Genomic DNA, 144179 nt, shown 5'->3' with positions numbered 1-144179 from the left:
CCGACATAAATATATACATAAACATTTTTAAAAAATATATATATATATGAAATAACCAAACTATAGAAATATATACAAGACTACACTAAACACCCCACACACAAGCCCACCATTCCCAACCCCCGCACTGACCTGAGAGCTGGTCCTGCGTCTCATGCCTCGGTCCATGTCCAACGTCCATAGGCCAGATCAGGCAGTGCCAGTGTTTCCCCAAACACCCCAGTGTCCCATAGTCCCACAAGATAAACCCACCTCCCCCCTTTTCCCACCACCCAACCTAACACCTACACCCAAATCTATATCCCTATATACAATATATACAGAAACAAACACTACAACACCCACAAATCACAAAGCCCAAGTTCGGCGCCTGCAGCCCTACATCACTGTATACCGATCACAAAACAAAAATCTACAGTGTCAGCGGCAGCCCACCACTAGGAAAGGAGATGACCCGACTAGGGCACACTAAAAGAAAAGCCCCTCCAGAGGAGAGCGGCCCTAGGTGTGCCCAGTCTCTCATACTCCAGAGAGCGCACCTTCACCAGGTCACCGAGTATGGTCCTAAACACATCGTCCACTGGGAGGATTTTCTGTTGCGTCGATACTAAGCACCGTGCGTTCCACGTGTGATACCTAACCACTGCGCTGACTAGAAATATTTCGCATAATTCATGGTAATTCACAATCTTTATTTCCCACAGAAGAGAAACAATCTGCTTTGAGAGTTCTGTTGAACATCAGACTTCAGCTGATGGTAAGTTACCACCGTCGATTCGACCACGCTCCTAAGAAATTCCCCGCTCTGTTCACATGTGCAATCATGGATTTATTTGTCCAAATTGTCACAAATGATCTTTTGAAAATACCAAAATCAATCAAGCGTGACAATTTAACATGTGGGGAACGTGAACGCCTAAAGGTTCTGCAGGAGCTCCCTGATATTGTGCTGAAGCCGGCGGATAAGGGGGGTAATATTGTGATTTGGCCTAAGATCATGTACGGAAAGGAAGCCTTTCGCCAATTACATGAGAAAACATGCTACAAAGGGCTGTCCTTTAACCCCTTATCAGCCTATAGGTCACAACTGAACTCCATTATCGACAGGGCTGTCGCGGATGGTGTAATCAAAAAAGAACTTGCATCTGCGCTCATTATTGTGGAGCCCACGATCCCCCACACTCTATTTACTACCAAAAATTCCTAAAGACAGCAATTTTCCACCGGGACGACCAGTTATCTCAGGAGCGGGGAATTTCTTGGAGCATGTTAATCGATGGATTGATTCTGTCCTGCAACTAATTGTAGAAAGTCTTCCTTCCTTTCTGAAAGATACCGATGCGTTTCTCAGGTTGATTGATGACCTACACCAGGGGTGGGGAACCTTTTTTCTGCTGAGGGCCATTTGGAATTTTATAATAGCATTCGGGGGCCGTATAAAATTGTTAATATTGATGAGCGAGTATACTCGTTGCTCGGGTGTCCACCGAGTATTTTGGGCGTGCTCGGAGATTTAGTTTATGTCGACGGATTGGCATGATTTGCTGCTGGACAGCCTGAATACATGTGTGGATTCCTTAACAAACAGGCATTCCTCACATGTTATCAGGCTGTCCAGCAGCCATAAATCATGCAGCTGAGGCGACGAAAACTAAATCTCCAAGCACGCCAAAATACTCGGAGGACACCCACTACTAACCTGCAGATTAACCCCATTTCTGAGGCCTGAGGTATACAACATATACAAGTAGGGGCACAGTCAAACAGTTGAAAAAAGGTCTCCAATAGGCAGCACAGGTCCCCAATAGGCAGCACAGGTCCCCAATAGGCAGGTAAATGTCCCCAATAGGCAGATAAATGACGCCAATAGGCAGCACAGGTCCCCATTAGGCAGCACAGTTTCCCAATAGGCAGCACAGGTCCCCAATAGGCAAGAAAATGTCCCCAATAGGCAGGTAAATGTCCCCATTAGGCAGAACAGGTCCCCAATAGGTAGCACAGGTCCCCAATAGGCAGGTAACTGTCCCCAATAGGCAGCACAGGTCCCCAATAGGCAGCACAGGTCCCCAATAGGCAGCATTGGTCACCAATAGGCAGGTAAATGTCCCCAGTAGGCAGGGTAAATGTCCCCATTAGGCAGCACAGGTCCCCATTAGGCAGCATAGGTCCCCAATAGGCAGCACAGGTCCCCAATAGGCAGCATTGGTTCCCAATAGGCAGGTAAATGTCCCCAATAGGCAGCACAGGTCCCCATTAGGCAGCACAGGTCCCCAATAGGCAGCACATACTGACCTGGCGTTGGAGTGGTCCAGTACACAGTGACAGGCTGTGTCTGAAGTCCCGCGGTTGACCAGGCCTCCTGGAAGGCCCCCAGGCCCCGCACCGCCCGTCTTGCTCCACCGTGCACACACACACTGGCAGCACACGGTCATCACCGCACCGGTGACCGGGGTGATGAAGATGATCTGCCACAGGCAGGCAGCAGACAGAGTCCAGCGCAGCTCACACTGGGTAGCGGCGCGCGGTGACTCCTCCAGCTCCAGATACCCAATAGCCGCACTGCACTGCCGCAGGTATCAGTGCGTGGGGGCTGTCGGGGTCCGGCAGGGTGTGCTCAGTCCCAGTCAGTGCGTGTACTGCTCCTCTGCTCCTCCTGCAACAAAGTACCGGATCACGGCTCTGGAGTGGCTGCGGGCCACACAAGATGATATGGCGGGCCGTATACGGCCCGTGGACTAGACGTTCCCCACCCCTGACCTACACATTGATCAAAAGGCCACGATGGTGGTGGCGGACATCGAGTCCCTTTATACCAGCATTAGACACACCGATGGCCTAAAGGCGATTAAGTACTATGTTACTATGTCCAATCTTCCTGCCAATTTTCAGAATTTAGTATTGGAGATGCTAGAATTTACTTTAACCCATATCTTTTTAATTTTTAAGGGGTCCTTCTACCTGCAGCTCCAGAGAACAGCTATAGGGGCCGCCTTTGCGCCAGCCAACGCAAAAATGTTCTTGGAGCTGTGGGAGAGGGACCTCTTCCTGTCTGATCGGGTCTCGTCGATAGACCGCGTCCCCCTTTGGACGTGGTACATCGACAATATTTTTCTGATTTAGCAGGGTTCCATTGATCTTCTGTTGTCACTGTCCTTCCCAGAGCCAGCAGAGCTGCACCCAGATGTCAATGTCGCCTGTCCTGTAGGGAGCTTGCTGCACGTGGTCTGCAGGTGACTTTGCAGGCTGCCAGGTGGGGCTTTCTGCTGGTCGTCATCATCATCATCATCCACCTGGCTCTCAGGCTGCAGCCTCAATATGCCTTTGCTCTCTGTTAGCAGCCATTTCTCTAAATCTGTCCTCATTCATTAGTTTTTCATTGAAGGGACCACTCTTCTCTCTTGTGAATGCTTTCCTTACCGCCAGCTCATTAATTTCGAGCTTCAGCCTCTTTACCTCCACTGGAGTTGCGTCTTCTTTGGCTTGGAGGCACCTGCAGTTTTGGCGCTTGTGCAGCGCAGCTTCTCCCGGAGCCTCCTGATGGTCTTGCTTGTGTCTTTATTCTCACGGAGGTGGCTCATGACACGGTAACAATAGGTGGACACAGACTCCCAGGGTCTCTGCACACCCCAACCTTCCTCAGTGAGGTCTGCCTTACCTCCGTGAGTAGAGTTGAGCGAAACGGGTCGAACAATTTCAAAAGTCGCCGACTTTTGGCAAAGTCGGGTTTCATGAAACGAAACCCGACCCTAGGATGAGGTCGGCCACGAGGTCGGCGACTTACGCGCCAAAGTCGCGTTTCAAAAGTTTTTTTAGCGCTCTTTTTCAGCCAATCAGGATCCACGGACACTGTGGGCAACGTGATGACATAGGCAGGGTTCACCACCATCTTTCAGAAGGGCATGCAAGTGATTGGCTTGCTTTGGTGGGCGTCACAGGGGTTATAAAAGGGCGTGCACGCCGACGGCCATCTTACTTCTGCCGATCTTAGCATAGGGAGAGGTTGCTGATTCTGTAGGGAGAGCGTTAGGCAGGGAAGAAGACAAAAAAATTGCTTCTGCTGCTAGCGATTTTGCCTGTGCAACACACCAGTCACTGTGTGTGCAGTGCAAGGGGAGGCTATATTGTGGTGGATCAGCGGTGTTGGTTGTTAGGCTGCCTTCTAAGGCTTCCTGACCGCTGCATTGCTGTTTACCCACTGCTCTGCAAACTGCTTTTTTAAAAGCAATCCCAATTTTTTTTTTTGTCCTGCTAAGGTACTGAGCGTGCATTTATTCACACCATACAGTGGTGTACGCTCCTCACACAGTACCGTGTAACGGCTGTTATCACAGCCACAGTGAAGCTATCTGTGTGTCACTGTGGAAGGATAAGTGGAGGACTTGTTCCGTTCTTACAGACCTACACTCTAGGGAGATTCCTATTCTGCCCAATTCTACAATTCACTTTTTTCACACCTGTGCCATCGAGCCTGTGACATAGCGCTGTGATATTCAGTGGGCCTCACACAATCCAGAAGTGTCCAGTGTCCACAAGTGTCTGCAGAAATTCAAAATCTCCCTTATCCTGTAGTCACTTTTTTCACACCTGTGCCATCGAGCCTGTGACATAGCGCTCTGATATTCAGTGGGCCTCACACAATCCAAAAGTGTCCAGTGTCCACAAGTGTCTGCAGAAATTCAAAATCTCCCTTATCCTGTAGTCACTTTTTTCACACCTGCTGCATCGAGCCTGTGACATAGCGCTCTGATATTCAGTGGGCCTCACACAATCCAAGTGTCCAGTGTCCACAAGTGTCTGCAGAAATTAAAAATCTCCCTTATCCTGTAGTCACTTTTTTCACACCTGTGCCATCGAGCCTGTGACATAGCGCTGTGATATTCAGTGGGCCTCACACAATCCAAAAGTGTCCAGTGTCCACAAGTGTCTGCAGAAATTTAAAATCTCCCTTATCCTGTAGTCACTTTTTTCACACCTGTGCCATCGAGCCTGTGACATAGCGCTCTGATATTCAGTGGGCCTCACACAATCCAAGTGTCCAGTGTCCACAAGTGTCTGCAGAAATTAAAAATCTCCCTTATCCTGTAGTCACTTTTTTCACACCTGTGCCATCGAGCCTGTGACATAGCGCTGTGATATTCAGTGGGCCTCACACAATCCAAAAGTGTCCAGTGTCCACAAGTGTCTGCAGAAATTCAAAATCTCCCTTATCCTGTAGTCACTTTTTTCACACCTGTGCCATCGAGCCTGTGACATAGCGCTCTGATATTCAGTGGGCCTCACACAATCCAAAAGTGTCCAGTGTCCACAAGTGTTTGCAGAAATTCAAAATCTCCCTTATCCTGTAGTCACTTTTTTCACACCTGTGCCATCGAGCCGGTGACAGAGCGCTCTGATATTCAGTGGGCCTCACACAATCCAAAAGTGTCCAGTGTCCACAAGTGTCTGCAGAAATTCAAAATCTCCCTTATCCTGTAGTCACTTTTTTCACACCTGTGCCATCGAGCCTGTGACATAGCGCTGTGATATTCAGTGGGCCTCACACAATCCAAGTGTACAGTGTCCACAAGTGTCTGCAGAAATTCAAAATCTCCCTTATCCTGTAGTCACTTTTTTCACACCTGCTGCATCGAGCCTGTGACATAGCGCTCTGATATTCAGTGGGCCTCACACAATCCAAGTGTCCAGTGTCCACAAGTGTCTGCAGAAATTAAAAATCTCCCTTATCCTGTAGTCACTTTTTTCACACCTGTGCCATCGAGCCTGTGACATAGCGCTGTGATATTCAGTGGGCCTCACACAATCCAAGTGTCCAGTGTCCACAAGTGTCTGCAGAAATTCAAAATCTCCCTTATCCTGTAGTCACTTTTTTCACACCTGCTGCATTGAGCCTGTGACATAGCGCTCTGATATTCAGTGGGCCTCACACAATCCAAGTGTCCAGTGTCCACAAGTGTCTGCAGAAATTCAAAATCTCCCTTATCCTGTAGTCACTTTTTTCACACCTGTGCCATCGAGCCTGTGACAGAGCGCTGTGATATTCAGTGGGCCTCACACAATCCAAGTGTCCAGTGTCCACAAGTGTCTGCAGCAATTCAAAATCTCCCTTATCCTGTAGTCACTTTTTTCACACCTGCTGCATCGAGCCTGTGACATAGCGCTCTGATAATCAGTGGGCCTCACACAATCCAAGTGTCCAGTGTCCACAAGTGTCTGCAGAAATTCAAAATCTCCCTTATCCTGTAGTCCCTTTTTTCACACCTGCTGCATCGAGCCTGTGACATAGCGCTGTGATATTCAGTGGGCCTCACACAATCCAAGTGTCCAGTGTCCACAAGTGTCTGCAGAAAATCTAGATCTCCCCTGTCCTATAGACACCTTGTACCTTGTTTTACATTACTATATAGTTTGTAGGATTTTGTCTACATTTCTACCAAAAATGAGGAAGGCTGGTGGAAGAGGCCGTGGAATTGGGCGGGGGTTGGCAGCTGGTAATGATGGTGTTGGTGGTGGATCTGATGGTAGTGGCAAAAGCAAAATAGGACCGAATGCAGGAGGTGTTGAGCCTGCGTCATCGTCTGGCTCAATAAGGCTTCAAAGGCTTAGTTTTCTAGGAGTTGGCAAACCGCTTTTAACGCCAGAGCATCAGGAAAAAGTTTTGTCTTACATTGCTGACTCAGCCTCCAGCTCTATCGCCTCCTCTTCTGAAGTTGTAAAAAGTAAAAGCACTGAGTTGTCATTGGAGGCTCATGTTCATGAACCACACCTTTCCTTGTGTCCTTCACCCCAACCAAGATTGAAGGATGACGCAGGCCATACTACTGATTACTCCATGGAGCTGTTTTCACATACCATGCCTGGATTATCAAGTGAAATGGTGAATTACCCAGACCAAGATGAATCTGACATGGAGTGCACTGATGCACAGCCGCTGATAGATGATTCTGCTGGTACATTCACTCAGAGCACTACATTGTCCTCGCAGTGTACAGAGCCAGATTCTGACCCTGATGAGACTCAGGTGCCCCTTCCCGCACACTATACCACCATACACGGTGACACAGAGGAAGGTGCACATGATATTGAAGAGGAGGTGATGGATGACCCAGTTGTTGACCCAGATTGGCATCCATTGGGGGAAGAGGGTGCTGCTTCCAATAGCTCAGATGAGGAGCATCCACAGCAGACATCGACATCGCAACAGCTGTTATCTGGCAGGCCCGGAGCACTCCAAAGACAGGTTCCAAAAATCAAAAGAGTTGCTGGACAGCTTGTCCAGAGGGTCAAAACATCACAGCGTGCTAGGCCACAAAATGTCTGCCAAAGTAGGAAGAATGCAGTGTGGCACTTTTTTGAACAAAATCCTCATGATCAGGCCAAGGTTATCTGTAAGAAGTGCGCAAAGACCTTTAGCCGAGGGAAAAATCTGAAAAATTTGAATACCAGTTGCATGCTTAGACATTTAACCAGCATGCACTTGCAAGCGTGGACACAACACCAAACCTCAAGTGCCACATGTGCAACTGATCACAAAGAAGGTAGTCAGCAACGCTACATTGTTTCCCCCACTGTAAGCCCACCGGTTAGCACAGCAGCAAATGTTGAGGTGTCGTTGCAAGGCCACAGCAGTCAGGGAATCCCACTGTTATATCAACGAAATACTGAATCTAGGCCATCAGAAAGAACACCAACTCCATCACCATCATCAACCCTCTCTCAGTCCACCCTGTCCACAGCTACTTCCACCATATGCAGCTCTCAAGTCCAGCTCACCCTCCCAGACACTATGAGTAGGTCAAGAAAGTACTCAGTCTCTCATCCGCGTACACTGGGTTTGAACGCCCACATTGCCAAACTAATCTCGTTTGAGATGATGCCCTATCGGTTGGTGGAAAGCGCAGCTTTCCGCGAACTCATGGCCTATGCAGTACCACGCTATGACCTACCCAGTCGCCACTTCTTCTCTCGCAAAGCCATCCCAGCCCTCCACCATCATGTGAAAGACCGCATTGTCCATGCACTCAAGCAGTCAGTGAGTGGAAAGGTGCACCTTACAACTGATGCATGGTCCAGTCGGCATGGCCAGGGCCGTTACGTGTCCATCACTGCGCACTGGGTTAATGTGGTGGATGCAGGGTCCACAGGGGACAGCGGTGGTGGGACAGTGCTGCCTAGCCCACAGTATAGGAAACAGTTGGCTGTAGGCGTTCCACCCTCCTCCTCCTCCAGAAGCGAAAGCTCGTCCACAGAGCGCAGTCGTACGAGCACTCCATCTGCAGCTGCCACTGTTGCACACGAGGTGTCCCCCTATCGAGCAGCTAGTGGAAAGCGTCAGCAGGCTGTGTTGCAGATGATGTGTTTGGGCGACAGACACACCGCCGAAGTGCTGGCCGAGTACTTGAAGCGACAAACTGAGTCATGGCTGGGCAGTGTACATCTTGAGGCAGGCAAGGTAGTTAGTGGTAACGGCTGTAATTTTGTGGCAGCCATAGCCCTTTCAAAACTCAGCCACATACCTTGCTTGGCTCACACCTTGAACCTGGTGGTGCAGTGCTTCCTCAAAAATTATCCGGAGTTAACAGCCCTGCTCCATAAGGTGCGAAGACTGTGTGCGCACATCCGCCGGTCGCCTGTACACTCCGTTCGTATGCAGAAGCTGCAGCGATTGCTCCACATTCCCAACCACCGCCTCATTATCGACGTTGCAACAAGGTGGAACTCCACCCTGCACATGGTGGAGCGGCTGTGCGAGTAGAGGCAGGCCATAATGCATTTGTGGGAGGATACACGGCCAGGCACTTTGAGAGCAGACATGGAGTTGACAGGTGTGCAGTGGTCGAAGCTGAAAGACCTCTGTAAAGTCCTTCAGTGTTTTGAGGAATGCACACGGCTGGTAAGCGCAGACGACGCCATCCTAAGCATGAGCATCGCACTTATGCGTCTGCTCATGCAAACTTTGACGCACCTTAAGGAGCAGGCGTCTGCAGCCATTGTTGACGAGGAGGAAGAGGTGGAGGGAATCCTTGATGACATTCAGCCATTGTCTGCTCAGGGACCTCTCCTGGACGAGTTGGAGGAAGAAGAGGAGGATGATGATGGGGATGATTACTTAGGGGAGGAGGATGCATCTCGTGGGGCAAGTGAAAATGTTGGCGTGGCAAGGTCTGGTACAGGGTTTGTGCGTGACTGGAGGGATGTGGATTTGCCAGAAAGTGCTCCTCCAACCAGCACTCGCAGTGCATCATTGACACCGGGAACATTGGCCCACATGTCAGATTATGCCTTGCGGATCTTAAAAAGGGACCCCCGCATTGCCAAAATGATGAACGATGACGACTACTGGTTGGCCAGCATCCTGGATCCACGCTATAAAGGCAAATTACAAAACATCATGCCACAGGAGAACCTTGACCTAATATTGGCTAATAAACAAGCAACTCTGGTAAATCGGTTGCTTGAGGCATTCCCAGCACACAGCAGCGGTGATGGTTCTCACACGAGCCGTACGGGCCGGGGGCAGCTTGGCAGAGGTGTTCATGGTGCACACAGCAGAAGTGGCGTTGGAGACAGGGGTTTCATGACAATGTTGTGGACTGATTTTTCAAGTACCGCTCACACAACTGGTAATACAGCATCGATGGAAAGTGACAGGAGACAGCAGTTGTCAACTATGGTTACAAACTACTTTTCCTCCCATATCGATGTTCTCCCACACAGGTCATTCCCCTTTGACTATTGGGCCGCTAAACTGGACACCTGGCCTGAATTGGCACAATATGCCTTACAGGAGCTCGCTTGCCCAGCTGCAAGTGTGCTATCGGAAAGAGTCTTCAGTGCAGCTGGATCAATCCTGACAGAAAAAAGGACCCGTCTGTCAACCCAAAATGTGGATGATCTAACCTTCACTAAAATGAACCATGAATGGGTTTCCAAGGATTTTGTCCCACCTTCCCCTGATGACACATAGGGTGACAGAAAAATGGCTTGCTTTGGTCCACCTCTTCCTGGGACTTGACCTATTTCGCCTTTTGCATCAGCTGAATGTCCTACATCAACATATGCCACTTTCTAAAACTCCCTAACTGTGCTGCCTCCCCCCCATGGCCGGGGTCACCACCTAGCGCACGACACCGTGCGAGTGCCGTTGCCCTGGACAGGTGGGTAGGCCGACTCTTGGGCGCGGGCACTGTCACAGGGTCCCTCATAGTGCAATCAAGTGTCTCTGACGGTGGTGGTGCACACCCGCCGTCAGACACACCGCCGTACTATGAGGGGCCCAGTGCCAGTACTGACGCCCACGAGTGGGCCCCCCTTGCTTGGGCAGGGCCCCAGTATTTGCAATCTTTACCTCTTCCTGCTCCTCCGCTGTGTAGTCTGGGCCGTCAAATCCATACTGTGCCTGACACCGTCTGAGCCTGCCTCCTGATGTATAGACATATCTTTTGAATGTGTACGCTATCCATACATGTTATCCGGGGATACGGTACCCTTTCTCACCTTTGTGCAATCACGTGCAAGCCATACTGGGCCTAACACCGTCTGAGCCTGCCTCCTGATGTATAGACATATCTTTTGAATGTGTACGCTATCCATACATGTTATCCGGGGATACGGTACCCTTTCTCACCTTTGTGCAATCACGTGTAATCCATACTGGGCGTGAGAACGGCTGGCGAGCTGTTAAGCAAGCTACAGCACCTGTGGTTTGCACACGTAAGTTTTTCATTTTTTTCAGGAATGACGGTTAGGCCTAATTCCGGAACTGCGGTTGACCTGCACTTACTGGGAAATCATCGTTCGCGGGTAATAATTGTAATCAGTGATCCCCATCACTAACGTTGTTCAGCGGGTTATCTGCACCTGTAAGCGACAAACGCTGGCCTTTTCAGTGTAGCGCAAATGCAGCCACGGACATGTAAGGGCATGACACACCAGTTATTGGCCAATCTCATGTGCCAGAGCCTCACGTGTCCCTCTAGTAAGCCGGACTCGGACCGCGGGGCATGACGGAGTCTCGTTCGTTAACGGAATTAAGCTTGCAATGTGTGCATCTGTTCTGTAGCTGGCATGGTTGAGGTTGCCCGTGTTGAGTCAAATTACGCCGTAGGCTCCACTCCTGGTGGTGCCCTTCTGGACATTCCTTTAAGGTTCAGCTTTGCAACCATACTGCCCACGTAAAACAAACACTTTGCCTTCATGAACGCTGTTTGGAGGGTCATGACTCGTGGGAATAACGCCGCCCAATCAGTTAACCTGCTAGAGAGATCCTTCATTGCTCCCAAGCATGACATCACACTCCCTAGGAGGAAGGTAATGCCACTGTGGCGACCGTACTCCTGGGGGCGACACAAGTGCACTGATGCCCAGCCACTGCTCGATGAATCTGCTGGTACATTGACCCAGACCACTACATTCCCCTCGCACGCTACCCGGCCTGAATCTGACCCTGATGAAACTCAGGTTACCCTTCCCATATACAGTTCCATCTTACACGGTGACAAAGAGGAAGCTGCAGATGAAAGTGCAGGTTCGGCCCACCCGCCATCAGACACACCACCGTACTATCAGGGGCCCTGTGCCAGTGCTGTCGCCAACGAGTGGGCCCCCCCTGCTTGCTCAGGATCACAGCACTTGCAAGGTTGAAATACTGTGCAGTGAGATGGAAGATGGGGACGACGAGGAGTCCAGACTAGTACAGGGATTCCCTAGCGAGGAGACTTATTTGATTGTTTTCAATGTTGGAACAGCAATTTTTGGGGAGCACTATACTCTGGAGAATGATAGATGGGGCCCACCATACACTGGAACATTCCAAAGGTGGACATCAGACACTGGAGCAGCATTTACAGGGCCCATTATACACTAGAGCATTAGAAATGGGGCCCATTATGTTTGGAGCATTATTTGGGCCCATAAGACAGTGGAGCTTCATCCATGGGGACCAACATATACTGTAGCATTATGTGGAGCGCATCATATACTGTTTCAAACATTATATGGGACCAATGATTCTGTATGGAGAAATAGATGGGCCTCGTCATGAGATGTAAAAAGTGAAGTATTTTTCATTGTACTATACCGCTATTTCTCTGCCGTATCGGAGCATGATGAGTTGTGGTATGTGTTAAAGGGGCGCTCTTTCGCCCAGGGCACATGAAAACCTGGAGCCAGCCCTCCCCCCCCCACAACTTTAGCCAAATAACCCCCATTTTTCAGTGCGGAACTTGTATTATGAAGTTAATTAAGGTTGACCAGCTTAAGTAAGAAGAATTGATGCTTTCGGCATTTAAATGAGCACTGTAGGTGTGTTTCCTGTCCTCCTCTCACTGCCGACTTTTATTCCCCATTGACTTACATTGGGTTTCGTGTTTCGGGACGACCCCGACTTTTCCCTATAATCGGCCGATCTTGCTCGACCCGACTTTTGGAAACGAAACGAAACTCGACCATAAAAAAACAAAAGTCGCTCAACTCTATCCGTGAGCACTCAGCTTTCCTCCGGAAGGACCGCCATCATGCACGCTGATAGCAGGCTTCTCCTCCATGTTGGAAGCCTTGTGGCTTCTCTGGGTCTCTGCAGACCCAGGGGGAGTAGGAGCCACATTGCTGTGACTCCTGGTGGAGCGTCTCACCCCCGAGTCCTCTGATGTGCAGGCCAGTTGCTGGTTTCTTCTGCCCCCCGCCGGCCTGGTCCGGGAAACAAAAGCTTGGGACTTGGCTCCATTGCTCATCCCAAGAAACCCACTCTTTCCCTGGGTAGGAGAGAGAGCAGGTCCCGGGTGGAGAGATGGTGGTTCTCAGGAGCGCACAGCAGGATCGGTAACAACCACACCCACAATTACCAGAGCAAGCATCAGCTGAGAAGAGCTGCACTCACTATTCTGCTGTTGGAGTCACTGTGTACATACATTACATTACTCATACCTCCCACCTGTCCCGATTCTCAAGGGACATTCCCGTTTTTGACCCCCCCCACCCACGTCCTGCACTGCACTGAGCCGCCACGCCCCTCCATGCACCCACCCCATCCTCGCCCTCCCAGTGAGCCACCGCAGCCCCTCACAGCTAGCTATGACGTGGCTGGGCTATTCTGTGCGCACAGGACCTGTGATGAGGTCACAGGAGGGGAGGAGTTAGGGGGTCACATGATCAGGGGCCTCGGTGTATGCAGGACTCTGCTGTGCTGGTTGTCATGGTGCTGGATAAGGTGAAGTTTATGTGTGGGGTCAGGAGGGGTTTACAGGGTGGATGTAGCAGAGCTGTGTGTACGAGGTGTACGGAGCAGAGCAGTGTGTGTACGAGGTGTGCGGAGCGGAGCCGCGTGTGTACGAGGTGTACGGAGCGGGGCCGCGTGTGTATAAGGTGTATGGAGTGGAGCCGTGTGTGTACGAGGTGTACGGAGCGGAGCCACATGTGTAGGAGCTGTACGGAGCGGAGCCGTGTGTGTATAAGGTGTACTGAGCGGAGCCACGTGTGTATGAGGTGTACGGAACCGGAGCCACGTGTGTATGAGGTGTACGGAGTGGAGCTGTGTGTGTATAAGGTGTACGGAGCGAAGCCGCGTGTGTACGAGGTGTGCGGAGCAGAGCCGCATGTGTACGGGGTGTGCGGAGCGGAGCCGCGTGTGTATAAGGTGTACGGAGCGGAGCCATGTGTGATTTTGAGAGTCTGCCCTGCTGTCCCCGCCGGGAGCTTACCTTTTCCGCGAACACAGGAGTACACGGTGGAGCCCCTTTAAAACTTGCACATGACAGTTCACCGGAAGTGATGTGCTGGAAGCTGACTGGAAATGAGGTAATTTCATGAGGAGATTGTGACGTAACCATGGAGGCACTTCAGGGAATGCTTCAGATCCATCACCGTGTCCTCCTCCGACAGCGCAGACAGTGGGATCCCCTTGGAATCAGGGATGCCGGCCATATGAGCGGATCATGATATGTCCTGCATCGGGAGGCTCAGGTGGGCATTACAATGGGAGCTGGGCTGCTATAGTATCTTTATAGAATCTTTCTTTCTCTGTTTCTTTCTTTCTCTGTTCTTTCTCTCTCTGTTTCTTTCTCTCTCTGTGTTTTTTCTTTCCCTCTCTAATCTTTTTTTCTTTCCATCTCTGATCTTTCTTTCTTTCTCTCTGTTCTTTCTTTCCCCGCTTTCTTTCTTTCTCTCTCTGTTCTTTCTTTCCTTCTTTCTCTTTCTTTCTTTCTCTGTTCTTTCTCTTTCTTTGTTTACTTCTTTCTTTCTCTCTGTTCTTTCTTTGTCTCTCTCTCTGTTCTTTCTTTCTTTCCCCTCTTTCTTTCGTTCTTTCTTTCTCTCTCTGTTCTTTTTTCCCCGCTATCTTTCTCTCTCTGTTCTCTTTCTTTCTCCTCTTTCTTTTTCTCTCTGTTCTTTCTCTTTCTTTACTTCTTTCTTTCTTTCTCTCTCTCTGTTCTTTCTCTGTCTCTCTCTGTTCTTTCTTTCCCCTCTTTCTTTCTTTCTCTCTCTGTTCTTTCTTTCTTTCCCCTATTTCTTTCTCTCTCTCTCTGTTCTTTCTTTCCCCTCTTCTCACTCTGTTCTTTCTTTCCCCTCTCTTATTAATGAGTAACCGTAGGAGGCAAAAACCCTATCAAAACAAGAGCCAACAGACTGATAGGGAAAAAGGCCTGAAGACGCTAGGCTTCAAAAAGACTATATCAGTACTCAGGTATTTTCTGAAGACAGAGCAAAAAGGAATTCAGCTCACCCAGCAGGGAATGGCAGAAATCCAGAAAAACAAAGCAAAACAAAACCAAAACACAAATGCAAAAAGCAGAGCAGAAAACTTAGCTTTTGAGGAGCAGGAATCAGACTGGTCTCCTAGAATCCCTTAGAGAAATCACCCGCAAGGCAGAAGGGCGTCGTCTGCCTTATATCCAGTCAGCAATTCCAGTCACCCAGTCATCATCATTCTGCTCAGGTGTTTGGTAATCAGCCTCACTACCTTCCTTCACCAGAAGAGGGAGTTCATCAGTCCTCAATGGTGAAGGGGAAAATGAACTCACAACAGTACCTCCCCCTTGAGGAGGGGTCACCGAACCCTCATCCACGCCACCAGGGCGATCAGGGTGAGCCCGATGAAAGGCACGCACCAATCTTTTGGCATGAATATCAGAGGCAGAGGCCCAGGAATTATCCTCCTGATCAAAACCCTTCCACTTAACCAAATACTGGAGTCTCCGTCTAGCCAGACGGGAATCCAGTATCTTCTCTACCTCATATTCCATGTTACCTTCAACCAATACAGGGTCCGGAGGTGCCACCCCAGGAACAACTGGTTCAACAAACCTCTTTAACAAGGGCTTATGAAACACATTATGGATTTTAAATGTGACAGGAAGAACCAAACGAAAAGAGACCGGATTAATAATCTCCAAAATCTTGTAAGGTCCAATAAATCTAGGCTTAAACTTAGGAGAAGCCACCTTCATAGCGATATTTTTTGATGATAACCAAACCATATCACCAACCTTAAACTGGGGACCAATGGTCCTATGTCGGTTGGAAAACCGCTGGGCCTTTTCCTGGGAGAGAGATAACTTATCCACCACTTGGTCCCAGATCTGGTGCATTCTCTCCACTACAGTGTCAACACCTGGGCAGGCAGAAGGCTCCACCTGCCCTGAAGAAAATCGAGGATGAAACCCAAAGTTGCAAAAAAAAGGTGACATCAAAGTGGCAGAACTAGCTCTATTATTTAAAGCAAATTCGGCCAAGGGCAAAAATGAAACCCAATCATCCTGATCAGCGGAAATAAAACTTCTCAAATACGACTCCAAGGTCTGGTTTGTTCTCTCCGTCTGCCCATTGGTCTGAGGGTGAAAAGCAGAGGAGAAGGACAACTGAATTCCCAGCTTGGAACAGAAAGTCCTCTAAAATCTAGACACAAACTGAACTCCTCTGTCAGATACAATGTTCTCAGGAATCCCGAGCAAGCGAACCACCTGTTGCAAAAACAGGGGCACCAACTCAGAGGAAGATGGCAACTTAGTGAGTGGTACAAGATGAACCATCTTAGAGAACCTATCACAAATCACCCAAATAACGGTCATTCTCTGAGAGACAGGCATATCAGAGATGAAATCCATTGAAATATGGGTCCATGGCCTCCTGGGAACCGGCAAAGGCATCAACAACCCACTAGAGCAAGAACAAGATTTAGACCGGGAGCAAGTCCCACAGGACTGCACAAAATTCCTGACATCACGAGACAAGGCGGGCCACCAAAAAGACCGACTCACTAGATCTCTAGTACCAAAAATACCTGGATGACCATCCAATGCAGAGCAATGAACTTCAGACATCACTCTTCTTCCACTGGTCAGGAACATACAACTTTCCACTGGGACAACGCTCAGGTTTGTCCTCCTGGAACTCTTCCAGAGCACGTCTCAAATCGGGCGAGATGGCAGAAAGAACTACCCCTTCGCCTAAGATGGTAGCAGGCTTGGTCACCACAGGAGAATCAGCAAAGAAGCTCCTAGAGAGGGCGTCTGCCTTGACATTCTTAGTGCCAGGAAGAAAAGAGACCACAAAATCAAAACGTGTAAAAAACAAGGCCCACCTAGCCTGTCTAGGGTTCAAGCGTTTGGCCGACTCCAGGTAAATCAAATTCTTGTGGTCAGTGAGGACCACGACTTGATGTTTAGCTCCCTCTAACCAATGTCTCCACTCCTCATGCCCATTTCATGGCCAACAGTTCCCGATTCCCCACATCATAGTTACGTTCAGATGGAGAGAACTTTCGGGAAAAGAAAGCACAGGGATTCATTTTAGATGTTACAGGATCCTTTTGGGACAAAACAGCTCCTGCACCAATCTCAGAAGCGTCCACCTCTACCTGGAACGGGAGTGAGACATCAGGTTGCCGCAAAACCGGGGCAGAAGTGAATCTTCGCTTCAGCTCCTGAAAGGAAGAAACAGCCTCCGGAGACCAATTCAACACATCAGCACCCTTCTTAGTCAGATCAGTCAATGGCTTGGCAATACAAGAAAATTTTGCTATAGATTTCCGATAAAAATTAGCAAAACCCAAAAACTTCTGGAGGGCCTTCAAAGAAGTGGGCTGAACCCAATCAGAAATGGCCTGCACCTTGGCCGGGTCCATTTCAATAGTTGACAGAGACAAAATAAATCCCAAAAATGAAATCCTCTGTACCCCAAAAAGGCATTTCGATCCTTTGACATACAGGGAATTCTCCCTCAAGAACCGGAACACAGTCCGAACATGTTCCACATGAGAATCCCAATCCTTGGAGAAGATCAAAATATCATCCAGATAGATAATCAAAAATTTATCCACAAAGTCTCGGAAAATGTCGTTCATGAAGCACTGGAAGACAGAAGGGGCATTAGTGAGCCCAAAAGGCATCACCAGGTACTCAAAATGTCCCTCCGGAGTATTAAACGCCGTCTTCCATTCATCCCCATGCTTAATGCGGATAAGATTATACGCCCCCCTGAGGTCAAGCTTGGTAAACCAGCAAGCACCTTTAACTCTGGAGAATAGATCCGAAATCAGGGGTAACGGATTCTGATATTTAATAGTAATTTTGTTGAGGACACGATAATCAATACAAGGCCTTAATGAACCATCCTTTTTGGCCACGAAAAAAAACCCGGCACCTAAGGGTGAAGAGGATGGTCTAATATTACCCTTCTCCAACGCCTCCTTAATATAGGATCGCATAGCCTCGTGCTCGGGTACAGATAAATTGAAGAGCCGACCCTTAGGAAATTTACACCCCGGGCTCAGTTCAATTGCACAGTCATAACTCCTATGAGGAGGCAGAGACGCAGACTCATTCTCACTAAATACATCATAAAAGTCCGCCAAATAGTCAGGAACATCATGCGACTGAGGAGAGGTGGAAAAAACCGGAGCCTCACTAAGGGCACACCAACAAACCCAACTCACCACAGACACAGATTTCCAATCCAAAACTGGATTATGAATTTGCAACCAGGGAAACCCCAGAACAATGGTATCATGCAAATTATGCAAAACCAAAAATCTGCAATTCTCTTGATGGTCTGGGGCGACCCGCATTACCACCTGGGTCCAAAACTGAGGTTTATTTTTCGCCAAAGGAGTAGCATCAATCCCCCTCAAAGGGACAGGCGTCCGCAGAGGTGTCATAGGAAATCCACAACGTTTAGCAAAATCCAAGTCCATTAGGTTCAGGGCTGCTCCCGAATCCACAAAAGCCTTGGCGGAAAATGTGGACAGGGAGCAGATCAGAGTAATTGCCAGAAGAAACTTAGGTTGAACACCACCCACAGAAAACGTGTGCAAAACGTTTCTCTCATTTAGGACAGGCAGAAATAATATGCGAGGCATCTCCACAAAAAAAACACAGGTTATTACGCCTTCTGAACTCCTGACGTTGCTCCCTGGACAAAACTCTATCACGTTGCATAGGTTCAGACACTTGTTCAACAGGTGGCAACACCTCTCGTGCAGTCCTGCATTCACGTAAACGGCGATCAACCTGAATGGCTAATGACATAGAATCGTCAAGACCAGAGGGAACAGGAAATCACACCATAGTATCTTTTACGGCATCTGACAAACCATTCCGAAAGAGAGCTGCCAAGGCATTATCATTCCAGGTAGTAAGGACCGCCCACTTTCGGAATTTTTGACAGTACAATTCTGTAGAATCTCGACCCTGGCTCAATGCCAACAGGGTCTTTTCAGCCTGATCAATTGCATTAGGTTCGTCATACAACAACCCCAAGGCTTGAAAAAATGCATTCACATTAGTCAGAATAGGATCATCTGGTTTCAATGAATACGCCCAATCCTGGGGATCGGGCACACAGCAAAGAGATGACAATTTTAACCTGCTGCGCGGAGCTCCCTGACGAGTTAGGCTTCAAGGCAAAAAATAATTTACAATTATTTTTGAAATTCAAAAATTTAGACCGATCCCCAAAAAACACATCAGGAGTAGGGATCTTTGGTACAGCAGCATGTGAATGAGCAAGGTAGGCGGAAATTCCCCGCACTTCCACAGCGAGCTGCTCCACACGATCAGACAATTGCTTTATCTCCATTGAGAGAAAAAAAAATTCCCCCTACGGCCTCAGAGATATAGAGGAAAAAATATACACACTTTTTTTTTTTTCTTTTTACAATTCTTTCCTGCTATTGAGTACCCTAGGATCTGCGGTATGGCGGGTGATTCTGTTATGAATGAGTCACCGTAGTAGGCAAAACCCTATCAAAACAAGAGCCAACAGACTGATAGGGAAAAAAGCCCTGAAGACGCTAGGCTTCAAAAATACTATATCAGTACTCAGGTATTTTCTGAAGACAGAGCAAAAAGGAATTCAGCTCACCCAGCAGGGAATGGCAGAAATCCAGAGAAACAAAGCAAAACAAAACCAAAACACAAATGCAAAAAGCAGAGCAGAAAACTTAGCTTTTGAGGAGCAGGAATCAGACTGGTCTCCTAGAATCCCTCAGAGAAATCACCCGCAAGGCAGAAGGGCGTCGGCTGCCTTATATCCAGTCAGCAATTCCAGTCACCCAGTCATCATCATTCTGCTCAGGTGTTTGGTAATCAGCCTCACTACCTTCCTTCACCAGAAGAGGGAGTTCATCAGACCTCAATGGTGAAGGGGAAAATGAACTCACAACACCCCTCATTATTTCTCTATCTGTTCTTTCTTTCTTTCCCCTCTTTCTTTCGCTCTCCCTCTGTTTTTTTCTGTCCCCTCTTTCTTTCTCTCTCTGTTCTTTTTTTCTTTCCCCTCATTCTTTCTCTCTCTGTTCTTACTTTCTTTCTTTCCCTTCTTTCTTTCTCTCTCTCTGTTCTTTCTTTCTCTTTGTTTCTTCCTCTCTGCTCTTTGTTTCTTTCCCCTCCTTCTTTCTCTCTTTGTTCTTCCTTGCTCTCTCTCCTTCCTTTTTTTCCTTTCTTTCTTTTTCTTTCATTCTTTCTCTCTGTTTTCTTTTTTCTCTCTCTCTGTTCTTTCTTTCTTCCTTTTCCTCAGTACCAGTCAGTGTGCCCACAGTACCAGCCACTGTGCCCATAATGCCAGCCACTGTGCCCTCAGTACCAGCCAGTGTGATCAGCAGTGCTAAATGGCCACAGCCTTTGTCCCTCTTTTCCTTCTTCAAAATTTGGGAAGTATGCATTACTGATCCTGTACTGATCTTGAGTTATATCCTGTATTATACTTCAGAGCTGCACTCACTATTCTGCTGGTGATCCTGGCGTGAAACAGTTTTTTGCATTTACACACAGACCAGGGTGTGAATACTTTTTGCACTACTCTATTTCTCTGTAGAGGTCATTACTCTGTCCATATATACCTTCTCATCTTTGCTTGTGTCTCCCCTGCTGTCAGGACGACGCTGCAGGGAAGTTATATATGACACGGTTTGGGTTTCATTGTCGCTTGGGGCTTGTGCTTTGTGCGGGTAAAATATACATATAAACATGTTTGTGTCTCACACGAGGCTTCTTGCTGAGCGCTGTCATGCGGTGGGCTACTGGTGTGGGCTGCTGGCATCTGTTTTCAGGTAGAAGGAATTTATTAGAGCTGGCTGGTATATGGCTTGTCCTAAAATCAACAGGATGATTAGTCTTCAGGAACGTGTTTTCAGCCACCACCAATGGCTTAAAGAAAGTTTTGTATTGAGTAATTGCATTGTCTCATTAAATTCGATCCAACGTCAGGAAAGTGTTCATAACGATACCTTTTTTTCGTCAGTAAATGAGAACTTTTTTGTGTACTTCCATGTTTCTTAACGAAAAGACAGAAGGGATTTATCACTATTTCCATTGCTTTTTCCATGCTATAGAGTTCTCAACAGAACCAAGCTTACTACACAGATAAAGCAGCAGAACATGTTTACTACCTAGATACAAAAATCTATGTATTAATTATGGTTCTGTTATTGTATCTATGTAGTAAGCATGGTTCTGTTACTGCATCTATGTAGTAAGCATGGTTCTGTTACTGTAACAGAACCAAGGTTACTACATAGATACATTAACAGAACCAATGTTATTACACAGATACAGTAGCAGAACCAATGTTATTACATAGATACAGTAACAGAACCAATGTTATTACATATATACATTAACAGAACCAATGTTATTACATAGATACAGTAACAGAACCAATGTTATTACATAGATACAGTAACAGAACCAATGTTATTACATAGATACAGTAACAGAAACAATGTTATTACATAGATACAGTAACAGAACCAATGTTATTACATAGATACAGTAACAGAACCAATGTTATTACATAGATACATTAACAGAACCAATGTTATTACATAGATACAGTAACAGAACCAATGTTATTACATAGATACAGTAACAGAACCAATGTTATTACATAGATACAGTAACAGAACCAATGTTATTACATAGATACAGTAACAGAACCAATGTTATTACATAGATACAGTAACAGAACCAATGTTATTACATAGATACATTAACAGAACCAATGTTATTACATAGATACAGTAACAGAACCAAGGTTACTACATAGACACATTAACAGAACCAATGTTATTACATAGATACCGAAACAGAACCAGTGTTATTATATAGATATGGGAGTAAAATCTACTTACATAGATACAATAACATAAGCTAGGTTACTACATAAATATCATAAATAAAATGCTTAAAAAGTTTACTACATAGATATTGGAACAAGACCAAGCTTATTCCACAGTGACAGGAACAAAACCAATCTTACTTCATAAATACAGTAATAAAATCAAGTATACTACATAGATATGGGCACAGAAACAATCTTTCTACATAAATACAGTAATAGAACCAATCGTACTACATGAATATGGGAACAAATTCACAAATACCACATAGATATGGGAACAGAATCAAGTTTACTATATTGATACGATAACAGAACAAGATTAGTACATAACTCCCGGAACAGAACAAATCTACTACAAAGATACAGAAACAGAACCAAGGTTATTACATAGATATTGCAGAAGAACTAAGTTTAATATATGGAAATGGGAAAAAAACGAAGCTTAGTATATAGGGTATCATAATTAAAGGTAATTTGCCACCCCTGGACACTTTTAAGCTATTAATACGGGCATAAAGGTGATAGAACAGTAAAAATATGCTTACCTGTATGCCTCAAGCTGCTGTCTAGTTGTGGAGAAATAGAGTTTCAATGTTTAATGTTAATTATTTCTTTCATGCTGCGGGGCGTGTGGTTCCTGTAAGAAATCTTTGCCTCCTGACATCATTATATTAACTGGGAAACAGAGACCTGCGAAACCCAAAAAGGCAACAGGTTTCTGCTAATAACCAAGAAAAATTATCTTTCACAGTTGGTGCAGAATCCAACCAGAGGAGCAGCACTTTACACCTAATACTATCTAACAGACCTGACAGAATAACAAATCTGTGTAGTTTACCTCCCGGTCCGCTTCCCGGCGCCGTCCCCAGGAGGCCTCCGCCCCATGTTCCACACTTTCTTCTTCTGCTACCGTTTCCTGGTCCCAGCGTGCGGCCTCCCGGTCTCTTAAAGAGACAGCACAGCATTCCCTGAATTAGGTCAAAACCTCCCTTAGGGAGGTGCCTGAGAAACAAATGTTTCCTGTTGCTATTCCCAGGTTCCTGTACCAGTACACCACAAGCATCTTGCTAAATCCGGTTTGTCTCCTCAGAGTGCCTGCCGAGCCTCACCACTTCTCTTCAGACTACGCCAGTATCTCCTGCACCAGTACCTGCAAGCTGCTGCCTGATACCCGCTCCCATCGTCTGCCTTCTACCAAGTTCCACTCCGCCTGCAGTTCCTGCCAGCCTGCCTGTCCCGTTGGATCAGCTTCCCCTTGTTCAGGGTCTAACTGGAGGTATCACCTTATGTCTCTTGGGAATTTCAACCTGGCCTTGAGGGGTCTAGCTACGGGTGTCTGGGTTTCGCTAAGTCACGCCCCTTTGGAGCCCCCCGGACAGTGGGCCTGTGGTTCCATGAAAATTTCATTAAACGAATGTTCACCTCACCATCTGTGCCTCCGTTTCCATTTGTTACAGATTGCTCAGGCCATGGAACCCGCTAGCTCCCAAGCACCTCCGGCCGCAGAGCTATGTCAAGAAGTCTCCCGCCTGAGAGACCAGTGTGGTACTCGCAGGTACGCAGGATGCAATGCAGTGATGAGTCAAAGATGGAGTAAGCTCAAATTCAACTTTTATATATGGATTATATGGATAACTGGTAAAGCTGACAACAGTTTTCCACGCAGGGAAGCTAGAAACTAATACACAAATAACACGATATAAGACGAGGACTTGTCGTAGGCTTGGGCGTTCCTACGCCCAGGTGCTGAAGGGGCACAGCAGGCCCCAGGAGAGTTCCTCAGGGTCGGGATCGCCCCTCTCAGAGGCGAGGTGGCGGCAGCCACGGGCCTTGACGTATGAAGAGATGCAGGAGCGGGGCAGTGGTGGCCGCAGGTGGCTGCGTACAGGCCGGAGCCGCGTGACGGAGCGGGGCAGTGGCCGCAGCCGTGGGTCTCAGCGCCTGGGCCGCAGCCACGGTGTGGATCAGGGCAGAGGCAGCCGGGGTGTGAGGTCTGTTTCTCTTCCTCGCGTCGCTCAGTTCCGTCCTCTCCCTGGATTAGGTGAGCCCCCGTTCTATCTCTCTGGAAGACGCTGACTCTCTCCTGCTCTCCAGCGCCACCTAGGCTCCTGCTTCCTGCTCTTTGTCTCTCTCCCTGTCGAGCGCCCCCTACTGGTCTCTTGTGCTCCTTTCATAGTCACCCCGCCCCCGTACTTTCCAGAAGAGTCTCTGTCCCGGCTTGTTACTCCTTTCCCCGGGGAACATACCCCCTGGGAACCTAAGTGACCTACACTCCCCCATCCTTTTTGCTCGCCAGTCTTCGGGTGAGGGTTTGGTGGGGTTCATGTTTTTGTCATGGTGCTGAAGTCGTTTTTGCCACACGAATTGGTCTTGCTCATATCGTTCGGGGGGTCTTCCTGCTGTAGACCGCTCGGAGCGTCGCGGTTCGATTGTTGTGGTGGAGTCTTCTGGGGTGGTGGAAGGTGGTTGGGTGGCTGGGGCCATAGGGGCACTGGTCCTGGGAGTGTCCGCTTGTACTACCGGGTGGTCCTCTTCGTCTTAATCGTCCCAAATAGCTGGCGGAGGATCTGGGGCCGGGGAGAGGCCTCGGGCTGCTCGGGGTCGGCGGATATACAGGGCCGCAACATATTGCGATGTACGGTTTGGATGGGGTGGTCCCCTTCTTTTTCAGACTGTTTCTCATACACCGGCCCGTCTGGACTTATTCATCGTAGTACTCGGTAGGGGGTTTCTTCCCACCGGTGCCCCAATTTGTTTTGGGGGTGCTGGTCTCGTATGAGTACGCGATCCCTTTTAGAAATTCAGCGGGTTGTGACGAGGCCTTCCCTGGGTGTTCCAGGTCTTGGAGTGTTGTTTGTACTAGTCAGTGTAGGGTTTGCAGACGATACCGGTGATCTCGGACCCATGAGGGGACCCCTGCCCACGGTCGTTCTCTTCTGGGTCCAACTCCACCTCGGTGATCCCTTTGCCCTCTGGGCCGAAGAGTAGCGAGTATGGTGTGTAGCCGGTGACTCGATGCACCCGGTTGTTGTATACCCAGACCAATTCGGGGACGTACTCGGGCCAACGGGTCTTCCGGTCGTCTTCTAGGGTACGTAACATTTGGATTAGGGTCCGGCTAAGTCATTCATAGGCCTCGTTCCCCTGCGGATGGTATGGCGTGGTCCGAGATTTGTCAGTGCCACACAGACAATGTAGTTCCTCCATTACTTTTCCCAGGAAGCAGGCACCCTGATCCGAGTGAATTCGTTGAGGGCAGCCATACACTTGAATAAAGTTCTTACAGATAGCATAGGTAGCAGATTATGCTGTTTGGGAGTCACAACGGTGAACTTGGTAAAATGGTCCACCATAACGAGGCAGTGCTCGTACCCCTAGTGGGCCGGACCGATCGTTAGGTAGTCTATCATTAGTAGCTCGAGGGTTGCTGTCGTTACTATCGCTTGTATAGGGGCTCGTTGCTCTGATGGTTTAGTCAGCTTACATTGGCGGCACGTTAGGCAAACTTCTTCCACTTCGATTTGTAATCGGGGATGGTAGGCTATTCGTTGTAGCCACTGGAAAGTCTTTTGTGCCCCGAAATGAACCCCCTTTTCATGAGCTTCCCGAGCAATTTCAGTTAGCTGGGCCCCCGGCACCACCACCTTCCACGCTGTGGTTGGTTCTGCGCGTAGTGTCGTTTTTCGGTACAACAGTCCATTTTTGATTACCAGCTTTTCCCATTGGTGGAGCATTAGCACCGTGTCCCTAGAGAGTGTCTTTCTTTGAGCGTCATTGGGCAGTTGTTTCATGGCGACCCATCGACGTAGAGCGCCGATTTCCCCATCTTCCTGTTATTGACAGATCTATTCTTCCCGGGATTGTTCTAGGATGCCCCCAGTGGGTCCCGCACAGGACTGTTCTCTTATCACCGCCGTGGTTGCGGTGGGGTTTGAGGAAAACAGTGTTTCTTCTCCTTCTAACTCTTCATCTCGGCTTCGTCTTGGGACAGTGTGTCGGATTCGGGATAAGGCATTTGTGTGGATGTTCTCTGTCCCTCGTTTGAAAATGATTTTGTATTTAAATTTGGCCATCCTGGCCACCCAACGCTGCTCCAGGGCCCCCAATTTGGCATTTTCGAGGTGGGCGAGTGGGTTGTTGTTGGTACGTACCACCACCTTGGAGTCGTGAAGCGACCGGCTGCCATAGGCGATCACCTTCTCTCGGCCATCCTGCATCTGCAACAACACAGCCCCCAGCCCGTGCAAGCTCCCATCGGTGTGTAGAATAAACGGTTGCGAGAAATCCACGTAGGCCAACACCGGGGCTTCGGAGAGTGCAGTCTTGAGGTCTCGGAAAGCTTGCTCCTGTGGTTCCCGCCATTGGACCTTCCATTTGTTGCCACCGGCTGGGGTTCCTTTCAATAGGTCTTGCAGGGATCGGGCTCGGCGGGCGACATTTTTCATGAAGCGACGGTAATATCCAGCCAGCCCCAAAAAGACCCGCACATCCTTCACTGTCTCGGGGGTAGGCCACTCCCGTATCACAGCGACCTTCTCCATAGACGGTCTCACGCCGAAGACGACATGCCCCAGATACTTGATTTGTGTGTGGAAAAGGTGGCATTTCTGGGGCTTCACCTTCAAACCGTACGTTTGTAGCCGGCCGAGCACCTGGCCCAGATGTTGCAAGTGGTCCTCAAACGTGGCGGCATAAATGATGATGTCGTCCAAATATATTAGGGTGGCGTCGAAGTTGAGGTCACCCAGACACCGCTCCATTAGTCACTGGAAGGTTCTGGGGGCGTTGGCCAGTCTGAACGGCATCCGATTGAATTCGAACAGTCCCATGGGCAAGATGAAGGCGATTTTTGCACGATCTTCCTCCGACATTGGCACCTGCCAGTATCCACTGGCCAAGTCCAAGGTAGAGAAATATTTCACCTTTCCCAGGGCTAACAGGGACTCCTCTATACGGGGAAGCGGATATGAATCTTTGATGGTGCAGGCATTTGGCTTCCGGTAGGCAATGCAGAACCGCAGCGTGCCATCCTTTTTCCGCACCAGCACGATGGGTGCTGCCCAGGGACTTTGGCTTTCCCGGATAACCCCCTTTCGCAACATTTGGCTCAGCAGTGTCTTCACTTCTTGGTATAATTGCGGAGGGAACTGCCGATATCGTTCTCTGATGGGGGCTGTTCCTTCGGTGGGGATGCCGTGCGTGATAGCTGTGGTGCACCTGAAATCATCTTCGTGGCTAGCGAATACCTCTCGGTAATAGCCCAGCAGAGCTTCTACCTGGTGTATTTGGGACGGCCCTAGTCTGGAGAGCTCCGCACACACTTCCTGCTCGGGCAGGGATCCTGTGGTCTGGATGGAATGTACAGTTACGGACCAGGGGTCCCTCACACTCACCCCTAGTTGTAACGCCGGGGTCGGGAGCACCTCTTCCAGAGCTTTCACCAGCTTTGCCATTTCGGTGCGAGGTTTTAGGATGATGTCTTGGTCTTCCAGGTTGACACAGCATACGAGGGCTGTCCTCTTCCTTATGGTGGCCAGGAGCCCGGGGGGTAAGTGCTCGGAGAAGCATGGCTCCACCTACACCTCTACTCCTTCCAGAGGTACATGGGCCCGGACGGACAGAGCGATAACTGTCTGTCCTGGCGGTAGCAAAAGCTGGGGAGCCGCAGGCGTAATCACCTCCCCAGCACCTCCCATTCCTGGCAGGCCTCTTGGACTCACGCCCCTCGCACCAGCTGTTGGAAGATTTGCCCTTGAAGAGTGCAGGGGCTCCATTGTTTCAAAGTCTCTTGGGTGGGTTCACTGAGGAGAAGACTGCCAAACTCTTTCAATATATTCATGCCCAGGGTGACAGCGTGTCTCTCGCCTGCATCCCCCTGAGTCAGGACCACGCCTCGTCGGCCCAATTGCTTGCCGCACATCGAGATCTGCATCTATGCTACTCCGACGATGGGGATTGGCAGTTGGTTGGCGGCCAATAGCTTTCTCACGGACCCCCACTGGGGCCTTGTGGCTTCGGGGAAGTGCTGCTGGAAGTAGATCTCTGGCATGGTGGTAACTTGCGACCCCATATCCACCAGGCAACGCATCGCGCGGCTTTTGAACTCTGCCCAAATCAGCAGACACTTTGCAACTAGATCTTCGAGACTTCCACACCCCGTATTGTGGGTTCTGGCTCTGAGAGGCATCCCCCCAGCTCAGAGCCCTCTAGTTTAATGGCTGCCGGGGCGGGTACTTCCCACGCCAAGGGCACTCTAGGGTGAAAAGGCCCACTTCGCCACAATCAAAGCAAGTGAGGGATCGTGGAAGCCGGCCGCCCTGTGGGTTACAGGGGCTCCAGGTTGCCGCGCTCGGCCCTGGCCGGCTACTCGCAGCTTCGGCCCTTCTCTTTACCTCAGCCAATTCGCCTCTGATACTTTTCAGCTCTTGGCGCATTTCCTCCACCCACTGGAGCTCACCAATGGCGTTCATGGAGGATTCAGTGCTCTGGGCCTTCCCCATGGGGACTGTCACCCCCTGCTCCCGTTCACGTGTGCGTGCCTCACTCCCTATCTCGGAGAAGGTCAAACGCAGGTTCACCCGTACCCGCTCCCACAAGGCCTGCTTGGTCAGGGGGTCCCGCAGTCCGGTCACCAAGAGGTCACGTAGGGTTATGTCAATGGGTCTCACGCCTACCCCGTCCTTCCATCAATGGCCGAGCATGGCTTCTGCAGGACATTCATATATTGTGTGACCGTCTCCCCCTCCCCCTGCATGCGGCAGAGCAGTCGGGTTCTCAGTTCTCCCACATCAGCCGGGTCTCCATGAGTCTCCTCCAGGATCTGTAATACTCTGACAAAGGTGTTTCATTGTCACGGGGGTTTTAACATCACGGAGTCCCGGGCCTCCCCGTCCAATGCCATTAGGGCCACCTCGGCCTCCAGATCAGGGGTCATTGGGAGCATCCTAAACAACTCCTGCTTTCGTTCCGTCCAGCTCCACAGCATGGTATTACTGCCTGTGAACCTGGGCAGGTTGATCAGCATAGCCCCTAAAGATAAGCTGGACCGGGGGCCACCCTCGCCCCCTTGGTCTGCAGCTTCCCTGCTCGCGCTTGGAGACTGCATCCTGCCGACTATGCCAAATGTGGTACTCACAGGTACGCAGGATGCAGTGATAAGTCGGAGACGGGGTAAGCTCAAATTCAACTTTTATATATGGATTATATGGATAACTGGTAAAGCTGACAATAGTTTTCCACGCAGGGAAGCTAGACACTAATACACAAATAAGGCTAGTTTCACACTAGCGCTTTTGAGCGCAGCGACGGCCTGCGCACGGCCGCCGCTAAGCCCCGCCCCCTGCCGTGCCTCCGCCGATAGCTCCGCGTACCGGCGCAAGACGCTGCATGCGTCCTGCGTCCCCTATCTTTATCACTGGGGGCGCAGGCCGTGCGCAGTATGCGTTTGGCGGCGCATGTGCCTTTTTGACGGTGCGCCGAGCGCAACCAAACTGCAGCAGGTTGCGTTTGGCACCGTCAAAAAGGCGCATGCGCCGCCAAACGCATACTGCGCACGGCCTGCGCCCCCAGTGATAAAGATAGGGGACGCAGGACGCATGCAGCGTCATGCGCCGGTAGGCGGAGCTACCGGTGGAGGCACGGCAGGGGGCGGGGCTTAGCGGCGGCCGTGCGCAGGCCGTCGCTGCGCTCAAAAGCGCTAGCGTGAAACTAGCCTAAAACGATATAAAACTACTTGGCAAGTGCCAGCAACTGTATGGCCGCGATATGGTCAACTACGGGTCCTGGAACTATAACTATCAATCAACAAAGTGTCATTTATCATTCTCTGACGTCCTGCAGAGTTGTTGTCCGGGAGGTGTCCGTTCAGCGTCTCAGCCGATGGGCCCAGCCGACGAGGACTTGTCGTAGGCTTCGGGCATTCCTACGCCCAGGTGCAGAAGGGGCACAACAGGCCCCTTGAGAGGTCCTCAGCTTCGTGATCGCCCCTCTCGAAGGCGAGGAGAAGGCAGCCGCGGGCCTTGACGTATGGGCCGCTCCTCGGTCTGGAGCGGGGCAGTGGCGGCCGCGGGTGGCAGCATACAGGCTGCAGCCGCGGGACGGAGTGGGGCAGTGGCGGCAGCGTCTGGGCCGCAGCCACGTTGCGGATTGGGACAGTGGCAGCCGCTCGTGGTAGCGTACAGGCCGCAGCCGCAGGACTGAGCGGGTCAGCTGGTCAGTGGCGGCCGCGGGTGGCAGCATACAGGCCGCAGCCATGGGACGGAGCGGGGCAGTGGGTGGCAGCGCCTGGGCCGCAGCCGCGGTGTGGATCAGGGCAGAGGCAGCCGCGGGTGTCAGGTCTGTGTCTCTTCCTCGCGTCGCTCGGTGCCGTCCTCTTCCGGGATTAGGTGAGCCCCCGTCCTGTCTCTCTGGAAGACGCTGACTCACTCCTGCTCTCCAGCGCCACCTAGGCTCATGCTTCCTGCTCCTTGTCTTTCTCCCCATCGAGCGCTCCCTACTGGTCTCTTGTGCTCCTTGTATAGTCGCTCCGCCCCCGTTCTTTCCATTAGTCTCTGTCCCGACCTGTAACTCCTTCCCCCGGGAACATACCCCCTGGGAACCTAAGTGACAGCTCCCTTAGTTCCAGCCCGGTTACACCGCGGGGGCTCTCTCTCCTACACCAGCAGGAGAAGAACACGACCTATCTGCGAAATTTGTCTACACGCATGGACTCGGTGAGATCCACGGCTTCTTCCGTTTCTGCCCAGGCTGTGACCCCCTCAGCGACTGGTTTCCAGGTTCCCAGTTATGCGTCAGGTAAAGGGCCTCGTCTGGTGGCTCCCACCCGGGCAATGGTGATCCCACCCAGTGTCAGGGGTTCATTATTCAGTGCTCTGTGACCTGGAAAGTGCAGTCGGTATTCTCGGTTACCTGGAAGGTGCAGACAGTATGCTCTGTGGCATGAAAGTGCACTCTCTGTGACCTGGAGAGTGCAGTCAGTATGCTCCGTGATCTGTAAAATGCAGTGAGTATGCTCTGTGACCTGGAGAGTCCAGTGAGTATGGTCTGTGACCTGTAAAGTGCAGTCAGTATGCTCTGTGACCTGCAGAGTGCAGTAAGTATGCTCTGTGACCTGGAAAGTGCAGTCAGTATGCTCTGTGACCTGGAGAGTGCAGTGACTATGCTCTATGACATGAGTGCAATGAGTATGCTCTGTGACCTGAAGAGCGCAGTGAGTATGCTCTGTGACTTGAAGAGCGCAGTGAGTATGCTCTGTGACCAGAAGAGCGCAGTGAGTATACACTATGACCTGGAGAGTGCAATGAGCATGCTCTATGAACTGGAGAGTGCACTGAGTATGCTTTGAGACCTGAGTCATGCAATGAATATGTTCTGTGAACTGAAGAGTGCAGTGACTATGCTCTGTCGCCTGCAGAGTGCAGCGAGTATGCTCTGTGACCTGTAGAGCAGTGATTATGCACTGTGACCTGGAGAGTGCAGTGATTATGCTCTGTGAACTCGAGAGTGCAGTGACTATGCTCTCTGACCTGCACAGTGCAGTGAGTATGCTCTGTGACCTGGAGAGTGCAATGAGTGGGCTCTGTGACTTGGAAAGTGCAATGTGTATGCTCTATGAGCTGGTGACTGCAATGAATATGCTCTGTAACCTGGAGAAGGCAGTGAGTATACTCTGTGACCAGGAGAGTGCCGTGAGTATGCTTTGTGACCTGGAGAGGACAATGAGTATGTTCTATGAACTGGAGAGTGCAGTGAGTATGCTCTGTGACCAGGAGAGTGCAGTGACTATGCTCTGTGACCTGGAGAGTGCAGTGACTATGCTGTATGGCTTGGGGAGTGCAGTATGTTCTTTGACCTGGAGAGTGCAGTGAGTATGCTCTGTGACCTGAAGAATGCAGTGACTATGCTCTGTGGCTTGGGGAGTGTAGTATGTTCTTTGACCTGGAGAGTGCAGTGAGTATGCGCTGTGACCTGAAGAGAGCAGTGAGTTTGCTTTGTAACCTGGAGAGTGCAGTGAGTATGCTTTATGACTTGGAGATCGCAGTGAGTATGCTCTGTGACCTGAGGAGTGAAATAAATATGCTCTGTCACCTGGCAAGGGCAGTGAGTATACTCTGTGACCTGGAGAGTGCAGTGAGTGTGCTCTGTGACCTTAGGAGTGCAATGAATATGCTTTATAACCTGAAGAGCGCCGTGACTATGCTGTGACCTGAAGAGTGCAGTGAGTATGCTCTGTGACCTGGAGAGTGCAGGGAGTATGCTCTGTGACCTGAAGAGTGCAATGAGTATGCTCTGTGAACTGCAGAGTGCAGTGACTATGTACTCTAACCTGCATAGTGCAGTGAGTATGCTCTATGACCTGGAGAGTGCAGTGATTATGCTCTAACCTGGATAGTTCAGTGAGTATACTCTGTGACCTGGAAAGTGCAGTGACTATTCTCTATGGACTGCAGAGTGAGGTGAGTGTGCTTTATGACCTGGAGAGTGCAATGAGTATGCTCTGTGACCTGCAGAGTGCAGTATGCTCTGTGACCTGGAAAGTGCAGTGAGTATGCTCTATGACCTGTTGAGTGAAGCAAGTATTCTCTATGACCTGTAGAGTGAAGCGAGTATGCTCTATGACCTGTAGAGTGAAATGAGTATGCTCTGTGACTTGGAGAGTGAAGAGAGTATGCTGTGACCTGGAGAGTGAAGAGTGTATGCTCTGTGACCTGGAGAGTGAAGAGAGCATGCTCCATCACCTGGAGAGTGAAGTGAGTGTGCTCTGTGACCTTAGGAGTGCAATGAATATGCTTTATAACCTGAAGAGCGCCGTGACTATGCTGTGACCTGAAGAGTGCAGTGAGTATGCTCTGTGACCTGAAGAGTGCAATGAGTATGCTCTGTGAACTGCAGAGTGCAGTGACTATGTACTCTAACCTGCATAGTGCAGTGAGTATGCTCTATGACCTGGAGAGTGCAGTGATTATGCTCTAACCTGGATAGTTCAGTGAGTATACTCTGTGACCTGGAAAGTGCAGTGACTATTCTCTATGGACTGCAGAGTGAGGTGAGTGTGCTTTATGACCTGGAGAGTGCAATGAGTATGCTCTGTGACCTGCAGAGTGCAGTATGCTCTGTGACCTGGAAAGTGCAGTGAGTATGCTCTATGACCTGTTGAGTGAAGCAAGTATTCTCTATGACCTGTAGAGTGAAGCGAGTATGCTCTATGACCTGTAGAGTGAAATGAGTATGCTCTGTGACTTGGAGAGTGAAGAGAGTATGCTGTGACCTGGAGAGTGAAGAGTGTATGCTCTGTGACCTGGAGAGTGAAGAGAGCATGCTCCATCACCTGGAGAGTGAAGTGAGTGTGCTCTGTGACCTTAGGAGTGCAATGAATATGCTTTATAACCTGAAGAGCGCCGTGACTATGCTGTGACCTGAAGAGTGCAGTGAGTATGCTCTGTGACCTGAAGAGTGCAATGAGTATGCTCTGTGAACTGCAGAGTGCAGTGACTATGTACTCTAACCTGCATAGTGCAGTGAGTATGCTCTATGACATGGAGAGTGCAGTGATTATGCTCTAACCTGGATAGTTCAGTGAGTATACTCTGTGACCTGGAAAGTGCAGTGACTATTCTCTATGGACTGCAGAGTGAGGTGAGTGTGCTTTATGACCTGGAGAGTGCAATGAGTATGCTCTGTGACCTGCAGAGTGCAGCGAGTATGCTCTGTGACCTGGAACGTGCAGTGAGTATGCTCTATGACCTGTTGAGTGAAGCGAGTATTCTCTATGACCTGTAGAGTGAAGCGAGTATGCTCTATGACCTGTAGAGTGAAATGAGTATGCTCTGTGACTTGGAGAGTGAAGAGAGTATGCTGTGACCTGGAGAGTGAAGAGTGTATGCTCTGTGACCTGGAGAGTGTAGTGACTATGCTCTTTCACCAGGAGAGTGTAGTGAGTATGCTCTGTGACCTGGAGAGTGTAATGATTATGCTCTGTGACCTGGAGAGTGTAGCGAGTATGCTCTGTGACCTGGAGAGTGCAGCAAGTATACTTTGTGACCTGGAGAGTGCAGTGAGTATACTTTGTGACCTGGAGAGTGCAGCGAGTATGCTCTGTGACCTGGAGAGTGCAGTGAGTATGCTCTGTGACCTGGAGAGTGCAGTGAGTATGCTCTGTGACCTGGAGAGTGCAGTGAGTATGCTCTGTGACCTGGAGAGTGCAGTGAGTATGCTCTGTGACCTGGAGAGAGCAGTGAATATGCTCTGTGACCTGGAGAGTGCAGTGAGTATGCTCTGTGACCTGGTGAGTGCAGTGAGTATGCTGTGTGACCTGGAAAGTGCAGTATGTTTATCCCTATGTAAATTAGACTGCTAGTGCTCTGAGCGTTTTTAGTGCACTTGCAGAGCATGACTCCTCTTCAGTTCTCCCCACTCACTGGTGCTTCGGGCTATTTTTTATTTGTAATCTTTTTTTCTCTTTTAGGGATCAGGTGAGGCCCCATCGTTGACTCCTCTACCTCTTCCTTCTTGGTCGGTTTGTGAATAATTAAAATAAATTTGCGGAGAGCGCATATAATAGATTAATACTTTATTATAAATTTTAGAAACAGAAAATAAACAAGAAAAAAAATAATTCAGAAAATATTTTAATTAGATTTTTTTCTTTGAGACAGACATATATATCAAAATAAATAGATGTGCTCCGTCACGGTCAGCTTCACGGCGACATCTGCTAAGAGATTGACAATCAAACACACTGACCAGCTCCACGCTAGACCTCTCCTAAACTTGCCTGCAAGAACCTCCAGCCCTCCATCAGGACACTCTCCACTCATCCACGAGTATAATACAGTAGATAATGTATAAGATACGTATACATCTGAGCTCCATAAACACTCTCAAGGTCTTGAGTATCCTCCAGGAAGGACAGACGAAGAAAATATGAACCTGACACTGAACCAGCAGAGACTGCAAGTAGATGTGAGCTGAGAGCTAAGAAAAAGCCAGCAGAATCCTCAAGGCAGACCCGCTGAAGGATCAGAGATGTACGCCATATTTTTGTTAAGCGATTGGAGTCAGAAAAGATGACGAGGAATCTTGAAGCTGCTGAACAAGCAGCAACAAAAATTGTAACTTTTTGCATTTTCTTGCATTTCATTGAGTCTGAATATTGTGGAATTTCATGATTGAGCAATCTCGTAATGTTCTGTTCAGCAAACAAGTGAAGAAGACCGTGAATGTGGCAAAGCATCAAAATCTCCCAGTTCTAGTCACCAGGAATTACGAAAGAAGCAAAGTTCCTTCCACCCCGCAGAAGGGATCCGACCCGAAGATGGGACAAATAGCGGCATGAGGAAACACTTGCTGTAAGTCCATCCTCTTCCTCATAGAGAAGTGGATGTGACCATAGTCTCTGATAAGGCTGATCCGGTGACAGGACAGATACAAGATTCCCTCGGAGCTGAGTTCTTCTTCTCCGAGGTTCCACCACCTTGAAGATCAGGTCGGGAAAAGTTTTTGGCATTAAAGTTTTTGTTTTTATTCGGCTCTATATATTTTCAGACTGCTCGACATCGGTGGAGATCAACTGTCACTACGAGGCCCTCGTCTGCAGCTCATCGACCTCGGTCATGTTCAGATCCGGAGGCTGAGGTCTAAAGATGTTCCACTGACCTGAAGAAGAAGCAGAGACAAGTTAGGGGATTCAGAAGATAAACCCCCCTGGTGAAGACATCACTGATTGTTGCCAGCTCTGCCCCCTTGTGATGACATCACTAATATAATGTAATGATATGAGATCAGAGATGAGACAATATACCTTGTAGAATCATAGAATGCTAGAGTTGGAAGGGACCTCCAGGTTCCTCACGTCCAACCCCCGCTCAATGCAGGATTCACTAAACCATGTCAGACAGATGTCTGTCCAGCCTCTGTGTGAAGACTTCCATGGAAGGAGAACTCACCACCTCTCGTTGCAACCTGTTCCACTCATTGATCACCCTCACTGTCAAAAAGTGTTTTTCTAAAATCTAATCTGTATCTTCTCCCTTTCAGTTTCATTGCTTCCCGTGTTTCCATGTGCAAATGAGAATAATGATGATCCCATCTACACTGTGACAGCCTGTCAGGGAAAATATGAATTATTTTCTAGGGTTCTGGGGACACAACCAGAGCTGGCCTACTACTCCTCCCACTATTGGTCTCTGTAGGACCAAATCATACATACAGCCCCGCCCCCATCCGTGAATTTCCACCCCCCTCCCTTCAAGCAAATGGTCAGCTTGGAATGCTGAGTTTTATTGCCTACCAGGACAAGCAGAGCTGAATGTGTTTTTCCCTCAAAAAAAACTCTGACTTGGGAGTGTTTTACTTAAAAGACAAATTCAATACTACACATTAATCCCAGAAAAATGAAAATTAGATTCCCAGGATCTGGGCACTTGGGGTTACTCATGGCAGTGTTTTGCGGTATTTAGGGCTATCAGAAACCTGGGAAATGAATTTCTGCCCACCAGCAAATTACAGACATACTGTGTGCGGACTCTAAAAAAAAAGGTAAAATCACAAGGTAAAAAATAATGCCAATATCTTTGGCCTTTGAGCTTCCAGACCACAGATATGACGAAAAGGAGTTATCGATAACTTTCGAAGATATGTGTACCTCCCAGAAAACAGCCCATATGTGAGGTCAGCAAAGAGGGAGGTCTTAGTTTTATGGCTGAAGCATAAAACAGGAAGGTCCATCTTTGGCATGCATTCAGAGCCAGGAGAGACAGCTGAAGACCATACTGTGGTACTGGATCATTTCTTTGGGACACGTCATACCTTTGACTGAGATGTAATAAGTTTTTGTATTTTTATCCTCTTTTATTTCCTGCTTGTACATATTTGTATTCTGTCTCTTTTGTAATATCATTCGTACCTTTTGTAAACACTGCCAACTCTTTAGAAGTAAAATTATAAATTTGCTAGCTTCGTTCTTCTTGTTCTAGGAGCGATCTGCCACGTACTCCGCGCAAATTCAAGTTACCAAACGGGTGTCCAAGCCATCTATAAGAGGTCAGTGGTGGCAGCATAGTTTTCGTATTTATGTGGTGTTGAGGACTTGATGGTGACTGGATTGAGGTATATACATGTTCCTAGACAGCCAGTCACATCACATACCGCAATATTTGACATAGATTAGAACAGCTGCGCTCATTTTCTTAACCTCTGTCAATACCTTTATTGGTCAGCAGGGTAAGGGGGCGCCAGAGAGGTGCAAGTTACTGACTAAAGTTCGTGACACAGCCCTTCAGATATTTGTAGACAGCTATTAAGTCTCCTCTTGGCCTTCTTTCTTACAAGCTAAACATTCCCAGATCCGCACCCCTCCAATCTATTCTAAACTCTGCTGCCCGACTAATCCACCTGTCCCCCCACTATTCCCCAGCTTCTCGCCTCTGTCAATCCCTTCACTGGCTCCCCATTGCCCAGAGACTCCATTACAAAACCCTAACCATGACATACAAAGCCATCCACAACCTGTCTCCTCCATACATCTGTGACCTCGTCTCCCGGTACTTTCCCGCACGCAACCTCCGATCCTCACAAGATCTCCTTCTCTACTCCCCTCTTATCTCCTCTTCCCACAATCGCATACAAGATTTCTCTCGCGCATCACCCCTACTCTGGAACTCTCTACCACAACATATCAGACTCTCCCCTACCATCGAAACCTTCAAAAAGAGCCTGAAGACCCACCTCTTCCGACAAGCCTGCAGTAACCACCGATCGACCAAACCGCTGAACGACCAGCTCTACCCTCGCCTACTGTATTATCACCCATCCCTTGTAGATTGTGAGCCCTCGCAGGCAGGGTCCTCTCTCCTCCTGTACAAGTTATGACTTGTATTGTTGAAGATTACTGTACTTGTGTGTATTATGCATACCCCTCCTCACATGTAAATCGCCATGGAATAAATGGCGCTATAATAATAAATAATAATAATCCTCGTAGGACATACTCTGCAGTCCGCTCACCATCCAGGCTATAGTACAAGACAATCTCATCATCTGTTACTGCTGACAACCAGCCTGAGAAACACGAGCAAAAGGTTGTCAGCTCAGCCCCATAATTACACCCTTTTATTGCCATAGATAGAATGACAAATGAGCGCCACGCAGTGTTTAACCATCTACCCACTGGAGTGGCACGTGTCCTCCCGAGCACATGGACACAGTTGTCTCGCTTTGCTCCGCCAGCGCTGGCACAGAACTGCCTGATTTTTGTAATTCTTGGCTGCTAATTTTTTTTTTGCAAGTCGTGTCGTGAAATTCTCACTCTGTGTAGCGATGACTCCAGTAAAAAAAACACAGAGTCTGATTTATGGGATCCAGCAGAGACTACTCCACACTTAGTCCAGACTTCCTTACACTCCAAGAGGGACCAATAAAGCCCTGAGAACAGGACTGCGGTAACCCCATCATAAATCGCCGCGCTGCGGCCAGAATGATGTCACATCACAATCACAAACATCCCCCTGAGAGAGCAAGTGCAGGGGGAACCACACAAACCCTACTGTCCTCCCAAAAGGCGTATGCCCACCATAGCTCACACCTGGGAACGTTAACCCCTTAAAGACTTAGCTTGATTACGACTGACGCACCAATTCTTTTCTCTGTTTTGTAATTTTGCTTCCATTTACAGATAATGGTTGAAATCATTGGTTTTATGTCTTAGTATTATAGTAGTTATATTCTTGTACATAGGGGGCAGTATTATAGTAGTTATATTCTTGTTCATAGGGGCAGTATTATAGTAGTTATACTCTTGTACATAGGGTCAGTATTATAGTAGTTATATTCTTGTACATAGGGGGCAGTATTATAGTAGTTATATTCTTGTACATAGGGGCAGTATTATAGTAGTTATATTCTTGTATATAGGAGGCAGTATTATAGTAGTTATATTCTTGTATATAGGAGGCAGTATTATAGTAGTTATATTCTTGCACATAGGGGAAGTATTATAGTAGTTATATTCTTGCACATAGGAGCAGTATTGTAGTTATATTCTTGTATATAGGAGGCAGTATTATAGTAGTTATATTCTTGTACATAGGGGCAGTATTATAGTAGTTATATTCTTGTACATAGGGGCAGTATTATAGTAGTTATATTCTTGTACATAGGGGCAGTATTATAGTAGTTATAGTCTTGCACATAGGGGCAGTATTATAGTAGTTATATTCTTGTACATAGGGGCAGTATTATAGTAGTTATATTCTTGTACATAGGGGCAGTATTATAGTAGTTATATTCCTGTACATAGGAGCAGTATTATAGTAGTTATATTCTTGTACATAGGGGCAGTATTATAGTAGTTATATTCTTGTATATAGGAGGCAGTATTGTAGTTATATTCTTGTATATAGGAGGCAGTATTATAGTAGTTATATTCTTGTACATAGGGGAAGTATTATAGTAGTTATATTCTTGCACATAGGAGCAGTATTGTAGTAGTTATATTCTTGTACATAGGGGCAGTATTATAGTAGTTATATTCTTGTACATAGGGGCAGTATTATAGTAGTTATATTCTTGTACATAGGGGCAGTATTATAGTAGTTATAGTCTTGCACATAGGGGCAGTATTATAGTAGTTATATTCTTGTACATAGGGGCAGTATTATAGTAGTTATATTCTTGTACATAGGGGCAGTATTATAGTAGTTATATTCCTGTACATAGGAGCAGTATTATAGTAGTTATATTCTTGTACATAGGGGCAGTATTATAGTAGTTATATTCTTGTATATAGGAGGCAGTATTGTAGTTATATTCTTGTATATAGGAGGCAGTATTATAGTAGTTATATTCTTGCACATAGGGGAAGTATTATAGTAGTTATATTCTTGCACATAGGAGCAGTATTGTAGTTATATTCTTGTATATAGGAGGCAGTATTATAGTAGTTATATTCTTGTACATAGGGGCAGTATTATAGTAGTTATATTCTTGTACATAGGGGCAGTATTATAGTAGTTATATTCTTGTACATAGGGGCAGTATTATAGTAGTTATAGTCTTGCACATAGGGGCAGTATTATAGTAGTTATATTCTTGTACATAGGAGCAGTATTATAGTAGTTATATTCTTGTACATAGGGGCAGTATTATAGTAGTTATATTCCTGTACATAGGAGCAGTATTATAGTAGTCATATTCTTGTACATAGGAGCAGTATTATAGTAGTTATATTCTTGTACATAGGGGCAGTATTATAGTAGTTATATTCCTGTACATAGGAGCAGTATTATAGTAGTCATATTCTTGTACATAGGAGCAGTATTATAGTAGTTATATTCTTGTACATAGTGGCAGTATTATAGTAGTTATATTCTTGTACATAGGGGGCAGTATTATAGTAGTTATATTCTTGTATATAAGGAGCAGTATTATAGTAGTTATATTCTTGTACATAGGAGGCAGTATTATAGTAGTTATATTCTTGTACATAGGGGGGCAGTATTATAGTAGTTATATTCTTGTACATAGGAGCAGTATTATAGTAGTTATATTCTTGTACATAGAAGCAGTATTATAGTCGTTATATTCTTGTACATAGGGGCAGTATTATAGTATATTCTTGTACATAGGAGCAGTATTATAGTAGTTATATTCTTGTACATAGGAGCAGTATTATAGTAGTTATATTCTTGTACATAGGAGCAGTATTATAGTAGTTATATTCTTGTACATAGGGGCAGTATTATAGTAGTTATATTCTTGTACATAGGGGCAGTATTATAGTAGTTATATTCTTGTACATAGGAGCAGTATTATAGTAGTTATATTCTTGTACATAGGAGCAGTATTATAGTAGTTATATTCTTGTACATAGGGGCAGTATTATAGTACTTATATTCTTGTACATAGGGGCAGTATTATAGTAGTTATATTCTTGTACATAGGGGCAGTATTATAGTAGTTATATTCTTGTACATAGGAGCAGTATTATAGTAATTATATTCTTGTACATAGGGGGGCAGTATTATAGTAGTTATATTCTTGTACATAGGGGGGCAGTATTATAGTAGTTATATTCTTGTACATAGGGGGGCAGTATTATAGTAGTTATATTCTTGTACATAGGAGCAGTGTTATAGTAGTTATATTCTTGTACATAGGGGCAGTATTATAGTAGTTATATTCTTGTACATAGGGGGCAGTATTATAGTAGTTATATTCTTGTACATAGGGGCAGTATTATAGTAGTTATATTCTTGTACATAGGGGGCAGTATTATAGTAGTTATATTCTTGTACATAGGGGCAGTATTATAGTAGTTATATTCTTGTACATAGGAGCAGTATTATAGTAGCTATATTCTTGTACATAGGGGCAGTATTATAGTAGTTGTATTCTTGTACATAGGGGGCAGTATTATACTAGTTATATTCTTGTACATAGGGGCAGTATTATAGTAGTTATATTTTTGTACATAGGGGCAGTATTATAGCAGTTATAGTCTTGCACATAGGGGCAGTATTATAGTAGTTATATTCTTGTACATAGGAGCAGTATTATAGTAGTTATATTCTTGTACATAGGGGCAGTATTATAGTAGTTATATTCTTGTACATAGGGGGCAGTATTATAGTAGTTATATTCTTGTACATAGGAGCAGTATTATAGTAGTTATATTCTTGTACATAGGGGCAGTATTATAGTAGTTATATTCTTGTACATAGGGGGCAGTATTATAGTAGTTATATTTTTGTACATAGGGGCAGTATTATAGTAGTTATAGTCTTGCACATAGGGGCAGTATTATAGTAGTTATATTCTTGTACATAGGAGCAGTATTATAGTAGTTATATTCTTGTACATAGGGGCAGTATTATAGTAGTTATATTCTTGTACATAGGGGCAGTATTATAGTAGTTATATTCCTGTACATAGGGGCAGTATTATAGTAGTTATATTCCTGTACATAGGAGCAGTATTATAGTAGTTATATTCTTGTACATAGGAGCAGTATTATAGTAGTTATATTCTTGTACATAGTGGCAGTATTATAGTAGTTATATTCTTGTACATAGTGGCAGTATTATAGTAGTTATATTCTTGTACATAGGGGGCAGTATTATAGTAGTTATATTCTTGTATATAAGGAGCAGTATTATAGTAGCTATATTCTTGTACATAGGAGGCAGTATTATAGTAGTTATATTCTTGTACATAGGGGGGCAGTATTATAGTAGTTATATTCTTGTACATAGGAGCAGTATTATAGTAGTTATATTCTTGTACATAGAAGCAGTATTATAGTCGTTATATTCTTGTACATAGGGACAGTATTATAGTAGTTATATTCTTGTACATAGGAGCAGTATTATAGTAGTTATATTCTTGTACATAGGAGCAGTATTATAGTAGTTATATTCTTGTACATAGGGGCAGTATTATAGTAGTTATATTCTTGTACTTAGGTGCAGTATTATAGTAGTTATATTCTTGTACATAGGGGGGCAGTATTATAGTAGTTATATTCTTGTACATAGGGGCAGTATTATAGTAGTTATATTCTTGTACATAGGGGGCAGTATTATAGTAGTTATATTCTTGTACATAGGGGGCAGCGTTATAGTAGTTATATTCTTGTACATAGAGGCAGTATTATAGTAGTTATATTCTTGTACATAGGGGGCAGTATTATAGTAGTTATATTCTTGTACATTGGAGCAGTGTTATAGTAGTTATATTCTTGTACATAGAGGGCAGTATTATAGTAGTTATATTCTTGTACATAGGGGGCAGTATTATAGTAGTTATATTCTTCTACATAGGGGCAGTATTATATTATATATATTCTTGTACATAGGGGCGGTGTTATAGTAGTTATTTTCTTGTACATAGTGGGCAGTATTATAGTAGTTATATTCTTGTACATAGGGGGCAGTATTATAGTAGTTATATTCTTGTACATAGGGGGCAGTGTTATAGTAGTTATATTCTTGTACATAGAGGGCAGTATTATAGTAGTTATATTCTTGTACATAGGGGGCAGTATTATAGTAGTTATATTCTTCTACATAGGGGCAGTATTATATTATATATATTCTTGTACATAGGGGCGGTGTTATAGTAGTTATTTTCTTGTACATAGGGGGCAGTATTATAGTAGCTATATTCTTGTACATAGGAGCAGTGTTATAGTAGTTATATTCTTGTACATAGGGGGCAGTGTTATAGTAGTTATATTCTTGTACATAGGGGGCAGTGTTATAGTAGTTATATTCTTGTACATAGAGGGCAGTATTATAGTAGTTATATTCTTGTACATAGGGGGCAGTATTATAGTAGTTATATTCTTGTACATAGGGGGCAGTGTTATAGTAGTTATATTCTTGTACATAGAGGGCAGTATTATAGTAGTTATATTCTTGTACATAGGGGGCAGTATTATAGTAGTTATATTCTTCTACATAGGGGCAGTATTATATTATATATATTCTTGTACATAGGGGCGGTGTTATAGTAGTTATTTTCTTGTACATAGGGGGCAGTATTATAGTAGTTATATTCTTGTACATAGGAGCAATATTATAGTAGTTATATTCTTGTACATAGGGGGCAGTATTATAGTAGTTATATTCTTGTACATAGGGGGCAGTGTTATAGTAGTTATATTCTTGTACATAGAGGGCAGTATTATAGTAGTTATATTCTTGTACATAGGGGGCAGTATTATAGTAGTTATATTCTTCTACATAGGGGGCAGTGTTATAGTAGTTATATTCTTGTACATAGGGGGCAGTGTTATAGTAGTTATATTCTTGTACATAGGGGGCAGTGTTATAGTAGTTATATTCTTGTACATAGAGGGCAGTATTATAGTAGTTATATTCTTGTACATAGGGGGCAGTATTATAGTAGTTATATTCTTGTACATAGGGGGCAGTGTTATAGTAGTTATATTCTTGTACATAGGGGGCAGTATTATAGTAGTTATATTCTTGTACATAGGGGGCAGTGTTATAGTAGTTATATTCTTGTACATAGGGGGCAGTGTTATAGTAGTTATATTCTTCTACATAGGGGCAGTATTATATTATATATATTCTTGTACATAGGGGCGGTGTTATAGTAGTTATTTTCTTGTACATAGGGGGCAGTATTATAGTAGTTATATTCTTGTACATAGGAGCAGTATTATAGTAGTTATATTCTTGTACATAGGGGGCAGTATTATAGTAGTTATATTCTTGTACATAGGGGGCAGTATTATAGTAGTTATATTCTTCTACATAGGGGCAGTATTATATTATATATATTCTTGTACATAGGGGCAGTGTTATAGTAGTTATATTCTTGTACATAGGGGGCAGTGTTATAGTAGTTATATTCTTGTACATAGAGGGCAGTATTATAGTAGTTATATTCTTGTACATAGGGGGCAGTATTATAGTAGTTATATTCTTCTACATAGGGGCAGTATTATATTATATATATTCTTGTACATAGGGGCAGTATTATAGTAGTTATATTCTTGTACATAGGGGGCAGTATTATAGTAGTTATATTCTTGTACATAGGAGCAGTGTTATAGTAGTTATACTCTTGTACATAGGGGGCAGTATTATATTATCATGTTATAATGATTAAGGTCTGGAGCTGCCCTATATTAGAGTAACCTGCCTCGATAATAACATTTTCTTCTCTTCCTTGGGTAACTCAGGGTCTCTGCTCTCCCCGACAGTAGAGAACAGGTTAAATTATTTTTTCATCCTTTAATAAAATCATTTGGTAGTAAATTCCGGGGAACATTTTCTCTCGTTTCACAAGTGTTACTTGCGTAAGAGAGTGAATATATATTTATTTCTAAAAGGGCAAATAACAAGGAAGGTGACGGAACAAGAATCGGAATCTCCATTCCTGGGAGGTCTGGTCTCACCGCACCACCATAAACTTTACAAGAGGAGGACATATCCACTACCGTGAAGGTCAGGACACAAGATGTGGCTGAGTCAGATGTGCTGTGCAATGGCCCTTTAATTGACCACCGGTTACATCACTTTCCCCGGCCCGGTGGCAGTGGGCATTCTTCATTCTACGCTCCAGTCCCTGCTTTCCGGCTGTGGAGTTTCCAGTGCCCACCGGCCTTTCCAACCACATGTTTGTGGCCCGGGGTCTCACCCATTTCATACCCTGGTGCCCTTTAATGCATTAATATTCCTTCAACTCTGTACATGGCTGGCGCCTCATCAGAAGACAGAAGCGAACTGTTATTATCTAAACAGATGGAAATTCTCCGTTTTAGGGGCATTCTTAAAGGGCCAGTGCACATTATGCATTACCTTTAAAGGGATCGCTCACGTTTGTGGTCACTATAATTTTTTTTTACTTGATTGTATGTTTTTTGGGGCTAAAAATCATTTTTGCTATTGGGTTTCATAAAGACTTTTGCTGTTTGCCTTCTGTATGCTTTTTGTTTTGTCAAAGAGCAAAAGAACGCTGACGGGGAGCAGAGAGACGAAGAGGCCGTAAAAGCCGAACGGCGCAAAATGTTTAATGGAACCCAATTGTAAAAATGATTTTTAGGCCAAATTACATTGAATCGTGCTTGTACTCTGTCCTGGGCCCTGTATTGTTCAACATCTTTATCAACGATTTAGATGAAGGAATTGAGGGTAAACTGATTAAATTTGCTGATGACACAAAGCTAGGAGGGATAGCTAATACTAGAGAAGAGAGAGAGAGGATTCAAAAAGATTTAAATAAACTGGAGAAGTGGGCAGCAACTAACAGAATGGTTTTTAACAGGGAGAAATGCAAAGTACTACATCTGGGCAATAAAAATGAAAAAAGCATATATAGAATGGGAGGAATAGGGCTAAGTGACAGCACATGTGAAAAAGACTTGGGTATACTAATAGATCACAGACTGAATATGAGTCAACAGTGTAATGCAGCAGCAAAAAAGGCAAATGCAATTCTAGGATGTATTAACAGAAGCATACAGTCTAGATCACGTGAAGTAATTATTTCCCTCTACTCCTCTTTGGTCAGACCTCATCTGGAATATTGTGTCCAATTTTGGGCACCACATTTTAAAAAAGACATCAACAAACTGGAGCAAGTTCAGAAAAGAGCGACCAGAATGGTGACCGGTCTGCAAACCCTGTCTTATGAGGAAAGGTTGCAGGATTTGGGAATGTTTAGTTTGCAAAAGAGAAGACTGAGAGGAGACTTAATAGCTGTCTACAAATATCTAAAGGGCTGTCACATTGTAGAAGGATCAACTTTATTCTCATTTGCACAAGGAAAGACTAGAAGCAATGGGATGAAGCTGAATGGGAGGAGACACAGATTAGATATTAGAAAAAACTTTTTGACAGTTAGAGTGATCAATGAGTGGAACAGGCTGCCACGAGAAGTGGTGAGTTCTCCTTCAATGGAAGTCTTCAAACAGAGGCTGGACAGACATCTAACTGGGATGATTTAGCGAATCCTGCTTTGAGCAGGGGGTTGGACCAGATGGCCCAGGAGGTCCCTTCCAACTCTACGATTCTATGATTCTACTTCATATCGCACTTTGAGTTTTCACTGCCCAACATTTTCCCTTAAGGTCTGTAGTGTATGATGGGTGGAGTAGCCTCCTGAGCTAGATCTTTCCTACATTGCACGGGGTTATGGGGCCATAGGAAAAGCCAGATTATGGGGCTTTGGATCGCTTTGCTTGGATGAGAGAAGACGACTGAAAAACGGCAATTCTTGCTTATTGATTCTATGTTTCACTATGGCGTTCCTTATGCCCTGCCCATGGAAACACGACCATGGCGGTGATGAGGTCTTCAGTAGACCCCCAGATTGCCCTGATAATTCTGTTGGGCAGGGCGATGGACGGACACATGAACACATGTCCCCAGTGGAGTTGTGCCACTTAAACGCCACATGCCAGAAATTAGCAGCAGTATTTAAATGGTTAAGCTACGTTCCCATGATGAGTTTTTGATGAACTTTTTAGGCTGCATATTTAAAAAAAGAAAAACAAAACAAAAAAACAAACTATTTTACTTGTGCCACTGTCAGCAGGAATGTGCTCAGTAACTACACACAGAGTCAGGTCGGCGCCGTTATACTGATTACAGTGATACCTGGGGATGAAATCCGTCTTGTGGTTGTTGTGGAATCTTTATTTTCAGGTTTGAGTTAATGATATGCTCGCGCTCCAGTGTGGCATATGGGGGCTGGATAGAGTCTATCACAGTGATCATAATAAAAAAAAACCATAATAAATCAAACCCCCCTTTATCACCCTCTTAGGTAAAAATAATAAAATACAAAAAAAAATTTTTTTTCCATCTTTCCATTAGGGTTAGGGCTAGGGTTATGGTTGGGCTTATAGCTAGGGTTAGGGTTGGGGTTAGGGTTAAGGCTAGGGTTAGGGTTGGGATTAGGGCTGTTAGGGTTGGAGTTACAATTGGTGGGTTCCACTGTTTAGGTACATCAGGGGGTCTCCAAACGTGACATGGCTCCCGCCATTGATTCCAGCCAATTTTGTGTTCAAAAAGTCAAATAGTGCTCCCTTCCTTCTGAGCCTTGCCATGCGCCCAAACAGTGGCTTTCCCCCACATACGGGGTATTGCCGTACTCAGGAGAAATTGCACAACAAATTTTGTGGTCCATTTTCTCCTGAAAATAAAAATAGTTTGGTTCCAAAATAAATTTTTTGTGAAAAAGGTAAAATGTTCATTTTTTCCTTCCACATTGCTTTAGTTCTCGTGAAGCACCTGAAGGGTGAATAAACTTCTCAAATGTGGTTTTGTGCACTTTGAGGGGTGCAGTTTTTAGAACGGTGTCAATTTTTTTTAGTATTTTCTGTTGTATTGACTCCCCCAAACTCACTTCAAATGTGAGGTGGTCCCTACAAAAAATGGTTTTGTAAATTTTGTTGGAAAAATGAAAAAGCGCTGGTCGACTTTTAACCCTTACAACGTCCTAACAAAAAAAAAAAAAAAATTATGTTTCCAAAATTGTGCTGATGTAAAGTGAACATGTGGGAAATGTTATTTATTAACCATATTGTGCGATATGACTCTCTAATTTAAGGGCGCAAACATTAAAAGTTTGAAAATTGCAGTGACCTGTCAGAAGCCATACTGGTGAATATCAAAGCATAGCACTCAGTGAAGACCCCCCCACAGGCGGCCCCGAACAACAACCACAAGACGGATTTCATCACTGGTTATCATTGTTAGGGCAGTGACACACTGGCGAATTTTTCCTCCGAGAATCGGATCGTAAAACTTGCCCTGGCCGGCACCTCTCCTGACCTGAACTTGACAGCTGCATAGTAATCCATCACGCTGTCATGCTCAGGTCAGAAGAGGTGGCGGCCAGGGCAAGTTTTCGCCAGTGTGTCTCTGCCCTAATCAGTATAACGGCGCCGACCTGACACTGTCTGTGGTTACTGTGCACAATCCTGCTGACGGGGGCACTTTAATGGATGCAGAAAATCTGCAACATCGAAAACTCACCAAAAACTCCTGGTGGGAACATAGCGTAAAACAGCTGCACACAATGCTCTCCCCACTACGCAGACCCCCTATCAGGAGAGATAGGATGGTCTTCCAGGAGTCCCTCACATCCCAATGCTATGATCAATGGTTGGTTGTAAATTACCTTCGCTCGTCCGGGTCACCAGCCGGAAATGTTCTGCGTCTTGCTTAAAGTCTTGTTTTGCCACTTTTTTAATCTGGATTAAGTGGAAAATTCCTGCAGGAAAAAAATTAACAGGAAAATGAAATGTAATTGTTGCCCATACCGGGGCTTCTCACAAAATTAGAATATCATCAAAAAGTGAATTTATTTCAGTTCTTCAATACAAAAAGTGACTTTGGCAATCGCGGTCCCGGAGTCTGGAGGACGAGTGGAGGCCACAATCCAAGCTGCTGGAGGTCTAGTGTGAAGTCTCCACCATCAGTGATGGTTTGGGGAGCCATGTCATCTGCTGGTGTAGGTCCACTGTGCTTTATCAGGACCAAAGTCAGCGCAGCCGTCTACCAGGACATTTAGAGCTCTTCATGCTTCCCTCTGCCGACAAGCTTTATGGAGATGGAAATGTCATTCTCCAGCAGGACTTGGCCCCTGTCCACACTGCCAAAAGTACCAATACCTGCTGTACACACAACAGTATCACTGGGCTTGATTGGCAGCAAACTCATCTGACCTTAACCCCATAAAGAATCTATGGAGTATTGTCAAGAGGAAGATGAGAGACACCAGACCCAACAATGCAGACGAGCTGAAGGCTGCTATCAAAGCAACCTGGGCTTCCATAACCCCTCAGCATCGCCACAGGCTGATCGCCTCCATGCCACGCCGCATTGATGCAGTAATTGATGCAGAGAAGCCCCGACCAAGTATTGAGCGCAATTACTGATCATACATTTCAGTAGGCCAACACCTCGGATTTTACAATCATTTTTCAAGCTGGTGTTATAAAGTATTCTAATTTACTGAGATAATGACTTTTGGGTTGTCATTGGCTGTAAGCCGTAATCACCAACATTAACAGAAATAAACCCGTGGAATAGATCACTCTGTGTGGAATGACTCTATAGAATAGAGGAGAGTCACTTTTTTATATTGAAGAACTCAAATAAATTCACTTTTTGATGATATTCTCATTTTGTGAGAAGCTCCTGTAAGTCACAAATCAAGTTTCTCCAAACTCCTCATACACTTTCACCATTTTCACCATCTCTGATTGCTGTCAGTGAATCAGGACATTGGTTACATAGGCTAAAAATAATCCTATAAATTTTATACAGTCATGGCCGAAAGAGAAATTGTTCCAACAAATGAAGTATTTCTCCCAGAAAATTATTGCAATTCCACGTTTTATTATACACATGGGTTTTTTATTTTTCCTTTGTGTGTATTGGAATATTGAAAAAAAAAAAAAAAAGCGGAAAAAAGGCAAATTGGACATCTGGTAATTTCACAAAAAACTCCAAAAATGGGCCGGACAAAATCGTTGGCACCCTCCTTAATATTTGTTTGCACCCTTTGGAATAAATAACCCCACTCAATCGCTTCCTATAACCATCCACAAGCTTCTTACACCTCTCAGCTGGAATGTTGAACTCTTCTTACAATCTGCTCCCAGTCTCATATTTCACCTTCTCCCAACAGCAATTTTAAGAGCCACAGGTGATCAATAGGATTTAGATCCGGACTCATTGCTGCCACTTCAGAACTCTCCAGCGCTTTGTTTCCATCCATTTCTGGGGGCTTTTTGAAGTCTGTTTGGGGTCATTGTCCTGCTGGAAGACCCATGACCTAGGACCCAAAACCCAGCTTTCAGACACTGGCACTATATTGCCACCCAAAATCCTTTGGTAATCTTCAGATTTCATGATGCCTTGCACACAGTCAAGGCACCCAATGCCAGAGGCAGCAAAACATCTGTGACCCTCCACCATACGTGACTGTAGGTATTGTGTTCTTTTCTTTGTAAGCCTTATTCCTTTTTCGGTAAACAGTAGAATGATGTGCTTTACCAAAAAGCTCTATCTCTGTCTCATATGTCCACAAGACGCTTTCCCAGAAGGATTTTGGCTTACTCGCATACATTTTCGCAAACTGCAGTCTAGATTTTTAATGTCTCTGTGTCAGTAGTGGGGTCTTCTGGGGTTTCCTGCCAGAGCGTGTCAAGTCATTCACATGTGGATGTAGTCCGCGTTGACTCTGATGCCCCCTGAGCCTGCAGAACAGCTGGAATTTCTTTGGAATTTGACTGGGGTGGCTTATTTGGGAGAAATTCTGGGAAAAATTCTTCATTTTCTGGAACAATTTCAAGGGTGCCAACACTTCTGGCCATGTCTGTATATCTCACAGCTGAGGATATGCTACAATTGTATCCAGTCTGGACAATTCTATGTGAGCTACACCCAGCAGCTGGAAACATCTGTAACAGAAGCTCAGCTGTGGGAAGCATGTGATCAGACCGGTATTCAGCTCTTATATACAAATAATTTCCGCTTTCATTCACTGACAGCAAGCAGGGATCTTGGAATTGATACATACAACATTTTAGAAGGCTGCAGAACTTTTCGTACTGCTTTAATTTTTCATTGGGGGATTCACCTTTGACCATCTTCCAGACGTAAATCTCCACATCCTCCGACGCTTCCTTCTCGATGGCGATCTTCCGGAGATTTTCCTTCTGGGTGGCAGAGTTGGGGGACATGTACATGTAGACCAGGATCTTACTGGGGTTCTTCACGCATCTGGTGGAGACGACCTCGGCGGTGGGCTTCACTTTATCATCTAGACGGGGGGAGGAGAGGTCACATATGAGACGCCGGGTTATTGTAATGCTACCCCCTGAATTATACAGAACCCACCTATTTAACCCCTTAAGGACCAATTGTCATTGTTGTGCTTACATTATGGCGTTCATTGTGCTGAAATGATGAAACAATGACCCGGGAACATCCTTCTGCAGGTCTCTACCACTGTGGCAAGACTGAACTTTTATCGTTTGTTTTGCGTCGCTGTTTTTTGAGATTTCTAATATTTTTTTCAATTTTCCGCATTAATCTTTTTTTTATCATGCGGACGACCTCTCATCTCCTAGATTCTCGCATGAGTTTATTATTTCTGTTACTTTTCACTGTTCATCCTCCGATGTGAAGAGCTGTGATGGTGTCACGGCTTGTCCTGTATCCTGCAGTACTACACTATGGCGTATATAGTGACACTGAGGGACCAAGAGGAGGGGAAAAATTGGCACCGGCGCACGTGCTCAGACCGCTGTCAGTGATCGGCAGCAGGAGCTGTGTGGTTTATTGGAAGCGATCAGATCTGGCTCCGATCTCCGCTGTTAGAGGCAGCTCCAGAAACCCGATGTAGGACTTGCAGTCACATCAGGGGGCGCAAAGGGGTTAACGTCCGCTCTAGAGCACATTAGTAGGAGCAGCGCTCTCTTATACAGTCACTTTCCACAAATACCGACCCCCCCGTTACCCCCTGTGCAGTCTGAACAGGAGGTCACATATCGGGCCCCAGTCATCAGAACTGTCCTGCGGGAAACCTGTTTGTGTTACCTATAGCAACCAATCAGAGCTCAGCTACCATGTTACCAATCAGAGCTCAGCTTTCATTTTACCAATAAGAGCAGCCTTCACTCTACCAATCAGAGCTCAGCTTTCATTTTACCAATAAGAGCAGCTTTTACTCTACCTATCAGAGCTCAGCTTTCATTTTACCAGGAGAACTGTCAGGAACACCGCACTGAACTTGCTCACTGAGCCAGTGCGCGTGTCCTGAGTAAAGCCAACTGTGCTCAAAGATACCTGTGGAGCGGGCAGCAGCCGAGTAGATGCGTACTTCAGAGTCGCAGGACCTGAATCACGTGACTGCTGGGGGCGTGGCCTAAACTCCAGAGAGCTAGGAGCTGCAAGAGAACTCCTAGCAGGGTAACTGCGAGACAAAGTTACCAGGGGGCATAGACAGGGAGGAAAACAGATCAGGCCAGGGTCAAAGCACGAGATAGCACGACAAAACCAGAGGATTAGGCAGGGAGGATAGTCAGGACGTAGCCAGTCATACACAGTGATAGATGCAAAGGTACAAGAGGGGCGAGCATAGAGTAGTCAGGCCACAGGCAATGAGTCATACACAGGGAGGGTAGCGCAGTACAAAATCAACAGGCAAACTCACAACGGGAACAGAACCGGGTCAGAACCATATAAACAAGCTATAGCAACAAACAGGCACACAGGGGTCACCACACTCGGCCAAAGGCAAAAGAATAACTGGCAGGGATTGGAGCTTCTCAGGGGTTTAAGAAGCTCTCCCAGAACCAGAAAGAGGCCACCATCATTAACCCCAGGTGTGCAGGACAAAACCTGCACCGAGCGCCAGACATTAACCCCTGACGTGCAGCTCAAAAACCTGCACTGGGATCATGACAAGAACCAATTACAGCTCAGCTTTCATTTTAACAATCAATATTCAGCTTTTATTTTACCAGAGGGACCAATCAGAGCCCAGTTTTCATTTTACCAGGAGAACCAATGAGAGCTCGGCTTTCATTTTACCTCCGCTCCCACAGGACTTTGATGCCAGCGCTCTCTGGATCGGGCAGGGTCCCAGCAGTTGCGTACATATTATCTATCCTGTGGACATGTTGTTTATAGGAGAACCCCTCTTGGTGGTGATGGACCAGTACAACCCCTCTTGGTGGCAGTGGTCCAGTACAATCCCTATTAGTGGTGGGGACCAGTACAACCCCTATTAGTGGTGGTGGACCAGTACAACCCCTCTTGGTGGCAGTGGTCCAGTACAATCCCTATTAGTGGTGGGGACCAGTACAACCCCTATTAGTGGTGGTGGACCAGTACAACCCCTATTAGTGGTGGGGACCAGTACAACCCCTATTAGTGGTGGTGGACCAGTACAACCCCTATTAGTTGCGGTGGACCAGTACAACCCCTCTTAATGGCGGTGGACCAGTATAACTCCTCTTAGTGGCAGTGGACCAGTACAACCCTTCTCGGTGGCAGTGGACCAGTACAACCCCTATTAGTGGCGGTGGGCCAGTACAACCCCTCTTGGTGGCAGTGGTCCAGTACAACCCCTCTTAATGGCGGTGGACCAGTACAACTCCTCTTAGTGGCAGTGGACCAGTACAACCCTTCTCGGTGGCAGTGGACCAGTACAACCCCTATTAGTGGCGGTGGGCCAGTACAACCCCTATTAGTGGCGGTGGACCAGTACAACCCCTATTAGTGGCAGTGGACCAGTACAAGCCCTATTAGTGGCGGTGGTCAAGTACAACCCCTATTAGTGGCGGTGGTCAAGTACAACCCCTATTAGTGGCGGTGGTCAAGTACAACCCCTATTAGTGGTGGTGGACCAGTACAACCCCTATTAGTTGCGGTGGACCAGTACAACCCCTCTTAATGGCGGTGGACCAGTATAACTCCTCTTAGTGGCAGTGGACCAGTACAACCCTTCTCGGTGGCAGTGGACCAGTACAACCCCTCTTAGTGGCGGTGGGCCAGTACAACCCCTCTTGGTGGCAGTGGTCCAGTACAACCCCTCTTAATGGCGGTGGACCAGTACAACTCCTCTTAGTGGCAGTGGACCAGTACAACCCTTCTCGGTGGCAGTGGACCAGTACAACCCCTATTAGTGGCGGTGGGCCAGTACAACCCCTATTAGTGGCGGTGGACCAGTACAACCCCTATTAGTGGCAGTGGACCAGTACAAGCCCTATTAGTGGCGGTGGTCAAGTACAACCCCTATTAGTGGCGGTGGTCAAGTACAACCCCTATTAGTGGCGGTGGTCAAGTACAACCCCTATTAGTGGCGGTGGTCAAGTACAACCCCTATTAGTGGCGGTGGTCAAGTACAACCCCTATTAGTGGCGGTGGTCAAGTACAACCCCTATTAGTGGCGGTGGTCAAGTACAACCCCTATTAGTGGCGGTGGTCAAGTACAACCCCTACTAGTGGTGGTGGACCAGTACAACCCTTATTAGTGGCGGTGGTCGAGTACAACCTCTATTAGTGGCGGTGGTCAAGTACAACCCCTATTAGTGGCGGTGGTCAAGTACAACCCCTACTAGTGGTGGTGGACCAGTACAACCCTTATTAGTGGCGGTGGTCGAGTACAACCTCTATTAGTGGCGGTGGTCAAGTACAACCCCTATAAGTGGCGGTGGACCAGTACAACCCCTATTAGTGGTGGTGGACCAGTACAACCCCTCTTAGTGGTGGTGGACCAGTACAACCCCTATTAGTGGCGGTGGTCAAGTACAACCCCTTTTAGTGGCAGTGGTCCAGTACAACCCCTATTAGTGGCGGTGGACCAGTACAACCCCTATTAGTGGTGGTGGACCAGTACAACCCCTCTTAGTGGTGGTGGACCAGTACAACCCCTATTAGTGGCGGTGGACCAGTACAACCCCTATTATTGGTGGTTGTCCAGTACAACTCGTCTTAGTGGCAGTGGACCAGTGCCGGGGTGCCCTCACACCCGCAGTTCTCGCAGCCTGAGGCAGCCCTTACCCGGGCAGACCTTGCAGCACTTTCCCTCCACCTTCTCTGGATAGTCGCAGGGATATTCCTCCGGGCAGGTGACCCGCTGACAGTCCTGGGCGCCATCTTTACATGTGCACACGATACAGGGGATCGCTCCAAAATTCCGGAAGACGGGATGCCAGACCTCGCCGTGGGAATATGTCTTCCCATTATACACGCAGGCTGGGGGGAGACAATCAACAAGGATTATACAGGGGCGCAGAGGTAACATGTGGGCCCTGGAGCGCGAAGGGGCCCGATGGCTCCTCTGTTACATGAGGGGCCACCAGTATTATACACATGGCAGCTGGGGGGATGTTATAGATTTTGCTTTCAGTTATGGCAGTTTCTGGCTGAGCTCCAGTAAACAACCACTGCAAATAAGCAGAGATGCAGTGTAAAGCAAGGGGGAACAGAAGCTGGAGCAACTGGTGAAATAGAGAATTTCAGAGTAGATCTGACTTCACTAGGTGACGCAGCTCAGCAAAAGTCACTGAATAGAGAAGAGCTGCAGTGTAGAGCATGGGGAAGTATAACCCAGCAGTCTGAGCTTCTACTAAGACAGGAGATGAATTTTCAGATGGTTCACAGTCCAACAGTTCAAGCAGCCAAGATGGCATCACTGATAGAGCAGTGTGGCAGTGTAAAGTATGGGGAGGTAAGGCGTGAAGCAGCCAGAAACCCATTAAGGTGTCATTTTAAGACATTAGGAGACGATGCCGCTAATTTGCTTTGGGTGATCATAGCGAAGTAATAATGGAGCAGAGCTGCAGTATAAAGTATGGGAATGGCAAAACAGCAAGCTAAGTCTGTCACCTTTCTTATGCTTCTCCTTCATCAGAATCTTCACTGTCGTCCCCCCGCCCCCTCCTTTTTGCTTGAAGCTGCGGGGGTTAAATCCCAGGGAGGAGCTGACGATGGTGGATTCTGTGGCCCCCAGGGTCTTCTTACTGAGCAGCTCGCTCAGACACTGGTCCTGGGAATGTCTCTGCGGGACACAAAATACACAATACTTAACAAACTACACAACCGGGACCCCCTGTATAAGCCCTTTTCCATTTGTGGCGCCCCCCAGAGGTGAGGTGTGAGGGATCCTACATTCCATCCACTTTGCTAGAACGTTAAGACGCTGCGGGTTTTGTGCAGCAAAAACTTTTCTTTTGTACTTATCCTAAGTCTTCTGCTGGTCGGCCACCAGCTAAAAATGGAGCAGATCAGAGGAGACTAAGCCCAAGTCCGCCACAGGATCTCTATCAGGCCGACTAGGTTAGGACCATGCAGAAAATGCAGCAGACTGATAAATGAGGGACGACTACACTCCTACATCATGTCTAGGCTTAGTTTTCCTTCAAGGAGTTTTTACGTACAGATTTTTGGACAGGTGTCATAGACATCGGGTACATATTTTGGCTGATATCACCTTAAAAATGTAATAACACAATTAACGTAAGAAGCAGGATGTGGTGTGTGTATGTGCGTGCCTGTATGTGTGTATGTGCTTGCCTGTATGTGTGTGTGTGTGCCTGTATGTGTGTATGTGCATGCCTGTATGGGTGTATGTGGGTGCCTGTATGTGTGTATGTGCGTGCCTGTATGTGTGTGTGTGCGTGCCTGTATGTGTGTGTGTGTGCGTGCCTGTATGTGTGTGTGTGTGTGTGCATGCCTGTACGGGTGTATGTGCGTGCCTGTATGTGTGTGTGTATGTACGTGCGTGTGTGTATGTGGGTGCCTGTATGTATGTGTGTGTGTGTGTGTGTGTGTGTGTACGTGCGTGTGTGTATGTGGGTGCCTGTATGTGTATGTGGGTTCCTGTATGTGTGTGTGTGTGTGTGTGTGTGTGTATGTGCGGGCGTGTTTGTGTGTGTGTATGTGTGTGTGTGTGTATGTGGGTGCCTGTATGTGTATGTGGGTTCCTGTATGTGTGCGTGTGTGTGTGTGTATGTGTGTGTGTATGTGCGTGCCTGTATGTGTGTATGTGCGTGCCTGTATGTGTGTGTGTGCGTGTGTGTACGCGTGTATGTGGGTTCCTGTATGTGTGTGTGTGTGTGTGTGTGTATGTGGGTTCCTGTATGTGTGTGCCTGTATGTGTATGTGTGTGCCTGTATGTGTGTGTGTGTGTATGTGCGTGCCTGTACGTGTGTATGTGCGTGCCTGTATGTGTGTATGTGCCTGTATGTGTATGTGTGTGCCTGTATGTGTATGTGGGTTCCTGTATGTGTGTGTGTGTGTGTGTGTATGTGGGTTCCTGTATGTGTGTGTGCATGTGCGGGTGTGGGTGCGTGTATGTGGGTTCCTGTATGTGTATGTGGGTTCCTGTATGTGTGTGTGTGTGTGTGTGTGTGTGTGTATGTGGGTTCCTGTATGTGTGTGTATGTGTGTATGTGGGTGCCTGTATGTGTGTGTGTGTGTGCGTGCCTGTATGTGTGTATGTGGGTGCCTGTATGTGTGTATGTGCGTGTGTGTGTGTATGTGGGTGCCTGTATGTGTATGTGGGTGCCTGTATGTGTGTGTGTGTGTATGTGCGTGCCTGTACGTGTGTATGTGTGTGCCTGTATGTGTGTATGTGTGTATGTCGGTGCCTGTATGTGTATGTGGGTTCCTGTATGTGTGTGTGTGTGTGTATGTGGGTTCCTGTATGTGTGTGTATGTGTGTATGTGGGTGCCTGTATGTGTATGTGTGTGCCTGTATGTGTATGTGTGTGTGTGTGTATGTGCGTGCCTGTACGTGTGTATGTGGGTGCCTGTATGTGTGTATGTGCGGGCGTGTGTGTGTGTGTGTGTATGTGGGTGCATGTGCGTGCCTGTACGTGTGTATGTGGGTGCCTGTATGTGTGTATGTGCGTGCGTGTGTGTACGTGTGTATGTGGGTGCCTGTATGTGTGTATGTGCGTGCGTGTGTGTATGTGTGTATGTGGGTGCCTGTATGTGTGTATGTGCGGGCGTGTGTGTACGTGTGTATGTGGGTGCCTGTATGTGTGTATGTGCGTGCGTGTGTGTACGTGTGTATGTGGGTGCCTGTATGTGTGTATGTGCGTGCGTGTGTGTATGTGTGTATGTGGGTGCCTGTATGTGTGTATGTGCGGGCGTGTGTGTGTGTATGTGGGTGCCTGTATGTGTGTATGTGCGGGCGTGTGTATGTGGGTGCCTGTATGTGTGTATGTGCGTGCGTGTGTATGTGGGTGCCTGTATGTGTATGTGTGTGCCTGTATGTGTGTGTGTGTATGTGCGTGCCTGTACGTGTGTATGTGGGTGCCTGTATGAGTGTGTGTGCGTGCGTGTGTATGTCGGTGCCTGTATGTGTATGTGGGTTCCTGTTTGTGTATGTGTGTGCCTGTATGTGTGTGTGTGTATATATGTGCACCTGTGTGTGTATATGTGCGTGCCTGTGTGTGGGTTTTGCATGCCTGTATGTGTGTGCATATGTGCGTGCCTGTATGTGTAAGTAGTTGTGTGCCTGTATGTGTGTGTGTATGTATGTGCCTGTATGTGTGTGTATGTATGTATGTATGTGTGTGTGTACGTGCGTGCCTGTATGTATGTGCCTGTATGTGTGTATGTGTATACATTGGCTTGTAAAAGTTTGGGCACCCCTGGTTAAAATTACTGTTATTGTGAACAATGAAGCAAGTTGAAGATGGAATGATCTCTAAAAGGCCTAAAGTTACAGATGACACATCTCCTTTATATTTTAGGCAATATATATATATATATATATATATATATATATATATATATATATATATATACATACACACACACACACACACACACACATACACATTCATATATATATTTCTTTTACATTTTAAAAATTACATAAAAAAAGAAGATGCAAAAGTTTGGGCACCCTGCATGGTTAGTACCTAGTAGTGCCCCCTTCTGCAAGTATCACAGCTTGTAAAGGCATTTTTATAGCCAGACAAGAGTCTTTCAGTTCTTCTCTGAGGGATTTTCCTCCAATCTTCCTTGGAGAATTCCTCCAGTTCTGTGAGATTCCTGGGTCGTCTTCCATCCTCTGCTATTTTGAGGTCTCGCCACAGATTTTCAATAATGTTCGGATCAGGGGACTGTGAGGGCCATTGTAAAACATTCTGTTTGCGCCTTTTGAGGTTGTCTATTGTGGATTGTGACGTGTGTTTAGGATCATTATCCATTTGTAGCAGCCATCCTCTTCCTCTTTTCACCTTCAGCTTTTTTACAGAGTGTTATGCTTGCATCAAGAATTTGTTGAAATTTAATTGAATTAATTCTTCCCTCTACCCGTCAAAAGTTCAACGTGACATTGGCGGCAACACAACCCTAAAGCATAATTGAGCTTCCCCCATGTTTAATGGTAGGTGAGATGTTATATTCCTGAAATTCTGAGCCCTTTTTTCTCCACACATACCTCTGATCATTGTGGCCAAAGACTTCTATTTAACCTCATCAGTCCACAGGACTTGTTTCCAAAATGCATCAAGCTTGTTTAGATCTTCTTTTGCATACTTCTGATGCTGAATTGTATGGTGAGGATGCAGGAGAGGTATTCTTCTAATGACTCATCCATGAAGGCCATATTTGTGCAGGTGACTCCGAACAGTAAAACAATGTACCACAACTCCAGACTCTGCTAAGTCTTTCTGAAGGTCTTTTGCAGTCAAGCGGGGTTTCTATTTTGCCTCTCTAGCCATCTTACCAGCAGCTCTCACTGAAATGTTGCTTGGCCCTTCAGGCCTTATCTTGATCTCCACTGTTCCTGGTAACTTCCATTTCTTAATTACATTTTGAACTAAGGAAAAGACATCTTAAACGCTTTGCTATCTTCTTATAGCCTTCTCCTGCTTTGTGGCCTCCACAATTATCATTTTCAGAGTGCTATGAGCTGCTTAGAAGAACCCATGGCGGCTGTTTATGGCCCAAGGTTAGAGGAGGTTTGGGGTTTATAAAGAGGGAAATTTTCATCACCTGGCCTTTCCTAACGATGATAGTGAACGAGCCATAACCCTAACAGGATAATTAATGTCTGAAATCTCGGTCAAAGTTATCTGAGCACACAAATCCCCAAGGGTGCCCAAACTTTTGCATTGGCCCAGTTTCATTTTTGTAATTGTTAAAATGTAAAAGATGAATATATATAAATATTTTGCCTAAAGTACAAAGGGAATGTGTCATCTATAACTTTATCCCTTTTACTGTTCACAATAACAGTAATTTTGACCAGGGGTGCACAAACTTTAAATGCCTCTGTATGTGCCTGCCTCTATGTGTGTACGTATGTGTGTGTGTGTGTGTGTGTGTGTATGTCTGGTCGAGCACTTCAGGACTTGGCAGTAAATGTATGACGATATAGAGAGAAAAGAGCAGAATGTCACGTACAACACCTCTGTTTAACTGCAGCGGCTCTTCCTCCACCGAACGATCGAATGACCCGTCTGAAAAACACAAGTCACAGTGAAAGCTGCACCGTCATATGTTGCCAAACCATAGTGGCTGTAAAATGTGGAAGTCAGCAAGTTTAGAATGCACTCTGCATATTATGAGGTTCTGCAGCAGCTGAGGTGTGTAATATGAGGTTCTGCAGCAGTTGAGGTGTAGCATGAGATTCTGCAGCAGCTGAGGTATATTATGAGGTTCTGCTCAGATGAGGTGTATTATGAGGTTCTACAGCAGCTGACATGTACCATGAGGTTCTGCAGCAGCTGAAGTGTACTATGCAGTTCTGTAGCAGCTGAGGTATATTATGAGGTTCTGCAGTAGCTGAGTTGTACTATGAAGTTTTGCAGCAGCTGAGGTGTATTATGAGGTTCTGCAGTAGCTAAGGTGTGCAGTATGAGCTTCTGCAGCAGCTGAAGTGTATTATGAGGTTCTGCTGCAGCTTAGGTGTAATATTATGAGGTTCTGCAGTAGCTGAGGTATATTATGAGGTTCTGCTGTAGCTGAGGTATATTATGAGGTTCTGCAGCAGCTGATTTGTATGATGAGGTTCTGCTGCAGCTGAAGTGTACTATAAGGTTCTGCAGCAGCTAAGGTGTATTATGAAGTTCTGCTGCAGCTGAGATGTATTATGAGGTTCTGCAGCAGCTGAGGTGTATTATGAGGTTCTGCAGGATCTGAGAGGTATTATGAGGCTCTGCAGGAGCTGAGGTGTGCAGTATGAGGTTCTGAAGCAGCTTAGGTGTACTATGAGGTTTTGCATCAGCTGAGGTGTATTATGAGGTTCTGCAACAGCTCAGGCATGGCCAAAAGTTTTAAAACTTACACAAATTTTGGTTTTCACAGTTCACTGTTCAGTTTTGATACTGGTTATTTGCATTAACTCCAGACTGTCATGAAGAACGATTAGATAAAATTGCAGTCATCTCTTGCTGTGAAAATTAACATAATCACAAATCCCCATTACCACTGAATTTCAGCCCTGATATAACATGACCTGCTCATATCATTTCAGTGATCTTCTTGTCAGCTCAGGAGAAAGTGTAATCAAGGACAAGGGCAACTTTATAATGATGCTGGTGCTTGAAATCATTACCTTCTTCTGTTAATCCTGCCTTGCATCAAATGGGATTTACAGGCAAGGTCATTGCTACTTGTGAGATAGCCCCTAAATCAGGGTTCCCCAACTCCAGTCCTCAAGACCCACCAACAGATCATGTTTTCAGGATTTCCTTAGTATTTGCTCAGGTGATAATTGCTTCACCTGTGCAATACAAAGGAAAGCCTGAAAACATGATCTGTTGGTGGGCCTTGAGGACTGGAGTTGGGGAACTCTGCCCTAAAGCATGCATGTATTGGATCATTAAGAAGCTCAGAGAGAAGATAAATTGTTGTTAAAAAGCTTCAGGATGCCCAAGAAATTCCAGCAAGTGCCAGGACCATCTCATAAACTGAATTCAGCTAAGAGATTACTTCAACACCAATGCTGAGCTTGCTCAGGAATGGCAGCAGGCAGGTGTCAGTGTATCTGCATGCGCGGCGAGGCAAAAGCTGTGGGAGACAGCCTGGCATCAAGAAAAGCAGCAAAAAAGTAATTTTTCTTCAAGAAAAACATCATGGACAGACTGACATTCTGCAGGAAGTGCAGGGATTGGACTGCAGAAGCCCAGAAGCCGATATCCAGCTGCTGAGGAGAAGGACTGAAGTCGGGAGAATAAGGGGCAGGAGTCGGGAGAATAAGGGGCAGGAGTCGGGAGAATAAGGGGCAGGAGTCGGGAGAATAAGGGGCAGGAGTCTGGGGAATAAGGGGCAGGAGTCTGGGGAATAAGGGGCAGGAATCTGGGGAATAAGGGGCAGGAGTCTGGGGAATAAGGGGCAGGAGTCTGGGGAATAAGGGGCAGGAGTCTGGGGAATAAGGGGCAGGAGTCTGGGGAATAAGGGGCAGGAGTCGGGAGAATAAGGCGCAGGAGTCGGGAGAATAAGGCGCAGGAGTCGGGAGAATAAGGCGCAGGAGTCTGGGGAATAAGGGGCAGGAGTCGGGAGAATAAGGGGCAGAAGTGTGGAGGATAAGAGGCAGAAGTGTGGAGGATAAGGGGCAGAAGTGTGGAGGATAAGGGGCAGAAGTCACAAGAATAAGGGGCAGGAGTCGAGATAATAAGGGGCAGAAGTGTGGAGGATAAGTGGCAGCGCTGGGAATATTGAGGCATCACATAAGCTCTATATATTTGTCAATAAAAGCGTAAAAATTTCTGGAATGTTTATAAATGTCCATCAGGAACCGGAGAAACAGCCGACAAAGAGCGAAAACACTGAAGAGGTGAAATACGAAAAACAAAACTTGTGTGAGTTTCAAAACTTTTGGTCACAACTGTATAATGAGGTTCTGCAGCAGCTGAGGTGTATAATGAGGTTCCGCAGCAGCTGAAGTGTGTATTATGAGGTTCTGCAACAGCTGAGGTGAATATTATAATGTTCTGCAGCAGCAGAGGTGTGGTATGAGGTTCTGCAGCAGCAGATATGTGCAGTATGGGGTTCTGCAGCAGCAGAGGTGTATTATGAGGTTCTGCAACAGCTGAGGTGTATTATAATGTTCTGCAGCAGAAGAGGTGTGGTATGAGGTTCTGCAGCAGCTCAGGTGTCTGCAGAAGCTGAGGTGTGCAGTATGAGGTTCTGCAGCAGCTGAGGTGTACAGTAGGAGATTCTGCAGCAACTAAGGTGTTCAGCATGAGGTTCTGCAGCAGCTGAGGTGTGCAGTAGGAGATTCTGCAGCAGCTAAGGTGTTCAGCATGAGGTTCTGCAGCAGCTGAGATGTATTATGAGGTTCTACAGCAGCTGTAATGTGCAGTATGAGGTTCTGCAGCAGCTGAGGTGTGCAGTATAAGGTTCTGCAGCAGCTGAGGTGTGCAGTATGAGGTTCTGCAGCAGCTGAGGTGTGCACTATAAGGTTCTGCAGCAGCTGAGGTGTGCAGTATGAGGTTCTGCAGCAGCTGAGGTGTGCAGTATCAGGTTCTGCAGCAGCTGAGGTGTGCACTGGGAGCAGCAGCCTCTTACCTCTGCACACTGGGCAGCAGGAGTCCGGTACGGTAAGCGGGGAGGAGCAGACCAGCTCAGGACAGGTCACCAGGCCGCAGTAGATCTGTCCGTCCTGATAAAGGAGCCAATCACAAGTGATCTAATTATAATACTGCACTGACGGTCTCCAGCTCTCTGATTGCTGTCAGTGAATGGGAGCATTGCTGATAAGTCAGACTTTACCCAGAGAAGGACTTGGTACAATTGTATCCAGTCCAGTCTATATAATCCTCTGTGACCCCGGACTCCAGACTGATACATTGTAACAGACTATCGGGATGTGCGAAGGGGGGGGGATTTGTGCTCAGACAGGAAACATTGCAACAAACCCTCAGCTATGAAAAGTACAAGATCTGAGCCTGTAAATGTCAATATTGAATGTTCACAGTAACGACAGCAAGCAGAGATCCTAGGATAGCGAGTAATGAGAACCCTGAATACACTGGCAGCTGAATATGGGGTCAGTGCAGAGACCCTGTGAGCTGATTCATCCCTCGGACCCCCGCTCCGCACCTCTGGGGACCTGTCGTATTATTCTTTCCCTCCCATATACAGTAAAAATCACATCAAATCTCCCACAAAATCCACCGAGAGCTGAAGAAAGTGAAGCAAAATATAAAAGCCGAGGCTTTCCTGGAACAGACTGACACCGGTTGCTGCCAGGAAACCCCCCCCCCCCCCAACACCTCAGACAGGGGGGTCAAGTCACAGAAGTCAGGATCATGGCTGCTGGGGAACTACAACTCCCAGCAAATTCTTTTAAGGCCATTTCTGGTGGAGGATAGTGATCGTTCTATGAATGTAACAACCGTGCGCTTCATTCCGAGAACTCTGCTTTCTGTTCACATTCAGACGCCATAGACCCTGTATAGCCCTGATACATGTCACAGCTGAGGGTTTGTTACAGTCACATCCAGTGTAGACAATAAACTAATCACTGAAGCACATATTGTGTCCTGACGGTTTGTTACAATGTATGTCTTAGTCTGGATACATTGAAACAAACCCTCAGCTGTGAGTAGGATTAGAAAACCATGGTGGCTTTTTTCTGAAGAAACAGCGCCACCCCTGACCATGGGTTGCATGTGGTATTACAGCTTAGTGCAGTGGGGCCGATTTGCAATACCAGATGCAACCCAAAGTCAGGGGTGACGCTGTTTTTTTGGAAGGGGAAAAAAAAAGTAACCATGTTTTTCTAAAAGTAGATAACCCCATTAATAGGAAGGTTTCTATTCACTGACAACAAGATTTCGATAAATGTTTCACAGCAATCAAAGGGGACAACAATGCAATGTTAATGAGGGGACAGGAGGGCTCATCTCCGGAACGGATGATATTGGGATTGGCTCCCTATGGGGGTCCGCCGATGACCCCGCACTATGGCGACGCGGCTGGCACTCACCGAGCAGCTGCACTGCACGCACTGGTTGGACTGTCTGGACGGGAACAGCTCCTGGGTGGTGAACATCTCGCCCTGCTGGTACGTCGTCCCATTGTGCTGGCAAACCTTAGGAGCGGCCCGCAGACCGGAGGGGGAGTGTGGCTCTGCGGGAAAGAGCACACGGCCTGATCAGCAGCGTATGACACCCTCATAATAACACACGACATCTCTGCTAATGAATAGGAACAGGAACTACTCACAGCTGAAGGTCTGCTACAATTGTATCACGTCTACGCAGAAGATCCACATAGATCAGACTGATACGTTGTAACAATCTGACGGCAGGAGGATTGTCTGCACTGGATACAATTGTAACAAAACCTCAGCTTGAGGAGCATTAGGCCAAGAAGAGCCCCGCAGTTCCGTCACTATTCACTGACAGCAAGCCACGTTCTTTACTGTGCTTCAACGCTTTCATTCTGGAAGCAGAAATAAGTTATTTGGGGGCAATTTAATAAAAAATGTGAATGCAGCAGTCTGACAATATCCACGGGTGGGGTAACATCCTCCTTCCGGGGGACCACTTACCTACACATCTGGGGCAGCACTGCTGAGGGTCTGTTACAGTGTGGACGCAGTGCAGGACAGGACACTTTATTCTGTAGCAGCCGACACTGCCGCCCTGCTGGACACACAGGAGAAACGCAGAGGATTATTTGCGGCCTTCTCACAGAGGATCGTCTAGACCGGATACAATTGTAACAAACCCTCATCAGGTTTTCACCCTCTAAATGTTTCCATTCACTGACAGCAAGATGAAGCTAATACTGGATTTACCCTAATGACGGGAGTCTCATCATCCGCTCACAGTAAATTCTTCTCCAAAAGTTCTGCAACTTTGCAATGTCCTTATGTCCAGGTCCCGGCTTTCTGTCATTGAATGGAAACATTCCTGCTTAGGCCTCTTTCACACTTCAGTTATTTGCATCAGCTAAAATCCGCCAAAAAGGCAGACAAGCGGATCCATTCTTAAATGATGTGAACGGATGGCACAGGATCCGTTTTTAGACGGATCCTGAAAATGAGGAAATTTAAAGGAACCGCCGGCCGGGAAGGAGAGAGAGAGAGAGAGAGAGGCCTCTTTCACACTTCCGTTTTTGACAATCAGTCAAGATCCGCCAATTTTGAAAAAAAACGGATTCGCCATTTTTCTTTGCGGATCCGTTTTTTTCCCCATTGACTTTCATTATTGGCGGATCCTGACTGATTGCCGTCCGTTGCATCCGTTTTTTTGAGGATCCGCCACAATGTTATTGTCCGTCAACATCCTCAAAGATTTCCAAACGGAGCTTGCAACGGTTTTTTTGGCCGGCGGATCCTCCAGACACTGAATTAACCCTAAAATCTGTCTGGGTGCCGGACAAAAAAATAAAATTCTCTCTCTCTCTCTCTCATACATTTTCCCTCTCGGTGAGCTGCAGACAATAGCGCCATGTCTGCAGAGAATACAGAGAATTATTATGCGGCGGCTGTAATAAATCTGTCTGCGAAGCGGGAGCCAAGTGATGTCAGTGCCATGTCTGGGGGTGCAGAAGTGTCCCCGCTGATCCCCGGGGGGTAGGTGGCCGCTCCGGTGTCATCGGCATGCGTGACGTTGCGTCTTTCTCTATTATGGAGCCGGTGAGACACCGCTCTGCAGCTTATGAATGAGGCCTTGTTCGGTCACTGCTCCGGAGCAGCGCTCAATGGGATTAGGAACAAAAATGTTGTGGCTTGTAAAGAGACCGCGCGGCGAAACCCTCCACTGCAGACAAAGAATAGGGCAGTGTAAGTGTACGCAGCCCCCCATACACTGCCGAGAATAATTACCAACATAACAAGGATACTATTACATTTACTCAGGGCGGCCAGGATTAAAAAACGGACTCAGTACACAGGTGCAGAGAACTACCACCCTCATCATTCTGGTCCTGTTAGTTGAGGGCTTCTATCTATGGGACTGTTGGTTTCCGACCATCGGCTGCTAATGCTGTCGCAGCGTTGGGGTGGGCACAGGGGCAGCGTCCCAAGTGCAAAATTATAAGGGGAACAATATGTGAAAAGAAAGTAGCAGAAGCATCGCTGGTGCTGAAGTTCTGGAGCAGTGCGCTTGCCCAGGACTTTTAGCCGTGTTTCCCAAATCTCCAAGCGTGCGCCACTTTAAAGTGTTTCAGTGTCAGCATTACACCAATGTAGCTGGATACAATGGGAGAGGAGGAGTCATGGACCATTCCCCATCCAAGAACTTCACTGCACCGCGACGTCTGTGCAGAAGCCATGGACCATTCTCCATCCGAGGCCATCACTGCACCGCGACGTCTGTGCAGGATCCATGGACCATTCTCCATCCGAGGCCGTCACTGCACCGCGACATCTGTGCAGGAGTCATGTACCATTCTCCATCCAAGGACGTCACTGCACCGTGACATCTGTGCAGGAGCCATGGACCATTCTCCATCCGAGGCCATCACTGCACCGCGACGTCTGTGCAGGAGCCATGGACCATTCTCCATCCGAGGCCACCACTGCACCGCGACGTCTGTGCAGGAGCCATGGACCATTCTCCATCCGAGGCCGTCACTGCACCGCGACATCTGTGCAGGAGCCATGGACCATTCTCCATCCAAAGCCATCACTGCACTGCGACATCTGTGCATGAGCCATGGACCACTCTCCATCCAGGGCTGTCATTACACTGCAACATTTGTGCTTGAGTCATGGACCATTCTCTATCCAAGGCCGTCACTGCACCGCAACATCTGTGTTGGAGTCATGGACCATTCTCCATGCAAGGTTGTCACTACAACGCAACATCTGTGCGCAAGCCATGGACCACTCTCCATCCAAGGCCATCACTGCACCGTGACATCTGTGCTGGAGTCATGGATCATGCTCCATCCAAGGACATCACTGCACCATGACATCTGTGCAGGAGCCATGGACCATCCTCAATTCAAGGACATCACTGCAACATGACATCTGTACTGGAGTCATGGACCATTCTCCATCCAAGGACATCACTGCACCATAACATTTGTGCAGGAGCCATGGACCATTCTCCATCCGAGGCCATCACTGCACCGTGACATCTGTGCAGGAGCCATGGACCATTCTCCATCCGAGGCCATCACTGCACTGCGACATCTGTGCAGGAGCCATGGACCATTCTCCATCCGAGGCCATCACTGCACCGCGACGTCTGTGCAGGAGCCATGGACCACTCACCATCCAACGCAGTCACTGCAACACGACATAAGTGCAAGAGCCATGGACCACTCTCCATCCAAAGCCTTCATTGCACAGAAACATTTGTGTTGGAGTCATGGACCATTCTCCATGCAAGGCCGTCACTACACCACAACATCTGTGCAGGAGCCGTGGACACTCTCCATCCAAGGCCGTCACTGCACCGCAACATCTGTGCAAGAGCCATGGACTATTCTGCATCCAAGGACATCACTGTACCAGGACATCTGTGCACAAGCCATGGACCACTCTCCATCCAAAGCCGTCACTGCACTGCGACATCTGTGCATGAGCCATTGACCATTCTCCATCCGAGGCCGTCACTGCACCACGACATCTGTGCAGGAGCCATGGACCATTCAGCATCCAAGGACATCACTGCACCGCGACATCTGTGCTGGAGTCATGGACCACTCTCCATCCAAGGCCGTCACTGCACCATGACATCTGTGCAGGAGCCATGGACCATTCAGCATCCAAGGACATCACTGCACCATGACATTTGTGCAGGAGCCATGGATCACTCTCCATCCAAGGACATCACTGCACCATGACATCTGTGCAGGAGCCATGTACCAGTCTCTATCCAAGGACATCACTGCATCACAACATCTGTGCAGGAGTCATGGACCATTCTCCATCCATGAACATCACATGACTTCTGTGCACAAGCCATGGACCACTCACCATCCAACGCAGTCACTGCAACACGACATAAGTGCAAGAGCCATGGACCACTCTCCATCCAAAGCCTTCATTGCACAGAAACATTTGTGTTGGAGTCATGGACCATTCTTCATGCAAGGCCATCACTACACCGCAACATCTGTGCAGGAGCCATGGACACTCTCCGTCCAAGGCCATCACTGCACTGTGACATCTGTGCTGGAGTCATGGACCATTCTCCATCCAAGGACATCACTGCACCATGACATCTGTGCAGGAGCCATGGACCATCCTCAATTCAAGGACATCACTGCAACATGACATCTGTACTGGAGTCATGGACCATTCTCCATCCAAGGACATCACTGCACCATAACATTTGTGCAGGAGCCATGGACCATTCTCCATCCGAGGCCATCACTGCACTGTGACATCTGTGCAGGAGCCATGGACCATTCTCCATCCGAGGCCATCACTGCACTGCGACATCTGTGCAGGAGCCATGGACCATTCTCCATCCGAGGCCATCACTGCACCGCGACGTCTGTGCAGGAGCCATGGACCACTCACCATCCAACGCAGTCACTGCAACACGACATAAGTGCAAGAGCCATGGACCACTCTCCATCCAAAGCCTTCATTGCACAGAAACATTTGTGTTGGAGTCATGGACCATTCTCCATGCAAGGCCGTCACTACACCACAACATCTGTGCAGGAGCCGTGGACACTCTCCATCCAAGGCCGTCACTGCACCGCAACATCTGTGCAAGAGCCATGGACCATTCTGCATCCAAGGACATCACTGTACCAGGACATCTGTGCACAAGCCATGGACCACTCTCCATCCAAAGCCGTCACTGCACTGCGACATCTGTGCATGAGCCATGGACCATTCTCCATCCGAGGCCGTCACTGCACCGCGACATCTGTGCTGGAGTCATGGACCACTCTCCATCCAAGGCCGTCACTGCACCATGACATCTGTGCAGGAGCCATGGACCATTCAGCATCCAAGGACATCACTGCACCATGACATTTGTGCAGGAGCCATGGATCACTCTCCATCCAAGGACATCACTGCACCATGACATCTGTGCAGGAGCCATGGATCACTCTCCATCCAAGGACATCACTGCACCATGACATCTGTGCAGGAGCCATGTACCAGTCTCCATCCAAGGACATCACTGCATCACAACATCTGTGCAGGAGTCATGGACCATTCTCCATCCATGAACATCACATGACTTCTGTGCACAAGCCATGGACCACTCACCATCCAACGCAGTCACTGCAACACGACATAAGTGCAAGAGCCATGGACCACTCTCCATCCAAAGCCTTCATTGCACAGAAACATTTGTGTTGGAGTCATGGACCATTCTCCATGCAAGGCCATCACTACACTGCAACATCTGTGCAGGAGCCATGGACACTCTCCATCCAAGGCCGTTACTGCACCGCAACATCTGTGCAAGAGCCATGGACCATTCTGCATCCAAGGACATCACTGCACCAGGACATCTGTGCACAAGCCATGGACCACTCTCCATCCAAAGCCGTCACTGCACTGCGACATCTGTGCATGAGCCATGGATCACTCTCCATCCAAGGCTGTCATTGCACCGCAACATTTGTGCTTGAGTAATGGACCACTCTCTATCCAAGGCCGTCACTGCACCGCAACATCTGTGTTGGAGTCATGGACCATTCTCCATGCAAGGTCGTCACTACAACGCAACATCTGTGCGCAAGCCATGGACCACTCTCCATCCAAGGCCATCACTGCACCGTGACATCTGTGCTGGAGTCATGGACCATTCTCCATCCAAGGACATCACTGCACCATGACATCTGTGCAGGAGCCATGGACCATCCTCAATTCAAGGACATCACTGCAACATGACATCTGTACTGGAGTCATGGACCATTCTCCATCCAAGGACATCACTGCACCATAAAATTTGTGCAGGAGCCATGGACCATTTTCCATCCAAGAACATCACTGCATCATGACATCTGTGCATGAGACATGGACCATTCTGCATCCAAGAACATCACTGCACCACAACATCTGTACACAAGCCATGGACCACTCTCCATCCAAGGCCATCACTGCACCACAAGATTTGTGTTTGAGTCATGGACCATTCTCCATCCAAGGCCGTCACTGCACCGCAATATCTGTGTTGGAGTCATGGACCAATCTCCATGCAAGGTCGTCACTACACTGCGACATCTGTGCATGAGTCATGGACCATTCTCCATGCAAGGTCGTCACTACACTGCGACATCTGTGCATGAGTCATGGACCACGCTCCATCCAAACAGAAAAGGAAGCACACTTTAGCGCCATAACATGCAAACATGAAAAATGAATTGCATTACTGCATAAGAAGTATGAAAAATTGAGAAAGTTTAGCGCATAAAAAGGCCAATCTACGTGTACCTGGAAGCCACGGTAAGGCATTTCTCGTTTTCCAGGACCCTAGCTATGCCAATCCTCACCTAGAATGAAGTCTTCATCTGAATGGGAACCTAATTAAATCCTCTGTTTAGACTGAAGTCTATATCTCTGTGGAGGGGAAGTGGCCCTGCTTTAATTAAAAACGCCTGCAGCTAACGGGTGGAGTGCTCAGTCAGAAGGTAAATGAATACAAATTTCAAAAACTGACCGTCACATCCAAGCATAATGTGAACAGGTGCTTAACCTAGAGTCACCAACTCATACACATTCAAACAGAAAAGAAAGCACACTGTAGCGCCATAACATGCAAACATGAAAAATGAATTGCATTACTGCATAAGAAGTATGAAAAAATTCACCTGTTCACACTATGCTTATGCTTGGATGTGACGGTCAGTTTTTCAAATTTGTATTCACTCTCCATCCAAGGCCGTCACTGCACAGAAACATCTGTGTTGGAGTCATGGACCATTCTCCATACAAGGTTGTCACTACTCCGCGACATTTGTGCACAAGCCATGGACCACTCTCCATCCAAGGCCGTCACTGCACCGCGACATCTGTGCATGAGCCATGGACATTCTCCATCCAAGGCCTTCACTGCATCGTAACATCTGTACTGGAGTCATGGAACATTCTCTAAGCAAAGCCGTCTCTGCATTGCGACATCTGTGCACAAGCCATGGACCATTCTACATCCATGAACATCACTGCATAGTGACATCTGTGCAGGAGCCATGAACCATTCTCTATCCAAGGCTGCCACTTCCCCACTCTCTATGCTGAAGCTATGGCCCACTTTCCATCCAAGGACGTCACTGCACCGCGACATCTGTGCAGGAGTCATGGATCATTCTCCATCCAAGGACATCACTGCACCGCGACATCTGTGCAGGAGTCATGGATCATTCTCCATCCAAGGACATCACTGCGCCGCGACATCTGTGCAGGAGTCAAGGATCATTCTCCATCCAAGGACATCACTGCACTGCGACATCTGTGCAGGAGTCATGGATCATTCTCCATCCAAGGACATCACTGCACCGTGACATCTGTGCAGGAGTCATGGATCATTCTCCATCCAAGGACATCACTGCGCCGCGACATCTGTGCAGGAGTCATGGATCATTCTCCATCCAAGGACATCACTGCACCGCGACATCTGTGCAGGAGTCATGGATCATTCTCCATCCAAGGACATCACTGCACCGCGACATCTGTGCAGGAGTCATGGAGCATTCTCCATCCAAGGACTTCACTGCACCGCGACATCTGTGCAGGAGTCATGGATCATTCTCCATCCAAGGACATCACTGCGCCGCGACATCTGTGCAGGAGTCATGGATCATTCTCCATCCAAGGACATCACTGCACCGCGACATCTGTGCAGGAGTCATGGATCATTCTCCATCCAAGGACGTCACTGCACCGCGACATCTGTGCAGGAGTCATGGATCATTCTCCATCCAAGGACATCACTGCACCGCGACATCTGTGCAGGAGTCATGGATCATTCTCCATCCAAGGACATCACTGCACCGCGACATCTGTGCAGGAGTCATGGATCATTCTCCATCCAAGGACATCACTGCACCGCGACATCTGTGCATGAGTCATGGATCATTCTCCATCCAAGGACATCACTGCACAGCGATATCTGTGCACGAGACAGAAGGACTCTTAGGGGAGTGTAAACTTCATTATTATTTGTGGGTGGGTGGCACAAAGGGGGATTCATTACTTTAGAGGAAGAAGCAATTAGGGGGCTTTATTAGTTTTTAAGGAGGTATTAAAACTTTCTAAAGGGGCACTCTGGGGCTATTATTTGTTTTAAGAGTGTGTTCAACTTGCTTTGTGTTGGCATCATACTCTATACCACTGGCAGCTGAATTTTGTTTTTTGCTCACCAGTTATAGGGTGAGGGTTACCAGCTGAAGACTTATGTGTTACGGGTTACGAGTCTCAGCTTGGAGGGCTTCAGCTGGAGGTTAGTGGTTGTTGTGTTGGTCACCAGATGCTGGTCATTGACTATAGGATATGAGTCGGTTGTCGCCATCTTATTCTTGGATGGCATCATTAGTTGGAAGGAGATTGTTGGTAACCAGCTCTAGACTGGCACTTTCTATGCATTGGATGGTTATTGCTAGTTATTTATTTATTTTTAGGCATAAGCTATTATTTGGTTGTTGCTAATTGCCAGTTATTAGTTGGTTGTTTCTAGCTACGTCTTGGCTGTTATCAGTTAATGATTTGCGGCTGCTAATTACCAACTATTGCTTGGTGATTTCTATCTATTGGTTGATTTTTACCGGCTCCATTTTGATGGGGCTCGGCTGTTGGTTGGTGACTGTTGGGTACCAGTTGATGACTGGTGGTTTCTATCTATGAGTTGGTGGTTACCAGCTCCTCAATGGTGGGTATCAGCTATTGGTTGGTGACTGTTGGTTACCAGTTGATTACTGGTGGTTTTTATCTATGAGTTGGTGGTTACCAGCTCCTCAATGGTGGGTATCAGCTATTGGTTGGTGACTGTTGGTTACCAGTTGATTACTGGTGGTTTTTATCTATGAGTTGGTGGTTACCAGCTCCTCAATGGTGGGTATCAGCTATTGGTTGGTGACTGTTGGTTACCAGTTGATTACTGGTGGTTTTTATCTATGAGTTGGTGGTTACCAGCTCCTCAATGGTGGGTATCAGCTATTGGTTGGTGACTGTTGGTTACCAGTTGATTACTGGTGGTTTTTATCTGTGAGTTGGTGGTTACCAGCTCCTCAATGGTGGGTATCAGCTATTGGTTGGTGACTGTTGGGTACCAGTTGATGACTGCTGGTTTCTATCTATGGGTTTATAAAAAAAAAAATGTCCACAGGACCAGGGAAGAAATATCAAAAGTGCAATCATATAATCTCTTTAAAAATATGAAACTTTAATAAACTGAGGTAAAAAAAACACCCCCCTAGTGCAATAACACAATTACAAACTCTATATAATAATAACCTACGATAGCCCTACACTAGCCTGCTATCCCTTCCTGACGGTGGAGGTTGGCACCCTAAAAGATACGATTTGGCGCCCCCACTCCGCGGCGGCTGTCCCAGACTCGCCCTAAATGAACCTTATAAACTACAGGTGGGAAAACAATAAGCAAATAAAAGAGATAAAAGATAGCGCTTAATATAACACACAGGCAAGACTGGCTATTACATGGAAACATAGAGAAACTTCTTGTATAACCAATAGATATTAGCAAATCTTGTCTTTTTGGATATTAATAGACTACAGAAAACATAGATTCCATTTGCATTATCCTTGAGGTTTGCCTCTCTATCTGGACACCTCACATCCATGAATCGGCTGGTTCCTTATTGTGCCTCCTGATGAACCGTGTGGACGGGGAAACGCGTCGAGGCTGGAAGCTAAGTTTGGGTTATCCCCCAGCTGTTTCTATAATTTTTTTTGATTTGTTTGGCAATAGGTATCATCCATTGCCTTCTATGGGAACCAATATGGATATAATTCTGATGTTCCTTTATTGAACCACGCTATTTTTTACCTCTTGTCTGTGCTTGTCTGATTTTACTGCAGAGTTTTTGGGGTTTTTTTGGCTTTATTTGATAACGCATATGGAATCTATGTTTTCTGTAGTCTATTAATACCCAAAAAGACAAGATTGCCACTATCTACTGGTTATACAAAGAGGTTTCTCTATGGTTACATGTAATAGCCTGACTTTTATATATTGTACATTAATAGCCTGTGTGTTATATTAAGCGCTATCTTTCATCTCTTTTATTTGCTTATTGTTTTCCCACCTGTAGCTTATAAGGGTCATTTAGGGCGAGTCTGGGACAGCCGCCGCGGAGTGGGGGCGCCAAATCGTATCTTTTAGGGTGCCAACCTCCACTGTCAGGAAGGGATAGCAGGCTAGTGTAGGGCTATCGTAGGTTATTATTGTATAGAGTTTGTAATTGTGTTATTGCACTAGGGGGTGTTTTTTACCTCAATTTATTAAAGTTTCATATTTTTAAAGGGATTATATGATTGCACTTTTATCTATGGGTTTATAGTTACCAGCTCCTCAATGGTAAGTATCAGATATTGGTTGGTGACTGTTGGTTACCAGTTGATGACTGGTGGTTTTTATCTATGAGTTAGTGGTTACCAGCTCCTCAATGGTGGGTATCAGCTATTGGTTGGTGACTGTTGGTTACCAGTTGATTACTGGTGGTTTTTATCTATGAGTTGGTGGTTACCAGCTCCTCAATGGTGGGTATCAGCTATTGGTTGGTGACTGTTGGTTACCAGTTGATTACTGGTGGTTTTTATCTATGAGTTGGTGGTTACCAGCTCCTCAATAGTGGGTATCAGCTATTGGTTGGTGACTGTTGGTTACCAGTTGATTACTGGTGGTTTTTATCTATGAGTTGGTGGTTACCAGCTCCTCAATGGTGGGTATCAGCTATTGGTTGGTGACGGTTGGGTACCAGTTGATGACTGGTAGTTTCTATCTATGGGTTTATAGTTACCAGCTCCTCAATGATAAGTATCAGATATTGGTTGGTGACTGTTGGTTACCAGTTGATGACTGGTGGTTTTTATCTATGGGTTGGTAGTTACCAGCACCTCAATGATGGGTATCAGCTATTGGTTGGTGACTGTTGGGTACCAGTTGATGACTGGTGGTTTCTATCTATGGGTTTATAGTTATCAGCTATTGGTTGGTAACTGCTGGGTACCAGTTGATGACTGGTGGTTTCTATCTATGGGTTTATAGTTACCAGCTCCTCAATGGTGGGTATCAGCTATTGGTTGGTGACTGTTGGGCACCCGTCAATGACTGGTGGTTTTAGTCTATGGGTTGGTGACTACCAGCTACTCATTGGTGGTTGTCAACTATCGGTTGGCGAATGTTGGGTTCAAGTTGATGAACGGTGGTTTCTATCTATGGGTTGATAGTTATCAGCTACCAGCTAGTGGTCGGTATATCTAGTTTAGGGTTTGTGGCTACAAGATACTGATTGATGATTTCTGGCTCAGAAAACTAATTACATGATTTATTGAGCACAGCAGGAAGAGCAGCATTTTTTATGGACTTTCTAGTGAGGAGCCTCCACTGTAGCTGATCCCCACGTGATCCAGATGGTAACGACCAATGTAAGAGTGAGGAGCATGAAGTACGGGCGGTAAATGGCATCTCACACCATTAATCTGCTGCTATCACAGGCGCCATATACCCGGACAGACCTACCTCAGAACACGTGCAACGTATGCAATATACAACTCCTTGAGGCTCCAGGTACGGGTGCCAGCTCTCCCCCAGGCTGTACTTCTTGCCATGAAATAAACAGAACAGATCTGGACCTAAAATTAATAAAACAAAACCATTTATGAACACTGGAACCCCCAATATGAGCTAGTGACCAGATAGTCAGAATTCATTCCATTCATAGAACACCACAACTCCCAGCATGCCATGACCAGAGGGAGCTATTCCGTGGCGCCCCATACATAGGGTGGGTAACAGTGCCCACACGTAGGGACCCCAGCTCTGGTCACGTCACAGACATCGCTCATGTAGATTCCTGTCTGATCAATTAACACAATTATTAGCAACAGAAAAAAATCTTGTGTCCACCGTTCTGAAATCCGCGTCCACAATTAAAGATGGCGGCACATACAGGCGCCTCCCAGGTCTTGGCTCATGGCTCAGGGTTTTGTCCTGTGTAATTTCCACCATTTTCAATCTTCTTAATTCTCACAGATTGTCCTCCACGTCTGAACACCATTATATAATCCCTCCAGGACACAGAAAGACCGAAGACATCCCAAAAAATCACCAGCAGTGCGGGCAGACGCCGGTAATCCACCATAATCCACGGACACATTGTTGATTTAATCCAAAAATTGATAGTTATTCCAAAGGAAAGAGCAGAATTATAATCCACAGAGCTGTAATCCACACAGAAAGGTGGCAAGGGGGAATCCACAGCGATGATAAGGGTTTGTAATCCAAATGGGAGGAGCATGGTGGATGCCACAAAATAGCGCCACATTTATAATCCATAGCAGGATGAGGGTTCGTCAGCTGCAACAACCACGGTGCGGAGATCTACACTGTGTGTAGAAGATTCACTGATACATTCTCCAACACAAGGAAAGGATAGTGAACAAAAGTGCTACTACACGAGGAAAAGTGTCAAGATTCAGAATCTTAAAGAATCGTATTTACAGTATCCAGAATAACCACAAGGAAAACATCCGCTGTCATGTTGGTGCCGAGCAATGGGGAAAATGAAAAGAAATCTGACATTCACTCACAATTCAAACAAGATATTCACACAGCAGTCAGGGCCGGATATAGACAAGGTGGGGCCCTGGGAGAAAGGTTAAAGTGAGGTCCCAAATGCTGACATATCGCCCCATCACATAGAAACATTTCTGTTGCATTTAGTTGCGCTGAGTTCAGGCTGTGAAACGAGCATGATCGACAATATTGAAGACATTCCACACTGTCCCCATACAAGATCATGTTATCAGCAGCATATCTGCAGTTTTCACCGGGCGATGTGCTGCTGAGAACAAGGATTTATGTTCCGGCATAAACAATCCAATCATTTGATGAATAGGCAGCATTTTGCTCATATAGTATAATGCTCCCATACTCCTCCACATAGTCTAATGCACTCCCCATAGACCTCCATACAGTATAATATACTCCCCATAGTCCTCCATATAGTCTAATGCACTCCCCAAAGACCTCCATACAGTATAATATACTCCCCATAGTCCTCCATATAGTCTAATGCACTCCCCATAGCCCTCCATACAGTATAATACACTCCCTATAGTCCTCCATATAGTGTAATACACTTCGCGTTGTCCTCCACATAGTATAATATACCCCCCATAGTACTCCATACAGTATAATACACTCCACATAGCCCTACATATAATATACTCCCTATCGTCATCCAGAGTATAATGCAGCCCCATACAGTACATATAGTATAATGCAGCGCCATATAGTACATATAGTATAATGCAGCCCCCATATAGTATAATGCCTCCATAGAGTATAATGCAGCCCTATATAGTACACATAGTATAATGTAGCCCCATATAGTATAATGCAGCCCTCATATAGTATAATGCCTCCAAAGAGTATAATGCAGCCCTATATAGTACACATAGTATAATGCAGCCCCACAGAGTATAATGTAGCCACATAGAATATAATTCAGCCCCCCCATAAAGTATAATGCAGTTGCATTATACGCTATGGGGGCTTCATTATTCTCTATGGGGCTGCATTATACTCTATGGGACTCCATCACAATCTATGCGGACTGCATCATACTCTATGAGGGCTACATCAAACTCTATGAGGCCTGCATTACACTGCATGGGGCTACAGCATATTCTACGTAGCTGCCTCATACTCTATCGAGTATAAGCATTATACTATGTGTATTATATAGGGGCTGCATTATGCTATATGGGGGTTCCATAGAGTATAAGTCAGCCCCCGATAAAGTATAAAGTAGCCCCCATAGAGTATAATGGAGCCCCTTAAAATAAAATTAAGCCTCCCATAGAGGAAAATGCAGCTGCATTATACTCTATGCGGGCTTCATTACTTTATAACTACTAAAATACTGAACCTATGTGCAAGAATATAACTACTATAATACTGCCCCTATGTACAAGAATATAACTACTATAATACTGCTCCTATGTACAAGAATATAACTACTATAATACTGCCCCTATGTACAAGAATATAACTACTATAATACTGCCCCTATGTACAAGAATATAACTACTATAATACCGCCCCCTATGTACAAGAATATAACTACTATAATACCGCCCTCTATGTACAAGAATATAACTACTATAATACTGCCCTCTATGTACAAGAATATAACTACTATAATACTGCCCCCTATGTATAAGAATATAACTACTATAATACTGCCCCCTATGTACAAGAATATAACTACTATAATACTGCCCCTATGTACAAGAATATAACTACTATAATACTGCCCCCTATGTACAAGAATATAACTACTATAATACTGCCCTCTATGTACAAGAATATAACTACTATAATACTGCCCTCTATGTACAAGAATATAACTACTATAATACTGCCCCCTATGTACAAGAATATAACTACTATAATACTGCTCCTATGTACAAGAATATAACTACTATAATACTGCTCCTTATGTACAAGAATATAACTACTATACTGACCCTATGTACAAGAATATAACTACTATAATACTGCTCCTATGTACAAGAATATAACTACTATAATACTGCCCTCTATGTACAAGAATATAACTACTATAATACTGCCCCCTATGTATAAGAATATAACTACTATAATACTGCCCCTATGTACAAGAATATAACTACTATAATACTGCTCCTATGTACAAGAATATAACTACTATAATACTGCTCCTATGTACAAGAATATAACTATATAACTACTATAATACTGCCCCTATGTACAAGAATATAACTACTATAATACTGCTCCTATGTACAAGAATATAACTACTATAATACTGCTCCTATGTACAAGAATATAACTACTATAATACTGCCCCTATGTACAGGAATATAACTATTATAATACTGCCCCCTATGTACAAGAATATAACTATTATAATACTGCCCCCTATGTACAAGAATATAACTACTATAATACTGCCCCTATGTACAAGAATATAACTACTATAATACTGCCCCTATGTACAAGAATATAACTACTATAATACTGCCCCTATGTACAGGAATATAACTATTATAATACTGCCCCCTATGTACAAGAATATAACTATTATAATACTGCCCCCTATGTACAAAAACATAACTACTATAATACTGCCCCTATGTACAAGAATATAGCTACTATAATACTGCCCCTATGTACAAGAATATAACTACTATAATACTGCCCCTATGTACAAGAATATAACTACTATAATACTGCCCCTATGTACAAGAATATAGCTACTATAATACTGCCCCTATGTACAAGAATATAACTACTATAATACTGCCCCTATGTACAAGAATATAACTACTATAATACTGCTCCTATGTACAAAAATATAACTACTATAATACTGACCCTATGTACAAGAATATAACTACTATAATACTGCCCCTATGTACAAGAATATAACTACTATAATACTGCCCCTATGTACAAGAATATAGCGACTATAATCCTGCCCCTATGTACAAGAATATAACTACTATAATACTGCCCCCTATGTACAAGAATATAACTACTATAATACTGCCCCTATGTACAAGAATATAACTATTATAATACTGCCCCCTATGTACAAGAATTAAACTACTATAATACTGCCCCTATGTACAAGAATATAACTATTATAATACTGCCCCCTATGTATAAGAATATAACTATTATAATACTGCCCCCTATGTACAAGAATATAACTATTATAATACTGCCCCCTATGTACTAGAATATAACTATTATAATACTGCCCCTATGTACAAGAATATAACTACTATAATACTGCCCCTGTGTACAAGAATATAACTACTATAATACTGCCCCTATGTACAAGAATATAACTACTATAATACTGCTCCTATGTACAAGAATATAACTACTATAATACTGCTCCTATGTACAAGAATATAACTACTATAATACTGCCCCTATGTACAAGAATATAACTACTATAATACTGACCCTATGTACAAGAATATAACTACTATAATACTGCTCCTATGTACAAGAATATAACTACTATAATACTGCCCCTATGTACAAGAATATAACTACTATAATACTGCTCCTATGTACAAGAATATAACTACTATAATACTGCTCCTATGTACAAGAATATAACTACTATAATACTGACCCTATGTACAAGAATATAACTACTATAATACTGACCCTATGTACAAGAATATAACTACTATAATACTGCCCCCTATGTACAAGAATATAACTACTATAATACTGCCCCTATGTACAAGAATATAACTACTATAATACTGCTCCTATGTACAAGAATATAACTATTATAATACTGCCCCCTATGTACAAGAATTAAACTACTATAATACTGCCCCTATGTACAAGAATTAAACTACTATAATACTGACCCTATGTACAAGAATATAACTACTATAATACTGCCCCCTATGTACAAGAATATAACTACTATAATACTGCCCCTATGTACAAGAATATAACTACTATAATACTGCCCCTATGTACAAGAATATAACTATTATAATACTGCCCCCTATGTACAAGAATATAACTATTATAATACTGCCCCCTATGTACTAGAATATAACTATTATAATACTGCCCCTATGTACAAGAATATAACTACTATAATACTGCCCCTGTGTACAAGAATATAACTACTATAATACTGCTCCTATGTACAAGAATATAACTACTATAATACTGCCCCTATGTACAAGAATATAACTACTATAATACTGCTCCTATGTACAAGAATATAACTACTATAATACTGCTCCTATGTACAAGAATATAACTACTATAATACTGACCCTATGTACAAGAATATAACTACTATAATACTGACCCTATGTACAAGAATATAACTACTATAATACTGCCCCCTATGTACAAGAATATAACTACTATAATACTGCTCCTATGTACAAGAATATAACTACTATAATACTGCTCCTATGTACAAGAATATAACTACTATAATACTGCCCCCTATGTATAAGAATATAACTACTATAATACTGTCCCCTATGTACAAGAATATAACTACTATAATACTGACCCTATGTACAAGAATATAACTACTATAATACTGCCCCCTATGTACAAGAATATAACTACTATAATACTGCCCCTATGTACAAGAATATAACTACTATAATACTGCCCCTATGTACAAGAATATAACTACTATAATACTGCCCCTATGTACAAGAATATAACTACTATAATACTGCTCCTATGTACAAAAATATAACTACTATAATACCGCCCCCTATGTAGGAGAACATGACAGCTATACTATATGTCCTTGATGCGGTGTCCTTGGCTCATGCAGTATTACGGGACGGGTTATTTGCAGTGTATGGTCCTCATACACACGGTGCAGTTCCGCAGACACCATTGAATACTCTCATCATTGTCCTGGATTTTGTATGGTCAGGTGAAACCTTTTACACCGAACCCTCCACCCCAGAGCCCGGCCTCGCCACACTGTGTGAGTTTTTGGGTGGGTTGCGCTCACAGTTTTCCACTGATTCACTTCCATCAGTTCCGCTCCTCTTGCTGTGAGTGGCGGTAGTGAGCTCGGCTCCATTAGGCAGGATGGTGGGGTCACACAGCCCACTCCATACTCTGTGCTGCTTTGGGTGCATATGCCTTCCACTACATTAGTCTCAGTCTGTGACCTTCCCTCTACTGAAATACTCTGTGCTGCTGAAGGACATGGCCCCTACTAGAGAGATCAGCAAAAGGATCACTTCATATTCTCTGTTACTCTGTGACCTCTCACAACTTCAGCAGTTCTCTCCTGAAATACTCTGTGCTGCTGCTGAACCAGTTACTTCTATTATGTCTACAGTCAATCCCACATATCAGCACATGCTTCTTTTGCTCGCAAACCCTCAATTATCAACCATTCCCTCAGACCACCTGATGTCTGCTGGAATAGTATTGTGACCCCACAGTAGCAGCAGCATTTGTTTTCTATCAGTGTTTATATAGAACCATGGACAGCGCAGTCTGCAGACACCGAGCGTCCATAAAGAGCCGCAGTCTGCAGACACTGAGCTTCAATAAAGAGCCACAGTCTGCAGACATTGAGCGTCCATAAAGAGCCGCAGTGTGCAGACGCAGAGCATCCATAAATTGCCTCAGTTTGCAGACACCAAGCGTCCATAAAGAGCCGCAGTCTGCAGACACCGAGCATCCATAAAGAGCCGCAGTCTGCACTGAGCGTCCATAAAGAGCCGCAGTCTGCAGACACCGAGCGTCCATAAAGAGCCGCAGTCTGCACCGAGCATCCATAAAGAGCCGCAGTCTGCAGACACCGAGCATCCATAAAGAGCCGCAGGCTGCAGACACCGAGCGTCCATACAGAGCCGCAGTCTGTAGACACCGAGCGTCCATAAAGAGCAGCAGTCTGTACCGAGCATCCATAAAGAGCCACAGTCTGCAGACACTGAGCTTCAATAAAGAGCCACAGTCTGCAGACATTGAGCGTCCATAAAGAGCAGCAGTCTGCAGACGCAGAGCATCCATAAATAGCCTCAGTTTGGAGACACCGAGCGTCCATAAAGAGCCGCAGTCTGCAGAAACCGAGCGTCCATAAATAGCCTCAGTTTGCAGACACCGAGCATCCATAAAGAGCTGCAGTCTGCAGACACCGAGCGTCCATAAAAAGCCAGTCTGCAGACACCGAGCGACACCGAGCATCCATAAAGAGCCGCAGTCTGCACCAAGCGTTCATAAAGAGCCGCAGTCTGCAGACACCGAGCGTCCATAAAGAGCCGCAGTCCGCAGACACCGAGCGTCCATAAACAGCCGCAGTCTGCAGACACCGAGCATCCATAAAGAGCTGCAGTCTGCAGACACCGAGCGTCCATAAAAAGCCAGTCTGCAGACACCGAGCGACACCGAGCATCCATAAAGAGCCGCAGTCTGCACCAAGCGTCCATAAAGAGCCGCAGTCTGCAGACACCGAGCGTCCATAAAGAGCCGCAGTCTGCAGAAACCGAGCGTCCATAAATAGCCTCAGTTTGCAGACACCGAGCATCCATAAAGAGCTGCAGTCTGCAGACACCGAGCGTCCATAAAAAGCCAGTCTGCAGACACCGAGCGACACCGAACATCCATAAAGAGCCGCAGTCTGCACCAAGCGTCCATAAAGAGCCGCAGTCTGCAGACACCGAGCGTCCATAAAGAGCCGCAGTCTGCAGAAACCGAGCGTCCATAAATAGCCTCAGTTTGCAGACACCGAGCATCCATAAAGAGCTGCAGTCTGCAGACACCGAGCGTCCATAAAAAGCCAGTCTGCAGACACCGAGCGACACCGAGCATCCATAAAGAGCCGCAGTCTGCACCAAGCGTCCATAAAGAGCCGCAGTCTGCAGACACCGAGCGTCCATAAAGAGCCGCAGTCCGCAGACACCGAGCGTCCATAAACAGCCGCAATCTGCAGACACCGAGCGTCCATAAAGAGCCGCAGTCTGTACCGAGCGTCCATAAAGAGCCGCAGTCTGTACCGAGCGTCCATAAAGAGCCGCAGGCTGCAGACACCAAGCGTCCATAAAGAGCAGCAGTCTGCAGACACCGAGCAACACCGAGCGTCCATGAAGAGCCGCAGTCTGTACCGAGCATCCATAAAGAGCCACAGTCTGCAGACACTGAGCTTCAATAAAGAGCCAGTCTGCAGACACTGAGCTTCAATAAAGAGCCACAGTCTGCAGACATTGAGCGTCCATAAAGAGCAGCAGTCTGCAGACGCAGAGCATCCATAAATAGCCTCAGTTTGGAGACACCGAGCGTCCATAAAGAGCCGCAGTCTGCAGAAACCGAGCGTCCATAAATAGCCTCAGTCTGCAGACACCGAGCGTCCATAAAAAGCCAGTCTGCAGACACCGAGCGACACCGAGCATCCATAAAGAGCCGCAGTCTGCACCAAGCGTCCATAAAGAGCCACAGTCTGCAGACACCGAGCGTCCATAAAGAGCCGCAGTCCGCAGACACCGAGCGTCCATAAACAGCCGCAGTCTGCAGACACCGAGCGTCCATAAAGAACTGCAGGCTGCAGACACCAAGCGTCCATACACTGTGTTCCAAATTATTATGCAAATTGGATTTAAGTGTCATAAAGATGTTATTTTTTGTTTTTCAAATAAACTCATAGATGGTATTGTGTATCAGGGCTCTTTGGATCACCAAAATCAATCTCAAACGCCTGTGATAATTAGTTTACCAGGTGAGCCCAATTAAAGGAAAACTACTTAAGAATGATGTTCCACATTATTAAGCAGGGCACAGGTTTCAAGGAATTTAGGAAATAAAAAGGATCTCTCTGCTGCTGAAAAGCATCAAATAGTGCAATGCCTTGGTCAAGAGATGAAAACATTAGATATTTCCCAAAAACTCAAACGTGATCATCGTACTGTTAAGAGATTTGTGGTTGATTCTGAGCACAGACATGTTTGTGCTGATAAAGGCAGAATGAGGAAGGTTTCTGCCAGGCAAGTTCATCGGATTAAGAGAGCGGCTGCTAAAAAGCCATTACAAACCAGCAAACAGATATTTGAAGCTGCTGGTGCCTCTGGAGTCCCTCGAACCTCAAGGTGTAGGATCCTTCAAAGGCTTGCTGTGGTGCATAAACCTACTATTCGGCCACCCCTAAACAGTGTTCACAAGCAGAAATGGTTGCAGTGGGCCCAGACATACATGAAGACTAATTTTCAAACAGTCTTGTTTACTGATGAGTGTCGAGCAACCCTGGATGGTCCAGATGTATGGAGTAGTGGATGGTTGGGGTATGGCCACTATGTCCCAACAAGGCTGCGACGTCAGCAAGGAGGTGGAGGAGTCATGTTTTGGGCCAGAATCATGGGGAAACAGCTGGTAGGGCTCTTTAAGGTTCCTGAAGGTGTGAAAATGACCTCTGCAAAGTATATAGAGTTTCTGACTGACAGCTGTCTTCCATGGTATAAGAAGCAGAAATGTGCCTTCAGGAGCAAAATCATCTTCATGCATGACAATGCACCATCTCATGCTGCAAAGAAGACCTCTGAGTCATTGACTGCTATGGGCATAAAAGGAGATAAACTCATGGTGTGGCCACCATCTTCCCCTGACCTCAACCCTATGGAGAACCTCTGGAGTATCATCAAGCAAAAGATCTATGAGGGTGGGAGGCTGGTCACATCAAAACAGCAGCTCTGGGAGGCTATTCTGACTTCATGCAAAGAAATCCAAGCAGAAACTCTCCAAAAACTCCCAAGTTTAACGGATGCAAGAATTGTGAAGGTGACATCACAGAAGAGTTCCTATGTTAACATGTCACTTGGCTTGTTAAGCTATTTAACTCCAAAATATCCTTTTTGTTCAGTGAATGTGACCTCCTAATGCTGCAAATTCCACAAACGAGCATTTTCAGTTCTTTAAAACATATCAAATGTTTAAAAATTCTACTGTGCCTAATAAATTGGAACAGTGCAATTTGAGTTTTTATTCATTTTTGAGATTATACTGTTATTATTGGGAGGTTTCTTCAATAAAATTTGATTTATACTCTAACCGGTGATGACTTTTATTAGACTGACTGTCATTTGTACCGATTTAGGAAAATCAGAGAAAAATATCATTTGCATAATAATTTGGAACACAGTGTAAAAAGCCGCAGTCCGCTGACACAGAGCGTCTCTAGGTTGCAAACCACGAGACACCAGAGACCAAGCCTATAAACCACGAGACACCAGAGACCAAGACTATAAACCACGAGACACCAGAGACCAAGACTATAAACCACGAGACACCAGAGACCAAGCCTATAAACCACGAGACACCAGAGACCAAGCCTATAAACCACGAGACACCAGAGACCAAGACTATAAACCACGAGACACCAGAGACCAAGACTATAAACAACGAGACACCAGAGACCAAGACTATAAACCACGAGACACCAGAGACCAAGACTATAAACCACGAGACACCAGAGACCAAGACCGTGTTGCAAACCAAGAAACACTAGTTCAACTTGTACTTGCTCGGCACTGAGATCAGACCAGGGTCTCCTTACATGTCACACAGGAATAGTTCAGAACAGGCTTCTCCTGTGTGATACATAATGAAAACCCTGATCTCACGGTGAGTACAATTTTCTTGAGCACAGCAGGCAGTGTGGGGAGGAGCAGTACAGTAGAGCTGACAGTGCTATAAGAGGAGGAGAGTTTATAGAAGAATTTATAATAGGACAGCTAAACTCAGGAGGTGAAACCAAGAGATCAGGGCTGTATCTTACATCTCACACACTGAGAAACCTGCTCTGAGCTATGGTGGGGCGTGTTCTTCTTTCCCCTGAGTGTTTCTCCCGGCTTCTGATTGGTCAGCATCATACAGAGGGAAAATGGACACAACCTCCAGTGAAAACTGTCTGATAACTCATTAGCTGCCAAATACTTTGATTGCTAATATATCTGCAACAAATAGGAGAAATAAAGAAAAGATGTTTTATTCCACCCTGCAGCCGCCATTACATCGTGTGTTCGGTTCAATATGAAAAATTTAGTGAAAGGTCGTCTTCAACACAATTCATCTGAAGTTATGGAGTGCTAGCAGGAACATGTGTGGAAAGGTTACAAGCTTGACTTTTTATTTTTTCTGGACAGCTTATCAAAAATTCACGGACAGAAAATATTTTTTATGGACACATTGGAAAACCATGATTCAATATGAATATAAGTGATCCTTGTCCACAGCCCATAAGTCTGACACGAGACATCAGCTGCATTCACTGTAAACTACGATAATCAGCATAAGTTTCTTCACCTTCAAATAAATCGGGGACACTATAATAATTTTTTTATGGACAGGGCAAAAAACTAACTAATCTTTATGGACTGTCCTGGAATTTCTGGACAGGTGACAACTTTGGAAGGGACTACTGTGTGGCACTCCATTGGTGGTCTACTGTGTAAAGACTGGTGGAGGAATCGACAGTGTGAGCACTCTACTGGGAAACTATTGTGAGCACTTTATTGAGGGAACACTCGGAGCACTTTACTTGGGGAGCATTCTACAAGGGGACTATTGTGAGCACTCTTTTAGAGGACTACTGTGATCACTATTTTGAAGGATTTGTCGGCACTCAACTGAGAGACTATTATCAGCGCTCTATCAGGGTAATGTGAGCACTCTACCAGGGGACTATTGTGGGCACTCTACCAGGGGACTATTATGAGCAGCAGTTTATCAGGGGACTTTGTCAGGAGTCTACAAGGGGACTATTGTGAGCACTCTACCAGGGGACTATCGTGAGCACTCTACCAGGGGACTATTGTGAGCAGTCTACCAGGGGACTATTGTGAGCACTCTACCAGGGGACTATTGTGAGCACTCTACCAGGGGACTATTGTGAGCACTCTACCAGGGGACTATTGTGAGCACTCTACCAGGGGACTATTGTGAGCAGTCTACCAGGGGACTGTTGTGAGCACTCTACCAGGGGACTATTGTCAGGAGTCTACCTGGGGACTATTGTGAGCACTCTACCAGGGGACTATTGTCAGGAGTCTACCTGGGGACTATTGTGTGCACTCTACCAGGGGACTATTGTGAGCACTCTACCAGGAGACTATTGTGAGCAGTCTACCAGGGGACTATTGTGAGCACTCTACCAGGGGACTATTGTGAGCACTCTACCAGGGGACTGTTTTGAGCAGTCTATCAGGGGACTATTGTCAGGAGTCTACCTGGGGACTATTGTGAGCACTCTACCAGGGGACTATCGTGTGTGACTACGCGGGCTACTTTAGAACAATTGCAGTGTAGCTTGTACCATAGTCATGTAGAAACTTCATTTAGCCGAATTCTATAGACAGGTTTCCAAGTAATAATAGCTGGTAAAGTTTGTGACCCCCTTCTGCTTCTTTTTACTCTCTGGGGTGAATCAGTTATAGCACAAACTGCAGGGAAATAATGTATCAAGCACAAGGGAGAAGGAGACCTTGAGGAGATGACACATCCACAGTCACTGGAGAAGACCACACAAGAATCCCTTTAAAGAACAAAGACCCCAAATGTGGCAGGAAATCGCCTCCTACAGCATCGGCCCCAGAAGAGAACCTTCTTCCCTTCTTCCTGCCAGAATATTACTAATTACAGGCAGCAAGGCTGCAGACGTTCTCCAGTCTGGAGTCAGCGCATGGAGACCATCATCAGGAAGAGGTCAAGGAAACCCCCAAGAGATGCAGCATGAAAGCCTCCACTGGAAAACGACCCCATGACTACGACACGGTCCATCTGTTACCACTAATCATCAAAGCAGAAATAACCTTCCTGTAATATCATGGGGAGATTATCATTTTAAAGGGGTTTTTCCATTTTAAGGAAATGTAATGTAAAAGTCCACAACACTTTCCTATAGAAATGAATGATGGAATTTATTAGGGCTCTTGAGTAAAAAAAAAATTAAAAAAATGGTAAAAGCCACATTCATGCTCAAAAAAACGGAAGAAAAAAAGGCAAACTGGACATAATCTGTTCAAAAATATCAACAATCTCAAGGTTACAAGTCCGTCTCCAGAGATCTTGATGTTCCTTTTTCCATGGTACACAACATAATCAAGAAGTTTATAACCCATGGAAGAGTAGCGAATCTCCCTGGATGTGGACGGCACAGAAAAATTGATGAAAGGTTGCAACGCAGGATAGTCCAGATGGAGGATAAGCCCCCAATCAAGGTCCAAAGAAATTCAAGCTGTCCCGCAGGCTCATGGTGCATCAGTGTTAGCGTGAAATATGCGTCCACATGTGAATGAAATGAAACGCTATGGCAGGAGACCCAGGAGGACCCCACTGCTGATAGAAACATAAAAAGCTAGTCCGCGATTCGCCAAAATGTACGTAAGCCAAAATCCTAATAGGAAAGCGTCTGGTAGACAGATGAGATCAAGACAGAGCTTTCTGGTAAAGCACATCATTCTACTGTTTACTGAAAACGGAATGAGGCCTACAAAGAAAAGAACACAGTACCTACAGTCAGACATGGTGGAGGGTCACAGATATTGTGGAGTTGTTCTACTGCCTCTGGCACTAGGTGCCTTGACTGTGTGCAATGCATCATGAAATCTGAGGTGTACCAAAGGATTTTGGGTGGCAATGTAGTGCCCAGTGTCGGAAAGCTGGGTTTGTGTCTTAGGTCATGGGTATTCCAGCAGGACAATGACCCCAAACAGACTTCAAGAAGCCCCCAGAAATGGATGGATACAAAGAGCTAAAGAGTTCTGAAGTGGCAGCAATGCGTCTGGATCACGTGTGGAGAGATCTTAAAATTCCTGTAGGGAGAAGGCGCCTTCACATATGAGAGACCGGGAGCAGATTGTAAGAAGAGTCATCCAAAACTCCAGCTGAGAGGTGTAAGAAGCTTGTGGATGGTTATAGGAAGTGATGGAGTGTGGTGACTAATTCCAAAGGGTGCAAACAAATATTAAGGAGGGTGTCAACAATTTTTTTCTGGCCCATTTTTGGGGTTTTGTGTGAAATTATGTCCAATTTGCCTTCTGTTCTCAGTTTTTTTTGCGTTGCTCCAATAAACACAAAGGAAATAATCATGTGTAAATGCCATCATGTTCTGGAAGAAATCTTTCAATTCCTGGAACAATTCGAAGGGTGCCAACACTTTCAGCCATGAATCTATTACCGGGATGTGCCATTGATCAGAGAGGATCCACTGATACACACAGAGCTGAACACATCTCCTGTTTGTTACAATGTATCAGTCTGGAGGTCCACATGTTTGGCTCACAGAGGATTCTCCACACTTGATTCAGGTCTGGTTACAGGATCACCGCCTCGGTGGATGGAATCTACCAGCGTGCTCTCACCGACAGCCGGCAGAGGTATCGAACATGGTGAGGAAATGAAACAATTATAAAAACGTGAAACTTTTCATTAATACGACCCTTCAATGTCTCTATGATCCAGAAAAACTGTCTGCTGTAGTCTGTAAGGGAAGACCACCAAAATGTGACCTATATAACATATATATAATAACCCAGAGATGATCAGTGCGGTTGGATGTGAACATCATACACATCTCATCATATAAGAGACAGCGCTGTAATAACACGAATATGGAAATGGTGTATAAGAGCGCCCCCTGCTGGCCAACACACAGCTCGTCACGACACAGGGAGGCCGGAGATTGGAGACCCTGTATATCCTGAGCTGTGAGTAAGGAATCATTCCCTAAGAGACAGAAGGAAATCTCATCAACAGGATCCATCAGCAGCAACAGCAGCCATTTATATATCTTATATCAGCCTGAAGGAAATAGTTACTAACACTTCAAGATCAGCGGTGACATCACTGAGAATGCCTCCTATCCATCACCAGAGATCAGCGGTGACATCACTGAGAATGCCTCCTATCCATCACCAGAGATCAGCGGTGACATCACTGAGAATCTCTCCTATCCATCACTAGAGATCAGCGGTGACATCACTGAGAATCTCTCCTATCCATCACTAGAGATCAGCGGTGACATCACTGAGAATGCCTCCTATCCATCACTAGAGATCAGCGGTGACATCACTGAGAATGCCTCCTATCCATCACCAGAGATCAGCGGTGACATCACTGAGAATCTCTCCTATCCATCACTAGAGATCAGCGGTGACATCACTGAGAATCTCTCCTATCCATCACTAGAGATCAGCGGTGACATCACTGAGAATGCCTCCTATCCATCACTAGAGATCAGCGGTGACATCACTGAGAATGCCTCCTATCCATCACCAGAGATCAGCGGTGACATCACTGAGAATCTCTCCTATCCATCACTAGAGATCAGCGGTGACATCACTGAGAATGCCTCCTATCCATCACTAGAGATCAGAGGTGACATCACTGAGAATGTCTCCTATCCATCACTAGAGATCAGAGATGACATCACTGAGAATGCCTCCTATCCATCACTAGAGATCAGAGATGACATCACTGAGAATGCCTCCTATCCATCACTAGAGATCAGCGGTGACATCACTGAGAATGCCTCCTATCCATCACCAGAGATCAGCGGTGACATCACTGAGAATCTCTCCTATCCATCACTAGAGATCAGCGGTGACATCACTGAGAATCTCTCCTATCCATCACTAGAGATCAGCGGTGACATCACTGAGAATGCCTCCTATCCATCACTAGAGATCAGCGGTGACATCACTGAGAATGCCTCCTATCCATCACTAGAGATCAGCGGTGACATCACTGAGAATGCCTCCTATCCATCACTAGAGATCAGCGGTGACATCACTGAGAATGCCTCCTATCCATCACTAGAGATCAGCGGTGACATCACTGAGAATGCCTCCTATCCATCACTAGAGATCAACGGTGACATCACTGAGAATGTCTCCTATCCATCACTAGAGATCAGCGGTGACATCACTGAGAATGCCTCCTATCCATCACCAGAGATCAGCGGTGACATCACTGAGAATGCCTCCTATCCATCATTAGAGATCAGCGGTGACATCACTGAGAATGTCTCCTATCCATCACTAGAGATCAGCGGGGACATCACTGAGAATGCCTCCTATCCATCACTAGAGATCAGCGGTGACATCACTGAGAATGCCTCCTATCCATCACCAGAGATCAGCGGTGACATCACTGAGAATCTCTCCTATCCATCACTAGAGATCAGCGGTGACATCACTGAGAATGCCTCCTATCCATCACTAGAGATCAGCGGTGACATCACTGAGAATGCCTCCTATCCATCACTAGAGATCAGCGGTGACATCACTGAGAATGCCTCCTATCCATCACTAGAGATCAGCGGTGACATCACTGAGAATGCCTCCTATCCATCACTAGAGATCAGCGGTGACATCACTGAGAATGCCTCCTATCCATCACTAGAGATCAGCGGTGACATCACTGAGAATGCCTCCTATCCATCACTAGAGATCAACGGTGACATCACTGAGAATGTCTCCTATCCATCACTAGAGATCAGCGGTGACATCACTGAGAATGCCTCCTATCCATCACCAGAGATCAGCGGTGACATCACTGAGAATGCCTCCTATCCATCATTAGAGATCAGCGGTGACATCACTGAGAATGTCTCCTATCCATCACTAGAGATCAGCGGGGACATCACTGAGAATGCCTCCTATCCATCACTAGAGATCAGCGGTGACATCACTGAGAATGCCTCCTATCCATCACCAGAGATCAGCGGTGACATCACTGAGAATCTCTCCTATCCATCACTAGAGATCAGCGGTGACATCACTGAGAATGCCTCCTATCCATCACTAGAGATCAGCGGTGACATCACTGAGAATGCCTCCTATCCATCACTAGAGATCAGCGGTGACATCACTGAGAATGCCTCCTATCCATCACTAGAGATCAGCGGTGACATCACTGAGAATGCCTCCTATCCATCACTAGAGATCAGCGGTGACATCACTGAGAATGCCTCCTATCCATCACTAGAGATCAACGGTGACATCACTGAGAATGCCTCCTATCCATCACCATATATCAGTGGTGACATCACTGAGAATGCCTCCTATCCATCACTAGAGATCAGAGGTGACATCACTGAGAATGCCTCCTATCCATCACCAGAGATCAGTGGTGACATCACTGAGAATGTCTCCTATCCATCACTAGAGATCAGCGGTGACATCACTGAGAATGCCTCCTATCCATCACAGAGATCAGCGGTGACATCACTGAGAATGCCTCCTATCCATCACTAGAGATCAGAGGTGACATCACTGAGAATGTCTCCTATCCGTCACTAGAGATCAGCGGTGACATCACTGAGAATGCCTCCTATCCATCACTAGAGATCAGCGATGACATCACTGAGAATGCCTCCTATCCATCACTAGAGATCAGAGGTGACATCACTGAGAATGTCTCCTATCCATCACTAGAGATCAGAGGTGACATCACTGAGAATGTCTCCTATCCATCACCAGAGATCAGCGGTGACATCACTGAGAATGCCTCCTATATATCACCAGAGATCAGTGGTGACATCACTGAGAATGTCTCCTATCCATCACCAGAGATCAGAGGTGACATCACAGAGAATGTCTCCTATCCATCACTAGAGATCAGCGGTGACATCACTGAGAATGCCTCCTATCCATCACTAGAGATCAGAGGTGACATCACTGAGAATGTCTCCTATCCATCACTAGAGATCAGTGGTGACATCACTGAGAATGTCTCCTATCCATCACTAGAGATCAGAGGTGACATCACTGAGAATGCCTCCTATCCATCACCAGAGATCATTGGTGACATCACTGAGAATGTCTCCTATCCATCACTAGAGATCAGAGGTGACATCCCTGAGAATGCCTCCTATCCATCACTAGAGATCAGAGGTGACATCACTGAGAATGTCTCCTATCCATAACTAGAGATCAGAGGTGACATCACAGAGAATGCCTCCTATCCATCACTAGAGATCAGCGGTGACATCACTGAGAATCTCTCCTATCCATCACCAGAGATCAGTGGTGACATCACTGAGAATGCCTCCTATCCATCACTAGAGATCAGAGGTGACATCACAGAGAATGTCTCTTATCCATCACCAGAGATCAGCGGTGACATCACTGAGAATGCCTCCTATCCATCACCAGAGATCAGAAGTAACATCACTGAGAATGCCTCCTATCCATCACTAGAGATCGGCGGTGACATCACTGAGAATGTCTCCTATCCACCACTAGAGATCAGAGGTGACAACACAGAGAATGTCTCCTATCCATCACCAGAGATCAGCGGTGACATCACTGAGAATGCCTCCTATCCATCACCAGAGATCAGAAGTAACATCACTGAGAATGCCTCCTATCCATCACTAGAGATCGGCGGTGACATCACTGAGACTGTCTCCTATCCACCACTAGAGATCAGAGGTGACATCACAGAGAATGTCTCCTATCCATCACCAGAGATCAGAGGTGACATCACTGAGAATGCCTCCTATCCATCACTAGAGATCAGAGGTGACATCACTGAGAATGTCTCCTATCCACCACTAGAGATCAGCGGTGACATCACTGAGAATGCCTCCTATCCATCACCAGAGATCAGTGGTGACATCACTGAGAATGCCTCCTATCCATCACCAGAGATCAGAGGTGACATCACTGAGAATGCCTCCTATCCATCACCAGAGATCAGAGGTGACATCACTTAGAATGCCTCCTATCCATCACTAGAGATCAGCGGTGACATCACTGAGAATGCCTCCTATCCATCACCAGAGATCAGTGGTGACATCATAGAGAATGTCTCCTATCCATCACTAGAGATCAGCGGTGACATCACTGAGAATGTCTCCTATCCACCACTAGAGATCAGAGGTGACATCACTGAGAATGCCTCCTATCCATCACTAGAGATCAGAGGTGACATCACTGAGAATGCCTCCTATCCATAACTAGAGATCAGGAGTGACATCACAGAGAATGCCTCCTATCCATCACTAGAGATCAGAGGTGACATCACAGAGAATGTCTCCTATCCATCACCAGAGATCAGTGGTGACATCACTGAGAATACCTCCTATCCATTACTAGAGATCAGAGGTGACATCACTGAGAATGCCTCCTATCCATCACCAGAGATCAGTGGTGACATCACTGAGAATGTCTCCTATCCATCACTAGAGATCAGCGGTGACATCACTGAGAATGTCTCCTATCCATCACTAGAGATCAGCGGTGACATCACTGAGAATGCCTCCTATCCATCACTAGAGATCAGAGGTGACATCACAGAGAATGTCTCCTATCCATCACTAGAGATGAGAGGTGACATCACTGAGAATGTCTCCTATCCACCACTAGAGATCAGAGGTGACATCACTGAGAATGTCTCCTATCCATCACTAGAGATCAGCGGTGACATCACTGAGAATGTCTCCTATCCATCACTAGAGATCAGACGTGACATCACTGAGAATGCCTCCAATCCATCACTAGAGATCAGAGGTGACATCACTGAGAATGCCTCCTATCCATCACCAGAGATCAGAGGTGACATCACTGAGAATGCCTCCTATCCATCACCAGAGATCAGAGGTGACATCACTTAGAATGCCTCCTATCCATCACTAGAGATCAGCGGTGACATCACTGAGAATGCCTCCTATCCATCACCAGAGATCAGTGGTGACATCATAGAGAATGTCTCCTATCCATCACTAGAGATCAGCGGTGACATCACTGAGAATGTCTCCTATCCACCACTAGAGATCAGAGGTGACATCACTGAGAATGCCTCCTATCCATCACTAGAGATCAGAGGTGACATCACTGAGAATGCCTCCTATCCATAACTAGAGATCAGGAGTGACATCACAGAGAATGCCTCCTATCCATCACTAGAGATGAGAGGTGACATCACTGAGAATGTCTCCTATCCACCACTAGAGATCAGAGGTGACATCACTGAGAATGTCTCCTATCCACCACTAGAGATCAGAGGTGACATCACTGAGAATGTCTCCTATCCATCACTAGAGATCAGCGGTGACATCACTGAGAATGTCTCCTATCCATCACTAGAGATCAGACGTGACATCACTGAGAATGCCTCCAATCCATCACTAGAGATCAGAGGTGACATCACTGAGAATGCCTCCTATCCATCACCAGAGATCAGAGGTGACATCACTGAGAATGCCTCCTATCCATAACTAGAGATCAGAGGTGACATCACTGAGAATGCCTCCTATCCTTAACTAGAGATCAGAGGTGACATCACTGAGAATGCCTCCTATCCATCACCAGAGTTCAGAGGTGACATCACTGAGAATGTCTCCTATCCATCACTAGAGATCAGAGGTGACATCACTGAGAATGTCTCCTATCCATCACTAGAGATCAGAGGTGACATCACTTAGAATGCATCCTATCCATCACCAGAGATCAGGAGTGACATCACAGAGAATGCCTCCTATCCATCACTAGAGATCAGCGGTGACATCACTGAGAATCCCTCCTATCCATCACCAGAGATTAGTGGTGACATCACTGAGAATGCCTCCTATCCATCACTAGAGATCAGAGGTGACATCACTGAGAATGTCTCCTATCCATCACTAGAGATCAGCGGTGACATCACTGAGAATGCCTCCTATCCATCACTAGAGATCAGCGGTGACATCACTGAGAATGCCTCCTATCCATCACTAGAGATCAGCGATGACATCACTGAGAATACCTCCTATCCATCACCAGAGATCAGCGGTGACATCACTGAGAATGCCTTCTATCCATCACTAGAGATCAGCGGTGACATCACTGAGAATGCCTTCTATCCATCACTAGAGATCAGCGGTGACATCACTGAGAATGTCTCCTATCCATCACTAGAGATCAGAGGTGACATCACTGAGAATGCCTCCTATCCATAACTAGAGATCAGAGGTGACATCACTGAGAATGCCTCCTATCCATCACTAGAGATCAGACGTGACATCACTGAGAATGCCTCCTATCCATAACTAGAGATCAGGAGTGACATCACTGAGAATGCCTCCTATCCATCACTAGAGATCAGCGGTGACATCACTGAGAATGTCTCCTATCCATCACTAGAGATCAGCGGTGACATCACTGAGAATGCCTCCTATCCATCACTAGAGATCAGCGGTGACATCACTGAGAATCTCTCCTATCCATCACTAGAGATCAGCGGTGACATCACTGAGAATGCCTCCTATCCATCACTAGAGATCAGAGGTGACATCACTGAGAATGTCTCCTATCCATCACCAGAGATCAGGAGTGACATCACAGAGAATGCCTCCTATCCATCACTAGAGATCAGCGGTGACATCACTGAGAATCTCTCCTATCCATCACCAGAGATCAGAGGTGACATCACAGAGAATGTCTCCTATCCATCACTAGAGATCAGAGGTGACATCACTGAGAATGCCTCCTATCCATAACTAGAGATCAGAGGTGACATCACTGAGAATGCCTCCTATCCTCACTAGAGATCAGAGGTGACATCACTGAGAATGCCTCCTATCCATCACTAGAGATCAGAGGTGACATCACTGAGAATGTCTCCTATCCATCACTAGAGATCAGCGGTGACATCACTGAGAATGCTTCCTATCCATCACTAGAGATCAGCGGTGACATCACTGAGAATGCCTCCTATCCATCATTAGAGATCAGCGGTGACATCACTGAGACTCTCTCCTATCCATCACTAGAGATCAGAGGTGACATCACTCAGAATGTCTCCTATCCATCACCAGAGATCAGGAGCGACATCACTGAGAATGCCTCCTATCCATCACCAGAGATCAGAGGTGACATTACAGAGAATGCCTCCTATCCATCACCAGAGATCAGAGGTGCCATCACTGAGAATGCCTCCTATCCATCACCAGAGATCAGGAGTGACATCACAGAGAATGCCTCCTATCCATCACTAGAGATCAGCGGTGACATCACTGAGAATGTCTCCTATCCATCACTAGAGATCAGCGGTGACATCACTGAGAATGCCTCCTATCCATCACTAGAGATCAGCGGTGACATCACTGAGAATGCTTCCTATCCATCACTAGAGATCAGCGGTGACATCACTGAGAATGCCTCCTATCCATCACTAGAGATCAGCGGTGACATCACTGAGAATGTCTCCTATCCATCACCAGAGATCAGCGGTGACATCACTGAGAATGTCTCCTATCCATCACCAGAGATCAGAGGTGACATCACTGAGAATGTCTCCTATCCATCACTAGAGATCAGCGGTGACATCACTGAGAATGCCTCCTATCCATCACTAGAGATCAGACGTGACATCACTGAGAATGCCTCCAATCCATCACTAGAGATCAGAGGTGACATCACTGAGAATGCCTCCTATCCATCACCAGAGATCAGAGGTGACATCACTGAGAATGCCTCCTATCCATAACTAGAGATCAGAGGTGACATCACTGAGAATGCCTCCTATCCATCACCAGAGATCAGAGGTGACATCACTGAGAATGTCTCCTATCCATCACTAGAGATCAGAGGTGACATCACTGAGAATGTCTCCTATCCATCACTAGAGATCAGAGGTGACATCACTGAGAATGCCTCCTATCCATCACTAGAGATCAGAGGTGACATCACTGAGAATGTCTCCTATCCACCACTAGAGATCAGAGGTGACATCACTGAGAATGTCTCCTATCCATCACTAGAGATCAGCGGTGACATCACTGAGAATGTCTCCTATCCATCACTAGAGATCAGACGTGACATCACTGAGAATGCCTCCAATCCATCACTAGAGATCAGAGGTGACATCACTGAGAATGCCTCCTATCCATCACCAGAGATCAGAGGTGACATCACTGAGAATGCCTCCTATCCATCACCAGAGATCAGAGGTGACATCACTTAGAATGCCTCCTATCTATCACTAGAGATCAGCGGTGACATCACTGAGAATGCCTCCTATCCATCACCAGAGATCAGTGGTGACATCATAGAGAATGTCTCCTATCCATCACTAGAGATCAGCGGTGACATCACTGAGAATGTCTCCTATCCACCACTAGAGATCAGAGGTGACATCACTGAGAATGCCTCCTATCCATCACTAGAGATCAGAGGTGACATCACTGAGAATGCCTCCTATCCATAACTAGAGATCAGGAGTGACATCACAGAGAATGCCTCCTATCCATCACTAGAGATCAGAGGTGACATCACAGAGAATGTCTCCTATCCATCACCAGAGATCAGTGGTGACATCACTGAGAATACCTCCTATCCATTACTAGAGATCAGAGGTGACATCACTGAGAATGCCTCCTATCCATCACCAGAGATCAGTGGTGACATCACTGAGAATGTCTCCTATCCATCACTAGAGATCAGCGGTGACATCACTGAGAATGTCTCCTATCCATCACTAGAGATCAGCGGTGACATCACTGAGAATGCCTCCTATCCATCACTAGAGATCAGAGGTGACATCACAGAGAATGTCTCCTATCCATCACTAGAGATGAGAGGTGACATCACTGAGAATGTCTCCTATCCACCACTAGAGATCAGAGGTGACATCACTGAGAATGTCTCCTATCCATCACTAGAGATCAGCGGTGACATCACTGAGAATGTCTCCTATCCATCACTAGAGATCAGACGTGACATCACTGAGAATGCCTCCAATCCATCACTAGAGATCAGAGGTGACATCACTGAGAATGCCTCCTATCCATCACCAGAGATCAGAGGTGACATCACTGAGAATGCCTCCTATCCATAACTAGAGATCAGAGGTGACATCACTGAGAATGCCTCCTATCCATAACTAGAGATCAGAGGTGACATCACTGAGAATGCCTCCTATCCATCACCAGAGTTCAGAGGTGACATCACTGAGAATGCCTCCTATCCATCACCAGAGTTCAGAGGTGACATCACTGAGAATGTCTCCTATCCATCACTAGAGATCAGAGGTGACATCACTGAGAATGTCTCCTATCCATCACTAGAGATCAGAGGTGACATCACTTAGAATGCATCCTATCCATCACCAGAGATCAGGAGTGACATCACAGAGAATGCCTCCTATCCATCACTAGAGATCAGCGGTGACATCACTGAGAATCCCTCCTATCCATCACCAGAGATTAGTGGTGACATCACTGAGAATGCCTCCTATCCATCACTAGAGATCAGAGGTGACATCACTGAGAATGTCTCCTATCCATCACTAGAGATCAGCGGTGACATCACTGAGAATGCCTCCTATCCATCACTAGAGATCAGCGATGACATCACTGAGAATACCTCCTATCCATCACCAGAGATCAGCGGTGACATCACTGAGAATGCCTTCTATCCATCACTAGAGATCAGCGGTGACATCACTGAGAATGCCTTCTATCCATCACTAGAGATCAGCGGTGACATCACTGAGAATGTCTCCTATCCATCACTAGAGATCAGAGGTGACATCACTGAGAATGCCTCCTATCCATAACTAGAGATCAGAGGTGACATCACTGAGAATGCCTCCTATCCATCACTAGAGATCAGACGTGACATCACTGAGAATGCCTCCTATCCATAACTAGAGATCAGGAGTGACATCACTGAGAATGCCTCCTATCCATCACTAGAGATCAGCGGTGACATCACTGAGAATGTCTCCTATCCATCACTAGAGATCAGCGGTGACATCACTGAGAATGCCTCCTATCCATCACTAGAGATCAGCGGTGACATCACTGAGAATCTCTCCTATCCATCACTAGAGATCAGCGGTGACATCACTGAGAATGCCTCCTATCCATCACTAGAGATCAGAGGTGACATCACTGAGAATGTCTCCTATCCATCACCAGAGATCAGGAGTGACATCACAGAGAATGCCTCCTATCCATCACTAGAGATCAGCGGTGACATCACTGAGAATCTCTCCTATCCATCACCAGAGATCAGAGGTGACATCACAGAGAATGTCTCCTATCCATCACTAGAGATCAGAGGTGACATCACTGAGAATGCCTCCTATCCATAACTAGAGATCAGAGGTGACATCACTGAGAATGCCTCCTATCCTCACTAGAGATCAGAGGTGACATCACTGAGAATGCCTCCTATCCATCACTAGAGATCAGAGGTGACATCACTGAGAATGTCTCCTATCCATCACTAGAGATCAGCGGTGACATCACTGAGAATGCTTCCTATCCATCACTAGAGATCAGCGGTGACATCACTGAGAATGCCTCCTATCCATCATTAGAGATCAGCGGTGACATCACTGAGAATCTCTCCTATCCATCACTAGAGATCAGAGGTGACATCACTCAGAATGTCTCCTATCCATCACCAGAGATCAGGAGCGACATCACTGAGAATGCCTCCTATCCATCACCAGAGATCAGAGGTGACATTACAGAGAATGCCTCCTATCCATCACCAGAGATCAGAGGTGCCATCACTGAGAATGCCTCCTATCCATCACCAGAGATCAGGAGTGACATCACAGAGAATGCCTCCTATCCATCACTAGAGATCAGCGGTGACATCACTGAGAATGTCTCCTATCCATCACTAGAGATCAGCGGTGACATCACTGAGAATGCCTCCTATCCATCACTAGAGATCAGCGGTGACATCACTGAGAATGCCTCCTATCCATCACTAGAGATCAGCGGTGACATCACTGAGAATGCCTCCTATCCATCACTAGAGATCAGCGGTGACATCACTGAGAATGTCTCCTATCCATCACCAGAGATCAGCGGTGACATCACTGAGAATGTCTCCTATCCATCACCAGAGATCAGAGGTGACATCACTGAGAATGTCTCCTATCCATCACTAGAGATCAGCGGTGACATCACTGAGAATGCCTCCTATCCATCACTAGAGATCAGACGTGACATCACTGAGAATGCCTCCAATCCATCACTAGAGATCAGAGGTGACATCACTGAGAATGCCTCCTATCCATCACCAGAGATCAGAGGTGACATCACTGAGAATGCCTCCTATCCATAACTAGAGATCAGAGGTGACATCACTGAGAATGCCTCCTATCCATCACCAGAGATCAGAGGTGACATCACTGAGAATGTCTCCTATCCATCACTAGAGATCAGAGGTGACATCACTGAGAATGTCTCCTATCCATCACTAGAGATCAGAGGTGACATCACTGAGAATGCCTCCTATCCATCACTAGAGATCAGAGGTGACATCACTTAGAATGCATCCTATCCATCACCAGAGATCAGGAGTGACATCACAGAGAATGCCTCCTATCCATCACTAGAGATCAGCGGTGACATCACTGAGAATGCCTCCTATCCATCACTAGAGATCAGAGGTGACATCACTGAGAATGTCTCCTATCCATCACTAGAGATCAGCGGTGACATCACTGAGAATGCCTCCTATCCATCACTAGAGATCAGCGGTGACATCACTGAGAATGCCTCCTATCCATCACTAGAGATCAGCGATGACATCACTGAGAATACCTCCTATCCATCACCAGAGATCAGCGGTGACATCACTGAGAATGCCTTCTATCCATCACTAGAGATCAGCGGTGACATCACTGAGAATGTCTCCTATCCATCACTAGAGATCAGAGGTGACATCACTGAGAATGCCTCCTATCCATCACTAGAGATCAGAGGTGACATCACTGAGAATGCCTCCTATCCATCACTAGAGATCAGACGTGACATCACTGAGAATGCCTCCTATCCATCACTAGAGATCAGAGGTGACATCACTGAGAATGTCTCCTATCCATCACTAGAGATCAGCGGTGACATCACTGAGAATGCCTCCTATCCATCACTAGAGATCAGCGGTGACATCACTGAGAATGTCTCCTATCCATCACTAGAGATCAGCGGTGACATCACTGAGAATGCCTCCTATCCATTACTAGAGATCAGCGGTGACATCACTGAGAATCTCTCCTATCCATCACTAGAGATCAGCGGTGACATCACTGAGAATGCCTCCTATCCATCACTAGAGATCAGAGGTGACATCACTGAGAATGTCTCCTATCCATCACCAGAGATCAGGAGTGACATCACAGAGAATGCCTCCTATCCATCACTAGAGATCAGCGGTGACATCACTGAGAATCTCTCCTATCCATCACCAGAGATCAGAGGTGACATCACAGAGAATGTCTCCTATCCATCACTAGAGATCAGAGGTGACATCACTGAGAATGCCTCCTATCCATCACTAGAGATCAGCGGTGACATCACTGAGAATGCCTTCTATCCATCACTAGAGATCAGCGGTGACATCACTGAGAATGCCTCCTATCCATCACTAGAGATCAGAGGTGACATCACTGAGAATGCCTCCTATCCATCACTAGAGATCAGCGGTGACATCACTGAGAATCTCTCCTATCCATCACTAGAGATCAGCGGTGACATCACTGAGAATGCCTCCTATCCATCACTAGAGATCAGAGGTGACATCACTGAGAATGTCTCCTATCCATCACTAGAGATCAGCGGTGACATCACTGAGAATGCCTCCTATCCATCACTAGAGATCAGAGGTGACATCACTGAGAATGTCTCCTATCCATCACTAGAGATCAGCGGTGACATCACTGAGAATGTCTCCTATCCATCACCAGAGATCAGGAGTGACATCACAGAGAATGCCTCCTATCCATCACTAGAGATCAGCGGTGACATCACTGAGAATCTCTCCTATCCATCACCAGAGATCAGAGGTGACATCACAGAGAATGTCTCCTATCTATCACTAGAGATCAGCGGTGACATCACTGAGAATGCCTCCTATCCATAACTAGAGATCAGAGGTGACATCACTGAGAATGCCTCCTATCCTCACTAGAGATCAGAGGTGACATCACTGAGAATGCCTCCTATCCATCACTAGAGATCAGAGGTGACATCACTGAGAATGTCTCCTATCCATCACTAGAGATCAGCGGTGACATCACTGAGAATGCTTCCTATCCATCACTAGAGATCAGCGGTGACATCACTGAGAATGCCTCCTATCCATCATTAGAGATCAGCGGTGACATCACTGAGAATCTCTCCTATCCATCACTAGAGATCAGAGGTGACATCACTGAGAATGTCTCCTATCCATCACCAGAGATCAGGAGTGACATCACTGAGAATGCCTCCTATCCATCACCAGAGATCAGAGGTGACATCACAGAGAATGCCTCCTATCCATCACCAGAGATCAGAGGTGCCATCACTGAGAATGCCTCCTATCCATCACCAGAGATCAGGAGTGACATCACAGAGAATGCCTCCTATCCATCACTAGAGATCAGTGGTGACATCACAGAGAATGCCTCCTATCCATCACTAGAGATCAGTGGTGACATCACTGAAAATGCCTCCTATCCATCACTAGAGATCAGCGGTGACATCACTGAGAATGTCTCCTATCCATCACTAGAGATCAGCGGTGACATCACTGAGAATGCCTCCTATCCATCACTAGAGATCAGCGGTGACATCACTGAGAATGCCTCCTATCCATCACTAGAGATCAGCGGTGACATCACTGAGAATGCCTCCTATCCATCACTAGAGATCAGCGGTGACATCACTGAGAATGTCTCCTATCCATCACCAGAGATCAGCGGTGACATCACTGAGAATGTCTCCTATCCATCACCAGAGATCAGAGGTGACATCACTGAGAATGCCTCCTATCCATCACCAGAGATCAGCGGTGATATCACTGAGCTGAAGTTCCAGTCTCAGCCTGCAGTTTGGTGTGGCGCTGTTTTGCTTCCATGTATATGTATTCCTGTAGAATATTTCCCCATTTTCCAGCGTCTTCTCTGTGATTCCGCGTGTGGGGTCTTCATGGGAGGACACGTGGTCCCGTCCCGTGGTGGGAAATCACCAGACACTCGAGGCAGTTTGTAAACACAACGCGTTACACTTCATTGTTGGACAATCGCTCCTATCCTGCGCGGCCTGGGATTACCCCCATGGCAGGATCCCGATGAGTAAGTGGAAAGTAACAGGTACATGTTTGATAGACGCGGATTAGATGTGCACAGCCCCTCATGGCCGATACACAGGGGTCCGGATCATCCCTCATATGGGCACAGGTTCTGGAGAAGAATGTCCTTCCCGAAATCATCAAGACTTAACCCATTCTGCACCAAAAGAGCTATTACTGAGGGTTTGCTACAACGTATCTAGTGCAGAGACATCACAGCACAAGTCTCCTGTCCGGATTGTTACAATGTATCAGTGCAGATGAAATGTATCATCTGTGATAAAGGGGCAGAGGTACCATCGATCCGCAGGATGAGTCTCTACTGGCCGGGGACCCCTACTGCCAAGACCCCCACAAATCTTTGGAATGGGATTCTTTCAGTTTTCAAAATCTCTGCTTCCTGTCAGCTAAGAATCATATGTGGTGGATTGGAGCTCTCTCCTCAGCTGCAGCACTTCTGCTAATGAAGACGGACAGTGATTCCTTTATGATACAATGATTATTGACCAAGGCCCTGATCAGCGGCACAGGAGGAGATAAGCGTCGCCTCCTCCAGACTCTCGAGTCCTTCCTTGGATCGGGATGTCAGGTCTGAGAGCAGCAGCTGAGACGTCTCCGACCTTCGGAAGCAGCTGGTTCGGACACATGGGTTAAAGCAGGTGCAACCATTAGTATGAGATTTACATGGGAATGACAGCTGAACTGGAACCGGCAGCACCGTGATCAATGTAAGGGCTGATACCCATTTGCGAGAAATACGGACGAGTGCAATCCGATAAAAAAAAATCTGATGCGTATCTCGGACAAGACTCGCCAATGCAAGTCAATGAGTGTGAGAAAAAAAAAAACCTTTTCCCACATATCATGCTTCAAACATAAAGATAACAAATGTAAATTTTTGGTGAAGAATCCACAACAAGTGGGACACAATTGTGAAGTTGAACAAAATTTATTGGTTATTTTAAATTTTTGTGGAAATTCAAAGACTGAAAAGTGGGGCGTGCAATATTATTCGGCCCCTTTACTTTCAGTGCAGCAAACTCACTCCAGAAGTTCATTGTGGATCTCTGAATGATCCAATGCCGTCCTAAATGACTAATGGTGATAAATATAATCCACCTGTGTGTATTCAAGTCTCCGTATAAATGCACCTGCTCTGTGATAGCCTCAGGGTTCTGCTTGAAGCACAGAGAGCATCATGAAGACCAAGGAACACAACAGGCAGGTCCGTGATACTGTTGTGGAGAAGTTTAAAGCCGGATTTGGATACAAAATGATTTCCAAAACTTTAAACATCCCAAGGAGCAGTGTGCAAGCGATCATATTGAAATGGAAGGAGTATCGTACCACTGCAAATCTACCAAGACCCGGCCGTCCCTCTAAACTTTCATCTCAATCGAGGAGAAGACTGATCAGAGATGCAGCCAAGAGGCCCATGATCACTCTGGATGAACTGCAGAGATCTACAGCTGAGGTGGGACAGTCTGTCCATAGGACAACAATCAGTCGTACACTGCACAAATCTGGCCTTTATGGAAGAGTGGCAAGAAGAAAGCCATTTCTCAAAGATATCCATAAAAAGTGTCGTTTAAAGTTTGCAACAAGCCACCTGGGAGACACCAAACATGTGGAAGAAGGTGCTCTGGTCAGATGAAACCAAAATCAAACTTTTTGTCAACAATGCAAAACGATACGTTTGGCGTAAAGGCAGCACAGCTCATCACCCTGAACACACCATCCCCACTGTCAAACATGGTGGTGGCAGCATCATGGTTTGGGCCTGCTTTTCTTCAGCAAGGACAGGGATGATGGTTAAAATTGATGGGAAGATGGATGGAGCCAAATACAGGCCCATTCTTGAAGAAAACCTGTTGGAGTCTGCAAAAGACCTGAGACTGGGACGGAGATTTGTCTTCCAACAAGACAATGATCCCAAACATAAAGCAAAATCTACAATGGAACAGTTCACAAATAATCGTATCCAGGTGTGAGAATGGCCAAGTCACAGTCCAGACCTGAATCCAATCGGGAATCTGTGGAAAGAGCTGAAAACTGCTGTTCACAAACGATCTCCATCCAACCTCACTGAGCTCGAGCTGTTTGCCAAGGAAGAATGGGCGAGAATTTCAGTCTCTTGAAAACTGATAGAGACAAACCCCAAGCTTCTGCAGCTGTAATCGCAGCAAAAGGTGGCGCAACAAAGTATTAAGTTACAGGGGCCGAATAATATTGCACGCCCCACTTCTCAGTTTTTGAATTTCCACAAAAATTTAAAATAATTAATCAACACTTGATCCAAAAATAACTTGTGTTATTAAGATACTACAAATCCAAAACTGCCACTCAGAACTCTACTGCAAGAGAACACGTAAGCAGAAAAAACACAAGAACCAATAAAATAATAAATTGCAATTTTATTAGAATATCATAAACGATCCCCAAAATTTTTTTTAAAAAAAAACATAATCAGCAATTGCCTACTATTTATAAAAGAACAACGGTGGCAAGGATATCATTAAACACAATGCTCAGTGAGGCATTAATTAACCAAAATTAGCAAAATTTCACACCGATGTAAAATATTTGAAAAAAATCCCTTTGATTCACTTACCGTATTTTTCGCTTTGTAAGACGCACTTTGTTTCCCCCAAATTTGGAGGGAAAATGGGGGTGCGTCTTACAAAGCGGACATGGATTTGTAAAAATGTAAAATAACCAATAAATTTCGCTCAACTTCACAATTGTGTCCCACTCATTGTTGATTCTTCACCAAAAATTTACATTTGGTATCTTTATGTTTGAAGCCTGATATGTGGGAAAAGGTTGAAAAGTTCCAGGGGGCTGAGTACTTTCGCAAGGCACTGTATGTGTGTGTTTTGAAGAATATTTCGCTTTAACACGATGTGTCAAGGACAGAGAACTGCTGTGTGTAAAAGCTGCTGTTACAATCGCATTGCGTACGGATGTCAGACCGATGTTCCATTGAAAAGTCGCACAGAAATCGCATGACACTCGTCCGTTTTTTCAGTCCGGAATCCGGACTGTTTTTTTTCTCGCTTATGTGCATGAGCGCTAAGGAGGACAGCACCGCAGAGGCCCGGGGAGCAGAAAGAGCACCCCACAGCACTGACCCCCGAAACCATGGACCCCCAGCAAGCGGAGCAGCGACCACTGACACTTTCAGCAGACCCATTACAGGGTGTGAACAGTCCCATGTAAAAAATAAGGTTTTAGCGTCGTACAGTAAAACCTTCTGTGTGGTCCTCAGGAGCGCACTGCTCCTCTGCTTCCTGGGGTCTGTGCGCTCCTGATAATTGACAGTTCGGACCAGGAGCGGTGTAGCTGCGCCGCTGGATGCTCCTATGTGCTCTGTCGGACTGCAGCAGGTTCAGAGGAGCAAAGAATAGAGCCTGAAATCACCAAGACTTCTCGGCCACCGCTGCTAGACTGCAGTGGTGGCCGGTAACCTAGAAAACGGGCAGTAGACAGCAAAATAAAAAAGGAAGGCGGCCTGTTTCTACAAACACTCAGTAATTGTGACTATTATTGATGATGAAACGTTCCAGACTTTGCTCACACAGCGGCAACGATGAGAACGGACAATCCACCGGGAGAAGATGCCACTGACACACTGTAACAAACCGCACTGACAGGAAAGAAGGCTCTGCTGGTATGGGCTGAGACCCTGATTCCAGTAATGTATCACTTAGTTTACTGCGTGCAACAATTATGATAGTCAGGACCAGAAGGCACAAGACATCTAGTCCTATAGTGATAATATCCTGCTGATAAAACACTGATTTTATTGAAACAGTAAAACACATCTCAGCAAGTGAGAACTCACTGGAATCAGGGTCTCTACTGAAAACCTACTGAATTGTTATGGTGCTGTCCAAAAGGGGATGTCCCAGGAAGAGATAGGGAAGCCCCCAAATGACTCAGGGTGGAGTCTGCCGGACCTGGCGCGGCTATGTACTGCAATGGCCAACATGTGACACTACATCTCCCCTGCAGGGGGCAGCATACAACTGACATGGGGTTTACCAGAATAATGTTAGAGAATATTAGATCCCAATATTCCCTGTTATCAGCCCCCCCCCCCCCGCAGAGATAACACTGACATCACACAGCGTATTCTATCCCACCCTGCACCCAGCACTGAGCCCAACACTGCGCAACCCAACATAACACGGGGGGCCCGAAACACTGCGAGCTGTGCTCACAATGTGAACTGTGGCGAGTATGTGTGTGTGTAAGACGTCACTGCACATGGACTGTAGGTGACATCTACTCCATTATCTGTACTCAGAGTTATCACTGTGTTATCTGTGGTGTTACATAGGACTGCAGGTGACATCTACTACATTATCTGTACTCAGAGAGTTATCACTGTGTTATCTGTGCTGTTACATAGGACTGTAGGTGACATCTACTCCATTATCTGTACTCAGAGTTATCACTGTGTTATCTGTGGTGTTACATAGGACTGCAGGGGACATCTACTGCATTATCTGTACTCAGAGAGTTATCACTGTGTTATCTGTGCTGTTACATAGGACTGCAGATGACATCTACTCCATTATCTGTACTCAGAGAGTTATCACTGTGTTATCTGTGGTGTTACATAGGACTGCAGGTGACATCTACTCCATTATCTGTACTCAGAGAGTTATCACTGTGTTATCTGTGCTGTTACATAGGACTGTAGGTGACATCTACTCCATTATCTGTACTCAGAGAGTTATCACTGTGTTATCTGTGGTGTTACATAGGACTGCAGGTGACATCTACTCCATTATCTGTACTCAGAGAGTTATCACTGTGTTATCTGTGGTGTTACATAGGACTGCAGGTGACATCTACTCCATTATCTGTACTCAGAGAGTTATCACTGTGTTATCTATGGTGTTACATAGGACTGCAGGTGACATCTACTCCATTATCTGTACTCAGAGAGTTATCACTGTGTTATCTGTGGTGTTACATAGGACTGTAGGTGACATCTACTCCATTATCTGTACTCAGAGAGTTATCACTGTGTTATCTGTGCTGTTACATAGGACTGCTGGTGACATCTACTGCATTATCTGTACTCAGAGTGTTATCACTGTGTTATCTGTGGTGTTACATAGGACTGCAGGTGACATCTACTCCATTATCTGTACTCAGAGAGTTATCACTGTGCTATCTGTGGTGTTACATAGGACTGCAGGGGACATCTGCTACATTATCTGTACTCAGAGTTATCACTGTGTTATCTCTGGTCAGTGGTATATTGCCAATGGTGGCAGACCACACGGCTGCCATGGGTCCTATGAGACCTGGTGCCGGCTCTGTCCCCTCTGGTATCGCACTTTCAGCTATATGAACATAGCCAGAATGATCAGACACACTCAGAGGAGAGGGATCTGGTAGAGGCTCTAGGAAACACGTCAAGCTCTGGCCCACAGGGTGACTATATATGGCTTGTGATGCCAGGCAGGTCCCACGCCCAAAACCACACTTTCAACTATATCGGCATCCTAGATACACAGTTGAAAGCAGTGATGGAAGAGGGAACTGTCTGCTTTGCTCTCCCTCATTCTCCTTCATCTGAGGTCTGATGTCTCAGCGCTGCAGGTACAATGACGTCACCATATTACGCCTGCTCTGGCAACCAGTGATAAGCTTCATAAGACAAACTATGGAGACCAGAGAAGCAGGGGAATGAGGAGAATATTTTGTTTCAATGAATGAGAACATTATGGGGGCCATTATACTACATTGAAGACAATGTGGAGCCATTATACTGTACTGAGGACAATGTGGAGCCATTATACTATGAGGAGGACAATGTGTGGTCATTATACTGTACTAGCTGAAGAGCCCGGTGCTGCCCGGGCATAGTAACTAACTACGGTTAGTTATAATAAATTATACTGATCATATCTCTATATATATAAAGCTGAGTGTAGAGTCCCACCCACTCCGCATAGCCACATTCACTATAATATCCCACATCATCCCGTCAGCCAGAGCTACCGGACTACTACCCCTAATATCCCACATCATCCCGTCAGCCAGAGCCACCGAACTACTACCCCTAATATCCCACATCATCCCATCAGCCAGAGCCACCGGACTACTACCCCTAATATCCCACATCATCCCGTCAGCCAGAGCCACCGAACTACTACCCCTAATATCCCACATCATCCCGTCAGCCAGAGCCACCGGACTACTACCCCTAATATCCCACATCATCCCAGCAGAGCCACCGGACTACTACCCCTAATATCCCACATCGTGCCGTCAGCCAGAGCCACCAGACTACTACCCCTAATATCACACATCATCCCGTCAGCCAGAGTCACCGGACTACTACCCCTAATATCCCACATCATCCCGTCAGCCAGAGTCACCGGACTACTACCCCTAATATCCCACATCATCCCGTCAGCCAGAGCCACCGGACGACTACCACTAATATCCCACATCATCCCGTCAGCCAGAGCCACCGGACTACTACCCCTAATATCCCACATCATCCCGTCAGCCAGAGCTACCGGACTACTACCCCTAATATCCCACATCATCCCGTCAGCCAGAGCCACCGGACTACTACCCCTAATATCCCACATCATCCCGTCAGCCAGAGCCACCGGACTACTACCCCTAATATCCCACATCATCCCGTCAGCCAGAGCCACCGGACTACTACCCCTAATATCCCACGTCATCCCGTCAGCCAGAGCCACCGGACTACTACCCCTAATATCCCACATCATCCCGTCAGCCAGAGCTACCGGACTACTACCACTAATATCCCACATCATCCCGTCAGCCAGAGCCACCGGACTACTACCCCTAATATCCCACATCATCCCGTCAGCCAGAACCACCGGACTACTACCCCTAATATCCCACATCATCCCGTCAGCCAGAGCCACCGGACTACTACCACTAATATCCCACATCATCCCGTCAGCCAGAGCCACCGGACTACTACCCCTAATATCCCACATCATCCCGTCAGCCAGAGCCACCGGACTACTACCCCTAATATCCCACATCATCCCGTCAGCCAGAACCACCGGACTACTACCCCTAATATCACACATCATCCCGTCAGCCAGAGTCACCGGACTACTACCCCTAATATCCCACATCATCCCGTCAGCCAGAACAACCGGACGACTACCACTAATATCCCACATCATCCCGTCAGCCAGAGCCACCGGACTACTACCGCTAATATCTCACATCATCCCGTCAGTCAGAGTCACCGGACTACTACCCCTAATATCCCACATCATCCCGTCAGCCAGAACAACCGGACGACTACCACTAATATCCCACATCATCCCGTCAGCCAGAGCCACCGGACTGCTACCACTAATATCCCACATCATCCCGTCAGCCAGAGCCACCGGACTACTACCCCTAATATCCCACATCATCCCGTCAGCCAGAGCCACCGGACTACTACCCCTAATATCACACATCATCCCGTCAGCCAGAGTCACCGGACTACTACCCCTAATATCCCACATCATCCCGTCAGCCAGAACAACCGGACGACTACCACTAATATCCCACATCGTCCCGTCAGCCAGAGACACCAGACTACTACCCCTAATATCCCACATCATCCCGTCAGCCAGAGCTACCGGACTACTACCACTAATATCCCACATCATCCCAACAGCCAGAGCTACCGGACTACTACCCCTAATATCCCACATCGTCCCGTCAGCCAGAGTCACCGGACTACTACCCCTAATATCCCACATCATCCCGTCAGCCAGAGCCACCGGACGACTACCACTAATATCCCACATCATCCCGTCAGCCAGAGCCACCGGACTACTACCCCTAATATCCCACATCATCCCGTCAGCCAGAACCACCGGACTACTACCCCTAATATCCCACATCATCCCGTCAGCCAGAGTTCCGGACTACTACCACTAATAACCCACATCATCCCGTCAGCCAGAGCCACCGGACTACTACCTCTAATATCCCACATCATCCCGTCAGCCAGAGCCACCAGACTACTACCCCTAATATCACACATCATCCCGTCACCCAGAGCCACCGGACTACTACCCCTAATATCCCACATCATCCCGTCAGCCAGAACCACCGGACTACTACCCCTAATATCCCACATCATCCCGTCAGCCAGAGCTACCGGACTACTACCACTAATATCCCACATCATCCCGTCAGCCAGAGCCACCGGACTACTACCCCTAATATCCCACATCATCCCGTCAGCCAGAGCCACCGGACTACTACCCCTAATATCCCACAACATCCCGTCAGCCAGAGCCACCGGACTACTACCCCTAATATCCCACATCATCCCATCAGCCAGAGCCACCGGACTACTACCCGTAATATCCCACATCATCCCGTCAGCCAGAGCCACCGGACTACTACCCGTAATATCCCACATCATCCCGTCAGCCAGAGCCACCGGACTACTACCCCTAATATCCCACATCATCCCGTCAGCCAGAACCACCGGACAACTACCACTAATATCCCACATCGTCCCGTCAGCCAGAGCCACCAGACTACTACCCCTAATATCCCACATCATCCCGTCAGCCAGAGTCACCGGACTACTACCCCTAATATCCCACATCATCCCGTCAGCCAGAGCCACCGGACGACTACCACTAATATCCCACATCATCCCGTCAGCCAGAGCCACCGGACTACTACCCCTAATATCTCACATCATCCCGTCAGTCAGAGCCACCGGACAACTACCACTAATATCCCACATCATCCCGTCAGCCAGAGTCACCGGACTACTACCCCTAATATCCCACATCATCCCGTCAGCCAGAGCCACCGGACTACTACCCCTAATATCCCACATCATCCCGTCAGCCAGAGCCACCGGACTACTACCACTAATATCCCACATCATCCCGTCAGCCAGAGCCACCGGACTACTACCCCTAATATCCCACATCATCCCGTCAGCCAGAGCCACCGGACTACTACCCCTAATATCCCACATCATCCCGTCAGCCAGAACCACCGGACTACTACCCCTAATATCCCACATCATCCCGTCAGCCAGAACCACCGGACTACTACCCCTAATATCCCACATCATCCCGTCAGCCAGAACCACCGGACTACTACCCCTAATATCCCACATCATCCCGTCAGCCAGAACCACCGGACTACTACCCCTAATATCCCACATCATCCCGTCAGCCAGAACCACCGGACTACTACCCCTAATATCCCACATCATCCCGTCAGCCAGAGCCACCGGACTACTACCCCTAATATCCCACATCATCCCGTCAGCCAGAGCTACCGGACTACTACCACTAATATCCCACATCATCCCGTCAGCCAGAGCTACCGGACTACTACCACTAATATCCCACATCATCCCGTCAGCCAGAGCCACCGGACTACTACCCCTAATATCCCACATCATCCCGTCAGCCAGAGCCACCGGACTACTACCCCTAATATCCCACATCATCCCTTCAGCCAGAACCACCGGACTACTACCCCTAATATCCCACATCATCCCATCAGCCAGAGCCACCAGACTACTACCCCTAATATCCCACATCATCCCGTCAGCCAGAGCCACCGGACTACTACCCCTAATATCCCACATCATCCCGTCAGCCAGAACCACGGGACTACTACCCCTAATATCCCACATCATCCCGTCAGCCAGAGCTACCGGACTACTACCACTAATATCCCACATCATCCCGTCAGCCAGAGCCACCGGACTACTACCCCTAATATCCCACATCATCCCGTCAGCCAGAGCCACCGGACTACTACCCCTAATATCCCACATCATCCCGTCAGCCAGAACCACCGGACAACTACCACTAATATCCCACATCGTCCCGTCAGCCAGAGCCACCAGACTACTACCCCTAATATCACACATCATCCCGTCAGCCAGAGTCACCGGACTACTACCCCTAATATCCCACATCATCCCGTCAGCGAGAGCCACCGGACGACTACCACTAATATCCCACATCATCCCGTCAGCCAGAGCCACCGGACTACTACCCCTAATATCTCACATCATCCCGTCAGTCAGAGCCACCGGACAACTACCACTAATATCCCACATCGTCCCGTCAGCCAGAGCCACCAGACTACTACCCCTAATATCACACATCATCCCGTCAGCCAGAGTCACCTGACTACTACCACTAATATCCCACATCATACCATCAGCCAGAGCCACCGGACTACTACCACTAATATCCCACATCATCCCGTCAGCCAGAGCCACCGGACTACTACCACTAATATCCCACATAATCCCGTCAGCCAGAGCCACCGGACTACTACCCCTAATATCCCACATCATCCCGTCAGCCAGAACCACCAGACTACTACCACTAATATCCCACATCATCCCGTCAGCCAGAGCCACCGGACTACTACCCCTAATATCCCACATCATCCCGTCAGCCAGAGCCACCGGACTACTACCACTAATATCCCACATCATCCCGTCAGCCAGAGTCACCGGACTACTACCCCTAATATCCCACATCATCCCGTCAGCCAGAGCCACCGGACTACTACCCCTAATATCCCACATCATCCCGTCAGCCAGAGCCACCGGACTGCTACCCCTAATATCCCACATCATCCCATCAGCCAGAGCCACCGGACTACTCCCCCTAATATCCCACATCATCCCATCAGCCAGAGCCACCGGACTACTCCCCCTAATATCCCACATCATCCCGCCAGCCAGAGCCACCGGACTACTACCCCTAATATCCCACATCATCCCGTCAGCCAGAGCCACCGGACTACTACCACTAATATCCCACATCATCCCGTCAGCCAGAGCCACCGGACTACTACCCCTAATATCCCACATCATCCCATCAGCCAGAGCCACCGGACTACTCCCCCTAATATCCCACATCATCCCCTCAGCCAGAGCCACCGGACTACTCCCCCTAATATCCCACATCATCCCCTCAGCCACAGCCACCGGACTACTACCCCTAATATCCCACATCATCCCGTCAGCCAGAGCCAACGGAATACTACCCCTAATATCTCACATCATCCCGTCAGCCAGAGCCACCGGACTACTACCCCTAATATCCCACATCATCCCATCAGCCAGAGCCACCGGACTACTACCACTAATATCCCACATCATCCCATCAGCCAGAGCCACCGGACTACTACCCCTAATATCCCACATCGTCCCATCAGCCAGAGCTACCGGACAACTCCCCCTAATATCCCACATCATCCCGTCAGCCAGAGCCACCGGACTACTATCCCTAATATCCCACATCATCCCGTCAGCCAGAGCCACCGGACTACTACCCCTAATATCCCACATCATCCCGTCACCGCCACCGGACTACTACCCCTAATATCCCACATCATCCCGTCAGCCAGAGCCACCGGACTACTACCCCTAATATCCCACATCATCCCGTCAGCCAGAACCACCGGACTACTACCCCTAATATCCCACATCATCCCGTCAGCCAGAGCCACCGGACTACTACCCCTAATATCCCACATCATCCCGTCAGCCAGAGCCACCGGAATACTACCCCTAATATCTCACATCATCCCGTCAGCCAGAGCCACCGGACTACTACCCCTAATATCCCACATCATCCCGTCAGCCAGAGCCAACGGACTACTACCCCTAATATCCCACATCATCCCATCAGCCAGAGCCACCGGACTACTACCCCTAATATTTCACATCATCCCTTAAGCCAGAGCTACCGGATTACTACCCCTAATATCCCACATCATCCCGTCAGCCAGACCCACCGGACTACTACCCCTAATATCCCACATCATCCCATCAGCCAGAGTCACCGGACTACTACCCCTAATATTTCACATCATCCCGTCAGCCAGAGCCACCGGACTACTACCCCTAATATCCCACATCATCCCGTCAGCCAGAGCCACCGGACTACTACCCCTAATATCCCACATCATCCCGTCATCCAGAGCTACCGGACTACTACCCCTAATATCCCACATCATCCAGTCAGCCAGAGCCACCGGACTACTACCCCTAATATCCCACATCATCCCGTCAGCCAGAGCTACCGGACTACTATCCCTAATATCCCACATCATCCAGTCAGCCAGAGCCACCGGACTACTACCCCTAATATCCCACATCATCCCATCAGCCAGAGCCACTGGACTACTACCCCTAATATCCCACATCATCCCGTCAGCCAGAGCCACCGGACTACTACCCCTAATATCCCACATCATCCCGTCAGCCAGAGCCACCGGACTACTACCCCTAATATCCCACATCACCCCGTCAGCCAGAGCCACAGGACTACTACCCCTAATATCCCACATCATCCCGTCAGCTAGAGTCACCGGACTACTACCCCTAATATCCCACATCATCCCGTCAGCCAGAGCCACCGGACTACTACCCCTAATTTCCCACATCAGCCCGTCAGCCAGAGCCACCGGACTACTACCCCTAATATCCCACATCATCCCGTCAGCCAGAGCAACCGGACTACTACCACTAATATCCCACATCATCCCGTCAGCCAGAGCCACCGGACTACTACCCCTAATATCCCACATCATCCCGTCAGCCAGAACCACCGGACAACTACTCCTAATATCCCACATCATCCCATCAGCCAGAGCCACCGGACTACTACCCCTAATATCCCACATCATCCCGTCAGCCAGAACCACCGGACAACTACCACTAATATCCCACATCATCCCATCAGCCAGAGCCACCGGACTACTACCACTAATATCCCACATCATCCCATCAGCCAGAGCCACCGGACTACTACCCCTAATATCCCACATCGTCCCATCAGCCAGAGCTACCGGACAACTCCCCCTAATATCCCACATCATCCCTTCAGCCAGAGCCACCGGACTACTATCCCTAATATCCCACATCATCCCGTCAGCCAGAGCCACCGGACTACTACCCCTAATATCCCACATCAACCCGTCACCGCCACCGGACTACTACCCCTAATATCCCACATCATCCCGTCAGCCAGAGCCACCGGACTACTACCCCTAATATCCCACATCATCCCGTCAGCCAGAACCACCGGACTACTACCCCTAATATCCCACATCATCCCGTCAGCCAGAGCCACCGGACTACTACCCCTAATATCCCACATCATCCCGTCAGCCAGAGCCAACGGACTACTACCCCTAATATCCCACATCATCCCATCAGCCAGAGTCACCGGACTACTACCCCTAATATCCCACATCATCCCATCAGCCAGAGCCACCGGACTACTACCCCTAATATTTCACATCATCCCTTAAGCCAGAGCTACCGGATTACTACCCCTAATATCCCACATCATCCCGTCAGCCAGACCCACCGGACTACTACCCCTAATATCCCACATCATCCCATCAGCCAGAGTCACCGGACTACTACCCCTAATATTTCACATCATCCCGTCAGCCAGAGCCACCGGACTACTACCCCTAATATCCCACATCATCCCGTCAGCCAGAGCCACCGGACTACTACCCCTAATATCCCACATCATCCCGTCATCCAGAGCTACCGGACTACTACCCCTAATATCCCACATCATCCAGTCAGCCAGAGCCACCGGACTACTACCCCTAATATCCCACATCATCCCGTCAGCCAGAGCTACCGGACTACTATCCCTAATATCCCACATCATCCAGTCAGCCAGAGCCACCGGACTACTACCCCTAATATCCCACATCATCCCGTCAGCCAGAGCCACTGGACTACTACCCCTAATATCCCACATCATCCCGTCAGCCAGAGCCACCGGACTACTACCCCTAATATCCCACATCATCCCGTCAGCCAGAGCCACCGGACTACTACCCCTAATATCCCACATCACCCCGTCAGCCAGAGCCACCGGACTACTACCCCTAATATCCCACATCATCCCGTCAGCTAGAGTCACCGGACTACTACCCCTAATATCCCACATCATCCCGTCAGCCAGAGCCACCGGACTACTACCCCTAATTTCCCACATCAGCCCGTCAGCCAGAGCCACCGGACTACTACCCCTAATATCCCACATCATCCCGTCAGCCAGAGCAACCGGACTACTACCACTAATATCCCACATCATCCCGTCAGCCAGAGCCACCGGACTACTACCCCTAATATCCCACATCATCCCGTCAGCCAGAGCCACCGGACTACTACCACTAATATCCAACATCATCTCGTCAGCCAGAACCACCGGACAACTACTCCTAATATCCCACATCATCCCATCAGCCAGAGCCACCGGACTACTACCCCTAATATCCCACATCATCCCGTCAGCCAGAACCACCGGACAACTACCACTAATATCCCACATCATCCCATCAGCCAGAGCCACCGGACTACTACCACTAATATCCCACATCATCCCATCAGCCAGAACCACCGGACAACTACCACTAATATCACACATCATCCCATCAGCCAGAACCACCGGACAACTACCACTAATATCACACATCATCCCGTCAGCCAGAACCACTGGACAACTACCACTAATATCCCACATCATCCCGTCAGCCAGAACCACCGGACAACTACCCCTAATATCACACATCATCCCGTCAGCCAGAGTCACCGGACTACTACCCCAAATATCCCACATCATCCCGTCAGCCAGAGCCACCGGACTACTACCCCTAATATCCCACATCATCCCGTCAGTCAGAGCCACCGGACAACTACCACTAATATCACATATCGTCCCGTCAGCCAGAGCCACCAGACTACTACCCCTAATATCACACATCATCCCATCAGCCAGAGTCACCGGACTACTACCACTAATATCCCACATCATACCATCAGCCAGAGCCACCGGACTACTACCCCTAATATCCCACATCATCCCGTCAGCCAGAACCACCGGACTACTACCACTAATATCCCACATAATCCCGTCAGCCAGAGCCACCGGACTACTACCCCTAATATCCCACATCATCCCGTCAGCCAGAGCCACCGGACTACTACCCCTAATATCCCACATCATCCCGTCAGCCAGAGCCACCGGACTACTACCACTAATATCCCACATCATCCCGTCAGCCAGAGCCACCGGACTACTACCCCTAATATCCCACATCATCCCGTCAGCCAGAGCCACCGGACTACTACCCCTAATATCCCACATCATCCCGTCAGCCAGAGCCACCGGACTACTCCCCCTAATATCCCACATCATCCCGCCAGCCAGAGCCACCGGACTACTACCCCTAATATCCCACATCATCCCGTCAGCCAGAGCCACCGGACTACTACCACTAATATCCCACATCATCCCGTCAGCCAGAGCCACCGGACTACTACCCCTAATATCCCACATCATCCCGTCAGCCAGAGCCACCGGACTACTACCCCTAATATCCCACATCATCCCATCAGCCAGAGCCACCGGACTACTCCCCCTAATATCCCACATCATCCCGCCAGCCAGAGCCACCGGACTACTACCCCTAATATCCCACATCATCCCGTCAGCCAGAGCCACCGGACTACTACCACTAATATCCCACATCATCCCGTCAGCCAGAGCCACCAGACAACTACCACTAATATCCCACATCATCCCGTCAGCCAGAGCCACCGGACTACTACCCCTAATATCCCACATCATCCCATCAGCCAGAGCCACCGGACTACTACCACTAATATCCCACATCATCCCATCAGCCAGAGCCACCGGACTACTACCACTAATATCCCACATCATCCCATCAGCCAGAGCCACCGGACTACTACCACTAATATCCCACATCATCCCATCAGCCAGAGCCACTAGACTACTACTCCTAATATCCCACATCATCCCATCAGCTAGAGCCACTAGACTACTACTCCTAATATCCCACATCATCCCGTCACCCAGAGCCACCGGACTACTACCACTAATATCCCACATCATCCCATCAGCCAGAGCCACCGGACTACTACCACTAATATCCCACATCATCCCATCAGCCAGAGCCACTAGACTACTACTCCTAATATCCCTCATCATCCCATCAGCTAGAGCCACTAGACTACTACTCCTAATATCCCACATCATCCCATCACCCAGAGCCACCGGACTACTACCACTAATATCCCACATCATCCCATCAGCCAGAGCCACCGGACTACTACCACTAATATCCCACATCATCCCATCAGCCAGAGCCACTAGACTACTACTCCTAATATCCCTCATCATCCCATCAGCTAGAGCCACTAGACTACTACTCCTAATATCCCACATCATCCCATCACCCAGAGCCACCGGATTACTACCACTAATATCCCACATCATCCCATCAGCCAGAGCCACCGAACTACTACCCCTAATATCCCACATCGTCCCATCAGCCAGAGCTACCGGACAACTCCCCCTAATATCCCACATCATCCCGTCAGCCAGAGCCACCGGACTACTATCCCTAATATCCCACATCATCCCGTCAGCCAGAGCCACCGGACTACTACCCCTAATATCCCACATCATCCCGTCAGCCAGAGCCACCGGACTACTACCCCTAATATCCCACATCATCCCATCAGCCAGAGTCACCGGACTACTACCCCTAATATCCCACATCATCCCATCAGCCAGAGCCACCGGACTACTACCCCTAATATCCCACATCATCCCGTCAGCCAGAGCCAACGGACTACTACCCCTAATATCCCACATCATCCCATCAGCCAGAGTCACCGGACTACTACCCCTAATATCCCACATCATCCCATCAGCCAGAGCCACCGGACTACTACCCCTAATATCCCACATCATCCCATCAGCCAGAGCTACCGGATTACTACCTCTAATATCCCACATCATCCCGTCAGCCAGACCCACCGGACTACTACCCCTAATATCCCACATCATCCCATCAGCCAGAGTCACCGGACTACTACCCCTAATATTTCACATCATCCCGTCAGCCAGAGCCACCGGACTACTACCCCTAATATCCCACATCATCCCGTCAGCCAGAGCCACCGGACTACTACCCCTAATATCCCACATCATCCCGTCATCCAGAGCTACCGGACTACTACCCCTAATATCCCACATCATCCAGTCAGCCAGAGCCACCGGACTACTACCCCTAATATCCCACATCATCCCGTCAGCCAGAGCTACCGGACTACTACCCCTAATATCCCACATCATCCAGTCAGCCAGAGCCACCGGACTACTACCCCTAATATCCCACATCTTCCCGTCAGCCAGAGCCACTGGACTACTACCCCTAATATCCCACATCATACCGTCAGCCAGAGCCACCGGACTACTACCCCTAATATCCCACATCATCCCGTCAGCCAGAGCCACCGGACTACTACCCCTAATATCCCACATCATCCCGTCAGCTAGAGCCACCGGACTACTACCCCTAATATCCCACATCATCCCGTCAGCTAGAGCCACCAGACTACTACCCCTAATATCCCACATCATCCCGTCAGCCAGAGCCACCGGACTACTACCCCTAATATCCCACATCATCCCGTCAGCCAGAGCCACCGGACTACTACCACTAATATCCCACATCATCCCGTCAGCCAGAGCCACCCGACTACTACCCCTAATATTCCACATCATCCCGTCAGCCAGAGCCACCGGACTACTACCACTATTATCCCACATCATCCCGTCAGCCAGAGCCACCGGACTACTACCACTATTATCCCACATCATCCCGTCAGCCAGAGCCACCGGACTACTACCCCTAATATCCCACATCATCCCGTCAGCCAGAGCCACCGGACTACTACCACTAATATCCAACATCATCTCGTCAGCCAGAGCCACCGGACTACTACTCCTAATATCCCACATCATCCCATCAGCCAGAGCTACCGGACTACTACCCCTAATATCCCACATCATCCCGTCAGCCAGAACCACCGGACTACTACCCCTAATATCCCACATAATCTTGTCAGCCAGAGCCACCGGACTACTACCCCTAATATCCCACATCATCCCGTCAGCCAGAGCTACCGGACTACTACTCCTAATATCCCACATCATCCCATCAGCCAGAGCCACCGGACTACTACCCCTAATATCCCACATCATCCCATCAGCCAGAGCCACCGGACTACTACCCCTAATATCCCACATCATCCCGTCAGCCAGAGCCACCGGACTACTCCCCCTAATATCCCACATCATCCCATCAGCCAGAGCCACCGGACTACTCCCCCTAATATCCCACATCATCCCATCAGCCAGAGCTACCGGACTACTACTCCTAATATCCCACATCATCCCATCAGCCAGAGCCACCGGATTACTACCCCTAATATCCCACATCTTCCCATCAGCCAGAGCCACCGGACTACTACCCCTAATATCCCACATCATCCCGTCAGCCAGAGCCACCGGACTACTCCCCCTAATATCCCACATCATCCCATCAGCCAGAGCCACCGGACTACTACCCCTAATATCCCACATCATCCCATCAGCCAGAGCCACCGGACTAATCCCCCTAATATCCCACATCTTCCCATCAGCCAGAGCCACCGGACTACTACCCCTAATATCCCACATCATCCCATCAGCCAGAGCCACCAGACTACTCCCCCTAATATCCCACATCATCCCATCAGCCAGAGCCACCGGACTACTACCCCTAATATCCCACATCATCCCGTCAGCCAGAGCCACCGGACTACTACCCCTAATATCCCACATCATCCCGTCAGCCAGAGCCACCGGACTACTACCCCTAATATCCCACATCATCCCGTCAGCCAGAGCCACCGGACTACTACCCCTAATATCCCACATCATCCCATCAGCCAGAGCCACCGGACTACTACCCCTAATATCCCACATCATCCCGTCAGCCAGAGCCACCAGACTACTACCCCTAATATCCCACATCATCCCGTCAGCCAGAGCCACCGGACTACTACCCCTAATATCCCACATCATCCCGTCAGCCAGAGCCACCGGACTACTACCCCTAATTTCCCACATCATCCCGTCAGCCAGAGCCACCGGACTACTACCCCTAATATCCCACATCATCCCGTCAGCCAGAGCCACCGGACTACTACCCCTAATATCCCACATCATCCCGTCAGCCAGAGCCACCGGACTACTACCCCTAATATCCCACATCATCCCGTCAGCCAGAGCCACCGGACTACTACCACTAATATCCCACATCATCCCGTCAGCCAGAGCCACCGGACTACTACCCCTAATATCCCACATCATCCCGTCAGCCAGAGCCACCAGACTACTACCCCTAATATCCCACATCATCCCGTCAGCCAGAGCCACCGGACTACTACCCCTAATATCCCACATCATCCCGTCAGCCAGAGCCACCGGACTACTACCCCTAATATCCCACATCATCCCGTCAGCCAGAGCCACCGGACTACTACCCCTAATATCCCACATCATCCCATCAGCCAGAGCCACCGGACTACTCCCCCTAATATCCCACATCATCCCGTCAGCCAGAGCCACCAGACTACTACCCCTAATACCCCACATCATCCCGTCAGCCAGAGCCACCGGACTACTACCCCTAATACCCCACATCATCCCATCAGCCAGAGCCACCGGACTACTCCCCCTAATATCCCACATCATCCCATCAGCCAGAGCCACCGGACTACTACCCCTAATATCCCACATCATCCCGTCAGCCAGAACCACCGGACTACTACCCCTAATATCCCACATCATCCCGTCAGCCAGAGCCACCAGACTACTACCCCTAATATCCCACATCATCCCGTCAGCCAGAGCCACCGGACTACTACCCCTAATATCCCACATCATCCCGTCAGCCAGAGCCACCGGACTACTACCCCTAATATCCCACATCATCCCGTCAGCCAGAGCCACCGGACTACTACCCCTAATATCCCACATCATCCCGTCAGCCAGAGCCACCGGACTACTACCCCTAATATCCCACATCATCCCATCAGCCAGAGCCACCGGACTACTACACCTAATATCCCACATCATCCCGTCAGCCAGAGCCACCGGACTACTACCCCTAATATCCCACATCATCCCGTCAGCCAGAGCCACCGGACTACTACCCCTAATATCCCACATCATCCCATCAGCCAGAGCCACCGGACTACTACCCCTAATATCCCACATCATCCCGTCAGCCAGAGCCACCGGACTACTACCACTAATATCCCACATCATCCCGTCAGCCAGAGCCACCGGACTACTACCCCTAATATCCCACATCATCCCGTCAGCCAGAGCCACCGGACTACTACCCCTAATATCCCACATCATCCCGTCAGCCAGAGCCACCGGACTACTACCCCTAATATCCCACATCATCCCGTCAGCCAGAGCCACCGGACTACTACCCCTAATATCCCACATCATCCCGTCAGCCAGAGCCACCGGACTACTACCCCTAATATCCCACATCATCCCGTCAGCCAGAGCCACCGGACTACTACCCCTAATATCCCACATCATCCCGTCAGCCAGAGCCACCGGACTACTACCCCTAATATCCCACATCATCCCATCAGCCAGAGCCACCGGACTACTACCACTAATATCCCACATCATCCCGTCAGCCAGAGCCACCGGACTACTACCCCTAATATCCCACATCATCCCGTCAGCCAGAGCCACCAGACTACTACCCCTAATATCCCACATCATCCCGTCAGCCAGAGCCACCGGACTACTACCCCTAATATCCCACATCATCCCGTCAGCCAGAGCCACCGGACTACTACCCCTAATATCCCACATCATCCCGTCAGCCAGAGCCACCGGACTACTACCTCTAATATCCCACATCATCCCGTCAGCCAGAGCCACCGGACTACTCCCCCTAATATCCCACATCATCCCGTCAGCCAGAGCCACCAGACTACTACCCCTAATACCCCACATCATCCCGTCAGCCAGAGCCACCGGACTACTACCCCTAATACCCCACATCATCCCATCAGCCAGAGCCACCGGACTACTCCCCCTAATATCCCACATCATCCCATCAGCCAGAGCCACCGGACTACTACCCCTAATATCCCACATCATCCCATCAGCCAGAGCCACCGGACTACTACCCCTAATATCCCACATCATCCCGTCAGCCAGAGCCACCGGACTACTACCCCTAATATCCCACATCATCCCGTCAGCCAGAGCCACCGGACTACTACCCCTAATATCGCACATCATCCCGTCAGCCAGAGCCACCGGACTACTACCCCTAATATCCCACATCATCCCGTCAGCCAGAGCCACCGGACTACTCCCCCTAATATCCCACATCATCCCATCAGCCAGAGCCACCGGACTACTACCCCTAATATCCCACATCATCCCGTCAGCCAGAACCACCGGACTACTACCCCTAATATCCCACATCATCCCGTCAGCCAGAGCCACCAGACTACTACCCCTAATATCCCACATCATCCCGTCAGCCAGAGCCACCGGACTACTACCCCTAATATCCCACATCATCCCGTCAGCCAGAGCCACCGGACTACTACCCCTAATATCCCACATCATCCCGTCAGCCAGAGCCACCGGACTACTACCCCTAATATCCCACATCATCCCGTCAGCCAGAGCCACCGGACTACTACCCCTAATATCCCACATCATCCCGTCAGCCAGAGCCACCGGACTACTACCCCTAATATCCCACATCATCCCGTCAGCCAGAGCCACCGGACTACTACCACTAATATCCCACATCATCCCGTCAGCCAGAGCCACCGGACTACTACCCCTAATATCCCACATCATCCCGTCAGCCAGAGCCACCAGACTACTACCCCTAATATCCCACATCATCCCGTCAGCCAGAGCCACCGGACTACTACCCCTAATATCCCACATCATCCCGTCAGCCAGAGCCACCGGACTACTACCCCTAATATCCCACATCATCCCGTCAGCCAGAGCCACCGGACTACTACCCCTAATATCCCACATCATCCCATCAGCCAGAGCCACCGGACTACTCCCCCTAATATCCCACATCATCCCGTCAGCCAGAGCCACCAGACTACTACCCCTAATACCCCACATCATCCCGTCAGCCAGAGCCACCGGACTACTACCCCTAATATCCCACATCATCCCGTCAGCCAGAGCCACCGGACTACTACCCCTAATACCCCACATCATCCCGTCAGCCAGAGCCACCGGACTACTCCCCCTAATATCCCACATCATCCCATCAGCCAGAGCCACCGGACTACTACCCCTAATATCCCACATCATCCCGTCAGCCAGAACCACCGGACTACTACCCCTAATATCCCACATCATCCCGTCAGCCAGAGCCACCGGACTACTCCCCCTAATATCCCACATCATCCCGTCAGCCAGAACCACCGGACTACTACCACTAATATCCCACATCATCCCGTCAGCCAGAGCCACCGGACTACTCCCCCTAATATCCCACATCATCCCGTCAGCCAGAACCACCGGACTACTACCACTAATACCCCACATCATCCCGTCAGCCAGAGCCACCGGACTACTCCCCCTAATACCCCACATCATCCCGTCAGCCAGAGCCACCGGACTACTACCCCTAATATCCCACATCATCCCGTCAGCCAGAGCCACCGGACTACTACCCCTAATACCCCACATCATCCCATCAGCCAGAGCCACCGGACTACTCCCCCTAATATCCCACATCATCCCATCAGCCAGAGCCACCGGACTACTACCCCTAATATCCCACATCATCCCGTCAGCCAGAACCACCGGACTACTACCCCTAATATCCCACATCATCCCGTCAGCCAGAGCCACCGGGACTACTCCCCCTAATATCCCACATCATCCCGTCAGCCAGAGCCACCGGACTACTACCCCTAATATCCCACATCATCCCGTCAGCCAGAGCCACCAGACTACTACCCCTAATACCCCACATCATCCCGTCAGCCAGAGCCACCAGACTACTACCCCTAATATCCCACATCATCCCGTCAGCCAGAGCCACCGGACTACTACCCCTAATACCCCACATCATCCCATCAGCCAGAGCCACCGGACTACTCCCCCTAATATCCCACATCATCCCATCAGCCAGAGCCACCGGACTACTACCCCTAATATCCCACATCATCCCGTCAGCCAGAACCACCGGACTACTACCCCTAATATCCCACATCATCCCGTCAGCCAGAGCCACCAGACTACTACCCCTAATATCCCACATCATCCCGTCAGCCAGAGCCACCGGACTACTACCCCTAATATCCCACATCATCCCGTCAGCCAGAGCCACCGGACTACTACCCCTAATATCCCACATCATCCCATCAGCCAGAGCCACCGGACTACTACCCCTAATATCCCACATCATCCCATCAGCCAGAGCCACCGGACTACTACCCCTAATATCCCACATCATCCCATCAGCCAGAGCCACCGGACTACTACACCTAATATCCCACATCATCCCGTCAGCCAGAGCCACCGGACTACTACCCCTAATATCCCACATCATCCCATCAGCCAGAGCCACCGGACTACTACCCCTAATATCCCACATCATCCCATCAGCCAGAGCCACCGGACTACTACCCCTAATATCCCACATCATCCCATCAGCCAGAGCCACCGGATTACTACCACTAATATCCCACATCATCCCGTCAGCCAGAGCCACCGGACTACTACCCCTAATATCCCACATCATCCCGTCAGCCAGAGCCACCGGACTACTACCCCTAATATCCCACATCATCCCGTCAGCCAGAGCCACCGGACTACTACCCCTAATATCCCACATCATCCCGTCAGCCAGAGCCACCGGACTACTACCCCTAATATCCCACATCATCCCGTCAGCCAGAGCCACCGGACTACTACCCCTAATATCCCACATCATCCCGTCAGCCAGAGCCACCGGACTACTACCCCTAATATCCCACATCATCCCGTCAGCCAGAGCCACCGGACTACTACCCCTAATATCCCACATCATCCCGTCAGCCAGAGCCACCGGACTACTACCACTAATATCCCACATCATCCCGTCAGCCAGAGCCACCGGACTACTACCCCTAATATCCCACATCATCCCGTCAGCCAGAGCCACCAGACTACTACCCCTAATATCCCACATCATCCCGTCAGCCAGAGCCACCGGACTACTACCCCTAATATCCCACATCATCCCGTCAGCCAGAGCCACCGGACTACTACCCCTAATATCCCACATCATCCCGTCAGCCAGAGCCACCGGACTACTCCCCCTAATATCCCACATCATCCCATCAGCCAGAGCCACCGGACTACTCCCCCTAATATCCCACATCATCCCGTCAGCCAGAGCCACCGGACTACTACCCCTAATATCCCACATCATCCCATCAGCCAGAGCCACCGGACTACTCCCCCTAATATCCCACATCATCCCGTCAGCCAGAGCCACCGGACTACTACCCCTAATACCCCACATCATCCCATCAGCCAGAGCCACCGGACTACTACCCCTAATATCCCACATCATCCCATCAGCCAGAGCCACCGGACTACTACCCCTAATATCCCACATCATCCCATCAGCCAGAGCCACCGGACTACTACCCCTAATATCCCACATCATCCCATCAGCCAGAGCCACCTGACTACTACCACTAATATCCCACATCATCCCGTCAGCCAGAGCCACCGGACTACTACCCCTAATATCCCACATCATCCCGTCAGCCAGAGCCACCGGACTACTACCCCTAATATCCCACATCATCCCGTCAGCCAGAGCCACCGGACTACTACCCCTAATATCCCACATCATCCCGTCAGCCAGAGCCACCGGACTACTACCCCTAATATCCCACATCATCCCGTCAGCCAGAGCCACCGGACTACTACCACTAATATCCCACATCATCCCGTCAGCCAGAGCCACCAGACTACTACCCCTAATATCCCACATCATCCCGTCAGCCAGAGCCACCGGACTACTACCCCTAATATCCCACATCATCCCGTCAGCCAGAGCCACCGGACTACTACCCCTAATATCCCACATCATCCCGTCAGCCAGAGCCACAGGACTACTACCACTAATATCCCACATCATCCCGTCAGCCAGAGCCACCGGACTACTACCCCTAATATCCCACATCATCCCGTCAGCCAGAGCCACCGGACTACTACCACGAATATCCCACATCATCCCGTCAGTCAGAGCCACCGGACTACTACCCCTAATATCCCACATCATCCTGTCAGCCAGAGCCACAGGACTACTACCCCTAATATCCCACATCATCCCGTCAGCCAGAGCCACCGGACTACTACCACTAATATCCCACATCATCCCATCAGCCAGAGCCACAGGACTACTACCCCTAATATCCCACATCATCCCGTCAGCCAGAGCCACCGGACTACTACCACTAATATCCCACATTATCCCATCAGCCAGAGCCACCGGACTACTACCCCTAATATCCCACATCATCCCATCAGCCAGAGCTACCAGACTACTACCCCTAATATCCCACATCATCCCATCAGCCAGAGCCACCGGACTACTACCACTAATATCCCACATCATCCCATCAGCCAGAGCCACCGGACTACTACCCCTAATATCCCACATCATCCCGTCAGCCAGAGCTACCGGACTACTACCACTAATATCCCACATCATCCCGTCAGCCAGAGCCACCGGACTACTACCACTAATATCCCACATCATCCCGTCAGCCAGAGCCACCGGACTACTACCCCTAATATCCCACATCATCCCGTCAGCCAGAGCCACCGGACTACTACCACTAATATCCCACATCATCCCGTCAGCCAGAGCCACCGGACTACTACCCCTAATATCCCACATCATCCCATCAGCCAGAGCTACCGGACTACTACCCCTAATATCCCACATCATCCCGTCAGCCAGAGCTACCGGACTACTACCCCTAATATCCCACATCATCCCGTCAGCCAGAGCTACCGGACTACTACCACTAATATCCCACATCATCCCGTCAGTCAGAGCCACCGGACTACTACCCCTAATATCCCACATCATCCCGTCAGCCAGAGCCACCGGACTACTACCCCTAATATCCCACATCATCCCGTCAGCCAGAGCTACTGAACTACTACCCCTAATATCCCACATCATCCCGTCAGCCAGAGCTACCGGACTACTACCACTAATATCCCACATCATCCCGTCAGTCAGAGCCACCGGACTACTACCCCTAATATCCCACATCATCCCGTCAGCCAGAGCCACCGGACTATTACCCCTAATATCCCACATCATCCCGTCAGCCAGAGCTACTGAACTACTACCCCTAATATCCCACATCATCCCGTCAGCCAGAGCCACCGGACTACTACCCCTAATATCCCACATCATCCCGTCAGCCAGAGCCACCGGACTACTACCCCTAATATCCCACATCATCCCGTCAGCCAGAACCACCGGACTACTACCCCTTATATCCCACATCATCCCGTCAGCCAGAGCTACCGGACTACTACCCCTAATATCCCACATCATCCCGTCAGCCTGGGGTCAGAACCAGAGCGCTGAGTGGATTTACCCTATCTTCGGGGGGTGATTCATTTCTGTCATGGAGCTTATGTTCCCGGGGATGTTAGATTTCTCCCACCCGGTCAGTGTCTGCTGAGGTGTTTTCTGGAGTGGGAAAACTGTTGCTCATAGCAGCCAATCACAGCTCAGCTTCTTTTAAACAGCTCTGGTGAAATGAAAGATGCTTCGTGGTTGGTTGGTGATACACACACACATACATTCAATGTTATATATATAGATGGAGGACTATGTGAGGCCTATTATACTGTATAGAGCACTATTTTGGGCCCATTATACTAAATAAAGGACAATGTGGGGCCCATTATACTGTGTGGAGCATTATGTGAGGCCATTATACTGTATGGAGGACTATGTAAAGCCCAATATATTACATGGAGGTCAATGTGGGGCCTATTGTACTGTATGGAGAACTATGTGGGGTCATTATACTATATGGAGGACTATATGGGGCCATTGCACTGTATGAAGAACTATGTGATGTCATTATACTTTTTGGAGGACTATGTGAGGCCATTATACTGTATGGAAGACTATGTGGGTCCCATTGTACTACATGGAGGACAATGTGGGGCCCATTATACTCTACAGAGGACTATGTGGGGCCATTATACTCTATGGAGGACTATATTGGAGCCATTATACTGCATAGTGAACTATGAGGGGATCATTATACTGTATGGATGGCAATGTGGGGCCATTACACTGTATGGAGGACTATATGGGGCCATTATACTCTATGGAGGACTATATGGGGCCATTATACTCTATGGAGGACTATATGGGGCCATTATACTCTATGGAGGACTATGTGGCCTCATATATAATGGCCAGACATAGCCCTCCATATAATTATATGAAAGGCTGTATGGGGGTCATTATACTGTTTGGAAGGCTATGTGGGGGTCCAGTATATTGTTTAGAGGGCTAGTGGGGGCTGTTATACAGTGTGGAGGGATGTATTATGTATGTATGGGTGTGGGGGTCACATCTACTACATTATCTGTACTCCGTTATTACATATTGAATTCAAGTTCTCCCTTTTTCTTGTAATTTCTGTTCCTCAATAGTTACAACATCACGTCTTTCCTTGCATCCCCAGCAGGGGGCACAATGAAGGTTTCCTACAGATCAACAGATCCACTATCCCTGGTTATTGGGCAGGTGGGTGACAATCTTGTGGGGGGCTGTAATCGCCGCACGTCACTTCTCATTGGATATAATAATATTACTGATACTTAGGGGATGAGGGTTTGTATGTCCTGTACTGACACTGAGAAGTCACAGACCAGGGCACTGCACTGAATATAGACAGTATGCGTTACATGGAAACCATAAGCAGGCAGGCCATCCAATGCTGGCAGTTTCCTATCACTGGATGCTGGATGCGCACTGTCCTGTACAGACACATAGCCCCCCATACACAGCGGAGTGCCCACCATACATGGTGTAAAACTGCCCCAAACAGCCGAGAGCCCTCCAACACAGCAGCGTGCCCCCCACATACATGGCGGAGAGCCCTCCATACACGGCAGCGTGCCCCTCACATACACGGCAGCGGGCCCCCCATACACGGAGGAGAGCCCCCCATACACAGCGCTCCAAGCCCCAGTATGCTCTCTGACAGATATCGCTTATCTCACCAAGAACAAAAGGATCAGCAGGTCCTCATTCCCTCATACAGTCTGCTGTCAGGACAGTAGGGAGACCCCATGCACACTGGAGGGAGACCCCCGTACACACTGGAGGGAGACCCCCGTACACACTGGAGGGAGACCCCCACACACACTGGAGGGAGACCCCCATACACACTGGAGGGAGACCCCCACACACACTGGAGAGAGACCCCCACACACACTGGAGGGAGACCCCCCACACACACTGGAGGGAGACCCCCATACACACTGGAGGGAGACCCCCGTACACACTGGAGGGAGACCCCCACACACACTGGAGGGAGACCCCCCATACACACTGGAGGGAGACCCCCACACACACTGGAGAGAGACCCCCACACACACTGGAGGGAGACCCCCCACACACACTGGAGGGAGACCCCCATGCACACTGGAGGGAGACCCCCGTACACACTGGAGGGAGACCCCCGTACACACTGGAGGGAGACCCCCACACACACTGGAGGGAGACCCCCATACACACTGGAGGGAGACCCCCATACACACTGGAGAGAGACCCCCACACACACTGGAGGGAGACCCCCCGTACACACTGGAGGGAGACCCCCGTACACACTGGAGGGAGACCCCCGTACACACTGGAGGGAGACCCCCACACACACTGGAGGGAGACCCCCATACACACTGGAGGGAGACGCCCGTACACACTGGAGAGAGACCCCCACACACACTGGAGGGAGACCCCCGTACACACTGGAGGGAGACCCCCGTACACACTGGAGGGAGACCCCCACACACACTGGAGGGAGACCCCCGTACACACTGGAGGCAGACCCCCACACACACTGGAGGGAGACCCCCGTACACACTGGAGGCAGACCCCCATACACACTGGAGGCAGACCCCCATACACACTGGAGGGAGACCCCCGTACACACTGGAGAGAGACCCCCGTACACACTGGAGGGAGACCCCCGTACACACTGGAGGGAGAGCCCAGTCCCCCCACTGACACCGCGTCTGCCGCACATCGCTGACACCGCGTCTGCCGCACATCGCTGACACCGCGTCTGACGCACATCCCTGACACCGCGTCTGCCGCACATCCCTGACACCGCGTCTGCCGCACATCCCTGACACCGCGTCTGACGCACATCCCTGACACTGCGTCTGCCGCATAGCGCTGACACCGCGTCTGCCGCACATCCCTGACACAGCGTCTGCCGCACATCCCTGACACCGCGTCTGCCGCACATCCCTGACACCGCGTCTGCCGCACATCGCTGACACCGCGTCTGTCGCACATCCCTGACACCGCGTCTGACGCACATCCCTGACACCGCGTCTGACGCACATCCCTGACACCGCGTCTGACGCACATCCCTGACACCGCGTCTGACGCACATCCCTGACACCGCGTCTGACGCACATCCCTGACACCGCGTCTGACGCACATCCCTGACACCGCGTCTGACGCACATCCCTGACACCGCGTCTGCCGCACATCCCTGACACCGCGTCTGCCGCACATCCCTGACACCGCGTCTGACGCACATCCCTGACACCGCGTCTGCCGCATAGCGCTGACACCGCGTCTGCCGCACATCCCTGACACAGCGTCTGCCGCACATCCCTGACACCGCGTCTGCCGCACATCGCTGACACCGCGTCTGTCGCACATCCCTGACACCGCGTCTGTCGCACATCCCTGACACCGCGTCTGCCGCACATCCCTGACACCGCGTCTGCCGCACAGCGCTGACACCGCGTCTGCCGCACATCCCTGACACCGCGTCTGCCGCACATCCCTGACACCGCGTCTGCCGCATAGCGCTGACACCGCGTCTGCCGCACATCCCTGACACCGCGTCTGCCGCACATCCCTGACACAGCGTCTGCCGCACATCCCTGACACCGCGTCTGCCGCACATCGCTGACACCGCGTCTGCCGCACATCGCTGACACCGCGTCTGTCGCACATCCCTGACACCGCGTCTGCCGCACATCCCTGACACCGCGTCTGCCGCACAGCGCTGACACCGCGTCTGCCGCACATCCCTGACACAGCGTCTGCCGCACATCCCTGACACAGCGTCTGCCGCACATCCCTGACACCGCGTCTGCCGCACATCCCTGACACCGCGTCTACCGCACATCCCTGACACTTTCTCCTCAAGTTTCTCCTGTACATTTCATTCACACTCTGCAGTTTCTGCCACACTCATCTCCTGCACACTGTCTCCTCTCATCTCTCTCTCACTGTCTCGTCACTGACTGTCTCCTCGCTCTGTCACTCACTGACGGTCTCCTCACTCTGTCACTCACTGACTGTCTCCTCACTCTGTCACTCACTGACGGTCTCCTCACTCTGTCACTCACTGACGGTCTCCTCACTCTGTCACTCACTGACGGTCTCCTCACTCTGTCACTCACTGACTGTCTCCTCACTCTGTCACTCACTGACTGTCTCCTCACTCTGTCACTCACTGACTGTCTCCTCACTCTGTCACTCACTGACTGTCTCCTCACTCTGTCACTCACTGACGGTCTCCTCACTCTGTCACTCACTGACGGTCTCCTCACTCTGTCACTCACTGACGGTCTCCTCACTCTGTCACTCACTGACGGTCTCCTCACTCTGTCACTCACTGACTGTCTCCTCACTCTGTCACTCACTGACTGTCTCCTCACTCTGTCACTCACTGACTGTCTCCTCACTCTGTCACCTCACTCTGTCACTCGCTGACGGTCTCCTCACTCTGTTACTCGCTGACGGTCTCCTCACTCTGTCACTGACGGTCTCCTCACTCTGTCACTCACTGACGGTCTCCTCACTCTGTCACTCGCTGACGGTCTCCTCACTCTGTCACTCGCTGACGGTCTCCTCACTCTGTCACTCGCTGACGGTCTCCTCACTCTGTCACTCGCTGACGGTCTCCTCACTCTGTCACTCGCTGACGGTCTCCTCACTCTGTCACTGACGGTCTCCTCACTCTGTCACTCACTGACTGTCTCCTCACTCTGTCACTCACTGACTGTCTCCTCACTCTGTCACTCACTGACTGTCTCCTCACTCTGTCACTCACTGACTGTCTCCTCACTCTCTCACTCGCTGACGGTCTCCTCACTGTCTCACTCGCTGACGGTCTCCTCACTCTGTCACTCGCTGACGGTCTCCTCACTCTGTCACTCGCTGACGGTCTCCTCACTGTGTCACTCGCTGACGGTCTCCTCACTGTGTCACTCGCTGACGGTCTCCTCACTCTGTCACTCGCTGACGGTCTCCTCACTCTGTCACTCGCTGACGGTCTCCTCACTCTGTCACTCGCTGACTGTCTCCTCACTCTGTCACTCGCTGACGGTCTCCTCACTGTGTCACTCGCTGACTGTCTCCTCACTCTGTCACTCGCTGACGGTCTCCTCACTCTGTCACTCGCTGACGGTCTCCTCACTCTGTCACTCGCTGACGGTCTCCTCACTCTGTCACTCGCTGACGGTCTCCTCACTCTGTCACTCGCTGACTGTCTCCTCACTCTGTCACTCGCTGACGGTCTCCTCACTGTGTCACTCGCTGACTGTCTCCTCACTCTGTCACTCGCTGACGGTCTCCTCACTCTGTCACTCGCTGACGGTCTCCTCACTCTCTCACTCGCTGACGGTCTCCTCACTCTCTCACTCGCTGACGGTCTCCTCACTCTCTCACTCGCTGACGGTCTCCTCACTCTCTCACTCGCTGACGGTCTCCTCACTCTGTCACTCGCTGACGGTCTCCTCACTGTGTCACTCGCTGACGGTCTCCTCACTCTGTCACTCGCTGACGGTCTCCTCACTGTGTCACTCGCTGACTGTCTCCTCACTCTGTCACTCGCTGACGGTCTCCTCACTCTGTCACTCGCTGACGGTCTCCTCACTCTGTCACTCGCTGACGATCTCCTCACTGTGTCACTCGCTGACGGTCTCCTCACTCTGTCACTCGCTGACGGTCTCCTCACTCTGTCACTCGCTGACGGTCTCCTCACTGTGTCACTCGCTGACTGTCTCCTCACTCTGTCACTCGCTGACGGTCTCCTCACTCTGTCACTCGCTGACGGTCTCCTCACTGTGTCACTCGCTGACGGTCTCCTCACTCTGTCACTCGCTGACGGTCTCCTCACTCTGTCACTCGCTGACGGTCTCCTCACTCTGTCACTCGCTGACGGTCTCCTCACTGTGTCACTCGCTGACGGTCTCCTCACTCTGTCACTCGCTGACGGTCTCCTCACTCGCTCACTGACGGAGGCGGCGGTACTCACGGGGTCGGGCTCTCGCCTGCGCGCTCCGGTGGATGCAGAGGAGGGACAGCGCCCCCAGGAGCAGGGCGAGCTCGGTGCGTGCGGGGGCCATGTGTGCGCTGCTGCTCTGCTGCCTCGGGGCGCGGACCCGGCTATAAGAGCAGCGCGGCCAGCGGGACACGGCGACGTCAGGCAGCGGCACAGGGCAGCGCGGAGGGCGGCCCCTGCCGGACACCGCGGGGACTGCACCCAGCCAGCAGTCGTGCCTACACCACAGCGCACATGGGGGACTACAAGCTCCAGCAGATACTGCGAGCACAGCACATCCTGAGGTGAGTGCAGCTACAAGTCCCAGCAAAGCCTGACAGCAGGATCCACAACATTATATCTGCATGTAGATCTGGATGGCTTTTCATGTAGATCTGGAAGGCTTCTCATGTAGATCTGGAAGGCTTCTCATGTAGATCTGGATGGCTTTTCATGTAGATCTGGAAGGCTTCTCATGTAGATCTGGAAGGCTTCTCATGTAGATCTGGATGGCTTTTCATGTAGATCTGGAAGGCTTCTCATGTAGATCTGGATGGCTTCTCATGTAGATCTGGATGGCTTCTCATGTAGATCTGGATGGCTTCTCATGTAGATCTGGATGGGTTCTCATGTAGATCTGGATGGCTTCTCATGTAGATCTGGATGGCTTTTCATGTAGATCTGGATGGCTTCACATGTAGATCTGGATGGCTTCACATGTAGATCTGGATGGCTTCTCATGTAGATCTGGATGGCTTCTCATGTAGATCTGGATGGCTTCTCATGTAGATCTGGATGGCTTCTCATGTAGATCTGGATGGCTTCTCATGTAGATCTGGATGGCTTCTCATGTAGATCTGGATGGCTTCACATGTAGATCTGGAAGGCTTCTCATGTAGATCTGGATGGCTTCTCATGTAGATCTGGATGGCTTCTCATGTAGATCTGGATGGCTTCTCATGTAGATCTGGATGGCTTCTCATGTAGATCTGGATGGCTTCTCATGTAGATCTGGATGGCTTTTCATGTAGATCTGGATGGCTTCTCATGTAGATCTGGATGGCTTCTCATGTAGATCTGGATGGCTTCTCATGTAGATCTGGATGGCTTCTCATGTAGATCTGGATGGCTTCTCATGTAGATCTGGATGGCTTCTCATGTAGATCTGGATGGGTTCTCATGTAGATCTGGATGGCTTCTCATGTAGATCTGGATGGCTTTTCATGTAGATCTGGATGGCTTCACATGTAGATCTGGATGGCTTCACATGTAGATCTGGATGGCTTCTCATGTAGATCTGGATGGCTTCTCATGTAGATCTGGATGGCTTCTCATGTAGATCTGGATGGCTTCTCATGTAGATCTGGATGGCTTCTCATGTAGATCTGGATGGCTTCTCATGTAGATCTGGATGGCTTCACATGTAGATCTGGAAGGCTTCACATGTAGATCTGGATGGCTTCTCATGTAGATCTGGAAGGCTTCTCATGCAGATCTGGATGGCTTCACATGTAGATCTGGATGGCTTCTCATGCAGATCTGGGTGGCTTCTCATGCAGATCTGGATGGCTTCACATGTAGATCTGGATGGCTTCTCATGTAGATCTGGATGGCTTTTCATGTAGATCTGGATGGCTTCACATGTAGATCTGGATGGCTTCTCATGTAGATCTGGATGGCTTCTCATGTAGATCTGGATGGCTTCTCATGTAGATCTGGAAGGCTTCCCATGTAGATCTGGATGGCTTCTCATGTAGATCTGGAAGGCTTCTCATGTAGATCTGGATGGCTACTCATGTAGATCTGGATGGCTTTTCATGTACATCTGGATGGCTTCACATGTAGATCTGGATGGCTTCTCATGTAGATCTGGATGGCTTCTCATGTAGATCTGGATGGCTTCTCATGTAGATCTGGATGGCTTTTCATGTAGATCTGGATGGCTTTTCATGTAGATCTGGATGGCTTCACATGTAGATCTGGATGGCTTCTCATGTAGATCTGGATGGCTTCTCATGTAGATCTGGATGGCTTCTCATGTAGATCTGGATGGCTTTTCATGTAGATCTGGATGGCTTTTCATGTAGATCTGGATGGCTTCACATGTAGATCTGGATGGCTTCTCATGTAGATCTGGATGGCTTCTCATGTAGATCTGGATGGCTTTTCATGTAGATCTGGATGGCTTTTCATGTAGATCTGGATGGCTTCTCATGTAGATCTGGATGGCTTTTCATGTAGATCTGGATGGCTTCACATGTAGATCTGGATGGCTTTTCATGTAGATCTGGAAGGCTTCTCATGTAGATCTGGATGGCTTCACATGTAGATCTGGATGGCTTCACATGTAGATATGGAAGGCTTCTCATGTAGATCTGGATGGCTACTCATGTAGATCTGGATGGCTACTCATGTAGATCTGGATGGCTTTTCATGTAGATCTGGAAGGCTTCACATGTAGATCTGGATGGCTTCACATGTAGATCTGGATGGCTTCTCATGTAGATCTGGATGGCTTCTCATGTAGATCTGGAAGGCTTCCCATGTAGATCTGGATGGCTTCTCATGTAGATCTGGATGGCTTCTCATGTAGATCTGGAAGGCTTCCCATGTAGATCTGGATGGCTTCTCATGTAGATCTGGATGGCTTTTCATGTAGATCTGGATGGCTTCTCATGTAGATCTGGATGGCTTCTCATGTAGATCTGGATGGCTTCTCATGTAGATCTGGATGGGTTCTCATGTAGATCTGGATGGCTTCTCATGCAGATCTGGATGGCTTCTCATGTAGATCTGGATGGCTTCTCATGTAGATCTGGATGGCTTCTCATGTAGATCTGGATGGCTTCACATGTAGATCTGGATGGCTTCTCATGTAGATCTGGATGGCTTCTCATGTAGATCTGGGTGGCTTCTCATGTAGATCTGGATGGCTTCTCATGTAGATCTGGATGGCTTCACATGTAGATCTGGAAGGCTTCTCATGTAGATCTGGATGGCTTCTCATGTAGATCTGGAAGGCTTCTCATGCAGATCTGGATGGCTTCACATGTAGATCTGGATGGCTTCTCATGCAGATCTGGGTGGCTTCTCATGCAGATCTGGATGGCTTCACATGTAGATCTGGATGGCTTCTCATGTAGATCTGGATGGCTTCACATGTAGATCTGGATGGCTTCTCATGTAGATCTGGATGGCTTCTCATGTAGATCTGGATGGCTTCTCATGTAGATCTGGAAGGCTTCCCATGTAGATCTGGATGGCTTCTCATGTAGATCTGGAAGGCTTCTCATGTAGATCTGGATGGCTAATCATGTAGATCTGGATGGCTTTTCATGTAGATCTGGATGGCTTCACATGTAGATCTGGATGGCTTCACATGTAGATCTGGATGGCTTCTCATGTAGATCTGGATGGCTTCTCATGTAGATCTGGATGGCTTCTCATGTAGATCTGGATGGCTTTTCATGTAGATCTGGATGGCTTTTCATGTAGATCTGGATGGCTTCACATGTAGATCTGGATGGCTTCTCATGTAGATCTGGATGGCTTCTCATGTAGATCTGGATGGCTTCTCATGTAGATCTGGATGGCTTTTCATGTAGATCTGGATGGCTTTTCATGTAGATCTGGATGGCTTCACATGTAGATCTGGATGGCTTCTCATGTAGATCTGGATGGCTTCTCATGTAGATCTGGATGGCTTTTCATGTAGATCTGGATGGCTTTTCATGTAGATCTGGATGGCTTCTCATGTAGATCTGGATGGCTTTTCATGTAGATCTGGATGGCTTCACATGTAGATCTGGATGGCTACTCATGTAGATCTGGATGGCTACTCATGTAGATCTGGATGGCTACTCATGTAGATCTGGATGGCTTTTCATGTAGATCTGGATGGCTTCACATGTAGATCTGGATGGCTTCTCATGTAGATCTGGATGGCTTCTCATGTAGATCTGGATGGCTTCTCATGTAGATCTGGATGGCTTCTCATGTAGATCTGGATGGATTTCCATGTAGATCTGGATGGCTACTCATGTAGATCTGGATGGCTTTTCATGTAGATCTGGATGGCTTCTCATGTAGATCTGGATGGATTTCCATGTAGATCTGGATGGCTACTCATGTAGATCTGGATGGCTTTTCATGTAGATCTGGATGGCTTCACATGTAGATCTGGATGGCTTCTCATGTAGATCTGGATGGCTTTTCATGTAGAACTGGATGGCTTCACATGTAGATCTGGATGGCTTTTCATGTAGATCTGGATGGCTTTTCATGTAGATCTGGATGGCTTTTCATGTAGATCTGGATGGCTTTTCATGTAGATCTGGATGGCTTCACATGTAGATCTGGATGGCTTCTCATGTAGATCTGGATGGCTTTTCATGTAGATCTGGATGGCTTTTCATGTAGATCTGGATGGCTTCTCATGTAGATCTGGATGGCTTTTCATGTAGATCTGGATGGCTTCACATGTAGATCTGGATGACTTTTCATGTAGATCTGGAAGGCTTCTCATGTAGATCTGGATGGCTTCACATGTAGATCTGGATGGCTTCACATGTAGATCTGGAAGGCTTATGTAGATCTGGATGGCTACTCATGTAGATCTGGATGGCTACTCATGTAGATCTGGATGGCTTCTCATGTAGATCTGGAAGGCTTCACATGTAGATCTGGATGGCTTCACATGTAGATCTGGATGGCTTCTCATGTAGATCTGGATGGCTTTTCATGTAGATCTGGATGGCTTCTCATGTAGATCTGGAAGGTGTGACGAACAGCCCACCGCCGTTCGTCCACTTACGGGCGACACTAACGGGAGTCCCGCTGCCACCAAAACGCGACGGACAGCGGACCCTGTGTCACCACTATGTCACAGTCCCACCACTGACACGGGTGTATCAGCGGACGGAGGGGCGTGACACAATGCCGGCACACGGCTATCACAGGCGCAGTGGGGCTTATCTTAGTTATCCCAACACTGGCACCATGTGACCAAAAATATCCAGCAAGCTAATCTCGCTCTACAATTTGCCGCAGGGGGAGTTTAATTTGGATGCCCCACCACTGCTATCAATCTTCCAAGTACTGCGGGGATTTATGTATATCCCACTTTCTCAGTTCCACTTTGGAACTCGCAGCTCTCCGGCGCCCCCCTTACCCTCAGGTCAGTCAGGGAACTGCACCTAGGATAATTAGTCGCCGGACGGGCTGCCTGTTGTGAACCGGCAATTAGGCTTCTGCAGTAAGGGAATTATCAATGCTGTGGCTGAAGCCCCTTACTCAGCAATATAAGACCCTTCTAGACTGCCAGCAAGCCGTAATAGCCGTACACAACTCGCTGCCACCAGTCACGGTTACTTAATTCACAGTGTTAAATTAAGAGGGTCCGTGGCAAACCCCTTGAATTAGTAGCGATTATCTATCAAAGGCGTATAGTTCGATTCTTAGAGCATGGAGACAGATCTAAATAATTTCATTTATTTTCCGAAAGAGGACAGTGATTACAGATAAAAGTTGCTATAAAATTGAGACATAAAATATGTACAGTACAGGTATAAAATAAAAGTGGAGAAAACAAAGAGATTACACTCACAGTTCCATATTGTTCCTTAGGCAGACCATGCGGCTAAGGTGGGTGGAGGCGGAGCTGCACTTCTCCGCTCATCTGGATCTTTCTAGCACGACGACTTGAGCTGTTCTGAGCTGGTTTGCCCAGGAAATGCCTTATAGACTGTCCTATGTGACATCACAGAGAGGTGCATTCTGGGTTGATCCCACCTCTCTTATCCAAGTTATGTTTTGGCTACAAAACTTAGATTAGCTATAACTTTATGGGAGAAGCTGGTATGGACTCATCAGTGGTATCATGTTTCCCAGCGTAATGAGCCCATCAAGAAAACATCAAACATCTATGCGATATGACCGTCCATTTGGGCGCAAATCCTATCTCATGTTCTGGACAGGGTAGAACTTCGAAACATACGCGGTCTCGAAGCTGGGACCGCTCAGGTTACAAAAATATGATTTTCATATCTCTAGGGTATTTGGTTCTTATGGTATAGTCTCTCATAGTTTTATTCGTTTCAAACAAAGAAGTTTTTCCCGCTCTGAAGAGGAGAGAAGGCAAATGGTGTGAGGAAGATGGTCTAGCTAATTAACATTCCTGCTCTTCCAGAGGAAGTGGCAGGGTTGATAAAACCTGGGAGGAAGGAATTCCTACTACTGAGAGTTTACAATGTCCTAGGATGGAGGATTTGTTAGCACATTGCAACAGAAAACATATCTTGCA

General features: G+C 47.7%; 1 protein-coding gene across 3 annotated transcripts; it reads right to left on the bottom strand.

Moving 5' to 3' along the window:
* Positions 1-34159: 34159 nt before the first annotated feature.
* CHRDL2 (chordin like 2) lies at positions 34160-138035 on the bottom strand. Of its 3 annotated transcripts, none has more exons than XM_073548512.1 (11): positions 137873-138034; positions 76205-76317; positions 65125-65221; positions 64558-64700; positions 63135-63228; positions 60027-60082; positions 55488-55659; positions 54660-54854; positions 50728-50910; positions 48259-48351; positions 34160-35259 (listed from the first exon to the last, which is right to left on the bottom strand). In XM_073548512.1, the coding sequence occupies exons 1-11, from the start codon at positions 137961-137963 to the stop codon at positions 35180-35182; spliced, it is 1317 nt and encodes a 438-aa protein (XP_073404613.1). In that variant the 5' UTR covers positions 137964-138034; the 3' UTR covers positions 34160-35179. The 3 variants fall into 3 exon arrangements, with proteins under 3 accessions (XP_073404613.1, XP_073404614.1, XP_073404615.1); XM_073548513.1 differs by having other exon boundaries at positions 65125-65218; XM_073548514.1 differs by lacking the exons at positions 60027-60082; positions 63135-63228 and having other exon boundaries at positions 137873-138035.
* Between the last annotated feature and the right edge of the window lie 6144 nt (positions 138036-144179).

The sequence above is a fragment of the Dendrobates tinctorius genome, unplaced genomic scaffold (assembly GCF_039654945.1).
Source record: "Dendrobates tinctorius isolate UK_male_01 unplaced genomic scaffold, ASM3965494v1 ptg000157l, whole genome shotgun sequence".
Lineage (NCBI taxonomy): Eukaryota > Metazoa > Chordata > Amphibia > Anura > Dendrobatidae > Dendrobates > Dendrobates tinctorius.
Note: the sequence above shows the minus strand (reverse complement) of the source record. Positions and strands in the feature narration are given on the sequence as shown.

Bases quoted from the DNA above. Each gene is read 5' to 3' on its own strand.
- CHRDL2 (XM_073548512.1), bottom strand. From the start codon at position 137,963: ATGGCCCCCGCACGCACCGAGCTCGCCCTGCTCCTGGGGGCGCTGTCC. The intron at 55,660-60,026 runs GTACGTGACATT...TGTGTCCCGCAG, and splicing joins TGCAGTTAAACAGAGGTGTT to AGACATTCCCAGGACCAGTG. The intron at 35,260-48,258 runs GTAATTTACAAC...CTTCTTCTTCAG, and splicing joins GGTGACCCGGACGAGCGAAG to GTCAGTGGAACATCTTTAGA.